This window comes from Phalacrocorax aristotelis, chromosome 7 (assembly GCF_949628215.1).
Source record: "Phalacrocorax aristotelis chromosome 7, bGulAri2.1, whole genome shotgun sequence".
NCBI lineage: Eukaryota > Metazoa > Chordata > Aves > Suliformes > Phalacrocoracidae > Phalacrocorax > Phalacrocorax aristotelis.
This window is the reverse complement of record NC_134282.1, coordinates 19,092,661-19,205,875: the sequence shown is the minus strand read 5'-3', so window position 1 is coordinate 19,205,875 and position 113,215 is coordinate 19,092,661. Positions and strand designations below refer to the sequence as shown.

The 113,215-nt window shown below is 50.8% G+C and overlaps 6 protein-coding genes across 22 annotated transcripts; 1 reads left to right on the top strand and 5 right to left on the bottom strand.

Annotated features, from left to right (window-relative positions):
- The first annotated feature begins 706 nt into the window (after positions 1–706).
- On the top strand, positions 707–4,043 carry LOC142059880 (uncharacterized). Of its 3 annotated transcripts, none has more exons than XM_075099141.1 (2): positions 707–772; positions 2,169–4,043. In XM_075099141.1, exon 2 carries the CDS (start codon positions 2,193–2,195, stop codon positions 3,324–3,326), a length of 1,134 nt encoding a protein of 377 aa, XP_074955242.1. In that variant the 5' UTR covers positions 707–772; positions 2,169–2,192; the 3' UTR covers positions 3,327–4,043. The 3 variants fall into 3 exon arrangements, with proteins under 3 accessions (XP_074955242.1, XP_074955243.1, XP_074955241.1); XM_075099142.1 differs by lacking the exon at positions 707–772 and adding an exon at positions 1,078–1,115; XM_075099140.1 differs by lacking the exon at positions 707–772 and adding an exon at positions 1,548–1,640.
- Positions 4,044–4,220: 177 nt separating this feature from the next.
- Positions 4,221–9,251, bottom strand: LOC142059882 (PHD finger protein 13-like). 2 transcript variants are annotated; one of them, XM_075099143.1, is made up of 5 exons: positions 9,033–9,251; positions 7,431–7,523; positions 6,634–7,249; positions 6,294–6,332; positions 4,221–6,184 (listed from the first exon to the last, which is right to left on the bottom strand). In XM_075099143.1, exons 1-5 carry the CDS (start codon positions 9,162–9,164, stop codon positions 5,958–5,960), a joined length of 1,107 nt encoding a protein of 368 aa, XP_074955244.1. In that variant the 5' UTR covers positions 9,165–9,251; the 3' UTR covers positions 4,221–5,957. The 2 variants fall into 2 exon arrangements, with proteins under 2 accessions (XP_074955244.1, XP_074955245.1); XM_075099144.1 differs by lacking the exon at positions 9,033–9,251 and adding an exon at positions 7,747–7,776.
- A 502-nt stretch (positions 9,252–9,753) lies between these two features.
- Positions 9,754–21,116, bottom strand: ABCF3 (ATP binding cassette subfamily F member 3). 5 transcript variants are annotated; one of them, XR_012661537.1, is made up of 21 exons: positions 20,918–21,116; positions 20,560–20,707; positions 20,399–20,478; positions 19,964–20,019; positions 18,104–18,201; positions 17,865–17,987; positions 17,323–17,589; positions 17,036–17,116; positions 16,421–16,480; positions 16,018–16,074; positions 15,787–15,809; positions 15,087–15,142; positions 14,737–14,937; positions 14,507–14,583; positions 14,234–14,278; positions 13,771–13,903; positions 12,972–13,060; positions 12,677–12,768; positions 11,925–12,150; positions 11,460–11,547; positions 9,754–10,626 (listed from the first exon to the last, which is right to left on the bottom strand). XR_012661537.1 is itself a non-coding variant. In XM_075099130.1 (21 exons), exons 1-21 carry the CDS (start codon positions 20,988–20,990, stop codon positions 10,468–10,470), a joined length of 2,139 nt encoding a protein of 712 aa, XP_074955231.1. In that variant the 5' UTR covers positions 20,991–21,115; the 3' UTR covers positions 9,754–10,467. The 5 variants fall into 5 exon arrangements, 4 of the variants coding, with proteins under 4 accessions (XP_074955231.1, XP_074955232.1, XP_074955233.1 ...); XM_075099130.1 differs by having other exon boundaries at positions 11,925–12,057; positions 20,918–21,115; XM_075099131.1 differs by having other exon boundaries at positions 11,925–12,057; positions 19,964–20,016; positions 20,918–21,115.
- Positions 21,117–21,915: 799 nt separating this feature from the next.
- On the bottom strand, positions 21,916–52,495 carry AP2M1 (adaptor related protein complex 2 subunit mu 1). 5 transcript variants are annotated; one of them, XM_075099138.1, is made up of 13 exons: positions 52,370–52,421; positions 47,742–47,867; positions 39,704–39,766; positions 39,480–39,592; positions 33,756–34,021; positions 32,244–32,326; positions 27,860–27,995; positions 27,621–27,762; positions 25,109–25,228; positions 24,442–24,577; positions 23,619–23,716; positions 23,372–23,483; positions 21,916–23,035 (listed from the first exon to the last, which is right to left on the bottom strand). In XM_075099138.1, exons 4-13 carry the CDS (start codon positions 39,551–39,553, stop codon positions 22,901–22,903), a joined length of 1,302 nt encoding a protein of 433 aa, XP_074955239.1. In that variant the 5' UTR covers positions 39,554–39,592; positions 39,704–39,766; positions 47,742–47,867; positions 52,370–52,421; the 3' UTR covers positions 21,916–22,900. The 5 variants fall into 5 exon arrangements, with proteins under 5 accessions (XP_074955239.1, XP_074955237.1, XP_074955240.1 ...); XM_075099136.1 differs by lacking the exon at positions 39,704–39,766 and having other exon boundaries at positions 52,370–52,476; XM_075099139.1 differs by lacking the exons at positions 39,704–39,766; positions 47,742–47,867 and adding an exon at positions 51,349–51,417 and having other exon boundaries at positions 52,370–52,447.
- Positions 52,496–53,148: 653 nt separating this feature from the next.
- Positions 53,149–86,662, bottom strand: DVL3 (dishevelled segment polarity protein 3). Of its 6 annotated transcripts, none has more exons than XM_075099129.1 (17): positions 86,396–86,662; positions 66,038–66,107; positions 61,996–62,117; positions 61,472–61,578; positions 60,777–60,912; positions 60,407–60,500; positions 59,927–59,996; positions 59,492–59,631; positions 59,218–59,294; positions 58,684–58,796; positions 58,318–58,368; positions 58,047–58,196; positions 57,081–57,212; positions 56,659–56,826; positions 55,837–56,049; positions 55,150–55,548; positions 53,149–54,682 (listed from the first exon to the last, which is right to left on the bottom strand). In XM_075099129.1, exons 1-17 carry the CDS (start codon positions 86,560–86,562, stop codon positions 54,651–54,653), a joined length of 2,241 nt encoding a protein of 746 aa, XP_074955230.1. In that variant the 5' UTR covers positions 86,563–86,662; the 3' UTR covers positions 53,149–54,650. The 6 variants fall into 6 exon arrangements, with proteins under 6 accessions (XP_074955230.1, XP_074955225.1, XP_074955227.1 ...); XM_075099124.1 differs by having other exon boundaries at positions 58,729–58,796; positions 86,396–86,657; XM_075099126.1 differs by lacking the exon at positions 58,318–58,368 and having other exon boundaries at positions 86,396–86,657.
- Positions 86,663–90,412: 3,750 nt separating this feature from the next.
- On the bottom strand, positions 90,413–109,897 carry EIF2B5 (eukaryotic translation initiation factor 2B subunit epsilon). Its single transcript, XM_075099121.1, has 16 exons — positions 109,701–109,897; positions 108,378–108,502; positions 107,475–107,660; positions 107,204–107,381; positions 106,050–106,130; positions 105,237–105,314; positions 104,844–105,156; positions 104,119–104,264; positions 103,673–103,811; positions 102,945–103,046; positions 102,214–102,321; positions 101,226–101,316; positions 100,338–100,461; positions 94,869–94,994; positions 93,248–93,358; positions 90,413–92,184 (listed from the first exon to the last, which is right to left on the bottom strand). Exons 1-16 carry the CDS (start codon positions 109,851–109,853, stop codon positions 92,119–92,121), a joined length of 2,127 nt encoding a protein of 708 aa, XP_074955222.1. The 5' UTR covers positions 109,854–109,897; the 3' UTR covers positions 90,413–92,118.
- Positions 109,898–113,215: the final 3,318 nt, after the last annotated feature.

The following is a 113,215-nucleotide window of genomic DNA, read 5'->3' as shown; positions in this document are numbered from 1 at the left end:
GCTCACACCAGCGTCCGACAACAGGCGTGCATGTCTCTACTCTGCACCATCACATCTGCGCTACAGCAGCTTGTCACAGCCAAAAATAAACCCACAGAGAACTCGGCATTTCTTTTTGGCAGAGCACTGAGCTAACACGCACATTAAACCCTGCAAACACAGGCCCAGCTCAGCCCAATGGCTCCATTAAGGGCCTTTGCAACCCAACAACCCTAACCAGAAGACACTATACCACCCAAGGGACCAGCAACAATCTAGGTATTTATCCCAAAATCACTAGTACCTTGTCCTGGGTTTATAAAGCTGAATTATCATCCAGAGACAGGGCTAGCTGGAGGGAGCACGGGGCATAAAGCTCTCACAGATGCTTTCAGCTCCTAAGTCACTGATAAGCCCTGCAAACTGAGTGCTGCAGGAGGAAATAACCCAAAGCCCGAGGAGATACTGGCCAGTGCCAGGCTGGAAGCAACTGCGCTTGATGCACCTGTTCTCAAACCCAGTTGAGAGCTGCACAGGCAAAGGCTCTGCCCATAGGGAGAGGGGCAGGGGCGTCCTGTTCAGCTGTCCGTTGCTCATTAATGAGCACAAATTAAAGGAGATCCTGAGGACGGGTAGCTATGGAGGAGGGGGGGAACACCTGGTCAAAATTAGGTGCATCTCAGTTTAACCTGTGCAATACTGTCCTGCCCAGCTGCAGGGAGTTACAGAGGGGGTGGAGGGAGCAAGCAGCAGGAAATGAAACATCAGCAGAGATAAGAGGCGGCTCACGGAGGCATCAGAGAGCTCTGGGGAAGGGAACCGGGAAAGCTGCCGGTGCTCCTCCTGCCCAGACTTAACCTGAAACCCTCCCAGGATGCCGGCGCAGGCAGACCCAGGACACACGCTGGCGGCTGCTGGGTTTCCCTTCCGCAGTGGGGGCTCGCCGCGCTGGGCACCTCGGGGCAGCTGCCCCGCTGCGGCGTCATGCTCGCTGCTAGAAACGAAACTCCGTGGGTTTCGGGAACCCGGAACTCCCACGCTCCGGCGGCCTGCCGTGCTGCGCAGGGACTGTCGGTGGGCCGTGGCGTTCCAGATCGGCCTGGGCCAGCAGCAGTCGGAGCTCAGGGTCCCATCAGGTGCCTGTCCCCTTGCACGGGAGCCCGAGGGCAAAGCCGGCATGCTGCGGTGGGGCTGTGCTGCCCTGCCAGCCTCGGCCCCCTGCCCGCAGGCGGGGATGGGCTGCGCGGGGCCCCTCCCGGCAGCGGTGGCTGAGTGGTTGGGCACGATGGGGCCGGCAGTACAGGACCTGGAGGAGAAGCCATCCCGAAGGGCCCGGGGTGGTGGTGGTGGGGAAGCACGGAGGGAGCTGCAGGGGCTTGTCCCCAGCCCAGAGCAAAATGTTCGCCGCACCGGAGGAGGATGGGCGAGGAAGACCTAGGGAGAAAACAAGAGGGAAAAGTGGAGGAGGGGCGGGCGGGCCCGGGCAGGTCCCCGGCGGGCGGGGATGGGCGAGCGGCTGCTTCCCTCTAGCGGGGAGCGGCGGGGAGGGCGGGGGGCTCGGCCGGGCCCAGCCCAGCCTCGCGCCCCCGCCTCCCGGAGCTGCCGCCGCCCCGCGGGCACGTGGTGCGGGTGGGGCGCGCTTCCGGAGCGGCCGCGGAGCGGTGAGGACGGGGGGCACCGGGCGGCGCCCCCGGGGAGGGGCCGGGGGGGGCGCCGGGGTGGTGCTGGGCGAGCCCCCACCGCCCCTTCCCCACGCGTCTGACCCTCACGCTGGCCGGGTGACGGGCCTTTGGGGAACCCGCCTGGTCCCCATGCAGCCGCGCGCCCACGGGCATCGATCCTTCGTCCCTGCGGAGGTGGAGCCGGGGAGACCCCGCTGTCCCGTGTCGTACCCGCCCGCTTCCCCCCCCACCCCCCCCGGACCCTGTTATTTGGGCCGCCACGGGGCGGGAGCATGGGCTGCCGAGGGCAGACCCGGCCCCAGGCAGGGCTGGGGTAGTGGCGGGGGTGGGGAGGCAGGTTGGGCATCCTGGCACTGCTGAACCAGCCAGCATGCCACCACGGTGTGCTAACTGGTGTCACCCGAGGAAAGGTGTGGGGACAGCCGCCCTGGAAGCCTGCGCAGGGAAGAGCAAAGAAAAACATTTGTGTTTTGGGGAAGTGCATTCAATTTTATTCAATACCCACAGTGCGAGACCCTCTGACACGCAGCGATGGGGAGACCTAGGAAGGAGTCCACTGGCACATCATCCCCTCGTCTGGCCACAGCTGCCTCCAAAACCACCCCTGCTGCGCCACCACCTTCCACCTTGGCCACGCGGGCCAAAGCAGCGGCCACAGGCAGCCGATCCAGGAGCACTCCAGTTGCTGGAGCTGCCGGCCCCAGCCAGGGACGGGGGGTAAAGCCAGCCTCCTCTCAGCCGAGACCTCCAGCATCCCCCAGAGCCCCAGGAGATGCTGGGGACCAGCACAGAGCATCCACCAGGAGCTGCTCTACAACCCAGAAGAAGCCACCTGTTGCCAAAGGAGCTGCGGGTCCAGCCAGACCTGACCCACATCCACAGAAGCAGCAGCCTGGAGCTGACCCAAGCGGGGCCTGGGGCAGGTTCCTGCCTGCCCTGGAGAGCCAGGACATCATGTGGGTGGAGGAGGAGACCCGGGGCCAGTGGAGCAACCCGAAGTGGTACAAATGGCGGGAGAACCGTATCACTGCCTCCGTGGCCCCCAGGATCGCCAAAAGCAAGTTTGCCAATGGCAAGACGGATGAGGTGCCCCAGTCCTACCTGAAAGCAGTGGTGAGCTCTGGCCCCAGGGTGCAGACGCCGGCCATGTCCTGGGGGGTCCGCAATGAGAAGGCAGCTGTGCAGGTCTACGAGCAGCTGAAGTCGCAGGCAGTGGGCAAGCCGGTGCGGGTGGAGGACTGCGGCCTCTTCATTCACCGGGAGAAGAAGTGGATCGCTGCCAGTCCAGATGGCATCATCAAGGAGGCGGCCACAGGGAAGCCCCTAGGGCTGCTGGAGGTGAAGTGTCCCTACAAGCACAGGAACAGGACGGTACGTGAGGCCTGCAAGGACAAGGACTTCTGCCTGGAGGTGGATGGGGATTCCTATGCCCTGAAGAAGGATCATGCCTACTTCACCCAAGTCCAGTGCCAGCTGGCGGCTGCTGGCTTCCAGCGGGCTGACTTTGTGGTGCACACCACTAAGGAGACAGCTGTGGTCCCTGTGGAGTTTGATGACAAGTTTTGGGGGCAGACGGTGCCCAAGCTGGAGAAGTTTTACACTGAGGCGGTGATTCCTCACCTGGAGAAGAAGGCAGGCAGGTCCATCTGGGCCAAGGAGGAGTAGACCCCCCCCTGCCTTGCTCACCAGGATGCTCACTTGGCTGTACAAACCCAGCTTTGGCCCCAAGAAGAGAAATTATGCCTGGTTTTGCTGCTGTTCTTGGACTATTTGCTGCCTCTGCCCCAGCACACTTGCCTCAGGACTGAGATGACACACCAGCAGGACTCTGCTTTGGTAAGGGTCCCCTCAAACAGTGAGTTCTTCCTGCCCCCAGTGCCTTCTTGCCCTGTCCTATTCACTGCATCCCCCATTTGACCCAACAAATTGCTTGATGGAAGCTGGCACACCTCTGGATCTGCAGGGGAAGCTAGTGATGCTTCTGTGCTTGAATAACAGACTTTATTTTGTTGAGAAAACTGGATCCTTTGGCACTTTAACTGCTGTCAGATCTAAATCATAGCTCCACTCCAGAGTGGAGACAGAGCCAGGGAAGGTTTGTCAGATCCCAAGAGCAAAACACAACTTCTGAGCTAAATCATGGTGTACCTTAAGAGTTGCAGCAAGGGTGTGTGGGCAACATCCCCCAGCCATCAGACCTCCTGCTTCTTTGGAGTAACCCATGATGCTCGCAGTGGGTTGGCTGCAGCCTCAGGAAGTTGTGCCTTTTGAAGAGGTTGTCTTCAAGCCTGCACAGCTCCAGATGGTGTTCCTGTGGAAGCTCCATGTGTTGCAGCAAGGAGGAAAGTGGGCATTGCTCTATTAAATACAACATATACTGGCTCATGTGTTCCCTGTTGTTTGTGTGGCTTGGCGTTTACTGTGGAAGTGGGGGGGAAAGCAGGGCTGGGTGGAATCCCCACACCAAGTGCCCTCCCAGCCACAGCAGGAGGAGAACAGGAGCACTCAGGTCCCAGAGGGATGCAAGACGTGAGGCACCAAAGAATACCAAAGCCACCGTTATGGCAAAAGTACTTTATTATATACATAAGACTCCAGCCACACTCCACAGGGCAAGGACCAGAATTTGCTGTTTTACATATCAATACAAAGTAACTATAAAAACATAAAGCACTTTTGGGGCCCAGGCTTTCTACAGGAGTGAGGCACAGGGATGAGCCTGGGGGTTGCTGAGTGACATGGGGCTGCCCTGCACCCTCCCCCAGCGGTGGTCCCGCCGTAACCAGATGTGCAAGTAGGAAAGAACCCAGTTAAGAAATAACAGTTGTGGGGACTGGCAAGTGGGGTCTGTCCCACTTCCTCCTGTGTGCAGCAGCATGCCAGGGGCTGAACCAAGTGTCACCAGGACAGGAGCAGGGTCTGCATCCCCCAGGGAAAGTGCAGAAGGCACATGGGCCAGGCTCTTTGGAGGGGCTGTGAGGAGGAGGTGAGATCCAACAGTTAGTGCACGTGGGGCCCCAGGAGATCACACACACACACACTGCACACAGTGGACACGGAGCAAGGGAAAGCCTGCTACTGCCAAACTTAACCAGGGGCCTGGAGAGGGCATATCCCGTGCCTCCGGAGCAGCAGTTGCATAGCAGAAGGGGCTCAGGGCCCACTCTTGACAAGTCATTAGGTTTCATTCTATAGGTCCAGGAAAAAACCCAACTGTTGTGATGGAGGGAATGCTGGGAAGGAAGGTCCTCCCAGCTCCAGGCTGCATCTGAGCTCATGTCTCAGCACCCAGTTGGTGTTAATGCTCTACCAGACAGCCCTGCAGGCAGGAGCTGGCCACAGGGTACAAGCTTCAGTTGTTTTAAACTGGAAGTGGAAACATGGAAAGCTAACAAAAGCACTTCCTGCTCCCCTTCCAAAGGGCTCCCAGCCCTGAGGATAACTGCTTGGTCTCCTACCAGGAATCCCACCCCGCTTTCACACAGGAGACTTCAGTGCAACTGGAGAAGGTGAACCAAGGTGAGCTGCTCATCAAGAACAGCCTTTGTAATAGACTACCAGAGAATGCCTTTGCGGCTTCTGACCCAACAGGACTATCCTGGGGCCATGGGCACAGCAAATGAAACCAGGAGCACCACAGGCCAGGGGAAGGACCTCCCCTGTGCAGCCTACAAGGCTGATGAGCTGGAGATGGACAGCTCTGCCAATACCCCCACGACACGGAGCCCCAGTCTGCTTCAGGCATCAGCAGGACCAAAGTCTCTTCTGCCACCCTAGAGGGCAGCACACTACATGGAGGGAACTCGCCTGGGCTGCACCTACTGGCTGGAGAACTTGGGTCACTGGGGCTTTGTCATTGCAGCCCACCCAAAGGTCCGAGGCAAGGAAAGGAAAATGGTGGGGAAAAAAGAGGAAGGGGAGTCACATCTTGGGACAAGTGTAAGCTTCCACCACACCACAGAAAAACTACTTGGACTAGGTTCTCCTCATCTGCCCTGGGGGAAAGGCACTGAGCCAGCTTTGTGCGAGGGCAGAGATGTTTCCAAGTGACCTAGTGCACGGCTGGCCACCCTCTTCTCCCTCCCATGCCTCTTGGGTAACCGAGCTCCATGGTCAACGTGATCCACAGGGAGGATGCGTGTGGCAGCTTCCGGGAGTCAGAAGTGCAAGGGGGACAGTCCAGCCCTGAGGCCCAGCCGCTCCCCTGCCATTACTGTGCATTGATTGTCTAGCCAAACCGGGCTACAGTCTTCAGTTTAAAAAGGGGACCCCCAGCCTCCCTGCTCTGGAGAAGCTTCAGTCACAGAAGCGCTTGCGGGGCACCATCCGAGCTCGGTTCGAGCGGCGAATCTCCTGCTTGGCATCACGGCATCGCTGGCAGATGAAAACCTCAGGCACGTTGGATTTGCGGATCTTGGCACAAGAGAGGTGGATCCAGGTAGCGCATTCGTTACATTCGATCATGGGCCTCCCTGCAAAGGGCTTCAGGCAGAAGCAGGTGATCAGATCCCAGGCATCATCATCTGGTTAGAGCAAAAGACACTGGTCAGAAACCACCTTACCAGCTGCAGGTCTGGCTGTGGCCAGATTAGCCAGTTCCACTGGTGTTAAATGGGACAGCCCCCCACTTACCTTCTGCTTTGGTGTTGGGAGCTCCTGCAAATTCGACTCCTAAAGTTGCAAAAAGGGGGAAAAAAGAAAAAAGTAAAGACCAGATGAGCAAGGCACCCCTACACCCCACTTCAGACACGTTTCAGGTCTGTACTGCTCGCTCTGCCAAAGGGCAGGCCAATTCCCTGCTCTCTGCTCTTCAGCTGTCCCAGGTTCCAGCAGTACTCCCCTTACTGGGAGAGGCTTGGACCATCATCAAACCCTCTCTGCAGCCAGCATGGGTGGCTCCAGCTGAGGGAGGGACAATATTTGGCACTGGCTGCAGCACGACAGGGCCCTCTGCACTCCTTCGGACACTCACCACTAAGCTGGGAGCTCCCTCTGCTTGCATCTTCCCCTTTGCTTTGGTCCAAGGTACTACAAGAACTGGGACTTTTCCTCCCTCCAGAGCAGGGGTTGTGCTCCTTTAGCTGAGGATCATCTCCTGCTGGCTTTTCGGTCCCCTGCATTCCGTGCACCCAGTCCTTCTCCTCCTTCATCAGCTCCTCCAGGAGGGAGCTGGGCTGGGTGTCCCCAGCTGGGCTGAGGGAAGGCTCCAAGAGCTTCTCTTTCACAGGAGGCACCTGTCCCTCCAGTACAGCCAGCTCCTTCACCCCATCCTGCTCTGCCCCAAAGCCCTTCCCAGCACTCGGCGGCACCCTCTTCTCCACCTCCTGCTCTAAAATGAGTTTCTTTGCTGGTGGTTTCTTCCGTTTGGTTTGCTGGGGCTGGACATCATAGAAACCGGTGGGGAAGGCAGGGCAGCTCACGAGCAGGCTGTTGTCCACAGCCCCCCGGGCCACGGCGTTCCTGCTCCTCCTGTCATCCGTCAGCACCTGACAGTCAGAGGAGTGGGACGAGGCCCAGCTATCGCTGTCCTGAGTGCTCCCCGTGCTGTTCTGAGGACTCATGCTGCCTCCGTGGGTCCAGGGCTCATTCTGCAAGAGGGGAAGATGCAGGACTAGCATGGGAGACTGCAGCACAGATGTCTAGGGAAAGGAGGAAGGGGCTAGGGATGGAGAACAAGTCTCCAGAAGAATTAGGAGCTGGGTCTGCACATGGCAGGGGGCCCAGAGGAACCAGTCTTTTTGTTGAGGAACAGTCCGCAAGACTGCTTACCTCTTCAGGGTAGGGGATGTAGCCTGCGTAGGCCAAAACGAAGGTGCAGAACTGGTTGAAGTCTTCCACCGTTCTCTGTCGTTTCTGCAATGGCTACAACAAATGCCACGTGTCAATTAAACTCCCTGGATTCCCCTACCTGAGCCGAATATCACAACCGACCCCGGCAGGCAGCCCAGGCAATTATAGAAGCGCACAATATTTAGGTCACCCGAACACCCATCCTTCCTGTAACCCATCTGCATCATCTGGCTCGACAGATGCAGCCCTTCCCTTTAAAACCCAGGTCGGGACACAAACACACGGGGACACACACACAGAGTGACGACATGCTGGGACATCCAGAAAGCACAGCAGCCGCCCGGCAGAGCATGAGTCAGAGGCTCGGGAGCCCCGGAGCCGGGGACGGCCGCCCCCCCTTTCCCCCCCACGCCCGCAGCCGGCTGAGTCAAGGCCAGAGGGAGAAGGCAGCGGAGCTGAGAGGGCGCCCGGCGATTTGGGCTTCCCCGGCTCCTCCCGGGTCAGCCGAAAGAGGCCGGCGCCGCTCAGGACGAGGCTTCGGAGACGCCGCAGCGGGAGCGCCGGGTGCCCGCAGCAGGGCCAGCCCCGCGCCGGCGCCCCCCGAGCCGGGGGCGGAGGAGCAGACACCCCCCTCCGCCGGCTCCGGGGAGCGAGGGGAGGCTGCGGAGCCGGGCCGTGCGGCTCCCCCCGCGGGAAGGCGGCCCGCCGGGAGGGGAGAGGGGAGGGGGAAGGGGGAAGGGGGAAGGGGGAGGGGGGGCGCCCCCCCCGCCGCCGCCGCCGCCTGTCCCCGCGCCGGGCACCTGATGGCTCCCAAGATGGCGCCGCGCTCCCGGTCCTGCCCCAACCGGCCGCGGGGTGGGGGGGACGGGGACCCTACCCACGGACACGGACACCCACTGCACGAGCAGCACCCGTTCCGGGATCCCCCCACCCCCCACCCGGAGCCGGCACACAACGAGCCCCCCCCGTTCACACACACACACACACACGCAGCCCCGCAGCCCCCGAGCCCCGGCACACGCCGCGGTACAACCCGGCCACGCAGCCGCACCCCCACGGATCCCGCGTACCTCCGCCCCCCCACCCGCGCCCACACGCGCGCGCGCCCACAGCCGCCCCCCGAGGGCTCCTCGCACACGGAGCCCCACCGGGCACACACCCCGAGCCGAGCCGCCCTCCGCCCCCGCGCGCGCACACGCACGCACGCACACACACACACAACCCCCCACGCACAGAGCGCCCTCCCGCAAAGCCCTCCTCGACACACGACCGTGTTGCCCCTGCCCCCCTCCCCCACCCGGCACCACACACGAGTTCCCCGGCGTAAAAACACACGACCCCCGCCATGCGCAAACACACACACACGCGCGCGCGCACGCGACCCCCCACCCCGGTGCACACACACGACTTCCCCGGTATAAAAACACGCGACCCTCCCGTGCACACAGCGACACACTCACGCGACCCCACCCGCCCCTCCCCCGCGGGGACCCCCGCAGCCCGGGGCGGCACCGCACCCCCAGGACCGGCGAATCCCGCGGGGTCCCCCCGGTACCCGCATACAGGCCCCCCCCAACTCACCTCCTCGGGCAAGGGGGATCCGGGGCTGGGCACAGGGCTGCTCCCCGCCGAGGGCGGCCCCCCGCGGGGGAAGGGTCCTCCGGGGGCGGCGGCCCCGCGCCCCTCACCTGCCGCCTCCCCGCCGGCGCTCATACCGCCCGTCCCGGCCCGTCCCGTCCCGGCCCGTCCCGGTGGGCGCCCGCCGCCGGTCGGAGCGAGGCTCGAGCACCGCCCCGGCCGCAGGGGCGGGACCACCTGGTGGCGGGGAAGGCGGAGGTGGGGCTTCGCGCCGGCCGCCCCGGTGGGCGGGGTGGGGGGGACAGCCTCTACCGGCGCCGGTGGGGGGGGGGGGGGGTGTAGCGTGGACGGGGCTGCATCCTGCCCCGCGACAGCCCCTCCACTGGGCAGCAGCACCCCGCGCCCCGGGTGCCCGTGGTCCCCCCGCTTCCCCTTCCCCCGGCTGCCAGGGCCCTCCTGCTCTGCCCCCTCGTCCCGCTCCCCCTCATCCCCCCCAAACCGCAACCGGATCAACGCCGGTCTCGCCGCGAGGTGGCCCACGGCCCCAAGGAGCCCGGTGGGACACGGGCACAGCCCCCACTGCGCCACCCCGGGGAGCCATTTAATTTTCCGGGACCCATCCAGAGCACCTCCCCGCTAGCAGCCTTGTGCTCCGCTCTCCTCTCCCTCCCCCCGCCCCCAATTCAAGCCCCGCAGCCCCCCAGGGAAAGGAGAACACCGCACCCACTGCGTCCTGGGTTTATTTACACTGCAACCCCCTCTGCAGGCGGGGAGGGGTGGCGGGCAGCCCACCCCAGGGCCGGTTTGAAAGGAAAGGCAGGGAGCGAGGCGCGGTGGTACCAGCAGCGCAGGGAAAGCAGGGCCCCGGCCGAGCCGGGCTCTCACTCCCTCAGCACTACAAACGCAAATCCCCGGGGAGGACAGACCAAGCGAGCACCCGCTTTCAGGGGCTGGGGGAAGAGCCAGGGGTCACTTTTAGCAGCAAAGGCCTCGTTTCCTTCCAGGGCAGCAAAGGGACGGTAGCATGTGACGGAGCCTGACTAGTGTTCGGCCAGGTGAACGCAAAAAAAAAAAAAAAAAAGAAAAAGGCAGAAAGGGAAAAGAAACATGGAGAACAACTCCTCTCTTGCCCTCCAGAGCACGGAGTAAAACTGGGAGCATCAGGACGCGACACCTCCTTCCTGCCTCTCCCCAGAGCAGCAGCTCCAGGCATAGCCCTGGCCAGCAACAGAGCCCCGGGCACCAGGCTCCTGCTCCCTCGCTGTCCTTCCGCCTGGGCCCAGGAGGGGAGAGCAGTTCAGGTGGCAGTTTGATGGCATGGCTGACGGTCCATGCGGGCAGCAGCGTCCTCGGCGCTCTGCCAGGCACAGCTGGGATGGATGCCGAGGTGGCCGAGCATCGTGCTCCAGCCCCTGGTACAGTCAGGCTCCTGCCTCCCTTATAGGAAACCCTCCTTCTGGAACTGCTCCTTCAGGATGTCTCTGTACTGGTCAAAGCCGCCCTCGATGCGGGTCACGGTGGCTTTCTCGCACACCCACAGCTCCTGGCACACCAGGCGGATGAAGCGCTCATCGTGGGACACCAGAATTACACCACCCTGCCAACACACAAGGGGGGACAAAAGGGAACTTGGTGGAACACAACCAAGAACCCAGTGCTAGTGGCATGGAGATCCTGCACCCCTGTCCAGCCAGTGCCCAGGACTTCAGGTCTCCATCCACTCCAGGGAAAACTCAACAGTTCTTCACAGGCAGGGACCCAATCCCAGTCTTTCCTTCCTTCAGGGGGACAGACAGATGACGTACGGAGGAGGCATGTGCACCAGTAACCTACTAGCCTCCCCCCTTGGAAAGCAAGTGCAAGGTTTGTTACTGGCTCTCCAGGTCTCTGACAACTGCAAGGATGGAGATTCCAGGTAAAGTCAATGACAGCCAAAAGGTGGCTCGACCATGCCCTGAGTAACCTCAATTAAGCTTTTCTTTCACAGGAAAACTGCCCCAACCTGAGCAACTATGAAACAGTGAGAAGCAGGTCCATCACAGTGGTATCTGGAGGCTGAGCCTGTGGAGATCAGCCATAAGTTATGCCTAAGAGCTGAGAGGCCCCAAGGCAGGGCTGAGCACCACATGCAGCACACAGCAGCACATGAGAAGTCACAGAGTGGAGGTGACTGGCCAAGATGGGGGACAAAGTGCTCTCTGGTCTGCTGTTGCCTCTCTCAGCCACCCCTAGCCAAGCCAGCAAGTGAAATGAACCACCAGGATGGAGGTCTAAGGCAGAAATGTGACTGACCCTCCCAACACCTGTCCTGGACTTGAAGCTATCACTGGTATTTGACTGTCCACCTCTGGCTGAGATAACCAAGGTAACCCGTGCTGGAGGCTGCAGGGACCATTAGGAAAACAGGAGATCTCACTGAAGAAGCCTTACCCTGAACTTATTCAGTGCCTTTGCCAGCGCCTCGATGGTCTCCATGTCCAGGTGATTTGTCGGCTCATCCAGGATGTAAAAGTTTGGACTGGAAGAGAAGACGGCTCTGAGCATGCTCTGGGACAGGCCTGGGCCGGATCTGCACCCCTTCGCACTGCAGAGACCTCCAGCAGGCTGCTGCATTAGCCATGAAAAGCCGCAGCCACGGGCATTTGCATGGTCCCAAGATTGGCATTGCCCAGCTCCAGGGACAGCTCTTATCCCTGTGAGCCCAAAGCAGCAGGAGAATGCCACCTGCCTCCTTTCAGCATCCCCCCAGTGTGACAACCTCCCTCCCCACAAAAGTCCCAAGGACAAGGCTTCTGTGGGGCAGCAAAAAGTCCCTGGATGCCCACCTTCTTCCCGGTGAAGCAGGCTCCAGGGATGGAGCTGTGCAAAAATTAACAGCATCTGGGAGCAAATTACCAGGACATAGTCATCTGGGCAAAGGCCACGCGACTCTTCTGACCTCCGGACAGGCTGGCCACAGGACGCACAGCCAGCTCCCCTGAGACGCCGTAGCTCCCCAGCTGATGCCGGTACTCCTCCTCCGTCTTCCCTGCAGGAGCGTGTCACACCACAGCTATGGCACACCCGGCGTGACACAGGGCCCTCGGCGCCGTGAGCTTGGTGGGTGCCGCGGCCGGGCAGCCTGTGCCAGACCAGCATGGCAGGGGAGGAATTCAGCAGCCACCTCCAGGCAATTTCCTCCCAAGCGGGGGGCTTGCAGGGAAAAACCTGACTGACACAATCAGGACAGGGGCTGCCAGGGCTGGTGACTGACTCCAAGTGACACTGCCCCTAATTCCCTGTCACTGCGTTACATAATGTTAAGTGGAGAAGGGAGCTGGAGATTTTGGCAGCTGGGAAAGGGGGAGCCAATGCTTGTTCTGTGCCCAGCAGGAAAATGGGTCACCTGCCCCCAAAACCTGGCCACAGCAGAACACGAGCCTGAGGTATGCAGACTGGCAGCTACCCCTGTGCAACCAGCCCAGCTTCTCAAGGCTGGTGTCCTGAACTTGTGCGGGATGTGGGGAGCTAACCCAGGGCAGGTGGTGTCCCCTAAGCACTGACATGTCAGAGTCTTCTGCCCAGGGCCACAGAGCAAATCAATGCTGCTCCATGCAGGGCAAAGGAGACCTCAATGGCCCAGACCTCCTGGAATCTCAAAAGCTCACCTGGGAACTTTCTTGCCAGCAACTCTACAGCACTGATGTTCAAGTCCAGTTGATCCACATGGTGCTGGCTGAAATAACCGATCTTCAGGTTTCTGCAGAATGAGAAGAGAGACTGGGAGCTGGTACCAGGCCCTGCAACCTCAGCGCTTGAAGTTACAGCCATAGGCTGGGGGGCATATGCGTGGGTGTTCAGGACCCATCCCCATCACTTGGGCAGCCATCGCTCCAAAGCATAGCCCAAAAGCCCTCCAACTGCACCATTCCTCCCTGTCACCCACCCCTTCCTGCCAGGTACCTGTGAGCATGTCTGATCCCTCTGACTGGTGCCAGCTCCCCCATTAAGATCTTTAGCATGGTCGACTTGCCAGCTCCGTTTTCCCCAACCTAGAGAAGCAGCAGCAGCATTGGAGAACGTGAAACCCGTGAAGGTACTTCAGAGAGAGGGCAGTGATCAGGGAATTTCTGCTCTCTTGGATGATCACACAGCAGAGGGGGGCAGGATGAGAGTCTAACCAGTGACTCCAGCTACCTGGAAGCTGCATTCCAATCACTGATGAGCAGCACAGGCAGCAGTGCTAGATGATGTTCCCTCCCCACACCTTGAGCCTAAGGATTACCTGATCCCAGCCTCATTTGCAAGTGCATAGCATCTCTCTGCTGTCCCATCCAGTGCAGCAGGAACCCCCACTACAGGCTGCTGTTGTCAGCTATCGGGGGGTTACAGACAAGATGGACTCAGTCTCTTCTCAGAGGCAGCCGGTGAAAGGATGAAGGGCAACAGCATAAGTCACAAATTTTAACTGGTATTAGTAAAAATGTTCCAATGTTCCTCAAAATGAGGATGATCAAATGCTACAGTGGGACCTAGAAGAATGGGAGAAATAGCCCCCTCTATGGAAATGAGAATTAAATTCTATTCATATATAGCTTATATGTGTGTATATATATCTATGACACAGTGTGAATATGGAGATATCCAGAATTAAACTGGACAAGGACCTGAGCAACCTGACCTAACATCAAAGCTGGCCCTGCTTTGAGCAGGAACCTCCCGAGGCCCCTCATGGCTACCGTTATTCTGTGGTCCCACATACCACGCAGATGCGGGACTCCAGGTCAGCAGAGACGGAGAGGGAACGAAAGATGTAGTGACTTGGGTTGTAACAGAAGTCTACTTCATCTAGCTGCAGGACTGGGGGGGAGAACTTCTCAAAGCCATCAGGGAACCTGGGAGGGCAGGAAGAGGTGAGAGATAACCAGGAACTTCAGAGACACTGCTCCCAGACCCCCGGAACGATCTCTGCAACCCACCAGATGGCAAGGGGGCCTCCCTACCATGTAGGGCCTCTGGGAAGGATGCTCACAAGAAGGGGACACAGAACTGCAGCCTTGGCCCCAGGCGGGAACCCAGCCTCAACATGGGGGCCTCTCTGGGCTCCCTGTCAGAGTAAGGCTGGCACGCAGGAAGGGGTGGTCCCAGCCAGGACAGGAGCCAGGAGGAACTCACATCAGAAAGGGAGCCAGGTGCCCTCCAAGCAAGGGCTCGGGGACACTTACTTCATGATCACCTCAGACTCCTTGTCCACAGGTTTCAGCTCTGGCCTGCAAGAAGAGGAGATACATAACCAGGGTGCCTTGCACTGGGAGCCTGTTCTCACACCAGAAGGCATCAGCTCTGTGATGCCTCATCCTAGCCAAAGCCTCTGGACCAGAGACAGAGCATCCAAACTCCAAGCCACCCCTGTATCTCCCAGGCACCCTGGGAACCTGTTTCTTCCCGTGAGCACCGCCCCCTCCCCACTTCCCAGGTGGAGCAGGACAGGCACTCACAGCTTCTCCAACAGCTTTAGCTTGCTCTGCACTTGGGACGCTCGGTTGGCATTGTAGCGAAAGCGGTCGATAAAAACCTACAAGAAAGAAAAGCATCAGAGAGCCCCAGGTCCCCTTCAGCCCCAGCCACACCACTCTGCTGCCAGAGCCACAATCTCGGGTCTAGAAGCATGGAGAAAGGGATGAGGCTGGGAGAAGAATGCCCCAGCACTACTGGCTTCTCTCACTACCTGGATGTGCTCACGGTACTGCTGCTGGGCTTCATACTCTCGCTGCTGGTTCTTCAGCCGCTCCTCCTTGATCTTCATGAAGTTCTCAAAGTCCCCACGGTACGAGTCAAGCCGCTGCGAGTGCAGGTGGATGATGTCTGTGGCCACCGCATTCAGGAAGTTCCTGTCGTGGGACACCACGAGGATGGTCGACTGCCAAGTCTGGAGGAGATGGCAAGAGGGAGGCCTGAACATCGTCAAGCCAGAGTGCAGGGCTTGGTCCCACCACCCAGCAAGGCGAGACACCAGCATGGAGGACATCTCCATCCCTCGGCCCTCTCTCTGTCCCAGGGCCTCCCACCACCCCATACCTGCAGGTAGGCCTCGAGCCACAAAATGGCCCTCACGTCCAGCATGTTCGTTGGCTCTGAGGGAACGGAAAGAGGCACTGAGGTCATGAGGACAGCTGGATTACGCCTTTTTGCACAGGAGAGGCTAGTGATCAGCATTGTGGGGGAAGACACCCTGCATGGGGACCTGCCCCCACAGCTCAGGGGACTAACACATGTGGGGTGTGCTGAAGGGGCTGGGTACAGGGGCCAAGGCTCAGCTAGAGATGCTCCCCCCACTCCATACCAGTACCTGGACCCTGGTGCCTCGGCAGCAGCGCCTTGCCCAGACCCCCCACCCAAAGTCGGCACCTCCCCAAGGAACCAGCCCAGCGCTGGGGTCACCCCCTGTAGTAAAGGGACTCTCCCCAGAGCATGCTGGCAGCCAGAGCCCATCGCAGGGACAGGGGCTTGGGGCACGATGACACACAGACCACCTGGCTGGGACCTGGGGCAAAGCTCTGCTGAGCGCAGTGAAAGTGGCCACCTGAGCAGACTTCCCCGCACCACCACCAGCTCTGTCCGCCGTGCCAGGGGAGCACCGACAGCCCTACCAGCACTGGCCCTGTCATGCAGGACTATTTTGAGCAGGCAGCTAAAGGCCACAGGGCGTTCCCAACGCCAGCAGGGGCACAGGCAGGCCCAGCGGCAGTGTTGGAGGGAAATCACAGTATCGACTTACCATCCAGCAGAAGGAGATCTGGCCTAGGAGAAACAAGACACGGGTGTCAGAAGCAAAAAGAGCACAGGGTCAGTGCAGAGCATGTTTCACCATACACAGAGAGCTACAATGCCTCCAACGCCCCCCACCCTGAGAGCCTGAGTCAAGAGGACAGTCAGGCAGCACCCCTGCACCTCACAGTATGGACAGCAAGGAGGATTAACCCCATGGCATGAAGGCCTGGACACCAACCTGGCAAACAGGGCTCTGGCTAAGGCCAGTCTCATTCTCCAGCCTCCGGAAAACTCTCTGAGGAGAGAAGAGGTTGCAGAAAGGGGTTACTGTTTAATGCAGAATAACTCTGTGTTTGCCTGCCTGCCAGGCTCCCTGCTCACTGGCAGCCCTTTTGGCTCTGCTGTCACCCAGAGATGGGGTGCCCCTGCAGAGATCTGGGGCGCAGCACAAGATCCATGGTCCAGCAGGCAGGTGGCTTGGCACCTCCAGGGCAGGAGACCATATTGGATGGGCAGGAATAGACCCTCACTCTCCCACAGAGCTCCCCTCCCTTGCAGCCACAGCAGTGCCTGGGGGTTTGCTAGCAGCAGCGTCTCCCCAGACCCATTTCTGTTTCAATGTCCAGAACCTGAAGACTTACTTGGTTGTCTGTTGTTGCATCTTCGCATTAAAGCCCAGCCCAGCGAGAATGACGGATGCCCTGGGGAAAAGGGGAGAGAATTGGAACCCAGCTACAGCGTCCAATGGCAGAGAACAGTCTGAAGTGTCAGACCCACAGTCACTGTGGGGAGTCTGTTGCATAGTTTAAGGTTTAAGGCCATTCTGGCGCAGGAAAACTTCCCTGCACACCCAAGAGCAGCACTTGGCTGGCAAATGCAGCCCAGCAAGGCACAGCATCCACAGGAAGCCCCAGGAGATTCACAAGAAGCTTTCAGCTCTTTGACCAGGAAGAGGGTCACTACCACCACCATCCCAGAAACGTTCCCCAGAAACCAGGAAACTGGGGAGGTCTGACAGGAGCAGCAGCAACAATGCAAGCCATTTGGGAAAAGAAAAAAAATCCCTCCAGCTTTGGGGGAAGCTCAACTAATCCTAACCCAGCAGAGCTGTGACAGAAGGAGAGACAAGAAGAGCAGTAGGGAAAGTCCCCTCTCCCCACATCTGGATCCCAGGGCCACAGCATTACCCTTCCATACCCCATGCCCCAAACCACTGCCCATGCCAACAGACAGCGGTCCCCACAGGGCTGTCTCACCTTGCTGGGGCCTTGTCTGCCTCAATCTCCTCCAGCTTCGCGTAGATCTCCGACAGCCTGGCACCTTCTGTCCCTCCTCCCCTAGGGCAGGACAAAGAGGAGTGTGTGGGACTGATGGGGGTCAGGGTTTGAGTGCTGGGGGGGCCTGAGCTCGCCAAGCAGGACTAAGGTGGCCAAGATGCAGCCCAGCCCTGCTGGAGCCCACCATTTGAAGGGAGAGACCTCAGAACAAGACCCTGCGGCCAAGAAGGCACAGAAGGGCTGGAAACCCGGCAGCAACATCTCACCTGCCGGCATTAATCTTAGCTGTCAGATCCCTCTCCTCCCGCAGCAGACTCTCACGAGTGGTGTCGCACTCTAGCACACTCTGCAGCGCTGGCGTCTCGTCCCCAGCCACCTCCTGCTCCACATGGAGGATGCTGATGTGTGAGGGGATGCGCAGGCTCCGGCTGGCAATCATCTTCAGCAGCGTAGTCTTTCCCAGCCCGTTCCTGCCCACCAGCCCGTAGCGCCGTCCAAATGCCAGGTTCAGGTCTGCTCCTGCCAGTAGGACACTAAAGCAAGAAAACAGGCAGGGACCTGGTCAGACTGCCCCACAGAGAGGGAGGCAACTGGCAGCCACCTGCCCCCAGCATATTTCAGGCTGTGCTGGGGCCAAGCAACCATGACAGACTTCTCCTGCCCAAAGCCAACAGGCTCGGGTGCCCACCTTGCTTTCTGATCTTTCTCACGCCCTCTGTCATTTCCCAACCACTCTCCAATCCAGTCTCAATGACCCCTGGTCCAAAACCCCAGCCAGGATCTGTCCCACCTCCCCACCTGCACTCACCGCTCACCGAAGGACACATCGAAGTTCTCGATGCGCACATCATAGGACTTGTTCTTGCCTGATGACTCCATGCGAGTCTCCTTCTTGCTGGCAGCTTGGCTGGCAGATGCCTCCTCAAGCACCCTGTGGGCAGGAAGAAGGCAGAGAAGGGGACTCAACAGGAAAGCTCTGGTGCAGCCAGATCCCAGCCACCCTCAGCAGAGTGGGATAGGGATGTTCAAGGCACCCTCCATACTCACAGAGGACCAGATGACTTCAAGGAATCACGCTCCATCCTCTTGTCCTGCTTGGCTTTCAGCCTGGCTTCTGCCTTCTCCAGTTTCTTCGCATTCACCATCTGGGGCACAAAGCATGAAGTTTAAAGTTTAAAGAAGAGAGAGCATCTTCAGCAAAAGCCCCAAAAGCCCAACTCCACAAGAGAAGAGATTGATCAACCCCTCACACCTGGAAGGAAGGGAGGGAAGGCAGGAGGGAGGTAGGACAGGGGAACCTAGACAGATTCAAGCACATTTTGAGGAAGTTAATCAGGCCAGGAAGTCACTTCAGGAATGAAATCATAAATCAACTGCTCATACACAACAGTTTTGCCTAAGCAAGGCAAAGAGTTTGGCTGACCCTAACGTATGGCCAGCTTCTCTAGTTCCAGGGACCTGGGTCAGCCAAGTCACTTCAACAGCAGCAACCTGCTATCCCTGTGCCTCCTCGGTTACACCCTACACCCACCCTCATCCTAGACCACAAGGCACGTTAAACTTTAGCCAGTTTGGAACAAAGTCAGCTTACGTGGCAGATCAATCAAGACAGAGACAAAAAGCATTTAATTAAACCTGAAGGCAAGAAGCAGCCAAGTGTTTTAACCTGGCCTCTGGTCCTGGTCAGGCTCTCAGCCCGCTCCAGATTATTCCTGCATCAAGTCAAATATTTGTGGCTGACCAAGAATGCTCCTAGATATTTCTAGGCAACTCTGCAGCCACCAGAGCACATTACAGACTTACATGCTAGACTGAAGAGCATCTTGTTACTGGAGCTGTGACCCCGTACCTACAGACAGATTGAGTCACTCTAAACTATTCTGACCTCCCTGAGTCTCCCAGTAAGACATGTCCTCCAGAACTTGAGAGGCCTCCCAAGACCTTCTCTGAATCATCTTCAATTTTTCTGAAGATCCTTTTTGAGTTGCACACGAGCCAGAGAATGAACCCAGCAGCAACAACTCCAGTGCCAAAACCAGCAACAACTGCCAGCTTTCACTTAAGGCTCCCATTCAGACACGTGGCGATCACATTAGGTTTCAGCCTCCAAGCGACGGGTTCTCGTCCACAACATATTACCCCAGGAAGGGAGAGCTCTACAAGAGACCAGCCTGGTAGAGAGGCTGCCCACCCTGTACAGCTACCGTCATCTTTGCTTTGCAGATGCACAACCACACCTCACTCAAAATTTGGCACATCCAACACAGAGGGCAAGCCCGGTCACTCCTGAGCCACCGCACATTTCACCAGCAAAGGTGTTCCCATTTCCTCCAGGTCATGGACCTAACTACTTCCAGGCTTCTCCACTCCTGATTTATTTCTCAAACCATGACAACCCACAGCCATTTCTAAAGCTGGGCTTACAACCACCCCGCAGCAGCTCTCTGGAGAACAGCGGCTCCCTGCTATCATCCAACATCTAACTGTTAGCCAGGATTTTCTCTCCCATTGAGTATGGCAAGATGTCATCCCAATACATCCTATTTTCTCAGTCAAAGGCCTTTCGGTAGAAGCCAAAGGCCCTCCTGAATCATAGAGAAGCTGCACTCTGAGCACCACCACTGCATCAGCCATGCTTTGAAGCTCTTTAGGAAGTTACGGCAAATAGATCTTGTCAAATTAATATGCTGATAAATCCTGTTGAGCCTCTTTACTGGACCAAGCTCGAGAGCTTCCTAAATTACAGCAAAGCTGACAAAGAGAAGCAGTGCTTCTCGCAGCTGTGCTGTCCTGGCGGCTCTCCTAGGGCGAAGTGACTGGAGCAGGGCAGGGCACCTGCAGCCCCACACCTGAGTTGCTCCCACCGCGTCTGCTGGCTTATGGACAAGGGCGCAGCCCCCCACTTACCGAGGTCTGGCCCCTCTTCAGCAACAACCCTGGCAGAAGGTCCACGCTGGTGTCTACTGCAACAAGACCGTTGGGTTGGTGAGCACCTGCTCCAGGGAGTCTCCACCAAGCACTGCCTTAGCGGCTGCCCACATCCAGGCAGAACCATCCCCTCTCCAACGGGATGAGGGGACCAAAGGGCGGCTCCTCTCCTTCCACCCTAGCTTGGCCGGCGGGCAGTCAGGTGCTGCTGGCAGCAGCTCAGCAGCAGGAGGAGAATGAGGGGTGCAACTGCACAGGGGAGCCCAAGGCGTGCAGGGGTGCGGGGAACCACTCCCCCAAGGCCGGGGAGCGAAGGCTCAACACCTAAAGCCTGTCCTTTGCACCAGCACCCCGCCAACACCGCCGGCACCGGGATGGGGGCTGCCGGTCTCTGGGGGGGAGCTGCTCACTCACCGTACCCATCGGTGATCTGGGAGAGCTGGATGGGGGCGTCCAGCAGCACCTGGCTGCAGCGCTGGGCCCGGCCCTCCTCCCTGAGAGAGAGGAGGAGGGTGAGGGGGTGAGGGGGTGAGGGGCTGAGGGGGGCGGGGGGCCGGGGCGGGAGCGGCCCTTACAGCTGCAGGGTGTTGAAGAGGCGCTGGCAGATCTCCCGGATGGCGCCATCGTCCTTGGTGTCCTGCGACACCTCCCGCAGCAGCTCCCCCACCGCCTCCACCAGCTCGTCCACCGACTCGAAGTCCGTCCCGCCGCCCTGCAGGATCCCTGCGGGCACACAGCACCCTCCGCTGTCGCGACAGGCGGCCGCCTGTCGTGCCGCGGCCGACAGGTGGCACCTGCCCGCTCCCACCGCTCCGTTCCTTCCCCGGCCGCCTAGTCGCCAGTCGGGCGCGGCCGCCTGTCGCGACAGCGGGGAGGTGTCGCGACAGGCGGCGGGGCGGCAGGCCGAGGCGCGAGGAGGCGGGGACCGCTCACCCGTCACGTAAGCGAAGACCTCGCCGTCCAAGTCGGGGAACTCGCTGCGGAGGATGTCAGCGCAGGACGCCATGGCGGGGCGGTGCGGGAGCGGGGCCCGGGGCGTGGCGGGGCGTGGCGGTCCGGCCCGGTGCCGCCGCCGGCCCGAGCCCGGCGCCGCGGCAGAGGCGGAAGGGACGGGGCGGGCGCGGGGGCTGCCGGGAAGGAGGCGGGCGGCCTCCATGGGCACGGGGACCGCTGGGAAACGGAGTCCGGGCGGGGTGGCAGCGCATGCGCGGCGCGCGCCGGGTGTGGCAGCTGCTGCCACGTGCCGGGGTGAAAGAGGTTTTATGAGGGCGTCGGTTCCACCTCCTCCCCCCCCCCTTTTTTTTTTTTTCAAAAGTACAGTAAAGAGTTTCAGCTGTCAAGCTTGTTCCTCACCCCATTGCCGTTTGCAGGGCCTGGAAACAGTGCGCCCCTCTCCATGCTCCAGCTCACCCACCTGCTCACAGGTAGGGGGTACAGGCAGAGGCTCTTGAGCCAAGGGCCACTTAAGGCTGCTGCTGCAGCTGCTGGCACCTTCAGCCACCAAGACCAGGGTCCTCCCTGCCCCAGGCCTCCAGCAGCCCAGAGGAAAGGGAAAACTCAGCTTGTTTTCAGCTGCTTGCAGGGAAAAGCCGCTATGGTTCACTTACGCCAGGCTTGGGTTGAAAAGCCAGGCCTTACCAGGACAGCAGCAAGGGTCATCAGTTCAGCCCAGCTGCAGGCTTTGGTGAGCCAACCCTCAGAGGAAAGCCCACAGCACACTCCTTTCCCCAGGGAACTGCAGCAGTGGCAACAGCAGCTGGAATCCAGCACTGGCACTGCCAGGAAGAAAAGCATCACTGGTTCTTTCCACCTGCTAAGCCCCAGGTAGCCCAGGGTTGGGGAGGCTACAAAAGCAAGCCCAAAGGCACACTGGCACAGGCCTAGAGCACAGCCCAGGCTCTTGCACCACAAGTCCCAAACAGGAGCGCAGGTAGCCTTCTCCATTCTACATACTTTATTAGATTCAGAGCTGGACAAATCACAAAGTGTACAAAATGGAGACCACACTACCAGAAGCAGGACTGTGGGTAGCAGCAGCATTCCTATGGCCCAGAAGCATTTGGTAGAAGTGTGGAGAGGGCAGGCTGGGGCAGGGAGATTTTACTGCCAACTGCATTTTAGATTCCCCAAGGAGACACCCTATTCCCATCCTGACAGAGCACAGCTGACCCGTGCTCCCTGGGACAGAGGGGCCACATTCCCAGTTTGAGGACAGACTGGCTTGAGCCAGTAGTGGGTGGGGGTAAGTGCTCTAATGACCTGAAATGCTGCGCCACCCACACACACACCAGCAAGAGTCTAGACTCTCATCCTTTTTGGTCACAAACCTTCCCATGGCAGGACTCTATACTGATGACTTTGCAAGAAATATAAGGTGGTGGTGAGATGTGACGAGCCCACCACCTCCTCTGGTGGAGGCCCAACAATTTCACCACCCCAGGCATCTCAGACTGGCCAGCAACATCTACCACAACAGCAATAGCTAGTACAGAAGCCAGGGTAACTTCAACTCAGATTTGTCCAGTCTATGTTTAGGTCTATTCTACGAGTACATATGCACAAGAACTTCAAAAATACTAGGATATGATGCAAGTAGTGAGACACCAACAGAAGAGGAGTTTAATGGTGTACGTTCCCTATAAAGATCACGAGAGGATGGGAGTTAGACTAGCCCTTCCCCACCCTGGGACAGGGAGCAGGAGGCTGACTGCACCCCTGCACACAGCTGGGTTCTGAACTTCAGCTGCAGCATGGTTGGTAACCAAGCACATGCAGGCCAGTTCACTCCCAGGGTGAGCCACAGGGGCTTTCAATCTGCATTGACGGGCCAGGCAGATGTTTTCTCTGAATGTATTTGAAGACTGAGGAGAGGCAGAGGATGGCTTGGAGAAGAGGGAGCCTGCCAGCCTGCTGGGGCTAGCATCTGGTCTCATAGATCCCACTCCTGCCGATGTACCTCACCCATTTTATCACATCGTGGTCACTGTAGTTCAGCTTTGGCTCAAAGACTTTCAGGTAGCGCACCTTCAGCCCTGAGGGCGCAAATGGGACCTATTGAGAAAGAGGAAGGCAAGAGAGAGCATTGGAGCAGAGGGGTAAGATGCTGTCCATACACAAAAGCCAGGGGACCCCTTGGCTACACATCTAGAAATGGACACCAAGAGGCACTGTTCCCTTCCCTACTCCCTGCATACCATGACAAGACTCCAGTGGCTTTTTTCTTCAATATCCTTTGCCACTTGGCTGGCCCCATGCTACAAAGAGCCATGTGGCAGCTTGGGACAGGGAGCACTCAACACCTGTGTAACTCCCACGAGGGCAGAAGGGACCAGACTGACAAAGCTCCTCTAAGGTTAGCTACACCCTGGAAGGCAGGCAGGGCCTCACCTCAAAGTTCATAGAGATCGGGGGTCGAGCCCACTTCTTCTTGTCATTGGTGGGCAGCAATTCAATCTCCGCGCTGATCTGGGATTCCTTCATTCCAGCCATGCGTTTTATCCTATCAGAGAAAGCCCAGGAGTGAGTAGGTGCCTGAGTTTATTCCCCCTTCACTACATGTACTCAGGGCAGAGTGGAGGACTAAACAGACTCTGCCCTGCCCCAGCAGCACCCCAGACCCAACAAACTCACTCACTTCCAGACAATGGCATTCTCACTGGCCTTGTACTTTGCCTTCCCTTTCATACAGATGACTTGCACTCCACTGGTATTGAGGGGTGTTGGGATCCGGACCTAGAAGGCAGATTTTGGTGAGCAGGGTCAATGAGGCTGCAGCCTGGGCACCCTGTGCAGTCTCAGGAGACCACCACCTGTCCTGGACCCCTTGGCCATCTCTCTCACATCTCAAGAACATCAGCTACCACAAGGCATCCTAGGCTAGCTCTCCAGTTTCTTGCTTTGAAGTAAAGGTTCAAACACATTTTCAGAATCCACAACAGTCAGTGAGGAACAGGGCAAAGCTCTCCGGTTCAGGCTGCATAAAACATGGCTAGCATCAGGCAGGTGAGCTCAGGAAGGATGCCAGGCTGGCCAGGGAGGTCTAGTTGCACCAAGCTCTGGACAGCCTAGCTTTGCAACAGTAAGCCTTTCCCAGACAATGGCTAAGCTGCAAAGCCACCTTTAGCCTATCTTACCCAGCTCATAGCCTGCTGCCTGTCTGATGTACCATCAGATCATGCAGACAGAACATGAACTTTTCACAGCAGCCAAGACATTAAGCCAACAGTTGCTACACAGAATGAGGCCTCTGCCAAGGTACAACTGAAGACAACTTCCACCTCCCTACTCTATAGCAGTTCCCTTCCACAGCAGAGCAGAACCATGCATCTGTGGGGCATTAAGTTCACTTTTTGTCCTGTACAAGCTTGAGGACTCATCTGTGATGACTCCGTGGCAGGGGACATGAATTAGAGGCACAATTCCCAGGCACAAGAGACTGTAGGTTTTTATTCTCTTACCTCTATCTTCTGGGCCAGCAAGGAAGGTTTGAAATTTGATTTGATCACCACCTTCACTTCCAGTTTGGTCCGACCCACCTCCCGCACCAGGGGAATCACACGGAAGGGAAGGATGATGTCCTTAGTGGTTCGGTATCTGCAGGGATGGAAGCAACAGTGAACTCTGAGAGGCAGTTAACTCCCTTAAGGGTCTCAAATTGTACCACCTTCCTAAAGAGACAGCCTCTGTATACAGGGAACAGCTTAGAAACATCAGCCAGAAATGGAGTCATCTCAGAATGAAGCAGCAGTTAAGATCTGTGCTGCCCTAGGGCAGTGGTGGTTTATTGAGTCCCAAGTTTTATACATGGTTCCTGGCTCAGAAACACCATTTTTAAGCACTAAGAAAGAAAACAACCCAGCTACAGCAAGCTAAAGGGTAAGGAAACCCACATCCAACACTACGGTTGTGGCAAAGAAAACCACGCAGCTGGGCTCCTACCACATTTGTTTAAAAAAAAAAAAAAAAAATTATTTGTGGGACACCCGCTGGATTCCACTCTGAAAAGAAAGAAGGCAAGTACATATTGTTAGGTGCTCAAAGGCTGCAAGTCTGCCTGAGAGCAGCAACACTACCGTAGCAGCAAGCAGATGTCAACACCAGCCCATTCATCCCCCACCACCATACCTCATGAGCTCAAACTCTCCATCTGGTGGAATGAAGCTGATGCTCCTCTCAGAATCAAACTTGCTGAGCCTCACACACTGGTGGAAAGTGCAGTCGTCGATGGCAATTGACTGTTTACCGCTAAAAACACAAGACATGGTTAAACAAGCACAAGCTGCAGCCCTGGTATCTTTGTGCAGCTGAAGTCTGCACAGGCAGAAACTACTCTAAGAGCAAGTCGCCATCGCAGGTGTCCAGGAAATGGGGAGGCAGGGAAGAGATTGAGGGGACATCAGCCTCTTGACTTTCCTTGGTTTACCACAATAATCATATCTCAGGAAGCTTGTTTGAAAGAATTCTTCCTCTCCCCAAAGTGGAGAAAGATTAGAGGAGCACCCTTCTGTCATAGGCAGCAACACAATGCTAGGTGCTGCTGGCAGGCAGACCCAAAGTATTGCAAAGGCAATTCTGCTAGCCCAAGTCTTCTCGCAGCACAGTTCAAAGGAGAGAACACACTTTCCCATCCACAAAGCTATCCCACTGCCACACAGCCAGGAGATGCCAGGTTCAGGGTCTTCCTGTTCAGAACACTCTTCACAGCTGTTGATTTCCACACTGCTGGCAGGTGGTTTGATTCTGAACTGATTTGCCAAAGACCACAATATTATGCCATAAAGTTTTCTCTTACTTCTAAAAATGTACACAGCTGCCATCTGTCCATCCAGGTGCACTAACCTAACCTGCCAGCACTGAACTTGTTCTCAGACACTAGAACCCAGCACATCTTCCTTGCTACAGGTCCTGAGGTCAGCCAAGAACTCTCAGCTACCGAGAGGGACCAGAAAATGAGAAGGTAGTAGCAACAGAAGAGGTGGTAACATAGCGCTGTGGTATCTAGGCTGCCTGAACTGTTGGGAGCAACAGGACAGTGATGCAAGCGTGACGAGATAGTATAAGCACTACAGGCAGGTTCAGCTGTCCTAGGAACCACCATTACCTGCACAAATGGAAGCAGACTGTCCCCAGGCTGACTGGCTGTTTAGTTACATAACCCAGTGGTGTAATTTGTGCTTAAGTGGGAGTTAGTCTTTCCTAATCTGTTGCCTGGAAGACAGCCAACACTAGCTGACTAGTTCCTGCTCCTTCGGAACACTGCTGGGAAAGCCCTGCTGCCTAGTGCTGCTCCATCTCTCAGGTTGCATTACTCAGGGTTTAGTGTTGCTCCATGCTAGATGCCAAAAAGCAATGGCAGCAGCTGTGCCTTTTGGTCATCTCATAACTAAATGCTTCTGGACAGTGACATCTCCAAGATCTTGCCCACCAGAGAACCACCCAGCAAGAGTCCCTGTACATCTTGCTTCTGCAGCTTGAGAAACTAGCTCATTTACAGGCAAAGGCACTCATGGCACAGAAGATTTTGGACAGTGTTACTGACTCTTCAGAGGCCTACACACAATACATTTTCACTAGAATGTATCTCCACTGGGCAGCCACCTCAGGCTTATCCATTTTACTAGCTAGATTCAGGTGCAGGAAAATGGCTTAAAGGTGACAGTGAAGCGATAGCTCTTGGCTTGTTCAGAGAAAAGGCAAATAGCAGCTCAGCTCCATTTACAGGAACCATCATGGAAAGTGTCCAAGATCCAAGTTACATGCACAAGTCACACAAAGCAAGAGACAAGGGGAGAGCAGAGTGCACACATAGCTGAAGGTTATCTACCTTCCCAATTCACTGGGGGTCAGCAAAAAAACCCCAAACCAAAACACAATTAAAGCATCAAAACAAAAACAACCACCAAGGAGAAACACAGTTGAGTTGCAAATGGTTAGTCAGAGAAAAGTGGCATTCCCTTTGCTTTTATCTCTTCACCCCAAGCAGGAAGGCTGGAAAAAGCATAAGATCTATTTTCAGCTTCAGCGTGGGTACTGACTGAGATGCAGCTGGGAAGGAAGGTAGCTGGACTCTTGGAAGGGATGAGCCTCCAACCCACAGAGCCACTGACCACCTGTATGTCAGCAGGAGGAGCTTACCCAGTATTAGTCTGTCAGCTGTTTGTGGGAACAGCCTGGGTAGAGCAGGCTATAGTCAGAGGGGTTCCTTCACTGTTCCTTGGCAGCACCACTACTGCATCCTATCAGTAAGGGTCTCTGCACTGACTAGAACTGCTAGAGACACAAGTTCTGGGAAAATTAATCTTGCGGAAGTGTTTCCAGCTGCGAGAACTCCACACTTAACACTGTGTTTGAATCTTAATATTTGAAGAGCTCCTAGCACTTACCCATGGTGTCTGTCTTCACAGCTATACAAAGATGATGCTCCACCTGCTCACATTAGCCCTGCTGCAGAGAAGCCCTCTGTATTGAGGCCTCCAGGCTGGCAGCTTGCATGACAACTGACCCACCCAGGGAAAAATTAGCGGTAATAGTTGAAGGGAAGAAGAGATGAGCTTTGTCAGATCAGAAAAATCAACTAAGTGCTGCCCTTTTATAATAGTCTCTGATGGCAAGTGGCTTTTACCCCAATGCCTCTTACCTTTTCCCCGTTTCATCTGCAGTCCCTTTGCCCTGTTTTTCAATGACAATCTTGTCATTCATGCCAAACTTGCACTCTGGCATTCCACTTAGATAACTCTTCATCACCACTCTGCCAGAGACGTGGGCACTCAAAACCTGACCTGATATAGAGAAGAGCACAGTTCAGAACATTTACACAAGTCCCCACTCAGAAACCTTGAAGGGGAGAAGGATGCCAGCTCTATACCTCCTACTTACCCTGCGGGGACATCAAGAGATTCACGCTCTCCAGCACATCAAGAAAAAGTTCATTGCGACGATATTTGATCCCTTCCCGTCTCCATCCAATTTGTCCAGTCACCTGGCTGGTGATCTGGGACTGCTCTTCCTTAGTCTGAAGGGAAGAAATGACATCTTAGACCTCTAGATAAACTCAAAGACTAAGAAAGCTTCCTCTGAATCTAAGAGCGAGTGCTTGCCATTTATTACACACAACTGCTTTTGACACTTAGACATGGGCACTGTCACACACCCCAAGATGTCCTCAAGACAGCAGATCCTGTACTTAACTAAAAATTGGTAATTACGACAGCAGGAAAGATTTTTCCATTTTGCTAGCTAGTCTATTAGGCTAAATCTAAGTGCTGGGAGGCATGGGCTCCACCGATGACATTCACATCTCAGACTGTCACATCAATCCTTGTTAAACAGAGAAGCAGTGACAGGCCAGTTCACACCCTTTTCCAACAGGAAGCCCTAGGGCCATGAAACAGCTGGTCCCCAAGGACTGCTTCTTAATGATTGCAGTCATTAGTTACACTCCAACACTAACCTAACATGCATCTAACAGCATCCAGGCTTTAAGCACTAAGGATTGTGTTGAGAGGCACAGGGAGGTCTCCTACCTGATGCTACAGGCGGGGTCCAGTCACACGCAGAAAGTCAAGAAGTAGATGGATAGCAGCAAGTGTGGTGCACACAGGGTTAACAGGCAAGCAGGTCAATAGCAAGAAAAGGGAGGGAAGGAGAAAGAGGCAGGTTAGGCTCCAGGTTACCTCAGGACAGGAACAAAGGAGGCCAGCTCATCATTAATTAGGTAGCTCATTAGCACAAACAGGATGTGGGTCTTTGCCCTTTAGCTCCCCTCAGGAAACCCAGCACTCCTAGCAACAAAATGGCTTTTCAGACTTGGCCCATTATGCACCATGCAAATACAAAGTGGAGCAGAGGGAGTGACAGACAGGCCAAATACCACTCCCAGTAATGTTCCTACGCAGAGCAGACTCCTCATGTTGCTGTTCCTAAAGCAGGCCCTGGATGTTTACCATAGCACAGATGCCCAGACTATGATAAGTACGAGGCACCCAGGACTGGGGGCATCTTAAGTCTGGGTCCTGTATAAACTTATATCCTTGTTAATTCTGTCGCTTCCACCAGAACGAGTGCAGAACACATAAGTGGGTCCTGCCCCAGCAACCTTGCATTGGGCCCACAGGGTGGCAGTACACCCTCTCAGCTTTAAAACAGCAGTGGCTTGGTGTCACACATGCTCTTGCCAAAGACACGGTCACTCCTTGAGTAAGCAGAGCCATTATTGTAACTTCTAAGAGGCAGAGAGTTTTACCTAGGCAGTTCCCAAGGGAATGCAAGTGCTCAATGCAGTACACAGTACCTCCCTTGCCCGTCGTCGTCATCGTCCCGTGTCCCGTCCTGTCCATCCGTCCATCCCCCCCCCCCCAAAAAAAGGCCTCATAATCTGCCTTTTTCAGCACTTTGTTCAGGCTTAAGAGGAATGAGAGGGACACATAGATATAATACCCAGTTCTTTGGCTTCCAAAGGGACAATGATCACATGCTGACATTCCCACCTCCTGCAACAGCATCAGTGCCATGAACCTTTACTAGTCACCACAGAAAGTGACTGGATGGATCTGGAAGCAGATGCCTGGGGAGCACTGAAGCTGAGAACACCAAGCAGCATGAGTGTTCCCTAAGGGAGGGACCCAAGGCACTTGGGTCTGAAGTTTCTCAGGACTGGGAGCTTCCCTGAGCTAGACAAATAAGTCAGCTAAAATGGGACAAGAATATCCAAGTTATGGTACTCCGTTGCCAGCATGTTGACGAGGTTAAAGGCACAGCTACCAGCAGGTTTCCTGGGCTCTGGCATCTGGTGGCTGCCCTCTCCTCACTTTTTAAAAGTACTACTAGCATTTTAGCACTACAGTATGTCTAAGTTTTGGGGTTACGCTAAGAGTTGACCAACTCACACTCCCAGAAAGCACTTGGATGGAAAGAAAATTACAACATTCATCTAGTTAATGAAATCTGGACAGATACAGACAGGATCTGAAGAGTGAGAATTGAGCACACAGAGTACAGCTCCACGTTGAGGTCTAAGAGCAGGCTTAGCCTTGCTGGAGGAAGATATCCGAGTCAATGCCTGCATCTGTTCTGATACAGGACATCAGCATGGCCTGCAGTCCTGCTATTTGAGTAGTGGGCTACTTAATGGTAGGGACTACAAGTGAAACCATGTTGCACACCAGCACCTTTTAAAATCTGTGCACTACACCACCCCATTCCCAGAACACATTACTTCCCTTGGCAAGCAATGCAGCAATAATCAGACCCACTTTCAAAAAAATAAAAAAAGCAGATCTTGTATTCCAAGATCACCAGCCCTGGAAAGACCACTGTAGCCATAAAAGGTGGGCATTTAGAGGGCAGCAGCTCAGTACGCCTCAAGTCTTTCATTGAGAAGAAAGTAAAAAAGTTTACTGTGGAAAGTAAGCCATAACTGTGCATTTTGCTCCTTAAATTCAGCAGGACACAAGCCCAAGGAAAACACCATCACGAACTAAGCAGTGATAATGGAGCACAGATGACAAACAACCCAGTCCCAGGTTCTGGCCCAACGTACTGGCTCTAAGCAAAGGAAGCAGCTAGACATACCAGAGTATGGAGAAGACAAGGCAATATGGCAAGTACTGTTTCAGTTGTTGCCCCTGCCATACTGTTCCTGGAAAGGATTATTTCTGCTTTTTTCAGCTGGGCTGCACAAACTTCCACAGCGCAGAATAACTGCTTACTTATGTAAAGCTGAAGCCCAAAGTGCTCTTTATAAAGGAAGGAACTAAACCTGCTGTTGAACGAAGCAAGATCCTGTGACAGTGGTTTGCACACAAACAGCATAAGAGTTTGTTAAAACAAACAAAAGTAAAAAAAAAAAAAAAAAAAAAAGAGTAGGGAAGGAAGTGAGGGTGGTGGTTAGTTTTGAGTTTTCCTAGGAACAGGAGCTGACTCAGCTATCTTGAGTGCTGACTGCCCAAAATGTCAGATTGCAGAAGGCCAGAGTGATTTACACTAGGGCTCAGGATAGGGGACCAAGACCGGATGCACTCACATCTGGCCACTGATATATGCATGCCCTCCTGCAAAACACTGTTTGCTCTTACAGCAGGATTTACGTTGCTCGGGGCAGCTTCTCTCTCACCACCTTCTTCAGAGATGCAGCTAGTCTTGCTACTGCCCAATTAACAGTTTAAAAAGGAATTCTTAGGAAGTCAGTGCTGATGAAGAGAGTTGAGACAGAGCCTCCAGAGACTTTGACCTCTGCTTATCCTTAACAAGAAGTCGCCAGGCATGCTCTTGTTTAGCACTTGCTTCTGTTTGTACCTTGGGGCTGAAGCTTCACCCAGATCTCTGCTGTGGACAGCTTCAGTACAAACCGACTCCCAGCTTTTCTTCTGACCCACCTGCTACACAGGGGAGATGACTGAGTTTTAGACTAAGTCCTCATTATGAGCTGCATAGCTGTGTCACATGGACAAAGTGAGCAACATTCCCTGCGGACACAAGAAACGGCGACTGTAACAGCCCTTTGGTTTCAGAGGTTGAGCATGAGCTGTCCAAGATGGGAAGCCTTGTTTTGAGGACTGTAGCCTGGAGTAGGATTAGAGCTAGTTTAACACACATTCTCAAAAACAGTCCAATTTAAGTGTCTTTCTCTCCAGGTGCCCTTTATCTTCTACCTCCATGTAAACTTTGTTGAAAGGGTTAATACTGTGCTAAAAGGACAGTAGAGATTCTCATCTCTAACATAAGAAAGCTCAGACTGTACTGATGCTGGTCTGCAAAGATGTTACAGGCAGCAACAAAATAACATCAGCTTCCTGAGAGCAAGATCTGCAAGACTGAAGAATACTTCATTACAACGCAGGTATGAAATCCTGACAGCTCAAGGCACTAAAGCCTGGTGGGACCAGACCCACTCAGTAAGATTCACACACAAGAGCTATTTCTGGTTCAGCAGGTAGATTTGTTTATCCTCTGTCAGCAGCTGACAGAGCGGAGCCTCAAGCCAGCAATCATTTATATGCAAGGAACTGGCATTATCCTAGCCCAGGGCTCTTCTTCCTGCATCTTACCATGCACCACAGAACATGAGGTCACACAAGCACAGAGACACCTAGAACGAGATGCCACTGAGCTACATCCCTGCCAGGGTGTTCTCAATCTACTCAGGCACCTGCACTCAGCCCAGGTCAGATGGTTAGCTGCTAATTGAGACTGTACTTCCTTGAACAGGCTTACAGAAAATTAATCAGCAGAGCAGTGCCATACCCCAAATTTCTCTAGTTACCTGACTCTTGATGCCTTGCTGAGTGATGAAGGTCTTCAGGGCCCCTGTTTCAGAGTTCTGAGGATAGCCAAAGTCCAGGATTTCTACAGAAGGGTAGAAGGTTAGTTCAGAGCTGCAAGGTATAAACATGCCAACCATGCTAACCATTCCTATAAAGGAAAGAGCCAATTAGCACACAAACACCGCCTGCACATTAAATTTTTGGGTAAGTTGCTGGAGCATTCCTTACCAAGAGGAAAGAAACAGCCTTGCTAAACTGACTTCCTTGTGCAGTATTTTGGAGTGGAGGGGTGATGGAAAACTCTTCAGCTAATGAACTTGCTTTTTTTTTAAAAACAGCGGCAATTCAGGACTACATATCAACTAGACTAGCCGTGCGCACAGGGCACTGTGAAGTCTTTCCAAAAACATTCAAGGGACAATAAAAAGGGTTTATTCAACAGCAGAACAATCTATCTTTGCAGCATTTTCTTTAGGTTTTGATTTTCTTATGAAGATGTAATAAAAATCAAAACCTAAAAAAACAACAGCAGAGTAGTGGCACTGCAGGATGATCAGTGTAGGAGCAAAACAGATGTTAACTGCAGACAGCTAGTGCACTTCACACCCACTCCCCTCAAAGAGGAAGGGAACAACTCACAAAACATCTAGAGGGGAGAGAAGACCACAACATGAATACTGAGGAACACCATGCTGGCAGGTTTTGATCTCACTGTGCCTACTAGGAGACAGCAGTGACTGACCAAAGCAGAGAAACAGCAGTCTCTTGATCTGCCCAGAGGGAAGAGAGAGCCCGTTAGTCCCTGTGACCCTTGGCTAAGAATCCGAGGACAAATGCATGGCGCCTTGTCTGGAAAACAAACTGGAGAATAACCAATACAAAGTGCTCATGTTATGCGAAACAGGGACAGCTCAAGGGCAATCTCCACAGGCAGGCTGATATCACAAGCAGCTGAAGGGACACTGTATTATTATTCTGTGGTGAAATTTGCAGCTGTATCACTGGGGGAGGTAGGGTTGGGACAGAGCAGGCTGAGTCTTATTGATTTCCTTGTCTCAGAACTGCCCCCAAGAGGCAACCCCAGAGTGGCAACCAACTGCAGCCTGGGGTGACTTCTACCATAGCCTGCTAGAGCCACCTGGGCACTGGCTGGGATGTCTGGCCTTAGAGGTTCTAATAATAGATAGCCCTTTTAATATACCTCAGCATAATGATAGCCTTACATCTGCATGGGATCTACTCAGAAGCTGGGAGTCCCATACCAGCTGGCTCATTTATACAAGTGCACAGCTCCCAATGCTTCAGCGAAGTGAGCCACAATCAACGCAAGGCTATAGGCTTGAGGTGTTTTCTACGCTTACAGTACAGGTGGCATTAGAAATCAGAGTAAGTAATTTTAAATTCAGTCACATGTTAAAAATACTTCAAGGATAATTACTACACCAAACTAAGCTAAGGGCTTTAGAATGACCAAGTACAATATAGCATAACAGATACGGGGAACATCTCACCATCCAGTAGCTCATAGATCAGCACAAAGTTGTTCTTTATGTTTTCCTCACTGATCTTCCCAAAGTAGGCAGTCATCACGTCACACATCTTGTAAAGAAACTCAAATACCATGGCAGCATTGACATTCTGCTTGGTGACAGCAGCCAGCCAGATGTTGGAACGCTTGACATGGAAGAAACTTGTGCGGGCAATGTTGGTGACAGGCGAGCGTACCTGCTGCCGTGCATGGATGACATTGACGCGGAAGGCGTCGACAGCATTCCGCCTGCGAGATGATCACCAAAGATAGGTTAGCACAACATACATGAAAACAAGCTGGCAACAGAGTTTTGCTTATGTTATTACCGTCAGACACTGACCTACATACTCCAAGCTCACTTAGGAAGGGTGCCTGGGTATGCCTCTAAAAGGGAGAAGTGAAGGCTCTGAGCAGAGTTAGACATTAAATTCTGAACAAACTAAAGGACAAACAGGGCACTACTGATCTCTAAGGAGCTTTGGACTAGAGCGCAACTGTATTCAGAAGAAGCTAACCTCCACCTAGAGTCAGATGGCAAAAGAGCCTTCCCTTCAACTGATTTTGCTAGCACTCCTGACGGATTGCCGTAGCTGACAACAAACACAGGAGCAGCTTATGGCTCAAAGGATAGCCGAGTTTTGACCAAACACCTTGTTACTGCCTACTCTGCAGGCCCAGGCCTTCAAACTCTTGCCCCAAAGCAAACTGTAGTCTCCCATGTTATTTGTTGATGGCAGTTCCTCCTAGATATATGACCAGGAAAAACCAGCAAAACCTACCTGGGTCACCTGCCAGAAGTCAGTGCCCAGGTATACCACAGAAGGGAGCTTTACTTCTCACGCCCACCTCACCTCCACACAGCAGGCACCATGGAGGGCAGCCTCAAAGCAGCAAGCAGGGTTAGGAAAAATTTTGGCTTTCTAGTTACACATGTCCTCTCAAGCCTACTAGGCTTTAGAACAGGTCTTTTGCACATGGACTCAGGGTCCCCACAGTGCAACACGCTAGTAGCGCTGCCATTACATGCACTGGATGATTCAGTACCATTTGTGGTAAAAATGTTCTACACAGTGCCAAAAAGGTGCTGTGCAAGCTTACCCTAGCTGCTGCCATCTTTAATCCAAACTGTTTATACACTAGTGACTGGGAACAAATCCCTCCTGGGTAAACAGGGATGTCCGAGTGGCATTCTGGACGCCAGCTCTTCCACACTGGAGTTTCCTTATTTCATAGCTACAAGTCAGGATAAACTCTCCAAATTAAGTTTAAAGTCCACCAGTCCTAAGAACACAGGAAGGACGCCCGAGTGCTTTACATGACAGGACCAAGACTTAAAGCAATAGTCTACACACCAAGGCAAGACTCATCTAGTTGTGCTTTATCACTCACACTCTTAAAAGAGACTTATGTAGAACAGTAGGTCTTCTGACTGCAGCATCAAGGCCATGGTACTGATTATGCAGAACCATGTTTGAGAGCAGACAGTAGTAATATCCTCACAAGCAAGAATACAGGCATACAAATGCTCATAAGCATTGGGGGTTTTCAACAATCCAGCAGACACTTCCAAGTTTGAAAACAAAGGATATTCAATGGAACACATGCTACCACAGCAGGTGTTTGCTCCTTGAAGGTCTGCGTACACATGTAGCAGCTTCATCAGTAAACATGCTCCCCTGTGAACAGAATTCTGGCCTTCAAACACTTCTCAGGTTTTACTGCCCCAGAAGGTTTGCAAGTTTGAGTGAAATTAGTATTTAATTTCTATCTTAGTTTTTCCATAAGAAAGTAGTTTAACCTACTATAAAATAACAATACCTAAAAGCCCCATTCCTCCCCTCCAGTAATCCTTTCAAGGGAAGTTCAGCTTCCTCTGGAGCATTAGCCCTCCCAGCCTCAAGTTCTAACCCGCTAGAACTAGTACCAGAACTAGCAACCAGACTGGTACATGCTAGAGAAGAAGCCTCAGGTCAGTGAAGCTTTTCTACCACACCAATTGCCCACTATGCAGTGCCAGTCAAGGCCTACCACGCGTCTCTTACCTATTGCTACAGCAGCCAATGAGATGGGATGGACAGAAATGGCGCCAGCGGAGAAAGGAGTGACAGCAACAAGAGAAAGGGTTAGAAACACACACAAGGCACAATGAATCCAAAGAGATAAGGAGAGACCAAACAGCACCCCCTCCCCCTGCTCCTGGGCACAAAAGGCCAAGGTGGTGTTGGATGGACTGTAACAAGCTGTGACAGCAATGGAGCCCTCACAAGGCACAACACTGACATGCTGTGGCCAGGCTGCCACCATGGACAGACTGTCTTTGGCTGAATTTTAGGGCTAACAGGGCATTTAGTCCAGATCAGCTGCATCTGTATCAGATCAGTGATACCCAGTCTGCTCTGCTAATGTGTAGCAGGCCTTGGAGGGGGAAAAAGAACCCCAAAGCCTCAATCTGAGGCATCGCCTGGGGACCACAGAGTATCAGGTGTCTTCTTCCCAGTCTGACTCGGAACAGGGCTGCAAGTCTGAGTGGGCATTTCTATGACAGGACTCTCATTTGAAGCTCTTTGGGTTGACGCTTCCTGGCTGGGTCCAGCCAACAGGAAATTCAGCAAGTTTGATAGAGCTGGAACACATCTGGAGAGATATGGCACATCCTGCAGATTCAGACACTGCTCTATCCAGCTTGCACTTTTTCCTTAAGGATCAAGAGCCGTGAAGCAAAAGTGATGTATTAGAAGCTCAGAAACCAAATGCCTATTACGCTTACAGTGCATACAGTTTATCATGTAAGCCGCTCAGTTTCAAATAACTTGTTTTTATTAAATAGCTGCATTGTTAAATGCAGGTAGGTTCTCCCAATGACTGAAGAATGAGGCACTTGAAGATAACAGTAGAGCCCTATATGGTATCCTGAATTAAATGCATAGTGCCTTTTTTGTTTTTTTAAGGGCTGTTTATGCATGCAGCTAGCTGCTGTATGGACAGATGCACTACATGCACTAAAGCCATTCTAAGTTGCAAGCAAAGAAAACCCAAGTTTTGCGGTACTTCTGCCTTTAACAAAGTCAAGGGAAGAGTTTCTTCACTAACCATCACTTTGCTCATTAACATTTGAGCTAGTGTCTGCTTATTTAGACCCTTAAACTGTGCAAAGGGAAGGGTTCTTATAACCACAGATAACCTTTAATCTCTCCCAACACATAGGTTGAGGCTTCAGAATGCCAAAGGCAAGTGCCAAGACCAAAGAGTCCTAAAAGTTAATTGCTCAGAGCCCACATGAAGACAGGCAGCAGCTATGTTGATGCCCCATTCAGCCTACCTCCCAACGAGCTGGTTGGGCTCAGCCCTCAGCACTTCAGATCTATCTTTTAGGTATTAAAAACTGTATAGTGTTCCAGAAATCTATCACCTGATTGCTTGGTTAGAGACAGAACTCCTACAGAGTGGAGTACAAGCTACAGTATCATGGCTATTCCTGTCTCTACCCCGCCTCTGAAGGTTAGGATACTAAAAGCTTTTAAGTAGACCTGATATTGATGCTACTGTTCAGAATAGGAAATGCCCAACTCCACTTTCTTGCTATGTAGCTGAAGATTCTCAGTTACTTGATTATACCACAAGATGAGACATAGCCTCATTTTAAGACAACTTGTTTTATGAAGTTACACAACTGAAAAATTCCAAGAGAGTTTTGCAGGCCTGTTTCAGGATGAATCCAACATCATGGGGAGCAAGCTTGGTTAACAGCCAGCACCAGCTCCACCTAAGTCAATAGACTGACACTTTCACAGGAACCGAATGGAGGATTTCACTTACAGGAATACTAACTCCTGAAGTCCTAGAGAAAACACTTGAATCTTTTTGGCGCCTTTTGCCAAATAAAAAAGTTAAGATAGGATCATGCAGGAAATCCCATTTTCTAGTTTTGCCTGTCCAGCCAGCCGGAAGTATTTTATCATGTACTGAACACAAGTCGCTCACTTTACAAGAGGAATGAGCCAAGATAAAAAGCTATAGAAGATCACTACTACATTAAAAGTAACTACTTCACCCCCCACTTTACATCTCCACAGCCAGAATGCCCTTTAAATTAAAAGGCCTTACTGAATAAACATCAGTTCAAGCACAATCCTATCTTTAAGTGCTTTAAGTTTGCAAGCCACAAAAGAGTAAAAAATTGCCAGGAACTGCAGTAACACTGTACCTAGCCCCCTACACAACATAGTCTCAAGATTTATCTAAAATCCAGACTGGCTTGGCTCAATCACTACTATGATACCTATTCATTTGAGAAACTTTAAAGTCAGATCTGGCACATGAATTGCTCTGAAGAGCTTCAGCTAACAAGTATTCAAGACTGAAATGAGTTACTACAGCAGAGGAGAGGCAGAAGTTTGTAGTCAGCAGTTTTCTGCTTCAGAAATACAATGCCTCCTTGGCTTAGCTCTGTGTGGAAGTCCTGGAAGAACTCAGTCATCCTTAGAAGAGCTACTTCACTCTGCTTTAGTTGACTTAGAACAAGCCAAGAGATTTAAAGCTCATTAGGCAAAGCCTTATTACAGACACTGTGTTGACTGCTACTCCATCAATGAAACAGTGCAGGTCTTGACTAGCCACTAGTTCTACCTCAACTAGACAATCCATAACCAGAAGGGACACACTCTTCAGACTAGAGCAGTCTGAAGGCAGACTGGCTTGACAGTTTTTTTTGTAATTCATGGCAACAAGTTATTTCACAGTACATCCTACTGCTATTCATTGTGGAGACCTGGTCCAAACTATTTTTTTCCCAAACTGGACAGAAGGATCTCTCTCATTGGACTTTGAACTAACACCTACCACAGCCCTTCTTCCATTATTCCCACATTCCGACTCTGTTAACTTCAATTACTAACTTCCACCTAATGCCTAACACTAATGAAAATCCACTAGGAAGAATAGTGCTGTGCAAGAAAGCTACTTAAGGTTTTCAAGTCCAAGCAGCATCATCACTTGATGGCGGGTTCCTTATAGCACTATCCACTGCCTGCAAGACACCAAATTTTTAGTGAAGTCCCTTCCGGGAACTAGCAGCCTAAGGGTTGTACAGATCCAGTCTAAGTGAGCATCGTAACACCTGTGTGAAGTGCAACGAGACACCTACCATCTACTGAAGGCTTTCAGTGCTTCCCACAACTTTAATTACCCAGTGAATGTATGCTTTTCACATACAAGGCTGCCGTACAAAGCTGGGGGACAGAATGCCAGCTTTAAGCATACAGCTGTAGTTACTACGAGACTGCTTGCAGACATAGCTTTCCAAGACCACAGTCTTCTGTATGCCTGTACTTGATGCTAGACATCTGTGTTTGAAACTGGTTATCCTGCATGGCAGACAGTTCCCACATTACTGCTCCTGTAAATTTTAACAATTACAGTGAGGTTGGTAGAACCCCGCAGTGGCAGCCCATGTTGCTGAAGCATCATCACTACCATCCAAAAGCAAGTCCCAGGTTTGCCTGCAGGCCATCTTTTACTACCATTTGCAGGTGATCAGGGCTTAACAAACTCCTTTTAATTTTTTCTGAACTAAGCCTAGAGCAGCAAGCTGAGTTGCAGTCTTACGTGCATGCACAGCTAATGCCGAACAAAGCAGCTCCGGGTTGCTGTCTGCACCAAAATGAGACAGAAATGCAAAGACTAGGGATGCAACAGAAGCACTTACCCAATGTCATCCCGGTAGACTCGAGAGATTAAAACCTCTCCTTTGTGATTATAGATGAATAAGCCTCCGATCATGATGGAACTTCAGTCTTCTCTTCCCATGTTGCTTAAGACCTGAAGCAAGAGAGGGCATATATCAGTAGGCTGCATGGCAACAAACAGTACAGCAGGCACAGACACCTTTTGCTGCACACATCCTCAATGAGAAGACAATTCTTAAAATACCTGTGGTAGTGAGGACCTGATAGCACACATCTTGATGCCACAGAAGTAATGAACTCAGGCAGACTGCAAGGAGGGACAAGTGGAAGGCATGCTCAGAGACATTCCCAAAAGTCTAATGGTGTGGGCTACTTCACCTAATTTATCTTGCTACATCTGGCCATGCTAGCACATGGCTGAGGCTCAGTAGGGCAGCTAGTGACTCAGGAGTTGCTCAGATGCTGGAAATGACTGCCTGCCTCATGCTTATATCCTGGAGAGGAGAGAAGCAGCCTTATTGCCGCAGTTACAGATTATACTTTTGATCTGCTGCGATTTTATACGGAAAAGTATGTGTTCCCAAAGCACAGTAGAAACCATATATACCATGACAGACCTATGCCCCTAACTGCATGCCAGTCTCTCTAGATCAGTGTTCCCTCATTTGCTGCAGAACTGCCCCTCTGGGGCACACTATAACAAGGACTCAATAAGGAAGCCCACAGGGAACCAACACCCTTGCTCCAGACCTAAGGAGCCACCACAGGAATCCTGACCGAGGCCCAGCTGAGTGACTTCCTGAGCTTGCCTGAAGCAACTGAAAAGCTTAGGTCTAGGGGAGTACATAGAGCTACATGCATCCTATAACACACGAGGCTTTGAATATGACTGCAGTCTGTAGTCAGGACTGAAGATTAAAATTAGCACTGAAATAGATACAGGCTTACTTCTCATTCCATTTATCAATATGGATGGATCAAGCCTCAAATATCTGGCCTATCCCCTGAACATGAGAAAAAACACAGGCCTGGAACTACAAGCGAAATAAAGACCCTTTATTTCTCCTCTAAAGTGTCTATCTCCCCCATGACCAAGATGCAAATCAGACTGAATTCTTAGGTATTTTGCACGCAGCTCACACAAGCGTTTGAGATGTCACCCAGCCTATCACTGTACAGCAGGGGGTTCTTAGCAGCAAACACCTTGGTTTATTACTGCTTTTACAAAAGCCTGGGAAGACTGCTGAACTTATAGGCAATGATTACACATTAGCAACCATTGATCTAGCTGGTCCAGTAATTCAACCTTTCTAACCATTATGTTTGCAGATAAGGATTATTTAAGCAGCATCTTGACAAAATTCAACACCAATCTGCTTGGGATCATAGCTGCCTAGTAGTACAGGCACATTAATCACTATATACAGAGAGCTAGCAGTTGTCATTAGCCAGGTGAGCTTTTCAGGCAACAGCTCAGAGTACTTCTTATCCACATACCAGCAACAGTGCAGCTGTGAGACCAAAAGCAGCTCACTGGTTTAACAAAGCAAGGGGTGATGTGGACTGCCACAATACATGTGGAGTCTATATATAGTTATGCTTTAACTGCTTTCACAGCTTGGAATTAATGTCTTCAGTGAGAGTCCTCAGACCTAATTTCTAGCATCTTGCATTCAAGACGTACGGATACAGCATTAAAGGTGATCACAGGAACATGGTCGTCCTAGTTACTTAAGCTAAGCTACTTGATCTTAGGCATCTGGAGTGTTTGCTCAAAAATAATTTTTATATGACAACGTTACAGCCTTTGCTGATCCCTAGCAGCAGTACTGAGTAATGCTTCAGAGTCCAAACTGAGAGCAGCCTGGCCACAAGGTGCTGTTGGAGTGGGAGATCTCAACCATGAGCCACTTTAGTTGGGGGCTAGTGCCTCAGAGGTTACCCTCTTAAACTGCTCATCTTCTCTTTCTTCAAAGGAAGATTGTTTTGAAGAGAACTACAAAGCTGGTAGACATTACTGAGGCAGCACACAGTTTGGTTTTATTTTTATAAATACAAAGCTACTTTACCAGATCCCATTCCTGTAGTCATATACATTCCTATTCACTTAGGTTTAAGTCAAAATACCCGTTCTAGCAACTGCTTCATTGACTTAGCCCAGCAAAGACAACTATGACAGGGCAAGCCTCGTGACTACATTCTGCGATGATCACATAGGTATTTTTCAGCTTTGGCTCTGCAAAGCATTAGATAACTAACCACCTCCACACTGCTGTTAGGGTGGGTTAGCCTACACCCGCTTGTCTGGGGTGGGTGGAAAGGATAGGGAGAGGTTAGCCTCTGACAGTGAACAGATATGTGTTTGTTCAGAAACACAGCAAAAATTAAGTTAAAATGACCTGGCCTCAGATCATCTCAAAGGTCAGGGAAAAAAAGAACACAAAAGCAATACACACATCAGAGGGACAAAAGGACTTCCAGAGTAGGTGCCTAGAGTATCAAGAGTAATGTATCCTCTAAAAGTTATGTTCAAGAAACCAAAGCAGCTGTCTGTTTGAAGGAACTACTGCAGACATGAGTTCTGTGCCAAAACAAGATTTACAGTGCAGCCACTACTTTTAATTTCAGAAAGACAAAAAAGAAATTTCAAATTTCATAAGCCTTTACACCAACATTTTTAGCTACACCTAATGACTCCTCAGAGAGTAACACTGCACATACTCCTCTGCTATGGGTCTTCAGCTACCCGATGGCTCCTTCTGCTCATTAAAAAGGAAAAAGAAAAAAAAAGTCAGTTGTTAAGTCAAAATAGCAAGAAACAGACAGATGAGCGTTTTTCCCAAAGCTCAACAGTGAGCTTCCTGGCTTCTACTCCCACATTCTGCTGGCTGAGTGTCTCTGGCTATTAACAGGCTGCCTCCTGCCACAGTGGCTTCATGTGGCACCACCGTCAATACTTCTTGATGTCTGAGACTCCATCTAGCACAGAAAAGGTTTCCAAATATGCCTTTCTTCCATCCCCATTAGTGACACTTTGTAACCTCAGGGTACAAGTATTTCATTTACCTCCAGGATAAGTCTCTGTAACCAAACCTATTAAGACAGAGGCAGCACACAGTCTGAGATTCCCATGTAGTTAGTGTAGGAAAAACCTGTAGCTGCTCACTGTCCCACACAGGGGGGCAGAGGCTACCAGTGTATCTGGCAGCAAGGCCAGCATCCCCATGTCAGAAGACACACAATCCTGTTGGTAAACAGAACAAAACCAGGTTCTCAAATTTAAGGAAGTGGCTGTACTACAGACTCAGGACTACTTACATGAAACACACATGGCCCTTATAGGCATGCAGGAGGCCACCAAAAGGCAACATGCAGGGCTAGAATCCAAAACATGCAGAACATCTGTTTGAATACAGTTGCCCAACAAGTCTGGCAGATTCTGAAGCTGTAATTCAGCAAACACTTGAAAGGTCACTCACACAGGCCAAAGGATGAAAAAAATGAGAACCATTATGGCAACAAAAGCAACTTATTGCCCACTCTCGGAAATTCTTTCCTAATTAGTATTTTTATATTCCAAAGGACGCCTTTTCAGACTGCTACAGTCTTCCACATTCAGATATGGACTATTGCTACCAAAGGTGAAGGAGAGTTCTTCCATCCTCTTTAAGACTTACATTGTATAGTTTCCTGGAAGCTTATGCAACTGGTCAAAGCTGGATCATATGAATCCTACAAACCCTTTCCAGAAGATTCCTAGAAAGCACATCCTAGTCTCAGAAAAAAATATCCCCCTCTTGAGTTTTAATGCTGCTTAAGTTACTTGTTTCACTATTTTTAGCATAAAGGAAACATCTGCTTTGATGAGCAACAGAATCAGACACACAGCATACACAAGACAATGTCTCTTGCTAGCACAACAAGCCAATCACTTTCTGAAAAAGCCTTGGTTTGAATATTTACTGTATTACTATAAAACACGTAGAAGAATGTTGATCAAGCTTTGTGTTGGAAATTAAAAGCCTTCTCTCAGGAAGATCTACAAACTGTAAATGTTGATGGAGGTAATGAGGCTATGCTTTCTCATATGTTAGGTTAGAATATATTCTGTAATAGCTTCAGCTTAAGTTACAGACAAAAATATAATAATTTTTAATTGCATCACAGTACTAGGCAGCAGAGTCAAGTCTTGCTTATTTTATATGTTAGTAAAAACATGTTAGATCAAGAGTAGATACAGCATGATTCACGTGCTTTTAGTCTTTAAAAAATTCTTTGTCAATGCAAAGAAATGCTAGACTTCTTCCTTACACAAATATACTGGGAGCTCAGTTCAGGCATCAAACTTGCCGTGCACAGTTAACTCCTAACCTAACCAGCTTCACTGGCACGTTTAAGAGCCACATTGGTTCATACTGCAGATCTGTTAGCTCAGTGTCTTGGCTCCGATGTCTGCAGTGAAGGGACAGTCAGATAACAGTAAGGGCAGGTCAAGAAAACACTCCCCAGAAGATCCCCCTGCAACAGTTTTGTTTATTTTAGAACTCTCAGTGGATCTCAAAGTATTTGCCCAGTTTCCTCTCAAAACTCTGCATCAGCAGCATCCCACAGCAAAAAAAAAAGTCTAGAGTTTTACAACCACCTTATAAAACACCCTCCTTTTTGTTTTAAGCCTGCTTTTTCTTCCTTCCCCCAGCTTTGTTTAATGGCCTCCAGTTCAAGTGCAGGAAGAAACAATGAAGAACTAGACCCTATACCCTATCTCCAGGCCGCTCAGGATTTTCTGTATCTTCTCTACTGCCTTCATTGTCCCCTTCCCAGAATGAAGTGTTCCCACCTTACTCAGTTGCTCTTCACAAGGAAACTGCTTTATGCTTTACTCTTTCTCAGTGCTTTCCTCTAAGCATTTTCCTTTTGGAAGTTAGTGCAAAACTCCACAAGTTATTCAAGATGTAAGCAAACCATGAGACATGGTTCTTAATATTTGACTTATGGTTTTAAGCCACCACTCAGCAAGAAGCTAATGATTTCATTATCTACCATAACTCCAAGATGGCACTAAAGTCAGCCTTCGAGGTGATTAACTACATTACAGGTGAAGCTAGAATTGCCTTTGCTCCCTAATCCACCTACCTGCTATGTGCACTATTGTACATTTTTATACCTTGAATTTAGTGTGATGTTTTACAGTCCCATCACTGCACCTCCATGCCATTTTGACCTACTTTGCCCTTACTACTCTGAATACCCTCATACCTACACCCCTCACCTCACCTGACCAGGATTGCTCTTATTGCAAATCCCATTTGCTACAACATAGGAGCATGCAGAGAGACTTGCCACCAACCAGCTGATGCATACTAACCGTGCTACACTGGTAATGCAACTCGATATTGAACAACTTGCTCAAAGTCAGAAAGGGACTGGCTCTGTGCTTATGAACCTGTTTAACACCTGAGGTGGTAGTTCTATTTACTGCAGGTTTAGCCACAGGATCAGGACCATCCTGCCAGTTTGTTTTATAACGGCAGCCTACCAGCACAAATATACCTGAGAGACATCCACCAGCATTTTTTCACATGTAATGAGCAGCTTACCTCCATACCAATTATGATTCTCCTCAAGCCTGAAAAAACCCACAATTCTAAAGCTCTATATATTAAACCTGAATTCATATTTAAGTGCAATCTTCCTAACTTTATGTGTCAGACAATTGGTAAAGTGTTTCCAGGGACCAAGCAAAGTCACATGGGCTAAGGACAGGGAATACAAGGGAACAGTTTTAGATGACTAACCCAACTCTACCAGCCATCTGTCAGGACTTTGGGGTAGTTGAAGAACACATGCAGTATAAACCTCTTGCTGTACTCCCATCTAATGACACCAGGGATCAAGGAGGTCTCAAGTGCAAAAGGCATTAAACACAGTTATAAGCAGACCTTCCTTGCTCTGCTCGACTTCTGCAGTCCAGCATCTTGAAGAGTTCCAAGTGTCACAAGCATAGACAGCACAGCAGCCTCAACACAGTTTAGAATCATAGAATTAAGGTTGGAAAAGACTTCTAGGATCACCAAGTCCAACTGTGAACCCAACACTGCCATGGTTTCTAGACCATGCCCTGAAGTGCCATGTCTACACATGTTTTGAACACCTCCAGGGATGGTGATTCCTCCACCTCTCTGGGCAGCCTGCTCCAATGCCTGATCACTCTTCCAGTGAAGAAATTTTTCCTAATATCCAATCTAAGCCTCCCCGGATGCAACTTGAGGCCATTTCCTCTCATCCTATCACAAGTTATTTGGGAGAAGAGACCAACACCCACCTTGCTACAACCTCCTTTCCGGTAGCTGTAGAGAGCGATAAGGTCTCCCCTCAGACTCCTCCTCTCCAGGCTAAACAACCCCAGCTCCCTCAACCTCTCCTCATAAGACTTGCTCTCCAGACTCTTCACCAGCTTCGTTGCCCTCCTCTGGACACGCTCTAGCAACTCAGTGTCCTTCTTGTACCAAGGGGCCCAAAACTGAACACAGTATTCAGGGTGCAGCCTCACCAGTTACAGCAAGTTTGGTCTGGTGCAGCGCCATTCTCTCAGCCATCCTTCATCAAATTTGCCCATGGTGGAAGTTCAGGGAACACTGACAACATTCCAGCCTTCTGCTCAAGCCTTGTATTACATTCCTCCCAGATCAGTGACCACGTGCCCTCCCCACTACAGAGTTACTTCTGTCAGCATGGTAGCATGTCCACACAGCTGGAAACTCAAGAGGTGGAATGACTAGCCCAGAGATATATGAACAGATGAGAGGAAAGCAATACAAAGGGCAGCATGCAAAAGAAAGTTGCTTAAAGCTTAGCAAGAAGAATGGCTCTTTAAGATGACAATGGCTCTCCTTGAAGCGGCTGCAGTGAAAATAAGCCTGCTTTGTTTTGATCCTCATTTGTGTTTCGGTACAAGTTTCACAGATACTCATTTCAACTATTTCAAGGTTACACTGCAACTAGAATGAGGGTTTTTTGTGGTACAGTTCAGACTTGGTGTGATTTTCCACATGTTTTTAAAATAATGAAAAGTTTTCTTTCCAGACCAGCTTTGAAAATGAAAGATCTACTGCTTGCAATGGTTAAGAACTGCAGGGAACAGGGCTTAAAAGTCATTTTGAGACTGACATTCAGTGACTCATGGCTGCTGGAATCAGAAGGCCCCAGAGTAAGAAATCCACCACAGGAGATGGGTTCATCTGCTTGCTGTGCATAAGCAACATGACTCAGAAAGCTTCCCAGTAACAGCATTGCTCAATCAGCTTTCAATGAGTCATTCTGCTCCACAGTCAGCCTTTTCTAGGGAGCTTGCCCTACACAGTTTTTGAGTTTCCTCAGGCTAATAACTCATTGCAAGACACAGTTTAAGAGCAAAGCCCATCATTTCTTCAACTGGTTATCATTAAGTGCCTGGAAACCAAGATGACTGTAGCTGAAGCCTTTGGGTTAACGGTCCATCAACTGCATTTTCAGAGCTCTGCTCCGTTTCACTAGCTTGAACATATGGTGACCCACTCCACACTGTTAGCTACAGCCCTGTTTTCTAGTTATAGCAAGGATGGATTTATTCTAGTTAAGGTACAGAGAAGATCCACATGTATCTTGAATTCACACCAGCTGGTGACTAATCACCTTAATTTAGGAACAACAGTCCTCTCCCAATACACTCTGCATTCCTCCAGCAGCTAGCTACCAGGGTACGAGTGAGATCTAACATCTGAACGCTGCTTCTACAAATACCCAAGGCCAGTACACTTCCTGCTCTGCTGCCAAAAACTCATACTCCCAAATATTTCTATTTCAACCCATAAGTAGGAAGTAAAAGGATCATGAAGAATATCACAGACCACATACTTATACACACTTAGAAACCCACTAGTTGTTAAGGCTACATGGAAATGCCTTTCCAGAATGCCTTCTCACTCAAGTGAAAATGAGAGCATTAAGATACAACTTTATAGCAACTGTGGCAAAGTTAAAACATTAACAGTCAGCTACAACAACCTGCTTTTGCCCACTGATTTTAACATAGATGGCAAATGCTCTATTTATTAGGTCTGACATAAAGGCAGGTGGTTCTCCAAAAGCCATCAGACTTTGCCCTTTCAGACCTACATTGTGCCACACACTCAGGATGCGTGGGTGCAGTCAGAAGCACAGGCTCGGGCAGCAGGATCCTGTTGCTGGGCTGTCAGTAGTTTCACATATTCTGGGATGCAACAAGTGGCTGAACTGGGAACTACCTAGAGAGATGGATGGTGCACTAAACAAGCATTTCGCAAGTGGAGATTCAGCAACTCCCTCTTGCAGCGTGTAAGAGCCCAGCCTTCCACTTCCGTTGCCTCTCTGTGGAGTCTGACCTCGAACAGCTGTAGAAAAAAAAAACCAAACAACATACAGCACAGAGCTTTCTTGGACTAAAGGCAGACATAAGCATAGTTCCTTCTGTTTGCAACGATTTGTTTGTATCTGCAGCAACTCTTCCAGAAACACCACAGCAAATGGTACCAATGTCAGCCCATCAGCCTCCCAACACCTCTCTACTCGAGAGGCCATAGCATCACATCAGTAACAAGACACCACTCTAGTACCACAGTCATCTGTTCATTAGGGTATGAAAGACAAAGATTAATTTTAGCCTAAATCCCAGATATACAGATATTCAACCAAGTGATTTTCTCCAATGCATTCGTCCCATAACCTGAAGTCTTTCAGGTGACACCACGTAGACTGTTCATCCTTCCAGGCACCAGCAGGAACAGTGTTAGCTTCAACCTACACCACAAACTTCGGCAAACGGTTGTCTGCCTTTTGTAACTGTATTTGCACAAATGAAAAAAAAAAGTTGACCTGCTCAAATTCATCACTTCAGAAAAAACAGTGAATTGTTAGCTGTTTTTCTGCAGTGGTATGAGACAACATGGCTGCAGTAACTGCAAGAGATGCTAGTTCTAGCTCTAGAAGAATGAGGTACTCTCTGGAAGAAACATGTTATTAGCAATGTGCCTATAGCCTAATGGTACTGGAGCCACCATGAACTCTGGGCATATTTTGGTACTTTTGCCTGAGGAAAGAGCAAATGCAGTTGTCTGTTTCCTCCCACACCAGTTTCTCTAAGTTCACTGCAGGCAGCAGCTGCTGAACTCTTGTGCCAGGCCTAACCGCTATCATGGCAGGTCTGTTCAGCAAATCCTCTGTGTTCTCTCTTCAGAGGCGCAGTGGTAACACAGCAGCTCAAGAACAAATGCACAGGAGCAGCCTGACAGCAGGGACAGGAGTTCTTACGCTGCCCTTAACAACATAACTACAGTCTCACATTACCACCCAAGCACCCACAGCCTCAGAATTCAGCAAGCACTGGTAGCATCCTGAAAGCGCTGAATGCATTTGACCATTCATTTTAGAATGTACCTTTGGGATCAGCTGTATTTTACTGTCAGCCATGCAGGCACTATTCTCACTACAGATACACCTCTCCAGAAGAGTGCCTAGTGCTACGTGTGATGAAAATAAGAATATGACATGATCTTAGCCACTGACAAGGCAAGCCACTGAGGCTTGATCAGCAGAGCTGAAGGGACTGCTGCTCATCTGCAAAGCCATTCTGGTCACAGTGCCACTGTGAGACAAGCTGTTAGCTTCAATGAGTTTCCTGTGCCATCAAGTACAGGGTAAGAACGAGCACAAGACGATCAGCAGTGAGCCCAAGACTCAGCTACTCTGGGCCCTGTCACTCCCATTAAGGGGCTACAAGCTTCCCACAACACAGACATCACTTAGCTTGTATGAAAACAGGAATTCTTATTTCTCTAATCTACACAGCACATCTACGAAACAGCAATCGCAAATCAGTAAGCTGGCGTAAAGGAACCGACCCATTTAGTAGTCTATTAAAAGAAAGTTTAGGTTCTGACTTAACAGTAAGACAGACTTCTGTGTATTAATGAGCTTATCTAACTAAGCAGTTCAAGGTACATTAGCTGCTAAACTTCTCATCCAGGAAGAAGTCAGGAGAGGTATTGTAGCTCTCGCCCAGAGGGCTGAGGGTAAATCACCAACTGTAATAATTTCTGCATTTCAGAGATCAGTATGATCTTGGACAAGTGACAACAGTTGAAGCAGGAAGGGGATTAGTTAGGGTGCTCTGGAAAACTGGAGTTATACAGAAAACCAGACCTTTCAGGCTAGCACTAGCCATTATCAAACCAAAAGGCTTAAGGCTTACAACAATGTCATCACCCCACCAGCTAATCCGAGCACTTAAGCTTTGCTTAGAGGGCTGCAATAGCCACTTTCCAGGAGGCCACAGGCTGCACTCAGTTTTAAACAAGAGTAGCTGCAATCACTTCATCCTGGGGAAGACAGACTGCATAATTTAATTAAGAGACATACCGTGAGCTAAAGAGCTACTGAGATAAACCCATCAGTTTCAGAGAAACCGTTCCTATTTTAAACCCAATCCCATCAATCCCCATAACCAGTGGGCAGGAAGAGGAGCACATTCAACTTTTACCAGGCTCTCCTCCTACAGTCTACTTCTGCATGCCATACCACACGCAGACAGTCTAAAGAGTAACAAGAGATAAATACTGACCCAGGGAAACACAAGAAGCTCCCTACTCTGGTAAAACATCACAAGAACAGCATTTAACACACCTCTCCACCTTATTTTGAGTCCAACCTTATCTGAACAGCCCCAATGTCTTCTTCCATTTCTACCAGTTCTTTCAAGGCAGTTTTAAAGTCAGTCTGAAGCAGCTTCTACTCGCTTTTCACTCTTGAGCTAGAGATCTGAACAGTGACTTGCGTTCTATTCATCTTCTAACAGAAGAGGTCAGAGACACAGACTGCAGTTTGCTTATATTCTGCATACCATTAATGCCCTAGGTGCCCTGACTTGCCAGCATTTCTCTCTCTGCTATTACTGTACAGCAGGTAACTGCATTTCACATTCTGTGCCTCAGCTGGCAAGCTTTTAGCTGAGCTGCCAATCCCCTGCTGAGATGAAAATAATATATGGCTTCCTAGTAACTTTTGACTCCGTAGGTCATTCGCTAAAGGAGAGAAGCTGACTGCCATACAGACCAACTAGATTTTGGCACCCCAGGCTGTACTTCTGTCCATCCTCCAGTTAACCTTAAGAACAGCCTTTAAATACTCTATTGGTCTTTAGTAGTATAAGCTTAGAAAACCAGTACAAGATATTGTGCTGCAAAAGACAGTCTTGGCTTTAGCATTTCTTAATGCAGGGATGAGACAGGAATAAGTTTAACTAGGGTCACAGGAAGTTTCTTTACAAAGCCCATTTTGTTTTGCAACTGTTCCCATTCCATAAAAAAAAAAAAGAAAAAAGAGATACTATCAAACGAAAGTGCATTTCCAGTCATCTGTGCTCAAGATATAACCCTTCACAGCCTCAAGACTCAACTCTTCAAAGGCCAGAATTGTGCTCTCTCAGGAGAGGAGGAAGAAGCCAACCATAATACCCTTCAAAGATACCTCAAATGCTCTCCCTGGAACATGGCCAGTTTGCAACCCAAAGAACACTAGGTATCTTTGTCACTAGATGTCAGTAACATGGCACTTGCTACAGAAGAGAAGTGATGCCTCCCTTCTGATAGGGAAAATATGGAAGTAGGCAGTTTGGCAGCATCTCTTCAGATTAGAGATTGTCCCTCCAAGCAAAACTCAGAAGGACAAGAACAGAGCTTTTCCTAGAGGGAAAAATAGTAGCTACAGATCTGATAGCATTGAGGCAAACTATGCCCAACAAGACACCACATGAGCCCGTATGCAGTTAGAAACCTGTAATGCCTAGACTTCTGAGCCGCAGAAGCCATCCAGACTCACATATCTGGGAAAGTTCCAGGCTCAGGTTTTGGCAGCCGGAGGCTAAAACTTGATAGCAGCTTTCTCATACTAAAGCAAGCAGAAAACAGATCATGGAATCACACAGCTTATGGGGAGAAGACTAGATCAAAAGCCAGTCTCCCCACTAGGAAATGACAAGTCAACTGCACTGGATGATAAACACAGGCTGTGTTTCCTGCAGCTTTACTGAATCCAATAACCTAGCCCTGGGAAGAACGGACATGGAAATGCATCTAGAAGAGCCATGGGATAAGAACCCATTTTAAACCTCAGAACCAGCAGTTTAGCATGAGCAGCGCTATATTCTGCCTCAGCAGGTTTCCCAAGGAGACTAGAGGATGCAAGCCATGACCTAGCTAATTCATATTTGTATCAGTAGCACAGGCAAGTAATTTTAGGGGAAGTTCCTGCCCGATCCGACTACAAGACCTTTGCTCGGGCTGACAGAGTACATCGGTGCAGGCCTTCCCCAGGCGTCCTGTGCCACACAGAGAGCTTGACTCTGTCCCCACCCTTGCCCGGTTCAGCACCGCTGGGCTGCAGCCACGGGTATTCTGGACAGCTAACTGATTAACGAGCAATTAATAAACCCCCTCACCCCACAACAACGTGCGAGCGGATGAACCAGGTCCGGCAGGGCGGGGGTCGCCCAGCACCCTTTCGCGGGGGACTGAGGGGAAGCCCCACTGGGGGGCCTCGCTTCCCTCCCACACGGCCCCGTAAGGGGCAGCCCAGCTCCAGCACGTCGGAGGCAGCCAGCGGGATACCTCAGCTCCCACCCCCTCACGCGGCTTGTCAGGGCCGCGCCGCGCCCCGCAGGGTAGGCCCGCGGACCCCCGCCCCCGGCGAGCGCCGAGGGAGCCGCCACCCGCGGCAGCTCGGCCACCGCCACCCGGGCGCGGTGAGCAGAGCGGGCCCCACTACAGGAAGCCACCCAGAGAAGGGAAGCGGGACCGCCCCGCCCCGCCAAAGAACAGGAGGACAACCCCGGGCTCCTCACCTGCCGCCGCCCGCCGCCGCCGCTTGCTGCCCAGCGCCCAAGATGGCGGCGGCCGCCCCCCCGTCCCTCCGCGCCCCCCCTATCACTGCAGAGCCGCCGCCGCGCATGCCCGGCCGCGCCGCGCATGCGCCACCGCGTTGAGGCGGAGGGGCGGGAAGGCCGGTCCGCGCGCGGCCTGCCGGGAGCTGTAGTCCTGCGGTGCGGTGCGCGCTGGGAGTTGTAGTCCGGGAGGCAGCGAAACCCGGATGGTGGGCCACCGTGCCCGGGAGAGGGGCGAATGGCGGGGCTGCAGGCGTGGGGACCGCCTGCAGGGCTGAGGGCATGGAGGCTGCTCTCCCCCCCCTCCCCGGTAGAGGCCTGAAGTCGCCGTGCCCTTGCAGGGGGCTGCTGTCCCCGCCGCCCTGGGCGCTGGACACACGCACGGCCCCCTGCGGTACTCGCCCGCTCCCCCGCCCCGCAGCGCTGCCGCGGGGGAGCTGCACCGAGCGCCGGGCCCGCTGTCGGAGCCGCCCCAATTCCCCCGCCACCACCCCCGAAAGGGCGTCTGCGGGAAACGGGAGACCCGGGCCCCGCGCCGGAGAGCGGCGGCGGCGGAAGGCCGGGCCCAGCCCGGCCCAGGCTCAGGCAGCGGCATCCCTTGGCACCCCGGGACGAGCCGGCTGGGAAACGGGCTCAGGGTGCTCTCCTCTGGCTGTGATCTTGCTGCAGAGCAAAAGGCGGGAGGACAGAAAAGGAGGCTGGAAAAAAAATAAACAAAACAACCCAACACAAGGCAGAAGTCCAATAAAACTATGTTTATAAATAAAAACAAGGAGATTGGTTTTGTTTTTATAAAACCCAAGAAGCAGGGTAGGGCAAGGGCATGAGCAGTGCCCAGGGAGGCTGCTGGGGGGCATGAGGAAAGGGGGGGGGGCACAGGCAGCAGCTTGCTGGTGCTGAGACCAGGGGACAGGAAGATGGCAGAGAGTGGACACTGGGCAAGTTGGCTCCAGTGGGCAGGGGGAGAAGAGAGGCTTTAGAGAGTCGGGGGAGATGAACTGATGTCATGAAAGAGCTAGCAGAGGGGTTGCAGGGGCAACACAGACCCCTAAGGAGCAAAATACATTTCATCTTCAGCGTATAAAAACTGCAAACACAAAGACAAAAGGAGGCAACACTTGCAGAGAAAGCCATGGCGTGGCCATAGGAGAGGGCGCCAGGGCGCCAGCACCAACAAGATCAGGGTGAAGCATGTTTGTACCGTACTGTACCGTCCCTGGGTGTGGGGAAGGGGGCTGCCCCCAGCCTGAGGCATGTCTCTGAGTACCCAGAAAAGGAAAAAGGGCAGGGAGCACCATAGCAAATGGACTCAACTGACACATCTGCCGGCACTGAGTCCAGAGGCCACAGTTCAGGCTGCAGCATCCATCCCCAGAGAGCTCACATTGCCTAGAGGGAGCGGGGCCATCCCAGAGCCTCATCCCTCCCAGCAGCCAGGCCAGCAGCGCTTGTGGTGCTGGGCAGAGTAGGAGGCAGCCTTAGACCCTTCATAGGGCAAATATAGGGGACCTCTATGTTTCCCCAAAGCATGAAAGCAAACCACTTGTGCCCCTCCCTCACTTTCTAACTGCATCCAGGTCCTTGAAGATGTCACACTGGTGAGCAGCAGCAGTGCAACAGCAGCAGGGAGAAGGCCACAGCTGCCATCGCCAGCCCCAGACATGGGACAGCCCCTACAAATGGGACAGGCAGCAGTACGTCACAGGGAGGAGAGCAAAAAGCAGGACAGAGGGAGCAGAACTCTGCCCTTAAATCTGCTCCTCCACTGAGTACCCACAGACAGGTGCAGGGCTGTGAGTCATGCAAGGCTGCACAGGCAGCCACCGCTGCTCCAGGCTGGATGCAGAGGTACAGCCCCAGCCCAGAGACTCGCGGGCCAGGCCAGGTAAAGTAAAGGAGGGTCCTGCCATGGAGCAGTGCCAGGCTCAGACCCGGCCCAATATGTAGGCAAGAGGAGGGAGGCAAGTGGGAAGCAGCAGCATTTCTCCACTCCCCAGAGGCACTGAAGCCCTGGAACATTCATGCATTAGCCAAAAGGCAACTACAACAGGATTTAAAACGCATATATAAGGCTGGTCCCTGCTCCCCTCTCAGGGCTGTGGGAAGGGAAGGGCAAGGCGTCTTCCACAAGGGGGAGGAAAGAAGCCATCTTCAGCACCACGCGTGCCCAGCACCCTTGGAGCTCCGTGTCCTCCTGTCGGGCCACGCCACGCTCCAGCTCTCCCCCCCACAGGCGGCAGGCTCAGAGAAAGTCAAACACCCCGTAATTCTTTGCTGCTTGATAGAAGAAACACAAAAGGGTGAAAAGAAAGAAGAGATGTTTAGGGTGGAAGGACCGAGGCATCAGCGACACACGGGCAAGCAGCACAGGGCGCTGGGATAGATGCGGATTAATGGGGTTAGAGAGGACGGCAGGAGGGAATTACCATCGGCAATATACAAGTCTGGTGGCAGGATGGGCTGGCAGCACCCAGCAGGCCTGCCATGCCCGTCCACCCCGCTCGAGGAGGGATTAGAATCAAGGTTTAGTTCCATTTATTATTTTTTTTCCCTTTTTTTCTTTTTGTTATCAAGACAAAAAAAACCTAAAACCAAACCAAAACAAAAAAAATAAAACCCAAAAAACAAGGGATGAAGCCAGGGCTAGTCCTAGGAGACAAATGACGGGGATGAAGGTGGGAAGGAGGGGCAGCAGACAGACAGGGGACGGGCACTTCACATTACATCCACAAAGAACTCACTGGGGTTGCCCATGGCCATTCGGAAGGACTGTCTACTGGCTGTCAGTTCGGGGGGCACAGAGGCCAGGTCACGGCCTGGCGGCGCCCCAGGGGGCCCCATGGCTGAAGGTGGTGGAGGCATCAGCAACATGGGGGGGCTGAAGAGAGGGGGGAGGCCGGGTGGCCCGTACGACTGCTGGCTGTGGTGGCTGCGGATGCTGTGAGCCAGAGAGTGCTGGCTACGCTGGCTGTGCTGGCTGGCTGGCACTGAGCGCTCGCTGGCCGCACGCTCACGCCGCATACTGCTCCTCGTGGTGTGGTCCGACTCACTCCCACTGCCGCCAGACTTGGACTCCCCGGTCTTCTCTCTCTCCTTCCTCCTCTCGCTGCCGCTGCGATTGGAACCACTGCTCCGGCTCCCTGTGAAGCACACAAGGCAAGGTTAGGTGACAGCTCAGACAAGCCAGGAAGAAAGGCTGCTCCTCTAGCCAAGACAGGACTACAATGGGCTGCAGCACAACCATCTGCCAGCACAGTCCATGCTCTCAGCCTCCTTTCAGCTCCAAGTCCCACAAAGCTTCTGAGATGGCTTTTGCTCTGGCTCCCTCAACACATAGGGTCTTGCCTAAGCAGCCTTTTCCTGCCACTTCCCTGTACTGAACAGGGCATCTGCCCACAAACAGGCATATTTTAGTACTTTTCACTCACCTTCACTGTGCTGGCTGCCTGCACTGCCCCCTCCATAGCTGTAGCCTGGGTCAGGGAAGCCAGGGTGGGGGTTGTATGGATGAGGTGGTGGATACTGGTACGGGAAAGCCATAGGCCAGGGTGCAGCTCCTGGGTGGGGGAGTGGAGCCAAAGTGTCCTGATCGGAGGCACCACTGGAGCCATCGTGATCGTGAAGAGAAAGATTAGCCATGTCTGCAAGAAAGCAGAGAAGAGGGGTTAATCCAAGCAGAAAGACAACCACCTGCAATGAAGCAGCTCCCTGTCAACCCTGGACAAGAACTGGATACACAAGTAGATGCAAGAAGTTGGCATACTCCCTGCTAGTCAATGCAACCATTTATGCATCCTGGCTGGACAATAGCCAGGTTGTATGAGTCAGAGCTGCCACTCTAACACAGAGACCACCTTGGTGGGAAAGTACCACATCAGAGCTACAGCTCGCCCTGCCAATTACTTCCCCCATCCCTCTTATCTGAGCAGAACTCAGTTGTCTGAGCACCACCCCCTTGCCAGCACTGGAAGTTCAGAGCCTGGAGACAAAGTCAGTAAAGACTAAGACTCTGCTATGGCTGCCCAGGACAAAAGAAAATAAATAATCACATAGTAGGTGAATGTGTCATCTCCCAACTTCACCACTCCAGCAGCATGACAAGGGAACTGGGATATGCTCCTCACTCTCTAACAGGGTCTTTAGAACAAGGGCAGTGATGGGCGTAGCTATGTCCTCATGGTATTAGCAGGGCTCTGCAGGACCTCAAACCCACTCCATCCTCTCCCTCCCTCCCACGCCAAGTGCCATACTTCCACAGAGGTCCCCGAAGATATAATAGCATTGCTCCGAGAAGGTGATCTTGTTCACGGTATGTCGGATGTAACCAGCCTTCAGCAGGTTGCTGGCATATTTGCGGGATTCACGACGGTCCGTAAAACCCTCCACGTGGTGATAGAGCCAATCCACCACATCCGAACCTGCCACCAAACATCAGAGTTAAATACAGCAACAGAGAGGAACATGGTGGCCCTTGATGCAGTGGACCACACTGGAGCCAAGACAAAGCGGGCCACAGGGTGAAAAGGGACTCCACAGCCAAAGGTTCAGTTTGTGACTCTGGCCTGGTCAACAGCTTATAGAGTGATAGAGATGCTCCCTTGGGCATCAGCTTGGAAAACAGGCCACCTATTCCCCACTCCCTGCCTCTGCTGCAGGCAGCATAGTCTCTTACCAATGAAGGCATTGGGGATGGTGATCTTCAGCCACATGCGGTCACGCACCTCCAGGCCTGACTCTGGTGAGGCCATGGCTTTGACAATGGTGGCCATGTCGCTGTGGATGGACAGGTGAAAGTCATCGAGGCCTGTGGTGTGGACAAAGGGAAGGGAGGCAGAGATGAGAGGGGATAGAAAAGATAACAAGGCTATGTGGAAGCATCACACACAGGAGGAATGGGCCAGGGAACAATACATTGCAGACAGCCTTGGGGCGCATGCTGTGTAACCCCCTTTCCAGCCTTCTGATGTCATCCTTCTCATGTCAGCCATTTTACCTTGTGCAAAAACAAGGCTGGAGTCTCCTTCCTTCCAAACACTCCCAAGCAGCTGAGATCCAAAAAGCTTCCAACTGAGCCCACACAGCCCAGCAGGGGAACACTCTGCTCCTCACAAACTTACAACAAACTCTTGGTTCTTTGCCCCAGCTCTCTAGACCCTTGTTTCAGGGCTCTGTATACTAGAATCACTCAAAACCTTCAGAAAGCAATCAAAAGAGCCCTGGTGCTCAGCAGGGCCCTGCCCCACTGCAAGGCCGTTTGCTCCCATCTGCCTCCACCTTGCGCTATCTACTGTCTGGGAGGGCAGTTGCTCCAGGGACAAGCTGACTCCCTGTGGTCTGGCACTCTCAGCTAGTAAACCCTGACTGCTCTGACCCTTTCCTCTACACCTCCCACAGCTCCTGGATTGCACCCAGGCTCTTCTCTTACATAGAAGGCTGAAAAAGGTGTTATTAATTCACCCAGCTAGAACTCCCACTGATCCAAGGACCTGCCTGGTGAGAGCTGCCTCCCTCTTAGTCCCCTGGCAGGATAGACCTTGCCCATTCCAGCTGTCCCCAGGCAGATGTATTGCTCCCTTTACATCACAGTGAAGGCGAGGAAGCCGTGCAGCGGGTGGAGCACGGAGGCACAAGGACTTACGTTCAGTCTCTGGGATGGAGCTGGTGATGGAGGAGCTGGTGGAAGTGATTGTGCTCATGGATGGACTCATACCGTACGCTGGGTAGGTGCCAGTCATCGCTGCTGTGTGAGACACCCAGGCTGCCGGGTCGATGGGCCGGATGGGCTCACCTGCAGTAAAGAAAGAGTCAGTCAATAGCTATAAGAAATTATCCCCTCATCAAATCAACCTCTGGGGAGGGACAGGGACTCAGCACAGCCCATTCCATCCCCAGCATCTGCCGGGACTCACCCGGATCGGAGCATGGAGAGTCTGGCCCAGCCCAGATCCGCTGGGGAGCAACTGGGAGAGAAAGAAGAGAGGGAGGGTCAGCAGGAGAGGTGCAGAGGGAGAGATCCCCCTATGGCTCAAGGAGGGGTTTCTCTTTCCTCTGGCGCCCCGAGCAAGTGACCCCCCTGCCCCAGTGAAACGCGTCCCCAGCGTGATGTGGGAAAGAGGGCTGGGCTTGTGGGCATTTTGGCCTGGGAATAGGACATAGCAGCCTCCTGTGAGGAGAGCTGAAACCCCATCAAACCCAAATTCAGTGCCACATGGAGTCACAGACACAGGGGAGGAACAAGACAACAACCAAGTAAGTGCTTAAGGCAGGGCTCTCACATGAGCTGGGCACCAGCGTTAAGGGTGGGTCAGCTATCCACTTACTCCTGGGTAACGAGAAGCAGCCCCGGGGGCTGGGGTCCCAGCACTTGGCCACCGTCAGGGTGATGGGCCTGCAACAAAAAGGCAAGAGTTAGAACAGGAGCCCAGTGGCACAAACCCCTGCATGGCAGGCAGATGCTATATGCTGGCTCTCTCTTGTGAGACAGGGAGAAGCTGCTAGTAAAGTGCCCTTGTCTCCCTCCAGCTATGGATTTCCTTAGTGGCATGGACAACATGATGTGACCCTGCTGAGGGTTGCTTATGACCCTAAGACACGGCATCCCCACAAAAAAGGAGCACAGACCCCAATTCACTACCATTCTGTGGGCTGCAATTCTCGCTTTGGGCACGGAAACCCAGGAATACAGCAAAAACATAAGTTCTGAGCTTCTGCAGAGCCTCTAGCAGAGGTGGCTGGTAGACATGACACACACACCCCAAGCACATACTGTACAGCTGCCCATGGAGGCAAGGAACAACCTGAGTACTTACCCCGGCTTGTGCACAATCTCCCTCAGCACCCGCACTGCATCGTCATTGCTCATGTTCTCAAAGTTGATGTCATTTACCTGCAAACAATGCAAAGAGGTGAGTCCCAGAGATGTGACCAGAAGCTGAGCTCCCCACTCAGCTCAGCAGTGACTCAGCTTCTCTCTTCCAAGCATAGCTTCCTGGGTTTAGCTTGCCAAAGTGCGCAGGGAGGCTTCTGGGTCTTTTCTTACTGCTTTCCCAGGCCCAAAGATGGAAGTATGTGGGCGTGAAGTACCTGCAAGAGCATGTCTCCTGGCTCAATCCTGCCATCAGCTGCCACAGCGCCACCCTTCATGATAGAGCCAATGTAAATGCCTCCATCCCCACGCTCATTGCTCTGTCCCACAATAGAAATGCCCAGAAAGTTGTATTTCTCTGCAGGAATGGAAAGAGAAAGAAGTAAGACACCATAAAGCAGCAGGCACAAGCAGCCCTAATCTCAGACAAACCACATGCTAATGATGGTTGCTTGCACCCCTGTCCCAGGGAGATGTCCCGGAACACACAGAAACTCCCGAGAGACCAGTGCTTCAAGACAAGCCACTTTCCTGAAGAGTCCACCTCCTCACTCCTCCCTGCGTACATTCTCTTTGCCCCCTCCCCAGTTCCCTCTCTGCCACCCAATCTCACTCTGGAAAGACTGCAGGCTCCATGCACGCCTCCCACTCACCCATGTTCAGCGTGACCGTGATGATGTTCAGGGACATGGTGGAGTCTGTGATGCTGCTGAAGGACGATGACTGCAACATAAGTGAAATATGAGATGTCCTCCTGTGCCTCAGTAACATTCCCAGCCCCAGCTCCCTACACTTATGCTCCCTGCCACTCCCTGTGGCACCACAGCCACCACCCACACCTCCAGCCTCATGCTGGGAGCTTTGCAGAGCCAGAGGGCATCAGCCACAGTCCTTACGACCTCTCCACAGCCAGGACAAGGTCTGTGGTCCCAGCTCTAGAAGCTGCATTGGCTTGGGAAAGGTCTACAGCAATTTATGAAGTTGCATCACTTGGACACCATCTCTCCCCAGCTGTGCCCACAGCAAACACAGCCAAATCCCTGATCAGCCCCAGAGCACTGAGTGGAGAGATCCACCAGGCAAGCCCACCTTGCCCTGCACTGCCCTCCCCAGGATACCCAGCCCCTTGGTACCCGCTCAATGCGTGGAGCCTTCTGTTTCCGTCGGCGTCGCTTGTGCCTCCTCATTAAACGGGAAGCACTGCTCTGCTCTGTCGAACTGCTAAACCTAGAGGCAAAAGTGAGAATCAGCTCTTCTGCTGCCAGGGCAGTGGCTTGGCAGCAAGACAGTCACAGAAATGCTACAGGGAACAGAGGATTGCAGGGACAGAACATGTACGTGGAAGACAGACAATAGCAGAGGGGGCTGCTGGGTGAGACTTGAGACAGAGGCAAGTCTGAACAAGGACCCTGGAGCCCAGCATTACTGTGCCCTGCAAAGGTATCTCTCTGTGCTGGGAGACAGGGGTAAGTCAGTGTTCCTCCAGGACCTAAGCTCTCCTACCTGCTGGTGGAGTCATCTTCATCTGAATCAAAGAAGCTGGTGGTCTCCAGCTCACTGCTCATGAGCGTGGAGGAGCTCTCGTACCCGCCCAGGTCTCGGCGCCGCTCTCCCTTCACTGTCCCATTCACCCTGGGTGCTACGAAAAGACAAGGCTCAGTGTGCTTGAGAAAGCCACAGGGAAACAACCCCTTTCCTTCCTGTAGGGCTCACAGCAACCTTCCCAGAATGAAATTGGCCATCTAGTGCTGGTCAGCTCCAAGTCCACCCTGGGATCAGATCTATCTTCTGTGGGATACCTCTTCTGTCACTACAGGATGGGCAAGATGCTGATGAGCCACTAGGAACAATGCTGCTGAAGTCATGGAAGGCTTGCAGCTGGTTCCTTGGCAGAGCAAGAAGCAGCACGGAGTGGCAAGGCTAGAGCATACTCTGCTTTTCAACTAACAACAGAGGCACTACTGTCCCTTGCTCTTGAGGCTTTTACAGGAGACATCTCCTTTGCCCTCAAAGGTTTCAACACCAAGCTCTGATGCAACGCAGGTGTTAGCTCCTGCCTCCCATGTGAGGCTACGGCCTCAGATCACTGAACAGCCTTTCTAAGCTGGGTTCTGCAGAGCAGAGAGAGCTACCCCGTGCCTGGAGCACGGAGGCCCAGCCGTGCTCTGCAGAGCTCTTGCCACGTTACCACCACTCACCATGGTCAGGCCCATCTTTCCGACGAGGTCGTTCCCTTTGCGATGACACCACCGAGTCTGTCTCTGTCTCATTGTCCAAGTTTTCCCGACTCCCCCCGGTGTTAGGGCTGCAATGAGATAAAAGGAACAAGTATGTCCAACAAGGAACAACTCTCTACCTCTGAGCAGGCTCCCTCTATCTCTGTGCTGGCCAGCACAAGCCTTCAGCCATCAGCTGTCTCCTTCTTGTGGGACAGCAGCAGAGGTGGTGGGGAACAACCACAGCACATCTATGAGTGGCAGAGCAAGGGACTGAAGGAAGCTGTGCAAGCTCTTTGCCAGCCTCCCTGCACTATTTTCAGCGTGCCCTTGCTTGCTGAATAATGCAGCTCCACTTCGAATCTGCTCCCAGCCCCATCCTCCTCCCCTCTGGCTAGCTGTGATCCCTGACAATTTGAGTAGGAGTGTCCCAGCCACTGGTCTGGATTTACAGCAAAATCACTGTGGGTCCCTCGGAAACCAGGATAGGTATCCAGGTAACTTACTGGAAAGAGGGGGGCCTAGAGTCTCCAATTCCTCCTGTGCGCTCCATGGAGGGTGGCAGCTCTGTCTGGTTATCGGCACAGACTGAGCCAGCATCTGAATGGGAACCCTCTGCAGACACCAGCTGGACGAACGAGAGACAGAGAATTAAATGGCTGAGGCACAGGGTAAACATTTACAGAGTGGCCAAATAAGCTGGCCAAAAGCCTGCCTGGCCCAGGATCTCATCTCTGATGGCAGACAACAGCAGATGCCCAGGAGTGGGTATGGAACAGGCCAAGCATGTAGCAACATTCCCCCTCAATGCCTTCCCAGATGCTGGCTATTTGTGACTCAGGAATTCCTGACCCAGTGGTGAAGTCCGGGTGGCTGACAGCCCTGCTTGGAGACTCTGACATCATCTGCACACCCACACTGCACAATTTTTATGCTCAGGTAACCTTTAGCACATGTCCTGTGGCAGGGAATGGATTCCCCTAGTTCTTCTTACATCAGAAGAGGCAGCTATCAGTCATTCCCTTTCTCGGTTTTACCAGCCTCTACACCTCTGCCTTTGAGCTGTGGGACCAGCAGGACTTTCACCTTCCCACCCATGAGGGGAGCAAGGGGTAACAGAGCTCAGGGCTGAGGCTAGTTTTGAAATAGACTCCAAAACATACAATTTTTTTCTGTTCTCCACAAGTGCATTGCAAACTTTCAGCTTGTGTCCAGCTAAGTGGCCTGGGCAGAGCCTCCAGCCAACCTCTGGGAAGCTCAGCAGTTTCCCCAGTGTATAAATTCAATAAAGAGTCAAGCCCCAGGAACTATTTATACTAGCCATGCTTTGGGGCAGCCCAGGCACACCTACATCTGTGCCTCTGGCTCTAAGATAAACCACGAATTTCAGGGCTAAGGAAGTAAGGCAGGGCTTCTCCCAGGGGGAACAGGCTTGCCAGTGGGATGAAACAGGGGACAGCTCAAATGAACTCAATAGGAAGTGGTTTCCCCAACATTATTCCCTACCAAGGTTTGTGCTCTCCCCACTTTCAAGCCACATTGAACAAGGCTAATTCCAAAAGGGCCAGGCAAGAAAGCAAAAGAAAAACCTGTTCCTTGCAAGAGACATTCAGGGACCCCCAAAGCAGAGGTGACAGGGCCCAGAAAGGAGCCCTCTCCTGGCCAGGAAGCAAGTGTCCAGAGAGAGGCTAGAGCTCTCAAGCAAGGGAAGATCAATTTCTACCTCTAAGGACTTTCAAATGTGCTCTTCATGTCTGCACCAGCACAGCACTGGCAAGCAGGGGCTTGGCTCTCTCCCAGGGTCAGGGAGGGACCGCCAGGGCCCAGCACCTTGATCCACCCCAGACGAAACAAGCTGTGGGTCAGCCTGGAGCCAGCCCAGGGCAGGGGGGCGAGGAGACCAGGACACAGGTCAGGTCTCAGCCTGTGTACCTGAACCAGCTGCCAAGCCACTGGCCATCACAGTCTGATCTAACAGAGGTCTGATCTAACAGAGATCTGGTCTGATCTAACAGAGGTGAGGGATGCCCACTGTAGGTCAGGGCAGAAGGGTCATGAAACATGGGCTGGAATAGCTGCTGCCCAAGCTGTAATTCCCAGTGTAAATGCAGAGGCAACTCTGCTGCCTGCTGGCGAGGGGATCACATGTCCAACATGGAGGCAGGAGCAGATCCCAACCCAGGTGCTGGAGGCACAGCCCGTTTACACAGCGTCCGAGTGCTTTCCAGCATCACTTATGAAACACAAAGCTGTGCCCTGCCCATCTTAGAGAACTGGGGAAACCATATAAATGGGGGATGGACCCCACAGATCATCATTACGGCAGGGGGAGAGAGGTATGCTGCCGGGGACATACTGGGAACAGAGAAAGGGATGCAGCCATGGCAAGGAAGTCAGAGCAGCCACAAGAAAGCCATAGCCAAGGCAGCAGGCAGGGCAGAGAGCACCCTGGGGTGCCAAAAGCTGCAGAGCCCGTCCCACAAGCCCCGGGACAAGCCCAACGGCTCCTGTTCTCACAACTGCCTAATCAACTCTTGTCTCACACTCGGCTCAGCTTCTCTTCTGCCAGCAAGCCCCAGGCACATGCCCAGCTCCCCTCCCAGCACCTTCCCAGTGACTAGTCTTCCCAGGACACATCCCACTCCCTGAAGGCCACATCCTTGCTCTGGCAGCCACTGCCTGGGAGCACAGGGGAAAAAGAGATGCTGGGAGGGGCTAGCGTCACCTAGGGAAGTCATATAACACTTGAAGATCTCAAGGCAAGACCAGGCAAATAGATCTGGACAGAGGAAACTAGCTGCAGGCAGCTGTCAAACAGCAGTGAGGAGGAAAGGAGAGAGGGTGTTTTCGAACAGGGGGTCTGATGCTGCCTTCCTCTAACACTCCTGGGGCTGGGATTTCCTCCAGGGAAGGTTTTGATAACCACCCTGCACTTTTCCTGCCTCTTGCACTGTCAGGAAATACTCACTTGGATCCAAGCCCCTGTCTTTCCCTCTAGCTAAAATTAGTACCAAGTTCCTAAAATAGCCTCATCCCAGCCTGTCTGGCAGAAGCAGCAAAGCAAGTGCTCCCCCCACATCCCCCAAACCACCCACAGACAAGGAGACTCTCAGCAGGGATAGAAAAAGGGATCATCAGCTGTGTATAAAGGTCTCCGAGACTGCCATCACCCTTTGTGCACAAGAGCTGGTAGTGTTGCTAACTCCAGGCACACCTGCCCCACAAGGATCCAGCAGGCCAGAGCAGTAGCATGGTGCCCCAGTCACACCAAACGGAGCTGCACCGGATCCATGCCACTCACACCGAACAACCAGACAGCCCCTGCAAGGAAAGCCAGCAGCTGCATGGATGCATGTACCACAAGAAAAAGCATGCCAGGTAAAAAAAAACAGCAATGGAAAGGGTTCAGAGACTCTGGGACTCCCCATAAAGCAGGTGAAAATAAAAGGCAGCCGGAAAGGGAGGGGTGGGGAGATGTCTCGGGGCAGATGCAGCAGCAGTGGGGATGGTGCCCAAGAGCCGGACAGGCTGTTTTCCGAAGGGCCCGGCTAACCACTAGAGGGAGGATGGTGGGCATCCAGCCACTGGGCCTGCTGGCTCTTTGTGTGGAAGCGCAGTGCAGCCTTTCCTCCTGGTGCGGGGTGCGGACAGGACGCCACCCTGCACGCTGCTCCCCTGGCCAGCATCCCAGCAGGAGCCAGTCTGGCAGCATGGTGCTTGCCTGCCCGGTCCTGTCACCCCCACCCTCCCTCCCAAACATAGTCATTTCATGGCCCCCCACCTGAGGCCTAGCTGTTTGGTGCAGGGATAGAAGAAGCATTAGGTCTGACCTAGCCTGATTTGCTGAAGATTTTTGCTGTTTAGGGGCTATTTGGCAGCCTCTAGAAAAAGGCACTTGGGTCTTGGTTCTGCTCCTGGTGTAGATCCATGCACCCCCATCAGCAAAAACTGCAGCTCAGCAGAGGGGAAAAAGGGATGATGGGCTATGGAGACTGAATATCCTCTCCCCCTGCCCTCCCGCCACATAAACAAGGGTCCCCTTGGGGGCGAAGGGAAGCATGCAGGCAGGGGACAGAGCATGTGCATGGCATGACACGGAGGGAGAAGCTTGTCCTGCAGCTGCCCAGGCAGTACCTTTAGTCTTCAGGGCAGTCAAATCCAGTCTGCTTCACCAGCACTAAAGTCACTTAAGCCCTTTGCGCCAGTCACCGGAGCAGGACTTTCCTTGGAAAGCTGACCCTGCCGTAGGGGCACATGGGTTACACTGCGGACAGGCTGGGACCATCACATCTGTCAGGCATCAGTGACCGTGAGCTCTCCACAGAGGCATCCCACACCTTCCCCGGCACAGGGGACCTAGAACTATGCAGCTCCCTCTCCAGCTGAGGGATGGGAGCATGGTAATCCAGCTCAGCAGCTTTGTTAGCAGTCAGCACTTCGACAGTAGGGAGCAGTTCCCATGCCTTACTTGGCACTATGCAACCAAACGGTGGTTTTCAGAGTAAGCAGAAACAGGCAGCAAGATACCAAAGCAAGGGGCTTGCTTACCCATGACACCACCCGGCCGTTGAAGCAGGGAAGCTTGGCATTGTCATCTGAGATTTCTTCTTTCACCACCCTGCAGAGGAGAGAGGAGGCAGTCAGAGCTGGGTCCAGGACTTCAGAGGAAAAGGAGACTTTCCCAGGTGGGTGTTTGCACCCAAGAACAGGCAGCCCAGGGCCAGGCTTGGGGTGGGACAGGGAGAGGACCGGTAGCTCCCTCCTGCAACAGCTTCCTATGCCCACAGCCCTGACTGGCAGGCTGGAGAGGAGAAGACAAGGGCAGAACAGGCTCTCCCATGTGCATCCGGCTGTTTTATCCCCTGATTCACATTTTAATCAGTCCAAAAAGAAAAAAAAATCAGATGCATATGTCCACCAGTTAGCTTATTTCTAAAGAAATACATAATTTAAACCTCTCTATAATGATCTGAAAGAATCACAACCTATGCCAGAGATTTCTAATAGATTAAAGTGAAATACATTAAACATGATGCTGCCTCCCAAATGTTACTGTTGCTTTTTAATTATGTACATAATATTTCAACATCACTTCAAGCTTTATAGTTGTGCCACAATGTCATGTCCCCGCATTACACAAGCGGCTAAATTATCATCAGTCTTCACAGTGGAGAGAGGACTGATAAATTTTTTACCCAACAGTAAAAACATTAGTTTTCTTTGGAGAGAAAATTTATTCTTTCTATTTTAAAAGGCACCTAAATACTTTTTCCACAGTGAGTCTGCAATCAAAACAACTTGTAAATTCACCGGATTCAATTAATACCATCTTTGATAAATGGCAAAATAGGCTTTAACGAGCTAATTTTCCTTTCTACTGAATGACATTTTAAGCATTCTTATTTAACATGAAGACATCTTACAAGTAGTTTGTGATATTAAGTTCCCCTTCAAAGCCATATCTAAGGTAGCTTGACACATATTGTGCTTAAAAAATAATTTAGTAACTAAACAGTGAATAAATTGGGGGGGAAAGAATCCAACAGAAAAAGAACAAAAGAACAAATGTGAAACCAAGGGAAATTGTGTATTAAAAGTAGCGGCTTATAAGTAACTAAGAGTACACAGAGTTCGGATCCCATCAACAGCTCTGAAGGGTCCCCAAGACAGACCCCAAGTCATAGAGAATCAAAAAGGATGCAAGCGTGGGATGTGGAGCTGTGACCCATTGCCCCAGACTGCCACACAGTCCAGGCACTGCCACTAACTTGCAGCATGCTGGAGCTCAGAGAAACAGGTACTCTGGGCTCCCTGGTGTGCCAACAGCCGCCCAAACTGTCACTGAAAATAGGATGGCAAGGCTCGCCAACACTCACAAGGCATCAGCAAGAGACAAGTGAACAGTGATGGAAGACCACAACCCGGGGAGCAGGCTCACTCCACCCTGCCAGCTGTACTGGTTGCTCCAGTGTCACACATGCTCTGCAAAGGGCTGTCCCATGGGTGAAAGGTGGCATGTTGCCACGTCTTTGCTGGCAGCTGGCACTCATGATCCCTGCCCAAACTGAAGAGCCAGAAAGGGACGACAAATGCTAACACCCATCCCCAGAAGGCATAGACAAGGAGGTCACGGTTTGAGCAGTCTAATCTACTCCCAGGATGTGTGTTAATTCCTCTTGCACAGATGGAAAAGCAGGAAAACGCAGGAAAGGAGCAGTGAGGATGGATTAAAATCCTGCTAGCTTAATGCTTCTTCAGCATGCTCTGTACTAGGACTCTGCCCAAAGTCCCTGCAGCCCAGTACAAGTATCAAACACAGGCAGTCTTCCCCAGGACCCATCCTCTTTGGTGACCACGCCAACCCTTTCCAATGCAGGCAAGTTGTTGTCTCCTCACTTCCAAGCACATGCACGCACCCTGGCCTGGCTGTACTAGCATCCATTCATACTGTCGCCAGCAGCCTGGATTTCATCCAGTTCCTAGACAGAACTTCTAGGCAGAGCCAATTTTCAGTGCTGCATGCTCCCGGCTCAGGGACACAGAGCCCTGCCCGTGGGAGAAGGGACAGGGTGATATATTTGCAGGGTCAAGGTGACCAACCGCTAAGGACAAATGAACTATTTCACTTTCAGTGGGGACAGAGGAAACGAAACCCCTAGACCCTCCCCCACCCTCAACTGCAATGTGCAATGGAGAACAAGCTCCTTCTGTCCTGAGAGCTGGTCCCTCGTCATTCCTACTACCCCGCTGCTGCCCCAGACATCCCAGGGGTCAGCTCCACCCCAGAGTAGTCTTCTCCTTCCTTCCCCAGCCACTAGATATTTATCACTATTTATCACCCAGATGCCAGAGCACAATGGATTATATATTTAGACTGTACAGAGCAAAAACTGATAGTGCCGGAGTCAGACACATGCCAAGCAGGAATACATCCACAGCCCTGCTCACATCTGTCACCCTTTGCACCATCCCAGCTATTCATGCCCTGCATTCCTCTCCAGCCTCAGCCCTGAACTGTAGCCTTCCTCCCCCCACCTCTCACCATGCTCTTCAAGTCACACTTCTCACACGAACAAGACCACAGGTTCATGTCAGAAGCCACCAACCAAGCAGCCTCTGGGGGAGCTGTGAGCGGTGCCACGTTTCTCCTCCACAATTGCACAGGGAGGCAGCCATGAGATGAAACTGTCCCATAGATGTTCTGGGAGGGAAAAATCATCCTGTGAATGTGCTGGGAAGAGCCCCCAGCTGATGGGGTCTGAAAATGGGAATCCCAAAAGAGCAGACCCAGGAGCAGCTCAGGCTCTCTCAGTTCTCTAAGTGCCTTTCCTTTTGGCACGAGCCACCACAGCCCAGGGAAAACATCTGCCCAAAGCTGATTTCAAAGGGACTACTTTTAGTTTACTGTCCATCAGGGTAGACCAGTTTCAGATTTTCCCATGTTTAAAGTCCTGCTGGGGGTTGGGCACAACACAGCTGAGAACAGTGGCCAGGAAAAACCCCTTCTATGGAGAGGCAGCCTGAGCTTTGCCCAGGCAAGCGTGGGTCCAGCCCCCTTGGCGCTGCTGCTCTGCATGGAGAATTGCCCAGCAGAATGGGTGCTCGCCAGCCCCTGTCCTGTCCCTGGGGCTGGCCGACGTGCTGCAGCCAAGCTGCAGGCTCAGCGCCTGGCCCGCAGGCCCAGTGCTCCCCAGCACTCATCTGCCTTGAATTTTCCAACAAAGAGACCTGCGGGAGGGAGGAAGGAGGGAGGGAGGGAGGTTTACAGGGGAGGCAGGCCGAGTGGGCGGATGATTCAACCGCCATCCCCAGCGACACACGGGGCCAAGCTGGGGGGGAAGAGGAGGGGACGAGGCTCTGGCTGCCGCAGGAGCCCAGCTGGGGTGTGCAGAGGGGGCTGCCAGGGCTGACACAAGCAGCACATCTGCTCCCATGCAGCTGGGGGAGGGGAAGGGGCAGCCCCAGCAGCAGGGAGGGAAGCAGAGGAAACCCAGCTCTAACCCTGGCTCCATCCTTAACCTCCCACCAGCTTCTCCGGAAGATCCGGCAGCCCTTTTCCCCACGGCCTGGGAAGATGCCACGCTCCCAGCTTCCCTCCTGCTCCCCGCCGGCAAGAGCAGCCAGCAGCCTGGAAACAAGGATGCAGAGGCAGGCAAAGGACAGGCAGGCAGACACTGCCTTCTCCAGGGAGCCCCAGCCCGGCTCAGGAAATTAGAGGGTATTTTATATCATAGAGTCATGTCCTAGGAATGAAGGGAAGGTGGGGAACAAGAGAGCATGCACAGGGGAGAAAGGAGGCTGTAAAACCCAAGGCTCAGAGATCGCTGCGCTGTGTCAGGGACCCCAGGCTGCGCAGCCATTACCAGCGCAGCCGCTGCGCTCCCAGCCTCCCCGTTTCCCCTCGGTGGCCTCCAGCCCGGGCGAGCCTGTGGATACAAGGGAGTTTCTAGCTTCAGCCAGCTCTGGTCTCTCCTGAGCAAGACCTGCTAACCACAGTGGGGTCCCGGCAAAGAACTCAGATGGAGTAACACGAGCCCAGGGAAAGAAGAAATCCAAGAGGCATTGACAAGGGCTCTGGAAGAAGGATTTGAATCTCAGATGTGGATGCAGGCTGGAGCTCAGCAGCGATCACTGCTCGTCTCTGGCAGTCCCATCCTTCAACACATCTATCTAAGGGCTCACAATGGGGAGGATAGTGAGAGAGAAGCAATCACAGAATGTGGTGGTGATCAGAAAGCTGAATCTGGTGTTAGGGGAGGGGGGGGGTGTCCAGTACCAAGAAGGGAGGTTAGGGAAGGGGACCCCTCAAGCATGTTAGTTCAATGGCCAGGATGAAAAGAAGTCTTATTAGGGGAGGTGCAAAGATTGAGAAGACAATTTCAGCGAAAATTTCACAATAAAAAGATGAAAAGCTAGTAGAGCAGATGAAAAAAAGTAAGATCTTTTCCTCCATTTAGTTCAATTACTGGAAGACCTTCACAGAACAGCAACATTTTTTCCAACACTGCAAAGCCCAGAAATATAATGTTAATAATCTATTACAAACCCCCCAAAACGCACAGATTAGGTAGGTGACTCTGATCTCAACAGCCCCCAGAACCATTAAAAACAAACAAACAAAAAAACCCCAACCAAACAAAAAACCATCAGGAGACATTTCTACACAATAGCACAAGCTTCAGGGATTTACACACCAGAAATGTGATCTTGTTTTCAAGACCTTGAGTACACACCCCTTAGGGCAGGGATGTCTTTCCTCCAAATGACTGTATAGATTAACACAGCTGCACAGCAAAAGGAAGCACCTTCATATATTACTACCCAAATGTGAGCATCTCCTAGCTCTAAAGCAAAATCCTCCACCCTTCTGCAAGATCAAATGCTGGGACCACAGGAACGAGCTCTGCAGCCATTTCACCAGAAGAGAAAATTGGACACGGCAATTCTCTGACTCAGTTGGGATTTTGGATGGGAAATACTCACCTGTTAGACTAAGCCCAGACATAACACGTGTACTCCCCATGGGGACAAAAATCCCCCCAAGGGCTACAGGCCCAACCAAAGAGTACACACATGTATCGACGAGACCTTGGGCTTCTCAGGCAAACAGCACACATCAAACAGGATTAGAGGATTTGAGTTGTCTGTCTCTGTAAGCCATGGCATTCTTCGGGTCTTCCTTGCTTTATTTTTACCTCGTGTGTGAGGAGGAGGAGTACCCAGGGTACGAATTGCACAGTGCACTGGGGTGAAAGGGCTCTCCAAGTGTAAACAGAGACCATCACTCTCCCATTTAATTTACCTCCTGAGCCCCCACAGTATTCTCCACTGCCCCTCTCTGCTGTAGCATAGGGTAAAAAAAGAAACACAGATCTGTGGGTGGTTTAGCCCTCTCAGACCCTCCTCCCCAGAGGAGCTGCTGTCCTCCTGTCTGTCCCTGCATCCCACGTGAATGTGAGCTCCCTTGCAGCACTGTCTTTACCTGGGATCTTTTTTAAGAATTAAGAAGCACAAACCAGTTGTCCTGCTAACATAACAATAACACAGCTCTTCATTTGAGCAGGAGAGGCCACCTCTGCTCTCCTAACAAATCAAGGGAGCATTACAAGGATTCCTCAGAGAGCAGGTCACCCCATTTCAAGCTACTACCTTCTCTCCTCAGGAGTGGGGACATCATGCCCATGAATGAAAGCACAGGAACAGCCTCTCATTTTCAGGCTGTGATTTCTACAGCCTCCCTCAACCGTGCTCACCACTCCTGCCCCACAGCTTGCTGTGCTTTCCCCCCCGTATCACTCAGACAGGGGCTGAACGGACATCTAAGATGGCAACTGGTTTCCCCAAGAACCCCTCATCAACACATTTGCAAACACTCCACTGGACACACATCAGGACAATGACAGCCCCCCTGCCCAGGAGATGCTTGGCTCCAGCTGGACCTGTGCTCAGTCCTACAGGCATCACTGGGTGGGATATGACAAAGGACAGACCTCCTGTTCATCTAGTCCAAAGACTGGAAAAGCAATGGCATTCAGGAACCAGCCACCTGACCTCACACGACTGCCCAGGAGCAGCACTTATCAAAGCAAAGCTACAGCAAAGCTTGATTTTGAAGTGAGCCCAAGAGCCCTGGCAGCCCCTCCTGCCTTGATCTCCGGAGTGGCCATCTGGCTGCAGCACTGCCCTGCAAACAAGCCCAACAGGCCTGTCCTCCGACTGGGAGGAGGAAGCTGCACAGGGACTGCAGGAGGCACCTCCACACTAATTAATCCTGCCCTACCCAAGCAATGCTTCCAACCCCCAGAAGAACATTTAGAGACTTCATCAAAGGAAGCATTCTTCAGGCCCCCAAAGGTTCAGTGACACTTCCAGTCTCTTTGAATTGGAAATCAGGACAAATGGGAACTCCCAGCAGAAGCCCAGCCAGGATCTTCACCCTGGTAGCTCAGTTTCAGCTCCTCTACAACTCTAAGAGCTTGCATGGCCCAACACAAGGATACAAGTGCAAGGACTCATTGTGAGACAGATAGATTTCAGGTTAAACATCTGCAGAAATGACCTTCAGGGAACCAAGACACCCACAGACATAGCAGTGACCAAAAGCTGGCCGCCTATTCAATGTGGGATAGGAAATGAGCCCAAAGAGGCCTCAGCTGAACAGAGATACACATATGAGACAGGGCAAAATTGTGATGCAGTTGCTATGGTTCATACGTACATTGAGAGATGGCAAGCAAACCGGAGGAGGCTTGGTCTGCTGTGACACTTAGCTCCATCTGGGTACAGATGGTGGGAAGAGTCCACAACACAGACCTGCAACACCACAGCTCCTGCCAACAAAGAGAAAGCAACTGTGCAGAGAGGTGGAACAAGGGTTTACTCAGCTACTGCAGGTAGCAAAACACAAAGGGCACAACAACATCTTATCAAGAAGCTCGTGGAAGAGGTGTCTGGGTCCCACAGGGAATTCCTTGCAATTCTCCACAGAAGTCGCCCACCCCTCTCTAGGCTGGCTAGAAAAGCAACAGGCTCCCTTGCAATGCTCAGGGACATCATGCCAGTTGAGATGACAGTGAGGAGCTGTAAAAGGTTCCAAGGACTGCTGGCGGGACAATAGCACATACACAACAGGCAAGGGAGAAGGGCACAGTGTCCAGGAAAGCTCTGCACACACCATGAGGAAGGTAGGAGCAGGCCTTCCTTTTCTGGCCCTCAGCTGAGGGACGCCAAGTCAGTCCTGCTTTTTCTTAACAGCAGGCGAGGCTCCTGCCAAGAAAGCGCTGCTGCTGTGGAATGTGCTGGGCCAGCAGTACAGCTCATTCCTGGAAAAACATCAACTCAGTGGGAGAGCAAGGAGAGAAGAGGGGGGAAATGGGAAGAGGGGGAGGGTGGGAAACAGTCTGAAAGCTTGGACTTCCACACCTGGGGATGCTGGGAGCTGCCACTGAGGAGTCTGCTCACCAGCACCCCCTTGTCCCAGGCTGCCAGCACAGCAGCCCTGCCCAGCACCAGCCCCCTGCTCTTGGAGCACCTTTCTGCTGGCCAGCCATTTCCAGAGCAGGTCTGGGAAGGCACAGACCAAGGTAGACGTCTGTGGGGAGAAGTGAGGTTTGCTTCCCCCATCATGTTAACAATTAATTTGTATTCAATGACAGATCTCCACCAGGAGATAACAAAGCAGTCTTCACACTTATCCTGCCCTCAAGACACTGACCAGCTCACATTACTCTCTCCTGGCACAAACAACTTTGCAAGTGTCTCCCAAGGAAACCAGCCCAATCTCCTACCCAGTGGAAAGGGGCCTTGAAGGATAACAGGCTCTGGATGACCACACCTACTCTTTCCATCCAGCTGGGCTACCATCAGCAACATCTCGGCTAACTGGGTCTATAAGACATACCGAAAACCCCTATAAAACCACAGGGAGTTAATAAAGCTCAAAACTAAGTTCCACCACAAAACATTTGCTGAAGACAATGAGAACAACTTAGGCAAAGAAGAGCCTTTCAGAGCCACAACAGCTGCATGGTGGCAAAGAAAGAACTTTGTCCCTGATCCCAGACTATTGCAGCACCCTGAAAAAGGGCAAACTGTTACAATGTCCCTCTGGTCCTAAAACGCAGGAGGCAGATGACAGCATGAGCGGTCTGAATGCTCCTAAGAATCATTTCTGGCCATCGCTAGGACAGGGACGCATGTTCTTGTTTTCCTCACCTTTGGGCTCTGGATAATTTTTGGCACAACCTGACCTATTTACTTCACTCTGAGGAAATTGTCAGCAAGCCAGGAAGAACTTGGAGAAAACCAATGGTTTAAATGATCAGCTCCTGCATAGGTCTACTAGTAGACAAAACCAAAGGTAGAGGAAGGCTGACTGTTTCAACTGCTCTCCTGCTTTTGATGGTGTCAGTGCAAGGGATGGTACAAGAAATCCCCTGTACAGAGAGACAGCAAATAGAGCACATTTTTAGTAGCCTTTTGTAGACTTCATTTATTTCAGCTAATACCAGCCATCTTCACCAAACCCCTTTCAAGACACAAAGAAAAGCCCTTGAACAATACAACAAGCAATCTCCCACCAAGCATCCTTTACCAGGCCAGCCAAGCTTGCCCTCCAGCCATCACCCAGCAAACAAGCGAATACTCTTCAACTGCTGGAAGGAAGAGACATGAAATATGCTCTGGTCCTGACCAAATCAAGCATGTGCTGGTACATAACTCACTCAACTAGAGGTCCAGAAAGCAGATGAGAGCTATAAAGGAGAAGCCAATCAATTACTGTAAATTAAAAGGAATCTGATTAGCCAAGAAGCAGGAAAAATGTAAGCCGTCTCCATTGTGCTGCTCGTTTACTCTCAGCAACGAAAACTCATTCTTCTTCCTTCCTTTATCAAAGCCCTGGCCCACAGGACTCCTCCTGACACCTGATCGATGTTCCACTGAACAAAGGAGTATCTAGGCAGTCAGTAGACCATCACCTGCCTAGCACTCCTCCAAAGGAGTGTCAGAGATTTGATGAAACAGGGCTCAGGCCATGGTCTCGATCTGGAAGAAAGGCGTTTTCTGCAAGCAGCCAGGCTTTTCTGTTTCAGTATCCCAGCTATAAGCAATAACTAGCATTAGTTCATTGTCTGCGTGAGGTGCCATGTAGAGAACTCAGCCCAGATCCTGCTGGGGCTCGCCTCTACACCAGGGATCATTAGCCTTTTCAACAAGACAGTAAGTTTCCCCACAACTTAGAAGAGAATGGTGCTTTGGATTACTACAGCAACATACCCCATCTCTGCAGGACTGAGAGCGGATGCTTTTGTTTGACACTGTGAACTCCTGGGCCTGACCCTGTTGCATACCATTTAAAACCTTCCTACCTGCCATCTCTGACAACTGCACCAAAGGCTGGATAGTGGTCAGTGACCTACAGAAGCCACCATCACATGTGATGTGAAATGTTCCTCTTGTGGAAGGTCCCAAAATCACAGCTACCAACTCCCAGGTCCTTCAAGGATGAAGAAGTGTACTGGAAGGCAGCACAACCTGCCTGCAGCCTGTAAATATCCCATGATCTCGGTAACTGTACTGAACTGGTCACTCTACACATTAACGGTTCCCAACAGCAGGCCAAAAAGACTTGCCACATGATATTACTGCAATAGGTCCATTTCCCATGTCTGTGGATCTGCTGGTAAGTCAAGTTACAACAAAACTCTGATTTTGAGATTCCTAATTATCTGTGATAATGACATCAAATTCCCACGAAGAATTTCTTCTTTAGTCACATATAAAGTCACCACAAACACTTTGTGTGCCAGCATCATGTGTTGACCGACCAGGAGCTCACATGGTCCCTGCAGGTGACATTGCCAGATACAGTCTCCACCTCAAGTCTACACATCTCGCTACATGGGAGAGTATGTATGCCATACAGCTTCCTACTACCAGAGCACAGGTACCAACTGCACCAAAGCTAATGTCATATGAAGGCACCAAAAGATTTTCAAAGCATCCTCACACTGGCAACATTAGGGGGAAAAAAAAAAAAAAACCAAGAGACAGAAAGACTGCTCTAGTAGGATCCCTTGTTTCTGCATGGGGGATTCAGAAGCACAGGCACATGCTGCAAGAGTCCGACTCAGCTGAGACATATAGACTCAACGTGCACACCCTGTATAGATGTCACATACCTCTGCAGTATGTCGGAGCTGCCCCAAAGAAACCCAGACAAAGCGTACCCTAAGCTGAAGCAGATGTTGCCACCCCAAAACTCCTCTGCTGCTTCCAGGATGCCTGAGCAGGGAATAATCTTAAAGAGTTTTCCCAAACTAACCCACATTTTGGCCCCAGCTGAAATGGAGTATTTTAACTCTTGAAGGAAAATCCATCTCACAGGAGCCCCTCCAGGACCTAAAAGCAGATTTACCAGCTCTGGGTCTAAGACAGCTGGGAGGTCTGCCATAAGGGACTCAGCTGTGCAGTTGGATCCACTAAAATCTACCCTTCTCAGAACTACGAAAGCCAGTAAGAAAAAAATCAAATGAACACAGTGTAATGGCAAGACTTCCTGCATTAAGCCCTATATGGACTTCCAGTACAGCACAGCCTCACCTGGGCCTACAGGCAAGTCTCTCTACAAATGGTACTAAAATACTGGTTGAGCTAGGCAGAGCTGAATGAACTGGGACTCTCGTTAGCCATATGCAAACAGAAATTTGGGGTTTGCATATCCACCACAGCTTCTGAAAAAAAGCTTCCATCTGAGAAGCTGCTGCGCCCTGGGGCCAACCCAGCTAGCAGCCGTCAGCACAGCAGCAGCCTTCTCCCTGCCCCGCTGATCACATCAGGCCACAAAGCCAGGTTTGTCACCGCACCTCTGACACTGCTCTTGTTGTCAACAACGGTGGCGGCATGGCACAGTACAGTGTAGAGGGGACAACCTATTTGCTTGCAGATGGTGAGGCACAAAAGGACTATGAATCTCAAGCAGGTCAGAGTAGGTCAGAGCAATGCTTGCTGAGGGAGAAAGTTGAAGGTGAGGGAGTGGGCAGGCTAATGAGCTAACACCAGCTTCCCCGCTATGATAATCCATGCAGAACCAGAGCTCCCAAAACACAGACCCCTCTGGCACACCCTCAGTGTCCTCAGAACCAGCCTGTACACAGCAGGAGCTACCAGCCATTACAAAACAAGGAAAAGCCCACAGCCTCTGTCACCCAGACCCTGAATTCCCAGCCTATCACAGAGACAGCTGCCAGCGATCAGAGGGGCCACGTAGCAAATAAATTCCTCTCCAAACCCTAGGGGCAGGTCAAAACTCAGTAGAGGAAAGACCTTCCCACACAGCGGCTGGTGCCAGCTCTCCCAGAAATGGATCTCTGCTCCGAGTCATGTGAGGCAGCCTTCCCCCCTTCAGCTCACATCTTCAGTCAGGACCAGAAGGACAGACTCCCACTGCAGTGATTCAGTCACCACCCACTATATCTTCTTTTTCTCTAGTTTTCACAAGATAGCAAATTCTACCCAACAAGACACATGGACAGATGCCCCAGAACCAACACAGAGGATTTAGCAGAGCAGGGTACCCAAATGTTGCTTCTGTTGCTTTCAATAGCTAGCTGTGACTGGAAAAACAATGCCTCTAGCACATCTTCTTTAATAAATAACTGATACAACAACCACAACAGTCCCTACCCTCCACTGCAAAACAGAATTACAAGGCACAGGAATGTCAGCACCAGGAATCTCTGCCTGCCAAAGCCTCAAGAGAATTCCAGCCCATTTCTGGACGGGCTCAATATCAGCGCTACAGCAGTAACAACAGAGCAATGGAAACAAGTGAAACCAAGAGCTTCAGAGCACGGGCTCAGGGAGATAGTAATACTGCAGCTCTGCAAGCTAACGCAGTCCTTGGAGGCAGTGATACTCACAGCCCAAGAGCTTGCAAACTCTCATAAGGCTACCATGGCATTACATAGATAAGCACGCGGACAAAGCAAAGTCACAGAGATTAGACTAATTCCTAGATTTGTACCTTCAACGCCTTCCAAAAAGCCTTCACAAAAGGATTTGTTCCAAAAATTTCCAACAGCAGCCACCAGGAGGATTAAGTTTTATTTAACTTGCCAGCTGCTGCCTAACAAGCCAGCACCACCAGGACAAACAGTAACACAGCCACGTGGTGCCACATCCCCCTTCTGGAAAACCACCATCCATCCAGCACAGGTCAGAAGGCCAGGCTCCGAATAACAAACAAGGGATGAATAGAGGAGGAAATCAATAGGAAACACCAAAAACACACAGCCCTGACTGCTGCCTCATCAGATGTGCAGCACGATGCAAAGCTGGTGCGACAACATGAAGGCAATTTCCTGCCGGCGCAGTCTCTGCTGTGTTCTGCAAGCCCAGCTCTCCTTCACGAGCTTTTACACAGATCAAATATCCTAAACCACAACACTGTTATATCTATTTGGATGCAGTCAAGGGTGGAGGAGTAGCACTTCATTACAGCAGATACCCTCAGCTCAGAACAGTTCAGCAACTGCTGTGCAGACATGCAAAAGGCTTCCCACCACTTTAGCTACCATGAGCTCAAAAAGGACTTGAGGAATTTTAGCTATGCTCCCTACACCTCTATGTACATAGCCTTCAAGTCTAGATGCAGGGCCTGATGCCCACCCTAAGTGAGGACCAAAGCCAAACACATCTGTGCAGCAGAAAAGCTGAGAGGGAAACCAGATTTTCTTTGCTTATACTCACAGCACCCTTCTTCCCTGAGCATCCACAAACACATGGTGCTGGGTAACTACCTCCACCTTCAAGAGTTCAGGCTACAAGGCTGCAGACCCAGATGTCTCTGACTGCTGGGAGACCGGGTGGGGAAACCACAGGTGCAGGAGGCCAGGAGCATGCTGGAAAAGCTGTCTGCCTCTACCCCTAAAAGCCAGGACCTTCCTTCTCAGAGTCCATTGCAAAACGCTGCCTCCCCAGCTGCCTGTCCTGCTCTCACCACAGCCACCTAGGAAGGAACATCACGCCTTGCACCACCCCTCAAAAGACCCAGTACCTGCTCCGTGGGTGAGCCAAGGTCTGGGATTTGAGAACGGCCAAGTTCTAGATGAAACTCTCAAAAGTTGTATTTCAGCAGTAACCAGAAGACTGACCAGAGGGGCCACCACTACCATCCCTTAACAACGAACAACACTCAGGTCATGACCGAGATTATGGTGGTTTATGAGAATTTTTAACAGTGTTTGGCCTTGACCCCAGAGACTGAACCACGTGGGAGCACAGCTGCACCACAGACAGTCAGGGTGCACAGATTTACTTCATGGCAATTTCTGAGACAGAGAGAGTTTTTTGCTCTGTGCAGGCATTTGGAGGACCAGAGTCCTCCAGATGATTTCAAAACACAGAGCTGCATCGAAACAGCTGTGTTCTCCTGGATAGGCAAAGGTTTCTTGACCTTTCTCTTTTTTTCAGAGATTACAAGAGAGGCTTAAAATTAAGAAACATTCCCATCAAAAACGTAATTGAGAATAATACCCATCCAAGAAAAACGCTGGCTTCAACATGACACCATATTTTGGGAAAAAATACATTCAGCGAAAAAAAAATTCTGACCAGCTCTAGCTGCAAACAAGTTCAATAACTGTTGTAAAGCTTCATTGTTTGCATAGTACAGACAAGGCCTTAGGGAAATTGGTCTGCAGCCCAATTTGGCTAACTTGGCTTTCCAAATGCCACCCCTGGGCAAAGAAACCAGGCTATGACTGCCATCCAATGTGGCCTTCAGAGCACGGCTCCAACCACAACAGACAAAGCCGGACACCTACAGAGTTAGTAATAGCTGGGTCTGAACAGCAGGACACACACTACCAGGCACAGACAATACATCTCAGGGAAGGAGTGAATCCCATCAACTAACCCTCTCCATCTGCACTCCAGCCCTGGCACTGCTGCAGCTCCCCACCACCGCTGCCACGACACTTGGAAACAGCCTCCAGCAGCAGCTACAGCCAGGATCAGCTCCAGTGTCGATGGGCCACCCCCCCAGCACGGGCAGCATTACAGGAACTTCCCACCACAAGCGCAGACAGTGGTTAGCAGTTCACTGCCAAACCCTCAGCAGCCCAGGAGACAGAGGCACAGGCTGCAGTAACCTACACGCAAAATGTCCAAAAAATAACCTCCGACGGACCCTAGCTAACCAGGGCAGCACATCTCACGTGAGAAGACAGGGAACCATGCATCCTCTGGAGCGGGGAGCAAAAGAGATGGGGTACTGTGGCCTCTCACATGGCTAAGTACTGCCTTCCACATAGGACCAGAAGATGAAGAAAAGTGATGGCCACCTCACAGCCAGGCCAATGCTGTCACTCTGACAGAAGCACCACAAAGGACATGAGCATGCAAAGGAGTCACATGCAGTTTTGGAGGCCCTTTTGCTCGCAGACCTCTTGCCAACCTCTTCCTGAATGAAATCCATGCTGACATGGAAGCACTCTCCACCAGGGGCATGGGACAGGCAAAGGTCTTCTGCAGACAGCAGAGTTTCCAATTCAAAATTTAAAAAAAATGAAGTTCCAAAAATCATAATAAAACAACTCCCCCAACTCACGCTACAAAGAGCTGGCAGGAAAGGCGGGGGCACCATGCCAGCGGCTCACCACTGCTCAGGGACTGACACTGCTTATTAAGTTTAGGATCCCTTCCCCAGCTCCAAACACTTCGAGCCAGAAGGACAGTCACTGCTGGCATCAATTTCAGAAAGACCCTGCAATAAAAATAAATCACTCAGCCTTTCAGTGAGCATCAACGCATTTCCCCACGCACGTGTGCAGGAGTTGAGGTCACCAAATACCAACAGCATCTGACCCCTGCACTGGGAATTCCAGCAGTGCCCACTTTGTTCTGCCTCCAGAGTGTTACCCTAATCACTGCCTTGTACCCAGCTTTGGAGAGCAGATGATAATTAAGCAGGTCTGGATTAGATACCAGCCTAGTGATTAGTTGGACACCAATTTTCACTTGACAGCTGAGACCTAGGAATCATTCACCACAGCCCTGAACTTAAAATTGGAATCAAGACCTGCAAGAGGGAGAAACCAGCAGTAGTGGGAGGAGCAGCACCATCCCACCATTGTACCTTGAATCGCTGGTGTCCTCCCGGTGATACAGAACAAGTAGGTGAGATGGGGAGGGGGGGAGGCAGGGACAGTCCCCTTGCAGGAGAAGCAGGCCTTTCTGCTCTCCAGCCTGGAAGAGGAGAGGTGGCCAAGTGAAGTGGAGATAAGCAAAATGATCACCCAAATGCTTTCTCCACACACAGAAGAAATTCAAATTTTCAGGCACTCCAGAATTTATGGAAAGACAAGATGGAACTTCACGCCAGGTGCTAAGGACTTACCTGGATGCACAAATTGCATTCATTTAACTGAAACTGCTTTGAAAAGTTTAATTTAAACTTTAGCATGCCCCTGCGGTAACACCTTTGGACTGACAGAAAATGAGCAGCAGCAATTACAAGCAAAAAACAAGTCAAAGAAACCACATTTCAACTCATGTAAGAATATCCTCAGAGTTGTACCAGTCACATGGCCAGATGGAAAAATAAAACCTGTAGTTCAGCTGGGGCAAACATGCTCACAGCCTGGCTGGTGAGAAGATCCATGCTGCCCAGAGACAGCTAGGTTTCTCAAGATGGACTTGGGCAGGAGGCAACACTTTACACATCACTGAAGCCCATGTCTCAGCAAACTACAAACTACCACAGACCATCAGCACAGTTGTTCCATTTCCAGCTACATAGGTCCGCAGGAGAATGTACAGGACTGTTCTTGCAGCACCTCTACGGAACTGAGAGCTCTCCCATGCTAAGATCCACACAAGTGTTTGCCCAAGAAGCTCACAGTGTCAAGTGGACAAGACAAAGCACAGGAGTGCTGTGAGAATTTCCATTTTACAAATTAGGAACAAAAGAAGACACAAACTTAACTGTCTGTTCAAAGTGCTACGAAAAACCTGCAGGTGGCTTGACAGAGAACATGGATCTTACAAGCGGTCATAGCACTGCACTGATCTAAGGCTCTCTCCTGCTGAGCAGCAAACAGATCTTACCTGTAAAATGTTGAATAAAAAGACTCAAGCTGTAGAAAAAAAAACCCTCCTTCTCTAATGAGGACAAGGTTAGCAGGCTACGGGCAGTTCCACACTTCACAGTGAGGCACATCCACACAAACTATCTCATGTCCAAGAAGAGCATACCACATCTATGCGTTGCCATACTTCTACCATCAGTCTGCTTGGCTCTTCCACATGCCTCCAGTTCTGGGATGAGCAATACACAAAGCCAACAAGGGCACAAATATCTGCACCCTGTGTCACTGCTCCACACCACTGGGCTTAGGCTGGATTCTCTATCTGCAACTGTAGCCCGCTACATGCTGGGTAGACCAAACAACAAAATCCTGCAGCCTCCCAGCTGCTCACAGCTCCTCTCCCCAGGATTGGGTGCGTAAAGTCTTCTCATTTCTCCTCCTTCCCACCTAGAGGTGACACCATTCTGGGGTCTTCTTAATTTGGGGCTGAGCGCTTTGACTAGGATTAGCTCCTGGTATAGCCCAACAACTCCATAGCCACCCAGGGGAGCCTCAGTTCACATTTCCAAGGAGATGTAAACACTGAAGCTGCTCCATCACCGCCCTGATTCTCAGAGCAAACAAATATTAACAAGATAAACAAAAGAATGAAAAATCCCACACACCAAGACAGCGGCTGTAATATTGCCTTGGGGATGGGGTAAGCTGAAGGGAATGCCAGGCTGGAGATCCACAGCCTGGAAAGAGGAGGAAGAGGGAGAAACAGATTCAGTGTGGGCAACAAAGGTGAGAGGAAACGTTGGACCACATCTTGCTCCAGCTGACCCTGGAAGGTGAGATAGCTCCATTCCCAACAAGAGGTGAGAGGAGAACTCAGTCTTATGCCACAGGGATCCTGCAAAAGGTCCAATTGCTAATGAAAAGCATGAGCCATCGGATCTGCAGGTCTCCTCACTGATCAACTGCCATAAGGCCATCCACCATTAACAGCTCGTCTCTTTCAGGAAGGGGCTTTACCCTGGGTACTATCTTCTGGACACTGCCCAGCTGACAAAAACAAGCCCAGCTCAGAAACCATCAGCACAAGCCAGGCCATGGCCTATGCTGGGCAGAGGGCATCTTGAGGGAAGGGGCCGAGAGGGATACACACATGAGAGTGCAACGCCCTTCCTTGGCACACAGCTTCTGAATACAGCCATCGTTAACCTCCTCCTGCATTTCACTAATTGCCCATGCATTTACAGTCAAGCAGCTGAGGTGCTTCCTGTCCTCCCACCCCTGTCTCTCCCTGCAGACCACTGGCTTGCTCTCTCGACACCAATTACCAGGGATCCCAAAATAGTTTGGTTGGACTTGATGATCTTACAGGTCTTTTCCAACCTAAATGATTCTATGATTCTATTTTGAGTGGTGCCTGGGGCTCCAGGGCTTCTCAGAGACAAGGCTGCAGCTGGACTGCTCTGGCTGTTCCCCCCCATGCTCCAGCCAACCACCAGCACGTTCTTCAGCTCTCTGGAAAGGAGCAAAGACGGTGTTCCTGATAGGGCATCCATGGTGGCACCACAAGAGGCTTTCTCCCCCCTGTTCCATGCACAGCCTTGCCACATGCTGCTCCAACTGCACATCTCATCACGCAGGACTTCGCCAAGGAGTAGGCTGCCCACATGCAGCCTCCAACCCCTCAGCTGCACCTTCACTTCCAGAGAGGCTCATTCTTCCCAGAAGAATTAGCTGAACTGGTCCCAACAAAAATCTCATCCCATGCATTTCTGATGCAATTAAACTCGCTGCGTCTTCCTGAGTGATTTTCCCCTCTCCCTGCTAGCATCCACAACAACTCCCTATGCTTCTTTATCATTCAGTTTCATTAATCTACTATCTGCCTCCTCTTGTGGACCCTTAAAGAAACAGAGGAGGATGAAAAGGCACAGCACAGAACTTTGCTGCCACCAGACCCCTCTTCCCGAAGCGAGACACTGCTATTTATTATTAAACTTTGTTTATAGTTACGCAGACGCTCTCCCACCCACATGGCAATGTTTCATTCAAGACAAGTTTGAATTCACTTCAAGAACAACATTTCAAAGGATCCCAAAGCATTTGTTTACCAACAGCATGCACAGAGAATTCACTTCTCCCACCAATGAACATGGTCCCCTCCAAGACAGGGAGAGGCAGCTGTTTCGTAGCACCCAACACTACTCAACAGCTGAGGGACAGGAAACGATCTGCAGATAACTGATATTGCTGAGGAAATGTATGGAAAATGAGGGCTGGAGACTTCTATTTGCCTGGAGAGAAGGGGGAAGCTTCTGAGCACTCAAGCTCTCCACTGGGTCAGGAGGAATTTAGGGAGGCAAAGCATCCCAGACTGTGGTCAAAGGAGTGACTCCAAATTTCAAGCCTCATCTGAAAACTGGCACCTCCCAAGCTAACGGGAACCTGGGCACTGGGATAATTTGGCTGCAGAGGGGAGAGCATCCCCTGCCGAGGCAGCCACACCGATCTCCATCCAAGCCCCGAACAGGCCCAGCCCTGTTCAACGTACAGAACGAGCCAAGATCACAGCCTAGGGAGATATTTGGCTCAATAAGAAGACACTAAGAAGACTATAAAACTGAAAGCTTTTTGCAGTCCCAGCCTCCATACACAAGACCTACTGTAAACACGAAATCTTTAGAGGGGTAAAACAGTCAAGAGGAAGGTGGATCACACAACTCTTTCAAATAAAAAAGTGCTAGGAATGGTAAAGGGTCCCACACTGTGGAAGCCAAGAGAAGCTACATTCCCAGGGCAGAAATGGAGGTCCTCAAAAAGGCTAGAGGAGAGTCAGATGTAGGAGGACTCTGGACAAAACAGAGTGGTGACAAAGGGTCTTACTGAGAGTTGGCTTCCTGTAGTACTTGCTCCCCAGAACACTCACTGACTTTATGAAGGTAGGAGACAGCAGGGGCTCCCCAGAAGATTAGTCATTACAACCATCCAAACAAGGGACAGAATACACTTCCTCACCTCCAAACAGCCCCATGTGATGTAAGGAACCAAAAGGTATCACAAAACAAGCAATGAAAACACTGGTGTTAGAAGAGAGCTGCCCCACAGGAGATGGGATGCGAGGCAGGGCTGCACCCTTCTTCTGTACAGACCCGTCCCAGAGATTGAGCACGGGACAACCTACATCGAGGATGGGACACATACGTGGGTACAGCAGGTCTTGTACACACTCATTGCTCAGAGATGGGCAGCATGAGGGGAGCTCTTACTCCTTCTCCATTGAGGCAGGAGAGGAGAAAGCTGAACCCCTTTAACCATTCTTCCCAAAGATGAGAAGCGGAGGACAAAGCTGCCAAAATGGATGGCCCTCCCCAAAATGGATGGTAGGAGAAAGAAACTGCCCCCAAGTCCACTCCCTGGAAAGTGCAGATGAAGGGGACTGTGCCCCAACACCCTTTTGGTGGAGGGAACAAGGGACACCCTCCCGAGGCAGGCACAGTGGGAAATGCCCAGGCCCTTTAAATGGGGAATGACAATCCCAAGTAAGTTACAGGGGGAGCAGGATGCCATCCCAATGCAGCCCTAATGTGGGCTGCACTGTCAGATACCCTCTCAGGCAAGGTGCTGCCCCGACATTGTGAGCACAGGGAGGGGGTGATCCTCAGATGGGACAATGGTCTCCGAGGAAGAGGGGTGCCACCCCAGAGGAGGTGCACAAAGCATACCACCAGCTCCCGCCCCAGAGGGGTTAGCAGTTGGGGGGGGGGGGGCAGCTTCCCCCAGAGCTAATGGGGGAAGGGAGGGAAGACGGGGGGCTGTCCACAGACAGCACACAGGGACCACCAGCCCCAGAGAGGATGCACAGGGGGGTATCACCACCAGCTCCCCCGCGGGTGAGGTAATTGGGGGTGCATGCACCCCTGGATGGGGTACACACGAGGGTCTCCCCCGCAAAGCGAGCACAAGGGGGGCACCATCTCCGCCCCTCGCCAAGGCAAGGACAGTGGGGGTGGATGTAGGTCCCCCCATCAGACCAGGCAGGCGAGAGGCTGCCAGTCCCGAACGGCACCACCCCACCTCCGGGGGTCCCAGCCCCACTGAACCCGGGGGGGGGGGAGGGGAGGTCGCCAGCCCCAGCAGTGTTTGGGCCGGGTGTCCCCAGCCAGGCCCACACAGCACGCTCCTCCACGCGGGGACACACACCCCCCAGCTCCCCAGGGAAGCCCACAGTGGCCCGCCTCCCACGCGGGGACACAGAGGAACACACACACACACACCCCCCACACCGCGGTCGGCTGGCCGGGCCCGGGTCCGCGCTCACCCGAAGTCGTCGTCCATGGACTTGAAGTAGAACTTGTAGTTGGGGCGGTTGAGGAGGCCCTTAAAGTCGCCGAGGGTGACGCGCTCAGCCGGGATCGGCAGCTTCACCAGGTACGGCGTCTCCTGCTCGTCCAGGTGGTAGATGATCTTCGTCTCGGCCGCCGCCATGGCGCCCCTGCCCGGCCGCCAGGCCTCCACCTCCTCCGCCTCTGCTCCTCCGCCCCCGGCCCGGCGCGGCCCGCGACCCCCGGCCGCCGCCTCAGCCCCGGCCCCCGCCCGGCCCCGGCCGCCGCCTCAGCCCCCGCCCGGCTGCGGCCTCCCCGCGCCCGGTCCCCCCGCGCCCCTTGTTCTCCGGGTCCCAGCGCCGCCCGGCTCCAGAGCGCAAGCTCGGGCTCCGCCGGCGGCTCCTCCCCCGCCCGCCCGCCCTCCCGCCGCCCCGGCTTCGCCGGAACCGGAACCGGCGCCGCGCGGGGGCCACAGCCAGCCTGAGCCCGAGCCCCAGCCGGCACCCCGGGACGGAGCGGGCCTCAGCGGGTACCCCGGGAGGGGCGGGACCGGGGTTCAGTGGGTACCCCGGGACGGGCACGGCCCAGCACATCACCGGCCCAGACCCGCACCCTAGCTAGATCCCGCACTGATATGAGCCCCCCTGAGCTGGAATGACCCCCATCAGCCCCCGATCGCACCCGCACACCCACCCCCTCCCCGGGGCCGTACAGCTGCCGCTGTCCCTGCTGCACCCCATCTGGTTGCCTGCCTCCCTGGCCCTGCACGGCCCCACTACCTGCGGAGGGATTTGGACTTTTACTTTACATCCACGTCCAGTGGATACAGCCCAGTACTCCCTGTGCACCCACGTTCCCAGTGCCAGCTGGCCGTGTACCCCTCCCAGGCTCCCCACCCCCATTCAGCTTCCATCCCCTCTCACACCCACTAATGCTGCTTCACACATGGTCGTTCCTGTGCCACGTGTGCTCCTTCGTCCTGCAACCCCCCACTGCTTCTCACATACACACCCCAGGCCTCCCCTTCCATCTCTGTGGCCCTGGTCCTTCTTCACACCCCTCCCAGCCTTCCCCATGCTCCCCATACAACTACAAGCCCCTTGAGTACAGCTTACAGAACACGAGGTATATCCTGCTCTACCCTGTCCTCCCACGTCCAGACCCCTTTGAACTCCCCATACCCTGTCCCTGATGACCACCCCACACAGGCACTCTGCTGCACAAGGAGTACAGTACCTCCCACCCCAGTTCCTCTCCAGTGATGGCTTCCCTCCAAACCCCTTGTCACCATCCAACAAACATCCCAGATACTCAGGCACCACAGCATCCCTTCAAGTTCCCCAGCCTCATTTCCTCACCAAGCAGACTCCCTCCTCTGCTCTTCACGAGCACCCTCCTTTCCATATACCGTGGCCTCTTCAGCTGTGCGTACATCAGCTCCAACAGCCCCTTGGCTCTGTGGTTTCTTACCTGTCCTCTCTCTCCCCAGACCGTATCACTCTCTTACCTATGGTCATCAGCACTGTGACCCCAGCCCCTAGGACTTGCCTCTGTGCTGCAGCAGTCTTGGGCTGGCTGGCTTCCCCTCTGGACACCTTGCTGGCACCCAAGGGGTGCCAAGGAACTATCTCCATCAGCAGTTTCCTGGAGCTGTGGCCGAGAGCAAAGCTGGGGTGGATGGAGCTTGGGGAACACCCTACACCAGGAAGGGGGAAGAACCACCTTGCACTGTCCCGGATTAGAAGGAACAAATGCAGAGGAGGAACCATACCGTGGGCCTGCATGGGGTGTGAGACTAGATCACCAGCCCTCAGCACCAGACTCGCCTGCTGTAGGAAGAAGAGCCAGAGAGATCTTACAGGGAACAGAGCCAAGCTCCTCAGGCTAGCAGGCATGAGCTAAATAGCCTCCTGGTGCATGAAAGAGTCCTGTAGTCGTTGCTAGCAATTATCTGGGCAGCACTGCTAGCCTGGGTGAGGAATCTGACATTAAACTTAAAGAAAAAAAAACAAACAAGGGAAGACCAAGTAAGCAGAAGTTTTAAGAGGCATGAGGCTCTCCCATGTTTCCATATCAGCTCTTGGAAGATTGTCACTTCCTCATGCTCAGAGAGCTCTGTGGTAGAAGCTGGCATACCTGGAAAGAAGAATCCAGGTCAGGCATGGAAAAGTTTAATTGAAGATGCTTCTTATTGCAACAACTCCGACAGTTAAAGTCTTTTTGCAACACCCCCCTGCCCCAAAAGCTAGGCCCATGTGAGAGAACTACAGCCTTCCCCCAACAGGGCCACTCTCTTGCCCACCTCCCAGCACAGCTGTGGATGCACCTTGGAACCTGTATTGTACACGTTAAAACACCTTTGTTACCAAAAGGACAATTTTCTGAAGTGCTGAGCTCCCAAGGGAGCACACGCAGCCCAGAGGAGGGGTGCCACACACCTGCAGGGTGGTAGGAGACAAAATCTCATTGTTACAGCTGCCTTTTCTTTAAAACAGGCCAAGTGACTGAATAGACTCAATCAATAGTTTTATTTAACTGCTTTAGATTGATTTAACTGCTTGCAGAGGTCTTGTGAAGTATGACTCACTCTTAATGAATGGAGGTTAAGAACACAGAGCCAAAGAAATTAGCAGTAGGGGACTGTGCTGAGCACTCAAGGTCCACAAGGAAGAGCTTCTGAACAGCCTGTTGGCTTATGTCTACATTTAAGACTTGCAGCATTGATAGCATTGCTTCTCCTTACAGAGTAAACAGGCTCCAGGCATTTAGTGCATCTCGGAAGAGCGCACAGCAGAGGTAGATGTACTTGAGTTCTATCACTTACACCTTTAAGCAACATAAAACCATTATCTTTTTCTAAAAGGCGCACTGTTGTTAACTGAAGTTATGGTTTGATACAGAAACCCCAGGTGACATTTATCCATCCATCCATGTCAGATGGGAAGTCAGACAAGTTGACTACTATGGCCTTAGAAAAAATAAAAATACTGCTTACATTGCTCAAAAAGACGGATAGCAATGATTGCGTGATCAAGGTTGCTCTCAAAGGTATTACTAGTCTTCCAAGCAAATATAAATCTGGATTGAAAGCATCAAGCCCACCCTATACTAAAGTAATGCAATTAATGCTCCTTTAAAAAGTATACACTTACCTGCCTGTCAGGATGCTGCACCATGTCAGAACTCCACCTTGGGGAATATAGTGTCCTATTTTATCTCCTTTTTGCTACTCTTTTCTCGGCACCCGTAAAACCACCCACCACACGTACCACCAAGGCCTGAAGGATATCTGGCCATAGAGCAACATTCCCCCCTTCGATCTTAACCCCTGGATAAGAAAGCAGCTCCCACCATGAAGAAGTTGGCTACTATGGAGCAAAGGAAGAAGGAATGTGGAAAAAACAAAAGTGGAATTGTTACTTGGCACAAAGAATCAAGAGCCTCTGGCAAAACCAAGCCATTTACAGAACTACAGGTTAAACCCATGTTTAAAGCCTTCTTTACCTTGTAAAAGGAAAAAAATACTTAAGATGTCCAAGGAGATTTTAAAATTACCAAGTCTTGCAGCTGGTTTGTAAATGGTTTTACTAAGAGATGTGTAACTGCCCTTCCCCCTCTCTGCCCATTCTTACTCCCCGACATCAGGAGGGCACGATGTAGCACCTAACAGCCAACATTCCCACTAATTCTCATCATGGCAGAGGAGAACAGGTTTCATAGGATTTAAGGTTCATCTTTGCACATAATCCTGTACCAAACCAAGCCCCACCCATTTCAGGATTCTAAGTTCAGAAGTTTTAATAAACTGTTCTCTAGTTGTAAACACTGAGGTCATGAGTTATGACTGAACGTTTATACCAATTCAATGGTGTGCTGACTTCCTACCTGCCTACTATGTGCTTAAAATCTCTTAGGGGAAAAAGCAGCGATTTAGCTTACATGTTATGCCCTGCTCAGGAATGTGCCACAACTGGAGACATACAACTCAAAGTCAAATAAAGCAAACAAACCAGTAACACCAGGATAGTTTTTATTTGCTCCCTGAATTAAATATTGGCAGATACAGAAAATTCAGATACCAACTACTTCCCCAACATTTACAAGACTGAGTTTGCAATGTCAGAAAACAAGCACGTTTATGCACAATCCTGGCAACTGGTAGTGTGAGTGCACAAGATCGCCCTGCCTGCACATGGGTTTTTAAGAGGCAGTATATCCCTGGTCTCCAGCATCCAACACTGTCCCCTCACTGACAATTGTGGCACCATGGAATGGCCAAGTAAATATCCTGAGTGGGCAGCTCCAGTGCATTTCCCCCCGCAAAGGATTTATTCCATGCTCCTCCTGAAGGGGCAGAGGCAAGGTCAGCACATCCAACAAATAACCCACCTATAAACACAAGCTGATTCTTGCTGTGCCTTTTTTGCTCTGTTCTTTGAGAGCAGGGAAGAACACAGCACACTGATGCTTCCAAGAAAGCTGTCCATAAAGGCCTTATTGCTGCCACACATTGTCTGTGCTGGTAACAAAGTTCCAGAGGCACACTCATTCCCTGCTGCATGCTGAGTTGCTCTGTGGCTGCTGAACTCTACAGTGGGCTTGCAGCACTTTCCCTGCTGTCTGAGGGAAGGGAAGTTTTCAAATAAATAAAAGGACATGAAGTAAGCAAGCTTGTATAAGTGAAACCGTGGAAACACAAAGTACGTGCTGTTGAAGGAAATACCATTCGCTCCTTTTCACACTGGAGCAGAACTTAGGAACTTGCACCCTCCTCAAAGCAGCTGGTGCAGTCAGCGCCCCCAGAGCAAAACGCAAGTGTAGTCAGTGCAGCAGGAGGAGCCAGGCATCGCTGCTCCCTTTTTATAAAAAAAATTAAGAAACAGATACTTTTCTAAAACATGTCTGCTAACCTGGGGACGGACAGAAGACAGATCACATCTAAGATCTATACAGCACTTCATTGGCCACCGCACATCCACTATTACCCAGCCCCTCAGGGGGAACTGAGCACGTTACCACCCCCTGTTCTATAGAAGGGAGGAACACATGGTTTTACCAACTCTACTGTGCAACCTTGTGTTAGATCCTAGCATGGCAGATGGCAAGAGACTTTCCCTTTTGGAAAGATCACAGAAGTGCCTTCTAGGCTGCAAAATGCCTTGGGCATCCTCAGGCAACTGCGTCTTCTCCAGGCACAGGAACTCCCGAATCCCTGTCCTGCGCTCCAGATCCTAATCCACGTGCTCCAACTCACCAACCTTGCCAGTGTCTCTTCAGCAGGAGTTCCCTTAGCTCCATAAGCAACAATGACTCCAAATAACTGAGCTGTATGACCATCCTCCCACAACCCCGATGGTTAGCTTTGTAAGGGTGTTGCATGCATTTGCATCTATTTTCTCTCCTTGTGTTAGTAACAAGGACCTCCCAAAAGACAGCTTATATGATATCCAGGCTCCAGAGGGATTCTAGGATTCACAACCTCCTGCTTCTCCCTTGTAGTTTTTACACTGGGCTGCAACCATCCAACACAAGATGCCACTGGGCAAGTGAGGAAAGAAGGGAAGCGGCAAAGTTAGGAACACACAGCTTAATGATGGGATTGTCAGTCTCTTCGATATCAGGCCCCACATCTACACACCATGCACTGGCATTGATCTTGCCCTGCCCACTCGGCCCAGAAAGGCAGTGAGAGTGCCTCTTCTCATGCCGAGCCACCATGTCAGTCTTGGTCGCCGTCAGACGACTCTTCCTCTGCCTCCTCCAGCCACTGGATAAACTTCTGGAGCTGCAGAGAGAGTGAAATGTAATTGGATAACAAGTGACACTGACCAGATGCTGGGAACACTCAACAAGTACACCGTGCCAGTGAGCACCATTATCATGCACAAGAAAGAGACAGTGTTTCTAGAAGACACGTAAATAGAGGCAGACCGAGGGAGAGAAAGACAAAAGTTTAGATGAAAAACAACTGGGATGCCATGGACAAACCCAGACTGATTAGATTCCAGTCAGACAATCCCCACAACACTCAGCAAAAAGACAAAAGTTTGGAAGTTTTTCACAGCTTCAGGGAGATGACAGCTGCACCTTAGTTAAGACATGTAAGGAAAACTCCACTGGGAAAAACCTCCTCCCTGAAAAATTGCTATAAAGAAAGCAGCTCACTTTACCTTTTAACTGGGCTTGAATAAGCAGCTGAAACCACTGCTGACCTATACTAAAAGCTGACTTTGCAAAGGTTTTAAATAAAGTTGGAGTTCTTCAGAGATGGCTTTTTTTCCCCCTGCTTGTCTTCCAGATCCAGGGAAGACGACTGGAACAGGGCTCAGCCAAACTGCAGCACAAAGTTCTGTGTGATGGAGGGGGGAAGTTTATATGCTACTTGCAACCAAAGCCAAATGAAACCACTCAGTACAGCAAACGCTTAGAAATATATGCAAAGGGACTGGTGAGCCAGGAACGAAAGCTTCAAAGGAATTGCATGGGGCCAGCACACAGGGCATTGGCCTAAAGCCCATTTCAAATGGGTGTTGGCTTACAGAAGCCATGATACTACTCTAGAAAGAGCTGGCCTCTTGCTACAGAGAGCCCACTAAAAACAATCTCCCTCTTCTACTACCTTTAGTCCTCATCCCGACAGGATGATTATGGCAGAACGCACAGAAATGTCTGTTCTGGAGAAAAAAAGTTGTGTTGCTTAAGTGTTCAATGCAGTGGTGCATTACTGGCCTACCATGTAATGGCAGCTGCTCCACAGAAGGCAGCAGTGGCACTGAACACTCAAAGTTTCTTTTAGCGGCTGTTGTCTCTCTCCCCCCCACCCCACTCCCAACACCTTTGGGGCTTACCCGCTGGTTTTTACGAAGCTGCTTTCCCTTGTCAGATGTGTCCCGCAAAGAGAACCAATTGAGAATTACATCTTCTTCCAGAATTTCCAGCTGGTAAAACGTCATCAGCACCTGCATCGATTAGAGAAAGAGCAACAGAGCTCTCTATAAACTCCTCTGGGGCTAGGTCATGTCTAAGCACAAAGTTTGCACATAATCTGTGTCTCCCAGCTCCATCTTCAACAGAAGGCTTTTCAGTCTGCTTCATTTTGCTTTTATTGTTAAAAATAACTGTGTTTCTCCTACCAAGTCTTATGTTCCTGACAAGCCCCATCAGCTTCAGCTCTGTGGATGCAGGGTACGATTGAGAGCTGCGGGCAACGAAGGGCCACAGACGATGTCAGTCCAAGATGTTACTTAAGTTCTTTTTAAAGCATTCCAAAACCCATCCCCAAATTAGATCCAACAAGCAACTCTTATGCAGGCCCACATACACACAACAGTGACATCTGCAGCAAAGAGCATGAATCTATTCAGCTTTGCCCCAGGCTCCCTCCTCATGCCAGGCCTCTCTTAGAAGTGCCTTATGGCAGGTGTCAAAGCAATTGGTCATTCATCGGTTCAAACTCCTGCCCAGTGCAGCGAGGGCAAGATGCAATCATGCTTTCTCAGGGTGCCTTTGTGCTCAGGCAGAGCAGGCACTTTGCAGTCGGTCTCCTTGCAGCAGAGTACTGACAAAGCTGACTGCCAACTCCAAATATAAAGTGTCACTTCAATTCCCAGCCTCCAGGGAAACCCAGGGCCCTAGAACAATGGACACATGCCAAACAATTGCTGTAATTCAAGGACATTTTGGCTCACCAAACTGAAGGCTTTTGGCTCCAGTCCTAAGTGCTTTGCCATTAGGCAGAAGCACTGGTAGCAGAAGTTAAGATTACTCTTTCTTGAGGAACCAAAAGTTAAGCAGGCTCTGGGAGAACTCTTCCAAAAGACACAGGGGCTTCCTGAAACACTGCTAAAGGAAAGACTTGTGATCCAAGTCAAATTCTCTCAGTGTAATAGGGCAAAAAGAATGCAGGGTCAAAATATTTGTGAAAGAGGGTGAGGAAGAATACACTGAAAACTCTCAGAAGCGGAAAGATAGGTAATAAGCCACATGTCAGCTCCCCTTTAGTCCCAGTTTCATAACTGGCTCAGCCTAAATAAGAAATCCTAGCCTTATTCCCAGCTTTGCTTGTTTTGCACTCTAAAGTAAGATAAACCATTTGGCAGTTAGATCCCAGGGACCATGGAGAGACAAATGAAGTAAAACTCTTCCTAAAGCAAGCCTCTGGCCTCGCCTCTTCTAGCATCATACAACGAAGGCAACAAGGGCATCTAGGTTAGAAGCTGCAAAATAATAGCTCCCTTCAGGCTACATGCTGGTAATTAATACTCACCCCTCAGCTGTGCTCCCTCAGAGGCACAGGCAAACATAGAACTTTTTTTTTAAGCAATTGTTACAGTTGAATTTTCTATAACCCTCTCCACTGAGACCCCAAAATTCTCTCCTCTAAAGCAGACAAGCTGATGATGTCAACAGGATGAATTTCACCATGAACCTAGCAAAAACAGGTCCTCAGAGTTGAGAGCAGATACTCACTTTAGCTATTGATGTGCAGAGACTGTCATGTTCCAGGAAGAATTCCTCAATGGCAAATAAGGCATTCAAGTGATCTGACGCCCGTTTTATGTAGTTCTTAAACAATGGGGTCCAGTTCTTCAACAGCTGCAGGGAAAAAACACAGAAGAGTGCCTGAGCTATGGGATGGATGTGTGCACTCAGCTGCGTTTCTCAGCTGTGTTGCAGTAAGAAACTGACCCAGGGAAGCATTTTAAGAAACCGTTCAGCTGACCACTTAATGTATTTGTCCCACCCTGTCCATGAAACAGATGCTGTTAAGCCTCACATGTGCAGATAGGACCTGGTTTTACTAAGCAGCTTTAAGAATATCCATTAGCTTTCTTGGTTTTGCCTCTCTGGATGAAATACTAGATTATCATAATAAATTTATTTAATGGAGCTTGGTACTCCAAGAAAAAACACTTCACAGCAGTCCGATAAGGAGAGGTACGTACATGCTACTCCAACCTTCCCCCTCAGAGAGCAGCTGACATTTCAGAGGAACTTTCCTTCAAAGCAGAAGAGCAAATAAAAAAAAGAGAAAAAAGATAGTGCCAGTATAATTACAAGCTGTGTAGAAGTGCAAAGAGGACAGTGCAAAATAGCCACCCCTAAAACAGGAACACAGTGGAACAGCCCCTAAGCGCAAGTCACACATTTGCTGTGTGCCTATGGGCTGGTTTGGATCCTGGAGTCTGCTGCAGGGAATAGGTGGGAAGGATGAAGGGCAAAAAGTTGCTACATTACTAGCTGATCTCAGTTCTCTCCTCGAAGGCTCATTTTTTAACGAAGTCTTTAGTTTAATGATTTTAGTGCTGCCTCTTCAAACAGTATTTCTGTCCAAGTCTCCCACAGCTTTTTTACTTATTGTACATATCTGAAAAGCAAGCAGCAGGGAAAGCTCTGCAAAGCAGCACAGACTGAGCTGAATCTGGGAGAAGAGATAATAAAGATACTTAGACTCCTGTCCATAACAAATTTAGAAGGTATCAGAACTAGGATAAGATACAAAACTTCTGCACTGGCCACATCATGACCAGACCATCCTACAAAAACATTGTAGGAAACTAAATCAGAGATCCACATCTTTTTAAATGGATTAATTCAACAGCCGGCATTCCTGCAACTACATCCCTGGCATGTCTGCACAGATACACTGTTTTGCTGTGCCTTCAACAGTGTCTCCTTACATACCACATCTGGTCTGTTTTGAAGGGGAACAGGTAATTCACAGGGGCTTGGCGTGTGATGAAGAAGCTCTGAGTCATCTGCATTCAGAGCTAGTTGGCATTATTCTGGCCAGGGCAACTGTTAACAGGCAGTAGCCCTGCAAGAGGGAGAGCTCCAGGACATGTAGTGGAGCTAAAACCCAGGCTAGCGTGGACTACCAAAAGTAGCCTGTACTAGGAAATAGTGCTCAACTACTCCATAGTACTACACTCCATCACCTCTTCAGACATATTTGCTATGCAACCATGCTGGAATTTGCATGCCTCAAGCAGAAACAAAGGGGATTCATACACACAAACTGATCTGTATAGTAGTACATCGACTGGCTCAAGGAACAAGAGTAACAGCACAGAATGATCCTAATCGTTATGGTATCACAACAAAAACTGAGGGTTGCATGGTACATTATCAGGAAGTATTTTAGCCTTTAGCAAGATGCTTAATCCTAAACACTCTTCCCTCCTCTACAACTATCTACTGCATTTTTATTATCTTTTGGAATTCTTCACCTCAAATGTAGCAAAGCTACTAGCAAGTTCCTTCCAGGCTAAGAAATATTTTGTAATACCTTTCTGTTAATGCCTTTAAATCTTAAGCAGTCACAATTCTAACCAGAAGCTATTGAGTTTCTGAAAGCAGAGCTATAAACACTTGCAACCCCAGGACTCAATCCAGTATGCCTATTGCTGGGAAAGGGAAAGAAGAAAAAATATACCATCTCAGGACAGGAACATGCACTGTAACTGTAACTGGTGCTAATGGTGAAAGTAGGGCCCACAGAGCCCCTAGCAAAAACATGCCTATGAGCCTGTATGACCAGAGAGGCTGTTTTGGGAGTTTAATGAAAATCTGAACTGGGGAATTAGAAGCTTGCAATTATTTCAGATTGAATAATAGGCTGGAAAATGTGAAAAGATCCCCGACAAAGAGCCCCATAGACAATATCATAACTTCCCAGGCTTTGACTCTACCTGCGTAACTCCTCAAAACAATCTACAGTCTGGAGAAAGCAATCAAATTCCTCTGACCGGTCAATTAATTTTTCATCAGATCTGGTCAGTGATGCCATATCAACTTCAAAGAGGTTTGTGATCCACTCTTCTTTTGTGAGAAGGACAGTCTCAACACCAGGCCTATTTTACCCCTACCTCTGGCACAGAACACCATCATGAATTATGTGCAAAGCACAAGGGACAAAGCTGTAATCCTACCCTGTTACACCATAAGAGCATCTGTGGAGATCACCATAAACTGCTTCAGTGAAAGCAGAAATCCAGTTGGTCCATGAATAAGCAATCCCACATTGTATTTGCTTGCACGACATTACAGAAGAGTAAGGCTCCCTCACAGAAACCTGAAGAGGTGCAGCACACATCCTAGCTGCTGCACAGCCATGCAGACACTCGCCAGCTCAGCAAACTGAACTGCTATATTGCCTCCCCCAGCTCCCTTTAGATATCCTCACCTGTATAACCTTGCTTGATGCTGCCTTCAGTTTATCATCAGCTTCAGCCACGTTTGCTCAAATCATGCCTACAGTTCTAGGAAAGGTCTGGTTTTCTGTACCATCTCTGCTTTACAACTTGTACAAGAGCTGAACAATAAGCCTGCCATATATCAAACTGGGTATTTCTATTTCTCAAGCCTCCATGTTTTATCTAAAAAATACCCATGGGCGTATCCTTTACTGGATGCTTATTTCCGAAAATTGCTGCAACACTTAGAGCTTCATGCTCAGGGGCCAGCACTTCAGAGCACATACTGTGGTATCAAGTCAAACCATACGTCATAACTATGGCATTTCCATAATTTCCCCTCCTGGGCTGTCTGGGACCGCTCTACCACCACTCTTACACAAGCAACCCGTCTTCCTTCAGCATCTTAGTCAGAGTTGAGCTACAAAGAGAGTAAGAAACACAAAACAGTTCTGTAAAGTTCAGCGGGCTTCTGATGTTCACCACTCTCAGAATGCAAGTATCCCCACCTCATACAAAATAACACTTTGCCATATGTAAACCATCATAAGCAGATCTCAGCCTAATACCGCTATTGAGTGAGGCAGTTTTAGCTACGTAGCTACACACTTCAGCTACATGCTTTCATTATGTGCTAACCTGTACCAAGCGAGTACTTGGGATTCCTAGGGTATAATTAAATATTAGTAAATTAATGGAGTGTACTTTTTACTACCTGGGGAACCACAAGTTGCAGAAAAGCCAGTTTCAGATGCTGTACAAGCGTGCATGTTCTGCCCAAAGAGCTGGTCTCTTCCCTTCAGAGCACTCTTGGTAAATACACAAAGCTGCTGCCCAGGAAAACCATTGACGTCTGTTTAATTATCCCTTGAAGGCTGATCCACTACCTCCATTAGAGGCACATCTCAACTCAAACTTATTGGGTTATTTTAATGGCCACTAACATCATGCATTCAATTGAACATTAACAGCATACGTCACCAGGATACTGCCTTCTTGCTGATTTCACTACAGAAAGCCAGCGCAACAATTCTGCACACAGTAAAGACACCGAGGCACAAAACTGTCCCAGAGAAGGATTCTCTAGGAAACTTGTTCTTTACAGAGGAACATCTGGAGAAATTGGCTGCCACGATGGTCAACTGGTTTGATACTTGGGTCTCTTTGATAAATCTAAGGATAATTTGTGTTTTATAAATGCACGCGCCACACAATTCCCTGCCTAGAGAAATTCCACTGGTCACCCTGAATATTACATTTAGATTATTATCGCTTCTCACTAAAGGTGACTTGATTTGCTGTTTCTGCTGTTAAACATGAGCATCAGCTTTCCTGTGATGAAATACATATGGACAAAGTTACCCAGAGGTAAGCCCGTCATGTTCTTCCATTGTCTTTAGCTTCTAAGGGGTTTTGGACAATTACGCAAAACATTACACATTTATACCATATCCTTTATGCCAGACTAAAACCTCTTCTGACTGGGTGCTGCAGTGAAGTTCTCCTGCCCTGCTCATGCTAGATTAGGAGCCCAGTCTGGGAGACAAAAAGAGACGTCATATCCTAGCTGGAAAAAACCCCAAACAATCCTACACAGCTACCAACTCCACACAACCAGTTGTCTAGATGTACTGCTTTCCACTTAGAGTCTAACACCTGCTCTAACATTCCCTTCAGCCCTCTTCCTTCAGTGCTCTTTTTTCAGGACAGGGCATGCTATTCAAGAAAACAGTCTGGAAAAATGAAGAAAAGCAAGCAGAATTTAAACAGAGTGAACAACAAAATCTCACTAAGCCATCTGATGAACAGATCAGTTCATATGGATGTTTCCTACAGAAGGCATCTCCACACATCCTGGAGATTAATTAAGTGCCATGCTTACACCTACATAAAGAAGAATTGAAAGCACATATTTCCTCAGAGGAAGGGTTATGAAGATGACTAGTGCTCCTCTTTAGCCCCATCTCCTAAAAAAATTAAACTAGTCCTTCCCAAAAATGCATCAGACCTAGTCATTCTGAATGAGCTACCTTTGTAACCCGCAGAGTTTGCAAACTCAAATACATCAATAGCCTATAGCAGAGAACGATACTACAACAGCTTCAGCTTAGATCAATAAAACCATTAAGGCTGCCTATTTTTTAAAGCAGATCCTACCCTATTTTGTGTTCCTTAAGTCAGGAAATAGAAATTGCCCTCACCCAATTACACAACCCACCCCTTTAAAGATACAACAGAACTCTGTATCTTTGCTGAAAGACAACAATATCGTGCCTTAGCATTTGGCTGGAAGAAAAACTGGAACCAGTTACAGTATGCAGGCAAGTAAGACCTCAGAAAGGATCCCACTGGGAGAGGAGTGCTCCCTGCTGCCCCAGGAACAGGCTTATGATGGATTGGGACTGGATTCCTGGAATGCAAGCCTGTAAAGACATCTCTAACAATCCCTCTCTTCTCTTCTACAAGTGATGCACTTCTACTATCACACACAGGAAACAACCGTAAGTACTGAGGTAGAGCTCCCCACACCAACAGTCTCAGCTGAGCTCTGTCAAGCAGGTGCAATAGTTTCAGTTCACTTTTACTTCTATAGAAGACAAAGAGGGTCATGAACTCAAGGAGTTCATGTGGCTTCAGGCTTAACCAAAAAGTCTTCTCTGCCAGGAACTACCTGGGGCATGCAGACAGACTCCTACATGCTAGGAGACTAGCTCAAAGAAGAGTCAAACGGAGCAGGACTCACAGGAAGTAATGCTGAGAAATAGTTCTGGGAGTCCAGGTTTGCATCCAGCTGCTGCAGTGGGAACTCCAAGATCACTTTACTGAGCACCTGCATCATCTCCTTCAGGCCAATGTTATATGCATACCTGCAAAGAAAAAGGCAAAAACATTTCACACTATCTGATCTCTGCAGACTGTGGTTCTTCACAGAGGTACAGCAGAAAATTTGATTTTCACCTTCCAGACTTGTTTTTTTATTTGTTTGTCTGGTTTTCCAAATATTCAGGCAATAAAACTACCTTGCATTGCATCAGGCTCGGCATAAAGCCACAAGTCCTGAAAATCTGCTGTCCTAGTGGAACAGGCTGCTGCAGGGACAGCACCCTCACCTTTACTAGAGTGCTGTAGGAATACTGTTGCGCAAAAGAAGGAAAACAGGTTTGTATTTGAGAAATACTAGGTAAAAGGCACCCTGATCACATGTTCTAGACTTGCTGCTGTAAAAACAGAGTGGACAAGCCACACCGCAGCACAGCCCCAGCTGCAGGCAGCTGGTTGAATGTTGCAATGCACAGATCAGCAGCCCCTGCATGAACTTACAGGCAGCCTGTGCCAAGAACTGGCTCGCTCTCATCAGTCCACAGTTACTTAATAGCAATTCAATCTCTTGTTACAGAATTGGGGCAGGAAAAGCCTAACCACTGAGGATGCTATAGGTGCAGCTGGCGCTCTCCATCAACTCCTGTCATTCAGTCATGACCTCTAATCTGCATTTCTCACGCTCTACACTGATAAAAATTATGTTTAACAATCAAACACGGGTATTCACATGGTTTCTCCTCCTCTTCCAGATCTGCTATCAAACCCAACTGTTCAGCATAAGGGACAGCATTCCTAACAGAACACTCACTTGAGGGAGTTGATTTCCAGGACCAGGTTGTCACAGGAAATGTTTTCTTCTTCACCCCTCTGCAACGTACCCAAAACCTCATTCTGGAAAACTAATGAAAAAAAGGACAGGTAGTTAGACATGAGAGGAAACAGCACAGATTCTTTGAACTGTTCATTACTGAAGAAACTATGCCTTTAACAAAGGAAGCATTCGGACACAGATGTCTCCTTTGTCTCCATAAGTTGGCACAAACCCACATCAACTATACTTAAAAATAGTGGAATATAATTCAAATAAAGGGAATGACATACTAGATATCATTGATCTATCCACACAAACCAGTATAAAGCTATTTACCTCTGCAACGCTTTAGAGCAGAGTTTCTATTATACTTCCACAATCTAGCCTTTCCTATTCAGACAAACCTCATCTTCCCCCAACTAAGGATGTGAATTCAAACCAAAAATGTATTGGTTTAATTTCCTTTGGGGAGACATTTTAATATGAAAAAGGCTTTTTTTTCCAAATTTGTCTTGAACCACTTTCAAATCCAGGTAAGCTTAACACAACAAAACAGAAAACCAAAACATATCTGCCAAAAGAGGCAGCTCCTACATGGACATCTAATTCTCCGGCACGATTACAGCAGTAAGCTGTCCACACAGGAAAACTCTGCCGGACCTTCACACAATCTCTGAGTTCAGGCAATGACGCTGCCATTTAAACAGACAACTCAGGGACGTCACTTTTGTAAAGGCCCAGTGATCAGAAGTGAGAAAGATGGAGGATCTTTGCCTAGCTTCTCATCCTTGGCTGCCTTAGGTTAACACAACAGCAATATAGGGAATATTGAAGAACTCTGTAAAAAAGCAGGAAGTGAGGTCAGGAAACAAACCTATTATAGACATACACAAATTTCCCAATATACCTAGAGAAAGGAGCACAAATCTCACATTCACTGCATTATCTGCAGACTCATCACACTTCTTAACAGCCCATCTCTCACCTTTGATGTCATCTAGCTGAGGGGACACTGCCCGACTGTCTGGCTCCTCAGAGCCCATGCTCAGGTCGCTATCTGACTCACTCTCTTCCTCTGAATGCATAGCTGGGCCTGAAGAAGAAGAGAAGACATAGCATTCAACACTTAAAAGCTGCAGCTTGAGGAACCCAGAGACCTCCCAACCAAGTCAGCAATTATCTGCCCTTGAAAGGAACCTTCTTACAGATCCAGATGATTAGATTTGCTGCAGAGGGAATGCTACAGCTGGCACTAGGATAATGGAACTTTTTAAGAGTCTGCAGGCAGACAACAAAGGACAGGGATAGAAGTAAATGTGTTTTGCACAGACTGCTGACTCACGATGAAGCAATGTCAGCAGACACTGTCGCTAGCAGGAAGAAAGCCAGCAGTACTCGGAATAGCCAAAGCATATTCTCTCTAAGGGAGGGCCTGGTAACCCACAGTGTGCCATTCACAGCACAGACAGCTGTGTGTGTCAGCATAAGTCAAAGATATAATAAACATCTTCCACAGAGCACAGGAAGACAAGGAATCTGGTCCACTGCCTGCTTTCACCTCTCACCTTGCGTCTACACACATGTTACCCAAAGCCAGTCTGCTTCACAAAGCCCAAGTCTTACTCTAGACAAAACTATCAGCATCCCACTCAGCCAGTTTTCCCAACACACGTCTGTCTGTCCATCCCCAGGTGACTACACCAAACTCTTCCTCACCCCATAGGCTTTGTCTCTGCTCTTCTTCATCCTCTTCATTCTTGTCATCTGCTTTCCAGAGATAGCCTCTACCCTCTGAGCCTACATCCTTTTTATTGTAACCTGAAAAAGAAACAGTGATTAGGAGGTAGATGTACTAGATCTGCTTACAGGCAAACCTAAATAGACTAGTATAACCTGTATATTACTGCCCCTAACTATCCTTCCTCAAGAGGGAGGTGGGATTCCTGCAGATGCATATGGATTTCAGCTTTTGTCTTCTCACTTGCCTTGACAAGGGACCAACTTACTCCTGCCTACAGCAGCAACATTCAGCTGACCATGTTTAGATCCCTTGACAAACCCAGACTTGCAGAAACAGTATTTCACAAGGACGAAGTCCTTGGGCACAGTCCAGGCACAAGGACACAGATCTTGCAACCTGCCTTGAACTGAACATCTCTTCCAACTTCAGCTTATTGTCTCCTACAAGGCTTCTACTCTAAGAAAAATGGAAAACAGCTGAGTGTCCAATGATTTTAATACTGAGGGACTGAGGTACATCTTGTTGTCCAACTTGAGACAAAAATCCTTGCCTGCCCGCCCTGCTGAAAACACACATGTTCCAAGCTGAATGTAGCACTAAGCTCCAGCCAGGCACTGCAGAGTCTAGAATGGGGGAGGGAAAGACCCCAAAAGATCATGGAAGGCAAAGCCCTCTGCATGGAGTGAGCCAGAGACTCTCATACCTTTCAGTTTCACTTTGCTTTCCTCCTTGTTCACACCAGAATCATCACTGAACTGGTCATCATCCTCTTCCTCCTCATCTGGTGGGTGCAGAGAGATCACTGTGCCCTCAGAAAGGGTGATGCCAGGACCTACTACTACCTGCAAATATGTGCAACATACCTGAATGAAGAACTACCCTGATTGCCCCCTTGTCCCTCCACCAGCAGGGACAACAGACGCTCCAGACAAGCTGTATACTAACAAGTATAACTGAAGACATCTGCACTGCTACATCACATACAATACTACCCCAGCCAAGCAAAAGGAAGAAAAAGGTGGGAGCAGTAGCATATCCCCCACATCTGCGAAAAGGCTTGGAGCAGCCCTGTATTTTGGTATGGTCTAGCGTAAGACTAGTAACCTGCCAAGAAAGGCAGAAAGCAGAACAGACATAAATACAGCTCACCTGAGAAGACAGGACACAGCGGGGCTTTAGCTTTACTTTCTCCTTCACTTCAGCTTCATCACAGATAACAGAATGGCAGACGTCCACGTTATCTGCTATGTGTACTCTGTCCCAGAGAAAAGCGCCGTCCAAAATTACTTTATCACCTGTTATACATCACCAAGCACAAATATGTTGAGCAAGGCAGTTTGCTGCTCTCCCACATTGCTGAGTCCACTAGAAAGCACCTTACTGGATTCCAATGCCCTTGATGTGTGATGCATATTAGATGAAAGGTAAAAACTGGCCTTAGAGGCCTATGGCCACTTCTTACCCAAAGCTCAAAGATGAGTTTGTGACATCTTGGCTTTGCACAAATACAGCCAAATCACAAAAAAAATCCAGCCAAGACTAGGAGTACCAAGCAGCTTGCAAAACCAGGGAGAGATGTCCCACGTTTGCAGGATGTTGGTGGGAGGTAACTCTAGATCAGTAAAGGTCATGCATTCCCTACAGCTGAAACAACTTATTTGTATTAAGTGCCTTCCACCTTTCAGCATCATTATGGTACCCTGAAAAGCTGAATGTATTTCCTCTGCTGGAAACCCAAGCTTTTCTCCTTCCCATTAGAAGTCAATCAGTACCCAACTATCATCCTCTCTGAGCCAAACACATTTTAAAAACTAAACCCCAACAACCCGTGCCCTTGCCTGGCAAGGCCTCATGTCCCCCATTCCTGTACTCACCTATCCTACAGTTCTGCCCAATAATGCTGTTTGTTATGGAGCAGTTGCTGCCAATGACGGTTCCCTGCCCGATAAGTACATTTTCTTTCAGCACACTGCCGTGGCCGAGGCTAACATCCACCCCTCGGTAAATGTTGTGTTTAGAATGGGTGTAACTCTGATTCTTGTCATCAGTGAAGTTCATCTCTGGAGTCAAAGGATAAACCCAGCGCCGGATGATGTCAGAGCACACAGCTTCGTACATTAGCAGGTTGCATATGTGGGCGCCGTACTCTTCTGTTGTTACGTGCATATGGATCTGGTTCCCCAGGACCTGGGAGACAGGCAGGAGCTTCTCAGAGGATTCTCTAATGCAAAGTAATAAGATTTCCCTTGTAAAAACCCTCCTCTTACCTCCTCATTCACCAACAGACCACGCACAAAGTCATCCCGTGTCTGGTAGTCGAAATTGTCTGTGAACAGCTCAGCCACCTGCCAGGAACAAAATATAAGGAAATAATATAGTTAGCAGAAAATGTTGCCAGGGAGGCTGACAATTAATGGCTATTCAGTGGTTCTCAGAGAGCCAAGTTATACAACATAGGATAGTGATGCTCTTGCCTTGAATAAAGCTTTGATTCCTTCTGCTAGGAGTGTTGACCTTCCCATCTCCTCCTCCTAATGGAGACTATGAACAGATTCTGGTTTTCACAAGGGGCAAAACATTGCTTTAGCACTTCCAAGCAATCCAGCCAGCCTCACTTTGTAGTTTCACTTCCAAAGGAAGGCTGTAAATCAGCTTTTTCAGATGTGGAGGAGTTGTTACTGAGCCTAGGCTGGAATAACCCCGAATGTTACCCTAAAATGGTACCAGCTTGCAAGTACTGACACTTTTCACCTCTGCTCCGCAGATGTTACTATACTCAAAGCAAAATCACTTACTTGCCAGAATAGTTTCATCCTGTGCCAAATCAGCCAGTCTACCGATGCATCCACTGTCTAGTTCTGCCTGTGCTTGAGCAGTGGATGCCAGATAGACTAAGCACCCATACAGTCCACAGAGCAGTGCCACATGATCACTCAGGCTCTCAGCTCAGTCACTGAGCACAACTGGGAGTTCTGGTTTCCAAACTTAGTACACTCAGGCCACATGCACTCCCTGCACACCAGCAGGACAAAGGGAGCAATGCAGATTGAATTTTGGACCCTCAGAAGGGCAGAGCTCACCTGCGGAGAACAGATGCTGATATGACAATCCAGCAAGTCATGGCGCACTTCAACGTTCTCTATAGAGCTCTGGAACAGACTCTGAAAGAGGAAAAAATTCAGATGATCTAAGTGCCTCACACAGTACTGAACCCCAAAAGCCTTCTGTAAGCCAGGGGCAGTATTGATTGAATTATTAAACTAACTGAAGCTCTGGAGATTGGAGAAATCTACAACCCACAGAGAGACAAGCTTAGCAGGCACAACCTGGTCACACACAAAGCTGTGTGTTAGTCAGCAGAGACTGCTCTGGTCCTTACACAGTGCAACTCTCCAAGAAACAGCTTGTACTTCGAACAATCACTTTTCCTCCAGGAGCTCCTTACCTTAGCTGCTGGGAGCTACAAATGTACAAGGAACATTAATAAATCAAAACACAGTATTCATAGCTTCCATACCCCCTGTGGATTTTTACAGCTGTGGGCTGTTTTTTAGTAGTTGTTTTTTGTTTGTTTTGTTTTCTCCTTTTTGGTTTCCTACAGTGATTTGTACTTCCATTTGAAGGTAAAAAATAATCTACTGATTACTGACTTGGGGATGAAAATGCCACATAATCACAGTCTTAGTTCCGAGTTGAAAAAAAGAAAAAGGTCCACTATCTCACTGGAGAAAGTCCCTCCACAGACGTTTACAGAGCATTTACTACATTATTAAGTGAAGAGTACAAACAGAAGTAATAGGAGGTACTACCCCTTGCACCCGCTGTTATTCCATGCCCCATGCCAGGCGCAGTGCTGCTTCAAAATGGTCTGTGTAAAATAGTGGCACATACATCCCCATTGGGGAACCCCATGACAGCAAAAATCGTCCACCTCCCCTGTTTCACATGGAAAAAAAGGAATCAAATAAATGAAAAAAGTGAATTGTGAGAAATATGTCTGCCCCATCTTCAAACTCTGAAATGAGTCCCAAACACGTGTCCCAGCACAATTTCACCTCAAATAAAGGTTAAAGGCAAAAAAAAGCCAGTTTACCAAAAGTTACTTCCTATCATCTGCTCCTCCAAGAGGAGCAGCAAGCACAGTTCCCCAGCCCTCACTCAAGGAGGACCTCCTCCTTGGGGTGGGCTGCTTCACTACTGCAGCCCTTTTCCACCCGTCAGGTTCCAGACGCACCATAGGAAAGCGGAAGCGTTTGAGCCCCTGGGTTCTCTGGTAGTGAAGGACACGGTTTGTGGCACTGTCCATAGCAATAATGATGTCATCTTCTTTGCACCTGGCATGGTGGCCAGGTGAGGACTCCTTGAATATCATCGTCATCACAGAAACATTCTTTTCCATCTTACGACGCAACCTGAAAAAGAAGGGCAGAGCTTTAAAATCACTCTTCAGAGAGTTAGAGCCCAGAGCCTCAGCACACCAGGCAAGCACCTCTTTCAACACCTACTTGTGCTCTTCCAGGGCTTTGGTTACATTGAAATTGGACACCACATCTCCAGTGACGAGAATGAAGTCAGAACGAACAAGGGACTTGGCATCAACATCTCGGAGCACGTCACCAAGGGAACGGTACAGGTCAGAAGTCACAAAGCGCACCGTGTTGGGAGAGGTGTGGCGGCACCACTTGGATTTTCTGGAAGGAGAAAAACACATCAGGAAGGCACAAAGACAACATTCCTATAGAGAACGCACTAGGACACAGTAAGCCAATGCAGGCCACGCCTCTAAGTTAATGCAAGGAGAATCCTGTTACAACGAGCCCACTATGCATAGGCTTGGGTATGCTCATTTACAAACAGCAGATGAACTTAAGAGGGTTAGACTTCGAGACCATAGCTTACGGAAACTTAGGAAACCTAACCGTGAGCCAAGTTTTGACAAAGGAGAAGGAAAAGTTACACAAAACCCAAACTTTTGTCCTGAGAAAGCAGTACCACGGGCAGGGAGAAAACTGCATGTTTCTCCTTAGACTGCAAACCAGCAGCACGCAGACGCAAAGGTGCTGTCTGAGCGGGCTGTTTCTATGTGCTGCATGACATACTAAGACAGAGAATAAGGGAAAGGGCGGTACTCCAATTTACACAGCTACCCAGAAAACCCCTGCTTTTAGACAGGAAAAGCTAAATGCCAATACAAATGTAATCCCAAAACACCCAACCCTTTTAATACACTGCACAACCACACTCCTTCCCAGCAGGAATGGTCTTTTTTTGAGGTGTGTTAGGAGACTTCTCTTGAAAGGGAATCTCTAGCACATGGTTTTCATTAGAAGGGCCAGTGAGACCTTTGAGGCTTGCTGGAGGATAGAAGAATCCTTTCCATAATAAAGCTAAAAAGAAGAGATTCTTACTGTAAATGCTCTTTTATCTCAGCTGACTTCCAACAGCAGAAAACAAAGGTTTCTTCCACTCCAGTTGCCGTTAGGAACTCCAAGGTATAGTCAATCATGGCCACATTTGCCATAGGTAAAAGAGCCTAAAACCAAAAAAAGATACACACAGAGATGAACACTCTGCACCTCGACATCAGCAACAGTCCCTTCCAACTTGAGGACATACCACAGTGGCACCAGGAAAATAACACAAATAGCTGCTCTACATCCTTTTATCAAATTTTTTCATACCTGATCTACACAGTAAGAGCTCATTTCTGACCTTCTATAGGGGCAGATCCTTACTTCAGAGAAGAAAGCATAAAAGAATTGAAGTTACCACACATAAAACTCTTCAAGATGACTCAAATAAGTGAGAGAGGGAAAAGAAAAAAATCCCAGAGTGCTGATTCCCTGACTCAGGCTTTAACTGCTACAAGAAAAACCTGACAGACATGAATGATGAGGTCAGTGGAATATAAGTGTCCAGAATTAAAGAAGGGAAAAAAAACCCAATCTAAAGTGACGCAGGTATTCTCTTGAGGTTCAGGCCACACTTTCCAACTTTCCAACCCAAGTTACTGATGCACAACTGAGTAATCTTTTACTATTCTTTAGTTAATTTTTAGTGATGTTTTGTTTCAGGCCTGAGCTCGCGTGTATAATTACAGCCACCACAAACACTTGATCAGCAAACAAGGTAAGATAATTGTTCAGACCTAAACTCTCCATAAGCGCTCTTTCCTTTAACACACAGCCTTCTGAGCTGGATAATTGAAATGCCCCTTCCCCATCCATTTTTCTGGCCGTATTCTTTTAGCCATTATTGCTGACAAGGACAAAGATTTTGTTTCTTTCCTCTACCAGAAACAAGGCTGCCCAAACCCGCTGCCGCTCCTGTATCAGATGAAAAGCAAACAGCGTGGTTTGCCTTGCCATATGGAAAAGCAAACAGCACCAACGCAACAATCAGATCCTCGCTGACTCTCTGGCGGGGGATACAAGCTCCTACAAAGGAGGAGAAACGGCCAGAGGCTTGCATAGCGCGGGGGAAGGCAGGAAAAGCGGCAGCGGTGGGGCCTGCCCGAGCGCTGGGCGGACGCTGGGGCCCAGCAGCGACCCGGGACCGGCTGGGGGGGCCTCGCCCCCTCCCGGTCCAGCCCGGGGCTCTCACGGCGGGGCACGCCACCACCGCGGGCCCGGCCACGGCTGCGTCGAACCCTCCGCCTGCCCGCTCCGGCGCCCGGGGGCGGCGGGACCGGGATAGGCGGCCCCGGGGGAGGCGGCGGGGGCATTTCTTACCCGCGGCCGGTCTTTGGAGATGGGGAAGAAGCGGCGGTTGAAGCTGTCGGCAACCAGCACAGCCTGGAGCGGCGGCGGCGGCTCCTCCTGTGGGTCGGTCCCCCGGGCCGCCCCCGCGCCAGCCCCCCGCTTCGCCGCGCCGCGGGCCGCCATCGCCGCACGCTGTCTCGCTCCCCCTTCCGCTTCCGGCTCCGCGCCGGAAGCGGCGACGGCAGCTCGGCGGAGACAGGCGAGCGCGGGGCGGCGGCGTGCGTTCGCGGGCTGGCAGCGGCGCCGGGCGGGCGGCTCAGCCCAGGCCAGCACGGGCCGGGCCTTGCCGAGCCCCGCTCCCTGCGCTGAGCCAGCCTAGCAGGACGCAGGGGTCGGGGTTGAGCGCATGCAGGCAGGGCAGCTTCAGGAGGGGTTCAGAAACAGAGAATCATAGAATGGTTTAGGGTGGAAGGGACCGTTAGAGGTCATCTAGCGCAACCCCCCTGCAGTGAGCAGGGACATCTTCAAATAGATCATGTTGTTCAGAGTCCTGTCAAACCTGACCTTAAATGTTTCTAGGCGTAAGAAACATCTCGCTGCCTCCCCAGCCTTTGGCCCCATCCGACAGCGCCTGCGTGAGGAAGATCTGCTAATCCTGGATGGATCTTCCTCAGCTGCTGGCCCACATGCCTGCACCTCCTGAGCAGGGGAGAGGCATTTTTATTAGCATCCCCCAAGGAGGGAGAGAGTGGAGAGCAGAGCAGCACTCCTCGCCATTACAGGGCACAGCCAGGGCCCAGCGGAGATGAGGAGAAATCTTGAATTTACCACTCACAGACATTCCCAGATTACCTCAGGGTGCATGCACTACTTTGGTGCAACCCTGGGGATTTCCAGTTTAAGAAAAAGTTATATTTTCTTGATACACTTCCTAGCTGTGATGTGCTTGTGCTGTGTTTCCAGATGCCCAGGTCCTGCCTCTGAAAAGGGCAGCCTTAGTGTGAACCAGCCCTTCAGCACTCACACCTACCATCAAGGAGTGACTCCCAAAACCCACAGTCCCCAAGGGACCTCTTGAAGCCCACCCAGAGACAATTTCAGAGAGGAGAGGAGAGAAGACATGGTCTCTGGGGGCAGAAATGGCAATTGTCTTCCCCCCAGCTTGGTGAAGCAGCTCCAGTTTGGGTGCTGCAGGTGATAGTGTCTGGCTCTGCCCTCTGCTCAGACACTGTCAGTTCCATGAATCCTCATCCCCCCAGCCAGCCCTGCCCAAGCCCAGGCTCTGTCCTCATGCAGGTCTAGTTGTCCCTCCTAAGGTGCTTCAATATTGGCCTGGCCCTCAGAGAGGATCAGCTGTGTACAGTCCTCGGCACAGAAAGCGTGCCCTCCTCTGCCACCTCTGATCCCTCTTGCCTGACCCAGCTCACGCAGCACTGCTGCCTGCTCATTTTTCAGTTAAAGAAAACTGTGTGATAACCCCTGCATTCAAAACCAGGAAAACAGGCTGAGACTTCTCCAGGGAGCTCCTAAGGGGCTGGCAGCAGGAAGGCTGCGGAGAGTCCTGAGCCTCATGGCAGGAGGGCCATTACCAGCACTGGGTGCTGCAGGACCTGGTGCTCACTGTCCTGCCCCTCTCCATGCGGGACAGGCATTCACAGCCCCTTCTCTGTTTCCCCACCAGCCTCTCTTGGATTCTTGTTGTCCCTTGTTCCCCATAAACTGTTCCGCTGTGACACCCTGCTCTGGTCCTCAGTGCTTTCATCTGTTAGCAACTCTGTACCTGCCCACTGACTGGCCAGCCTGAACAGCCCCTGTGGCACTACTGAGAGGTCTTCGCTGGGTTGTGAGAGGGAGAAGAGTATAATACGCAACATGCAGCATTCCTTTGCATTGGTTGAATTGCAGGTTCAGGACTGAGGGAGTAGAAAACAACTCTCCTCTGTCTTCTGAAGGACTCTGCAGCACTGGGTATTCCCTGAAATTTACCTTACCAATTAAAATGTTCAGGCATCACTTACGTGGTGCCATCTGCGCCCAGTAACTTGTGACTGAGCCCTTGCTGTGCTGCACATTGTGGCTGAGTTGCTTGACCTTAGCTAGTGGTTGGAATAAAGCAGCAAGGATGGACACAGTGAGAAAATAGAAATGAGCTGCCCTAGGGAAACAAACCATCCCCATCCTTTTCAAAAATAGGTATCCGCATACCCTTGGGAATCCTGCTGCCTCGGCAAAGAAGCTAACCCCGGAACATAAGCTCCCAGATGGTTTCAGCCCAGGGGTTACAGCTTGAGGAATGATCCAAGAGGTGGATTTGTCATTGCCTGAGGGCAGGACAGCATCTTCCTTCCTGCCTACGTAGCATAAGTGCATAAACAGCACCAGAAATCAGGTCTGATCCAGCCTGCACAGCCACTGCCCAAGTCGAGTCCGGACACACAGAGCTCGACAGGAGAATCAGCAGATTATCTGGCTAATTACATCCTGTTCTCTCCAAATAAGGTGAGTTTCCAAAACATTGCCCTGGTAAATTGGCAAAAGCAAGGCAAGACAAATCAAGGTAATTGCTAATGAACTGAACTCAAAATCAGCCTGATAAATATTCCTTGGGCTTTGTACACACATTTCCCTTTGGTTTCACCAGGGACTTTCAGGCCAGTAGCACCCAGGTCAAACATTTTTTGAAAGCAATATAATTCCAGGGGAGCTTTTAAAATTAAAAGTAGCTCATGAATATTGAAATTAGGCTGGACTGGGTTAGACTGGAGGTCCATCAAGCCCAGTATCTCACAGTGGCCGGTCAGGGGGTGGGAATACACATGGACTGTGGGCCTTTTTCTTACTCCCCCATCCTTGGATGCCTGTGGACAGAGCATCATGGGGCAACATCCCCCAGCTCAGGGAATGATGAGCATGGTGGGGATGCTCTGCTTTCTGGGGCATCCTTCTAGTCTCAGTTCTTACATTTTTAATCCTTCTCTCTTTTCTGTTTGTTGTCCTCTCTGAGCATTTGGTTGATCTCTGGCTTTTCCCTCTGCATAGATGGTGGCCCATGAGGCCTTGGCAGGCAGCTACAGATTTGGTCCTATTTTAGATGGCTTTGGGGCTCCACATTCGTCAGGCCTGAGTGAGACCTGTGTCAAGGGGTCCCCAGGGTAGTGAGATTTGCAATGAGGAGGATGACAAGAGGTCTGCATGGAGGAACCATGTACCTAGCATGAGTCTGATTTCCCCTCACATGTCCTGCCTGGTGGCCAGCAGCTCCGATGCCCTTAGAGCATCCTTGGGTGCCTCAGCAGAGCTATGGGATGTGTGTCATCTTGACTCAAGGTCAAGGATGCAGTTAGTGCCTAAACTCAGCTCTTCCTGGCCCATGCCATGCGGGGGCTGTCCGCACACAGTGTCAGAGGTGACATGGGGCAGGCCTTGCACTCTGTGCAAGGTGTCTGGGCTCAGGGGGCCATCCTGAGGTTGCCTGGGATGGCTGATGCTCACTTGCCACGTGTAGACACAGGCCTGACAGACTCAAGCACCCTTGGAGGAGCTTC

Excerpts from the sequence above, each read along its gene's own strand:
- LOC142059880 (XM_075099141.1), top strand. The coding sequence starts at position 2,193 with ATGGGGAGACCTAGGAAGGAGTCCACTGGCACATCATCCCCTCGTCTG.
- LOC142059882 (XM_075099143.1), bottom strand. The coding sequence starts at position 9,164 with ATGAGCGCCGGCGGGGAGGCGGCAGGTGAGGGGCGCGGGGCCGCCGCC. Across the intron at positions 7,524-9,032 it reads GATCCCCCTTGCCCGAGGAG|CCATTGCAGAAACGACAGAG; the intron begins GTGAGTTGGGGG and ends CATTTGTTGTAG. Across the intron at positions 6,185-6,293 it reads TCCCAACACCAAAGCAGAAG|ATGATGATGCCTGGGATCTG; the intron begins GTAAGTGGGGGG and ends TGCTCTAACCAG.
- ABCF3 (XM_075099130.1), bottom strand. The coding sequence starts at position 20,990 with ATGGCGTCCTGCGCTGACATCCTCCGCAGCGAGTTCCCCGACTTGGAC. Across the intron at positions 16,075-16,420 it reads ATGCAACAACAGACAACCAA|AGAGTTTTCCGGAGGCTGGA; the intron begins GTAAGTCTTCAG and ends TTCTCTCCTCAG. Across the intron at positions 13,061-13,770 it reads TGGAGTCCCGCATCTGCGTG|GTTGGGGAAAACGGAGCTGG; the intron begins GTATGTGGGACC and ends CTGCTTCTCTAG.
- AP2M1 (XM_075099135.1), bottom strand. The coding sequence starts at position 39,553 with ATGATCGGAGGCTTATTCATCTATAATCACAAAGGAGAGGTTTTAATC. Across the intron at positions 34,022-39,479 it reads GTCTACCGGGATGACATTGG|GCGGAATGCTGTCGACGCCT; the intron begins GTAAGTGCTTCT and ends ATCATCTCGCAG. Across the intron at positions 23,484-23,618 it reads GAGAATGCCATTGTCTGGAA|GATAAAACGCATGGCTGGAA; the intron begins GTGAGTGAGTTT and ends TTTCTCTGATAG.
- DVL3 (XM_075099129.1), bottom strand. The coding sequence starts at position 86,562 with ATGGCGGCGGCCGAGACGAAGATCATCTACCACCTGGACGAGCAGGAG. Across the intron at positions 59,997-60,406 it reads AGGCTCCACGCATTGAGCGG|TCATCGTCCTTCAGCAGCAT; the intron begins GTACCAAGGGGC and ends CTTATGTTGCAG. Across the intron at positions 59,632-59,926 it reads CACGGTCACGCTGAACATGG|AGAAATACAACTTTCTGGGC; the intron begins GTGAGTGGGAGG and ends CCATTCCTGCAG.
- EIF2B5 (XM_075099121.1), bottom strand. The coding sequence starts at position 109,853 with ATGGCGGCCCGCGGCGCGGCGAAGCGGGGGGCTGGCGCGGGGGCGGCC. Across the intron at positions 105,157-105,236 it reads GTCTGTTGGTGAATGAGGAG|GTCCTGGGGAACCAGATCCA; the intron begins GTAAGAGGAGGG and ends CCTGTCTCCCAG. Across the intron at positions 102,322-102,944 it reads GCAGAGACAAAGCCTATGGG|GCCCAGCTATGCATTCAGAG; the intron begins GTGAGGAAGAGT and ends CTTCTTCTTCAG.